Source organism: Micropterus salmoides, unplaced genomic scaffold (assembly GCF_014851395.1).
Source record: "Micropterus salmoides isolate LMB-PRFRI ecotype aquatic unplaced genomic scaffold, ASM1485139v1 Ms_hic_scaffold_1, whole genome shotgun sequence".
In the NCBI taxonomy this organism is placed as follows: Eukaryota; Metazoa; Chordata; class Actinopteri; order Centrarchiformes; family Centrarchidae; genus Micropterus; species Micropterus salmoides.
In genome coordinates, this window is record NW_024040040.1 from 64,452,735 (window position 1) to 64,554,908 (window position 102,174).

At 39.9% G+C, this 102,174-nt stretch overlaps 7 protein-coding genes and 1 long non-coding RNA gene across 21 annotated transcripts; 1 reads left to right on the forward strand and 7 right to left on the reverse strand.

Annotated features, from left to right (window-relative positions):
* Positions 1–19,768: 19,768 nt before the first annotated feature.
* On the reverse strand, positions 19,769–28,650 carry LOC119898643 (myelin-oligodendrocyte glycoprotein-like). Of its 6 annotated transcripts, XR_005443614.1 has the most exons (6): positions 25,670–26,319; positions 23,516–24,494; positions 21,852–22,199; positions 21,374–21,418; positions 20,879–20,983; positions 19,769–20,714 (listed from the first exon to the last, which is right to left on the reverse strand). XR_005443614.1 is itself a non-coding variant. In XM_038712830.1 (5 exons), coding segments are annotated over exons 1-5 (510 nt in total). In that variant the 5' UTR covers positions 28,559–28,650; the 3' UTR covers positions 19,769–20,712. The 6 variants fall into 6 exon arrangements, 3 of the variants coding, with proteins under 3 accessions (XP_038568758.1, XP_038568751.1, XP_038568743.1); XR_005443615.1 differs by lacking the exon at positions 23,516–24,494 and having other exon boundaries at positions 26,004–26,308; XR_005443613.1 differs by lacking the exon at positions 23,516–24,494 and having other exon boundaries at positions 25,670–26,307.
* A 5,265-nt stretch (positions 28,651–33,915) lies between these two features.
* Positions 33,916–40,607, reverse strand: LOC119898553 (butyrophilin subfamily 3 member A2-like). Its single transcript, XM_038712687.1, has 5 exons — positions 40,407–40,607; positions 36,225–36,563; positions 35,883–35,963; positions 34,413–34,511; positions 33,916–34,089 (listed from the first exon to the last, which is right to left on the reverse strand). Exons 1-5 carry the CDS (start codon positions 40,459–40,461, stop codon positions 33,947–33,949), a joined length of 717 nt encoding a protein of 238 aa, XP_038568615.1. The 5' UTR covers positions 40,462–40,607; the 3' UTR covers positions 33,916–33,946.
* Positions 40,608–45,673: 5,066 nt separating this feature from the next.
* Positions 45,674–52,672, reverse strand: LOC119898967. 5 transcript variants are annotated; one of them, XR_005443669.1, is made up of 10 exons: positions 52,548–52,672; positions 52,075–52,116; positions 51,929–51,970; positions 51,095–51,153; positions 49,993–50,108; positions 49,589–49,874; positions 49,376–49,442; positions 49,020–49,185; positions 48,300–48,366; positions 45,674–46,745 (listed from the first exon to the last, which is right to left on the reverse strand). It is a non-coding gene; the product is annotated as an uncharacterized LOC119898967 (long non-coding RNA). The 5 variants fall into 5 exon arrangements; XR_005443670.1 differs by lacking the exon at positions 52,075–52,116; XR_005443667.1 differs by having other exon boundaries at positions 51,929–52,116.
* A 27-nt stretch (positions 52,673–52,699) lies between these two features.
* LOC119898458 lies at positions 52,700–57,259 on the forward strand. The gene is made up of 5 exons (XM_038712633.1): positions 52,700–52,985; positions 54,066–54,404; positions 54,491–54,586; positions 55,279–55,389; positions 56,156–57,259. The coding sequence occupies exons 1-5, from the start codon at positions 52,931–52,933 to the stop codon at positions 56,332–56,334; spliced, it is 780 nt and encodes a 259-aa protein (XP_038568561.1). The 5' UTR covers positions 52,700–52,930; the 3' UTR covers positions 56,335–57,259.
* A 10,648-nt stretch (positions 57,260–67,907) lies between these two features.
* LOC119898564 (selection and upkeep of intraepithelial T-cells protein 7-like) lies at positions 67,908–73,506 on the reverse strand. Of its 2 annotated transcripts, none has more exons than XM_038712696.1 (5): positions 73,348–73,506; positions 70,709–71,047; positions 70,354–70,410; positions 69,576–69,674; positions 67,908–69,367 (listed from the first exon to the last, which is right to left on the reverse strand). In XM_038712696.1, exons 1-5 carry the CDS (start codon positions 73,430–73,432, stop codon positions 69,234–69,236), a joined length of 714 nt encoding a protein of 237 aa, XP_038568624.1. In that variant the 5' UTR covers positions 73,433–73,506; the 3' UTR covers positions 67,908–69,233. The 2 variants fall into 2 exon arrangements, with proteins under 2 accessions (XP_038568624.1, XP_038568629.1); XM_038712701.1 differs by lacking the exon at positions 73,348–73,506 and adding an exon at positions 72,642–72,825.
* A 4,172-nt stretch (positions 73,507–77,678) lies between these two features.
* On the reverse strand, positions 77,679–82,266 carry LOC119898721 (butyrophilin subfamily 2 member A2-like). Its single transcript, XM_038712923.1, has 5 exons — positions 82,120–82,266; positions 80,170–80,508; positions 79,816–79,872; positions 78,840–78,926; positions 77,679–78,024 (listed from the first exon to the last, which is right to left on the reverse strand). The coding sequence occupies exons 1-5, from the start codon at positions 82,184–82,186 to the stop codon at positions 77,999–78,001; spliced, it is 576 nt and encodes a 191-aa protein (XP_038568851.1). The 5' UTR covers positions 82,187–82,266; the 3' UTR covers positions 77,679–77,998.
* Positions 82,267–85,184: 2,918 nt separating this feature from the next.
* On the reverse strand, positions 85,185–92,061 carry LOC119898616 (butyrophilin subfamily 2 member A1-like). 3 transcript variants are annotated; one of them, XM_038712784.1, is made up of 5 exons: positions 91,899–92,061; positions 89,622–89,819; positions 87,998–88,072; positions 87,699–87,803; positions 85,185–85,485 (listed from the first exon to the last, which is right to left on the reverse strand). In XM_038712784.1, exons 1-5 carry the CDS (start codon positions 91,981–91,983, stop codon positions 85,403–85,405), a joined length of 546 nt encoding a protein of 181 aa, XP_038568712.1. In that variant the 5' UTR covers positions 91,984–92,061; the 3' UTR covers positions 85,185–85,402. The 3 variants fall into 3 exon arrangements, with proteins under 3 accessions (XP_038568712.1, XP_038568697.1, XP_038568703.1); XM_038712769.1 differs by having other exon boundaries at positions 89,481–89,819; positions 91,899–92,054; XM_038712775.1 differs by lacking the exon at positions 91,899–92,061 and adding an exon at positions 90,843–90,961 and having other exon boundaries at positions 89,481–89,819.
* A 1,209-nt stretch (positions 92,062–93,270) lies between these two features.
* Positions 93,271–101,680, reverse strand: LOC119898342 (myelin-oligodendrocyte glycoprotein-like). 2 transcript variants are annotated; one of them, XM_038712565.1, is made up of 6 exons: positions 101,626–101,680; positions 99,737–99,862; positions 99,123–99,482; positions 98,391–98,738; positions 97,169–97,255; positions 93,271–96,344 (listed from the first exon to the last, which is right to left on the reverse strand). In XM_038712565.1, exons 2-6 carry the CDS (start codon positions 99,783–99,785, stop codon positions 96,319–96,321), a joined length of 870 nt encoding a protein of 289 aa, XP_038568493.1. In that variant the 5' UTR covers positions 99,786–99,862; positions 101,626–101,680; the 3' UTR covers positions 93,271–96,318. The 2 variants fall into 2 exon arrangements, with proteins under 2 accessions (XP_038568493.1, XP_038568486.1); XM_038712558.1 differs by having other exon boundaries at positions 98,355–98,738.
* Positions 101,681–102,174: the final 494 nt, after the last annotated feature.

Here is a 102,174-nt window from a genome sequence, read left to right on the forward strand (position 1 = left end):
GAGACATGGTTTTAGTAAAAGTTACCTGATGGCTCTGATATCATGGACAGTGGGGTCACCGGGCTTTATCCCTGGGTGGATAGACTTGCAAAGCCTCAATTTGGTGAGGTCTTGGAAGACATATGGTCCACATATTTGACTTCATATGGGTTGGGCTTGGACCGCGCGCTCTTCATCAGGGCAACATATTGCACTGAGTCACATTCCATCTGGGTATGCCCCTTCTCCAGGAACTTCTGGTGACTACCTTCTTCATTTCTCTGGAAAACTTCAGAAGAGCATTGCTGAGCACCGAATTGCGGTTTTGGTACCCACAACCATCACTCCATAAAATGTACTCCTCGTGTTCCTTATGCTCAGAGAGAAATTGGTGACACAGGATGCAAACTCACTGGCAGACAGAGCTCCCTCACCTTCATGCCAGACACAGCAAATGGCGTTGTGTGATGACATGTCATATACTGTAAAGTTGTGGACGGCAAGTTTGGACTGAAAAACAGGCTCCAGGTACTGTTTTAATGTGGATGACCTACAGTAGTGGGAGGGCACTTTAGGGAGATCCTGCAGAAAGGTCCTCATGAAATCATGAGTCTCACCTCTGTGGCATGATGTGGGATTCTTCTGTGTCCTATCCGTGTCTTTCACCCAGTTAAGGAGAGACCACTCCCCTATTTCAACCATCGCAAAAACAAATTCCTGCACACCCTCCTCCTCTCCCCATCAACTTTTTAAAAAAAAACAAGAGTTGATGACCTTCTTGAATTTTCAGACCCCCTTCTCCTCTGTACTGGGGTGACATCTACCAAACCACGCACATACATTCTTTTCTCTTCCCAGTTCATGTTTCCCAAAAGCTTTTAAAAATCTTCTCCCTGTCTGCCTCTTCAACTTTACTGCAGTAATGCTTGGAGGATTTCTCACAAGCAGCTGACTGGCATCTTGGTCCCATCACCCTTGGCTCCTTGGTGACTTCTTAATTCTTGCTCCTCCCAATGTAGGTCTGTCCCATCATTCTCTTTTTCTGCACACGCTTCTTCCAATTACTTTCATTCTTGCACTTTCTTCCTCCAACTGTGTCACCCTCAGCCCCATCACGAGGATCTTAAAAAATAACACGAAAAAAACATCAGAGTGAGTGAGTGAGTGAGTGTGTGTGTGTGTGTGTGGTGTGTGTGTGTGTACTCTCCATCTGTGCTCTCACTGTCTGTGTCTATAACTGGCCTTAGTTTGTTTGCCTCCTCATATGACACGTCAACCATAGCACACATTTTCACTGTTCAATCAAACAGCGTACATATCAGCTTTGTTAGCTAATTAGACGACACATCTGTAACGTCTTAATCTGTAACACTGATATTAAATAACGTTACATCTGATGACAAATACTCATCGGCATTTCAATAATGGACAGTTTAAAATGAGTTTTCTAACAAGTATTGCTTTCGATTAAATAGGGATCTAGCTAGCGAGAGAAAGGCTATAAATAATCGGGTCTTCTCACGTAACGTTAACTTGGCTTGCTCGCAAACATTTCCGTCTATAACAACAGTGATAACATCAGAGCTAAATGTGATAAACAGGTACACTGGATGGTTTTGACTGCGTTAGCAAACTAACTATGGGTAATTGAAATCATTTGATTGAACATATTTACCTCAGACGGAATCAGACGGTCACTGTTTACACTCAGTTCTGCTGTGTGACTCAAGAGGGGGGCGGGGTGGAGACAGTTTGAGGATCCGGTGGAGTTATGAGTCACGAGTTGTTTTTATACTTTGTATTGGTAAAATATTTGTAAAAACCACAGACAGACGTAAAGGGTGACCAATAACACAGATTTATTTAAAAAAATAAAAAATTATAAAATGTGGAGATAGGAGGTTTCTGCCCGACAGCGACGATATCCTTAATATTATATGAAATACTCTAAACAATTCAAGTTTGGGTGGTGGCACGGTGGTGCAGTGGTTAGCACTGTCAAGAAGGTTGGGTTCAAACCATAGACTGTTTATAAAAATGGACGTAGCGTCCGTGACGTCACCCGTTGGTTTCCGAAGAGCCGTTTTGAAGCTCAAAATTGTCAGCAAACCTTGTGACGATGATGTTAAGACTAGTGTTAAGACTGTTCAATAAAATATGGAAGGATGGAATAATACCGGGAAGTTGGAAAAGTGCAGTGATACTACCGTTTAGCAAACCTGGTAAAGACCCAACCAATCCTGGTAATTATAGACCCATAGCTCTGACATCACACTTATGCAAATGGATGGAGAGGACAATAGTTCATAGGTAATCACATGTAATGGAACAGAGAGGACTACTGAGTGATATACAAAATGGATTTCGGAAAGGGCGCTCCACAACAGATGCTCTCGTTAGAGTAAGTAATGAGGTAGAAAAGGCACTGAAAATGAAAGAGCTGTTGATAATAGTGTATTTTGACATTGAGAAGGCATATGATACTATGTGGAGGGAAGGACTACTTATTAAACTAAATAGAATGGGGTTTGAAGGAAGGATTTATAACTGGATACTAGACTTTTTAACAGATAGGAAAATTAGAGTAAAGGTTGGATCAGACATTTCTACAGAGTTTAAGGTAAATAATTCCCAGGGGAGCGCAATTAGCCCTATATTATTCAACATTATGATTAATGATATATTTTCAGATTTAGATGGACACATCAAATCAGCGTTATATGCAGATGATGGGGCCATATGGATGAGAGGAAGAAATGAGATATGTGTTAGAGAACATTAGGAAAGCAATAGGGAAAGTAGAGAAGTGGTCATTCAAGTGGGGATTTAAAATATCAACAAGCAAATCCTGTAATATGGTGTTCACAAACAAGCGAAAGAGTCATGTAGAAAAGCTTTTTCTATATCAGCAGCCAATGGAAAAAGTAAATGAATTTAAGTATTTGGGATTGTGGTTTGATAGTAAGTACACATGGAAAACACACATAAAGCAATTGGAAACTAAATGCAAACAAGTTATTAATGTACTGAGAGCGGTGGTGGGATGCGACTGGGGTGCAGATAAACAGTCACTAATTGACATATATAGAGCATGCATGAGGTCATCAATAGATTATGGTTGCATAGTATATGATGCAGCAGCAAAAACAACATTGGAAAAAAATTATAAATTACAATACAGAGCCTTACGGATATGCATTGGAGCCATTAAGACAACTCCCATTAACACAATACTCATAGAAGCTGGAGAGACACCACTGGAGTTAAGAAGAGAGAAACTAGCGCTAGCATATTGGGTCAGATTGAAAGGAAGTGGGAAAGAAAACCCTGCAAAGGAGATAACAAAGGATTGTTGGGAATATTTCAAGTTTCGGGGGCATGGGTTTGGATGGACGGGGGAAAAGAGAGTCAGGGAATATGGAATGGAAGCATTAGATTTCACCACACCCAATCCAATCAGTAACATTCCACCTTGGCTCTATCCAGACGTAAAAACAGATTTTAGTATACTGGAAAAGAAAAGAGGATGGGGAATAGAGGAAGTGGGAGAAGCAGTTATCTGAGAAACAGTTTCCATAATTATCTAAAAATCTATACAGATGGATCTAAAAACAAACAGGAATGTGTAGGAATTGGAATACATATACCAGAATTCAAAATAAATATCTCAAAACGATTATCAGATAGGCTATCTGTATATACAGCAGAAATAGTGGCAGTCATCATAGCTTGACAGTGGGTTGAAGAGGTCAGACCTGATGGGGTGATATTATGCACAGACTCCTTAGCAGTTATTAAAAGCATTCAGTCAATGACATCTGTCAGAGAAGACCTATCATTGATAGAAATGTTTCACAGCTTATTAAGATTACATCGGGGAGGGATAGATGTTCAGTTTTGCTGGGTGCCAGCTCATGAGGGAGTAAATGGAAATGAGATTGCAGCGAAACTAGCAAAAGAGGCATTACAAAAGGAAATAACAGTTCAAATACTGCTAGGAAAAGGAAAAACAGCCATTAAGAAGAAAGGTACTGAAATATGGTAAAGGACCGGGCGGGAGGAAATTATTATGACAAGACTAAGAGTAGATCACACATGACTGAATGGCACCTTGTTTTTATTGGGGAAAAGGAAGAGTGAAAAGTGTGAAAACTGTGGGGTTAAAGAAAATGTTGAACATGTCATTTTGCACTGCATATTGTTTAAGTTGGAAAGACGGATATTTCAAGATAGGGTTCAGGAGGCAGGGCGGGAATGGAATCTGATGGGGTTATTGGGAACAGAAGGAGAAGAAAAGGGTATAAGAATCACCAGGAAGGCATTATTTAAATTTCTTAAAGACACTGGGTTGGTGAACAGAATATGAGAGCACCTTATTGAGGTTGATAGCTGAGTGATATGATGTTACACACTCCAGTACAGTAGGTGGCGGTATGCACTTAAAAGTTGTTTGCAATCTGCCATTAACTAATAATAATAAGAAGAAGAAGAAGAAGAAGAAGAAGCTCAAAATTAGCGGAGCTGGCCGGCGCCATCTTGGCAACGCATCACTGCACGTCACTCCCGGGTAACCAAAAATGGACAAAGAGGCGGGTCGTAGGTGGAGCTGAGGTGACGTGTTGCTGAAACCACTCCCGCCTATCTCAACATGACCGAGTTAGCTCATGCTAAGGAGCTAATGCTACATGCTACTCTGCGGTGCTGTATGGTGGAGGTTGGAACCTGCGGCCCCGTGTTGTTACCAGTTTACCGATATTACCAGCTACAGTTAGACAAGGTAAGACACCGGAAAATATTAAAATAACTTGCATATCTGTTATTGACATTATACTTCACAAGGTTTTAAATGCTTTTTAATAGATAAATGTGGTAACGTTAACGTTATTTTGCAACATCAAAGTTTTTGTTGAGACCAACGTTAACAGTTAACGATAACTATGAATCCGTTATTAATTATCTTAAGTTTACTTAACGTTACAGCTCAAATCAAGCAAATCAATTTACATTCCGTTGGTTAGGAGCGGTTACGAGTCGTTTAACGTGGACGTCACCTCAATGTGTTACTTGTAATAAACGTAACGTTAATAAGCTAGCGGAAGAGTCCTCAGTTACATGATGGAAGCTATATAAATTGTAAAACGTTAGCTATGGAGTTCGGTAAAGTTAGAAATATATTCACAGATTCAAACTTCCAGGATCAATAACTCGTAAGCAAAACGTGTTTAAAACACAAACCACGCCTCTTTACTATCGTAGTTAAGTAGACAACAAGCTACTACGGCGGGTGGATAGTGTCAGAGCGAGGATTACCAGGAGTATGGCGGGTGGATAGTGCCACGGATAACCTACCAAAGGAGACCGTCGTGTGACAGCTACGTGTGGACAGCCTACTCCGTCGCCAGTGCACAACGTCGTTGATAAGCCCGTCGCCGTCAGGCTTGTTTTTTTTAAATCAAACTTCTTCTTCTTTTTTCTGTTTTTTATTGGCGGTTGGCAAACTAGCCGAGAGGTGCATCAGCGCCACCAACTAGACTGGAGTGTGGAACCAGAGATTATTTTCAATACAAGGAGTACAGGTCTATATGCTCCAGCCGTTTTGTCATTAAAAGTGTTGCTGTAAAATTAAATTTTACACAGAAATTTAAAAGGAGGGTAATCTAATGGATATAATATTTATCCAAGATATTAATCAACTTAATTTAGTAAGTTCTGTCAGCTGAGAAGTTTACAACAGAAACTTGAAAAACTCAATTGTGGGGTTTACTTAATTAAATTAATTTAGTAGGGGTATATTTATACAGGAATTCGAACATACGCCGCCGTGACGTTGAGAGGACGTTGATTCCATGCACTCGCTGCCAAGTCGCCGCCGGTCTCCCATCTGCAGTCCCAATCACTCTCATTCAAAAATCCACATGGTCTGGCAGGGTAGACTGCTCCTTCTCCTTCTCCTGGTAATCCTTGCTTTGGCACTATCCACCCGCCATAGTAGCTTTCCTCGCTCTGACACTATCCACCCGCCATATAAATACATCTGAACTAGTTACGTCGCCTAACAACCGTGTGATACACACGTCGTCACTAGGTACGTCGCCACCAGTACACCATTGTCAGTGTAACTCCTATTTTAACTTTATTGAGTGAATTCAAGTCATGCTTTGTACAGCCTGTGTTAAATGCTTTTATTCTTGTGGTGACTGGGAACTCTGGAGTAGCCTACAGTTCATAGCCTGTGTTCTGCTTTATTGTTTGGATTCACTGTCCTATAAAATTCCACTGAAGAAGATACCCAGATAGCAAAAATCATGCGGCCCAGATCTGGCCCAGATCCTTCATAAGTTCAGGGCCAGATCTGTAAAACGGACCCGGGCCGGTGTCCTTTAGCACAACGGGCCAATGCCGGCGCGGATCCGGTTTTCACATCTGGACTGGCACTGGGCCAGCTCCATTTATTAGTTCTGGCCTCTTTCATAATACTTTCATCTATACCCACAAAACATATACAAAAATTTTTGTTATGGCAGGAGCTGGTCTATATAATGTATAACAAATAGTGACTTGTATATCACTAAGGTACACTAAGATTTCTTGTTTTACTTTCGTTTTCTTTTTCCTTGCATTTTAAACTCGATTACTTTTTTCTTTTGAATTTAAAAAGCATGGACAGTCAAAACTACTGTTACACTCTGTTACAAAGACTGTTTCTATTTGTCCTACACAGAATTTCAACAAAGAAAGTGATAGAACAGATGAGTGACACATTTTAAATTTTATTTAAAATACACATTTTAAATTTTATTTGAAATGTTTGAGATAAAAAGAGAGGACAGAAACTTAAAACAAAGTAGATAATTGCCAAACTAACAATCAATCTAATAAACACATTTTACAGCTCATTTCTGTCTTTAACAACTGTAGGAACAAGAAACTTCACTCCAGTTGACTTGCAGGTGACAATTAGTTTCTAGTAACTGTCCAGTAACCACACCCCTATGACACAAGTGTTATTTTTAAATGAATGCAGAAGTATTAAACTCTAATAATAGCAACAGTGTGGCTTAATTAAAAAGCTCAATACATTGACATTGCTATCAGTCTTGCATAGTGTAGTGTACCATTAATAATGATGATGGTAAGAAAGTAAGATTTCTTTCTCCCTGAGAAACATATAAAGCTAAAGCCAGGAGACACACGAGATTCTACGGCCTAAACACACAAGATAACGTTTTAATTAGCGACAAGCAATAAGTTTGTCTTGATAGATGATTACTGCCAGCCATTTAGATTTTAACCATTGACCCTGGTATAAATAACAAAGATTTTATAGCCAAAATACAATATCCAACTCCAACTAGTCATGTGAAACCCTGAAAAAAATGTAAAATGTTCATACACATTGTTTGGTGGCTTTACAGGAAACATTGATGAGGCAAGTGGAGAAGTGGGAATGCCATAACCCTCACATGACACCCAACAAATCATCAGTAGTGGAAGAGTGGGGGATGGCCGATGTGTTCATTTCTGCAAAGGATAAAGAATGGGTGATTACTCAACTGATAATGGCAATCACAAATTACATAAAATCCACAGAGATTAGTCATTTTAAAGGGGGCTGGACTAGACTAGGGCTGGAAGATTTGACCTAAAATCAAAATCCCGATTAAGTGAACATTTTACCGCGATTACAACTAATGAATGATTATTTCGGGGTTTTTTTGCCCTGCTAGTTCACTGACCAGGCTTGTACCGCAAACATGCTCAACTATTGTAGGTGGGATGGTTCTTTAGACTCAAAAATGTCAAAAAACGATTAAGTAAATGTTAACTGATAAGATAATTTTGAAGTGCACACAACAGACGTACTCCCCCTAAATTTGGCATATCGCCACTGCTCACTGAATGAGTGCCGCTACTGATATTTCACATGATCAATAAATAATATCAATGTGCATTAATCTCGTATAACAGTGTTGTGTGCATGTGACCAAATGTGAGAGAGTGAGCAGCTGAACGTGACGGTGAAAGTGAGCGAGGTTGTTGTAAGTGTGGCAGTAAATGATCAGTGTGGGTCAAAGTGTGTTCATAAATAAATGCTGCTGGAAAATTAAGGCAGTTAGCACTAGCTAACATCTCCCTGTGCTCCAGACTCTGGGAGCTGAGCAGGACAGGGCGGAGTCACTGACTACACACACACGGTTTTTTAAGGGGAAAGTACATAAACACACACACACTGGGGGACATTTTAACAGGAAATAAAACAACTAAATAACTGAAATGGTAGGGGGGGGGGACAAGCCTGATGGCGACGGGCTTATCAACGACGTGCACTGGCGACGGAGTAGGCTGTCCACACACGTAGCTGTCACACGACGGTCTCCTTTGGTAGGTTATCTGTGGCACTATCCACCCGCCATACCGTGGCACTATCCACCCGCCATAAGCTACAAGTACATTTTCACCTAAATGAGTCGTCCAACAAGCAGCACAAATAACATTGGTCTCTAGGTGAAGCCGGCTGTGAGACAAAAACACATAATGCAGAAATATTCAATAACTTCACACTTATACAATGTAGTGCCCCTAAAATCACCTTACACATTCATGATATACTACTGGTTATACTACAACACTTATGGGGAAAAAATACTTTTGCATACCTAGTATTAGGTAAGCCTATTTTTAACATTCAATAACTACACTGTTATGAGCTGTAGCGTCTCCAAAATCACGTAGTTCAACCACTAGGGGTCACCTTTGTTTTATAACACAACACTTATTGAGAGAAAAAAGCTTCTGCATAGTTTGGGGAAATTTTTGTCCTCAATAAAATTCAATAACTTTACTGTTATGAGCTGTAGCGTCTCCAAAATCACCTCACACATCACTGATATCCTGCTTGTGAAACTACAATACTTAGTTTGCAGAAATATAGTTTTGCATAATTATGGAGAATTTTTATATTCAATAAAATTCAATAACTTCACTGTTGGGGGGCGGCTGTGGCTCAGGAGGTAGAGCGGGTTGGCCGTTAATCGGAAGTTCGGCGATTCAATCCCTGGCTCCCCCTGGTTGCGTGTCGAAGTGTCCTTGGGCAAGACTGAACCCCGAATTGCCCCTGGCGGTTCCGCCAGTGTATGAGTGAGTGTGAATGTTAGTTTCCGTTTGAGCACTTAGGCTCAGTTTATGAATGTGTGTGACTGGTGAATGCAGATGTAGTGTAAAAGCACTTTGAGTGATTGAAAAGACTAGAAAGGCGCTATACAAGTACGGAGCATTTACATTTACATTTGATATAAGCTCTAGTGTCTCCAAAATCACCTCATCACCGATATCCTACTACAACACTTAGTTTGCAGAAATATAGATTTCCTTAATTTGGAAATATAGATTTCCTTAATTTGGGGGAATTTTAATATTCAATAAAATTCAATAACTTTACTGTTAGAAGCTGTAGCGTCTCAAAAATCACCACAGGCATCAATGATCTCATGGTGATGATACTACAACACTTAGTTTGCAGAAATATAGTTTTGCATAATTTTGGAGAATTTTAATATTCAATCAAATTCAATAACTTCACTGTTATAAGCTCTAGTGTCTCCAAAATCACCTCACACATCACTGATATCCTGCTTGTGATACTAGAACACTTAGTCCATAGAAATATAGTTTTGCATAATTTTGGGGAATTTTAATATTCAATAAAATTCAATAACTTTAATGTTATGAGCTGTAGTGTCTCCAAAATCACCTCACACATCACCAATATCCTGCTTGTGATACTACAATACTTAGTTCATAGAAATATAGTTTTGCATAATTTTGGAGAATTTTAATATTCAATAAAATTCAATAACTTTACTGTTAGAAGCTGTAGCGTCTCAAAAATCACCACAGGCATCAATGATCTCATGGTGATGATACTACAACACTTAGTTTGCAGAAATATAGTTTTGCATAATTTTGGGGAATTTTAATGTTCAATAAATTTCAATAACTTCACTGTTATAAGCTGTAGCTGTGAATATTAAAATTTCCCAATTCCACTTTTCCAATTTCCACTCGTCTCACAGCCGGCTGCACGTAGAGACCAATGTTATTTGTGCCGCTTGTTGGACGACTCATTTAGGTGAAAATGTACATGTAGCTTGTTGTCTACTTAACTACGATAGTAAAGAGGCGTTGTTTGTGTTTTAAACACGTTTTGCTTACGAGTTATTGATCACGGAAGTTCGAATCTGTGAATATATTTCTAACTTCACACGTTAATTAATTACCCACACCGCTATTTTGAGTGACGTTGCTGCTGTCGGCAGGGCTGTATGGGATTATTGTCTGGAATAGGACACTTGTGAGAGAAAGGTACTTTTTATACTGGACAGTCCTCTTTCAGATCTGGAAATGGTGGCACTGCGAGACAGCATGGATCCATTGCAGCAATCTGACTGTTTCGGGGCAGATATATACCTCAACACTGTCCAGTACATTGAGAACTTACTTGAGGCAAGATAAGAGCATGTGGCCCTCTTGCAACTTTCCAGTGGCTTCCTGTGACTTTGACCAACAATTTAACAGAAACTACTTTGGAACACTTCAAGTGATATTTTGATTGTGCCTTATGCTACGAGCCCTCGATCATCCATACTAATATTGACACTACAAATGAATACAGTAAGTTAGTATGAATATTATAAGTTTGTGTCTGGCCATTTTATTTTGAAAAGGGAAAGAAAATCCACCTAGTTACCTCTCTACAGTGGCTATTGGACTTAGCTAGGGTGATTAAATTGACTGAAAGCTAAGTCACATTTGGCACTGCATCCTGGGAAAGAACGTGGCCCACAAAGACTTTGTCCTCATAGACCATGTGGACCATCGCATAGGATTTCCAGGACTTAACAGCTGCAGCTCAGTCAGCAGATAACTCACTAGGAAAAGCCTATTCCGACAAATGATTATTGGAATTAGTTTAATAGATAGCTTTTAAGCAACATCATTAAAACCAACCTGCCATATTTTATTTCAAAAACAGCACTGACACAATTGGGGCTTGGATTCAGGACCTTTGGAGTTGTACAGTGTTTGGAACTGGAATTTTGGCACCAGATCCTTTGGGTCTTGTTGGTTGCTAGGTTATTTGACATTCAGGGAGTGTTGACTGAAGAGTAGTATGAAATGACCAGTGATGACATGTATAGCCGCATGTCGTCATTCCGCCGCTGGTTGTCGAGGTGGTGTCCAGCAAACGATGTGGGCTTTGTTGATCATTGGCAGACTTTCTGGGGAAGACCTGGTCTGATCCGGAGAGACGGCATCCATCCCACTTGGGAAGGAGCAGCTCTCATTTCTAGAAATCTGGCCAAGTTTATTAGTGGACCAAATCCATGACACCCAGAGTTGAGACCAGGAGGCAGAGTCGCAGTTTAACACACTTCTCTGCCTCTTAGACAAGAGGCCTCTTAAAGATGTTTTACCCTTAGTCAGCACCTCTATACTAGATATGATCAATCTATCTCTATCAACAGGCTATGTACCACAGTACTTTAAAGTAGCTGTAATTAAACCTCTTCTGAAAAAGCCCAAACTTGATCCGGATGTTTTAGCCAACTATAGACCTATATCTAACCTTCCATTTCTCTCTAAGGTTCTGGAGAAAGCAGTTGCTAAACAGCTGTGTGACTTTCTACAGAGCAATAGTTTATTTGAGGATTTTCAGTCAGGATTTAGAGCTCATCATAGCACAGAGACAGCACTGGTGAAAATTACTAACGACCTCCTTATTGCATCAGACAAAGGACTTGTCTCTGTAATGGGTTTATTAGATCTTAGTGCTGCATTTGATACCATTGACCATCAGATCCTATTGCAGAGACTGGAATATTTCATTGGCATGAAAGGAACCGCTCTAAGCTGGTTTAAGTCCTATTTATCAGATCGATTTTAGTTTGTACATGTTAACGATGAGTCCTCCATGCATGCCAAAGTTAGTCATGGAGTTCCTCAAGGATCTGTCCTCGGACCAATCCTCTTCACTTTATATATGCTTCCCTTAGGCAATATTATCAGGAAACATTCCATAAGCTTTCATTGTTATGCAGATGATACTCAGTTATATATATCGATCAAGCCAGATGAAACTCATCAGTTAGCTAAACTTCAATTGTGCCTTCAGGATGTTAAAACCTGGATGACCTGTAATTTTCTAATGTTAAACTCAGATAAAACTGAAGTTATTGCTCTGGGGCCTAAGCAGCTCCGTGACGCATTATCTAAAGATATAGTTTCCCTGGATGGCATCGCCTGGCCTCCAACACCACTGTGAGGAATCTTGGAGTTATCTTTGATCAGGACATGTTGTTTAAGTCTCACATTAAGCAAATTTCAAAGGCCGCCTTTTTTCACCTACGTCCTGTCTAAAAATGATGCATAAAAAGTAGTCCATGCATTTGTTACTTCTAGGCTGGATTACTGCAATTCCTTATTATCAGGCTGCTCGAAAAAGTCCGTTAAGACTCTTCAGCTGATCCAGAATGATGCAGCACGTGTTCTGACAGGAACCAGGAAAAGAGATCACATTTCTCCTGTTTTAGCTTCTTTGCATTGGCTTCCAGTAAAATCCAGAATAGAATTTAAAATCATTCTTCTTACCTACAAAGCTCTTAATGGTCAGGCACCATCTTATCTTAAAGAGCTCATAGTACCTTACTACCCCACCAGAGCACTGCGCTCCCAGAATGCAGGGTTACTTGTGGATCCTAGAGTCTGCCGGGGGATTTCCCATGATGCACTGAGCTCCTCTCTCCTCTACTTTCTCTCTCTCTGTATGCAACCTCATCCCATTATTGCATGTTACTAACACAACTTCTCCCCTTTCTGGTAGTCTTGTGCTTTCTCGTCTCTCTCCTCTCTCCTATCACTTCCTGTAGGTTTTCTGGCTCTGGAGCTGTGGAGTCTGGATCTGTGGCTGCGGGTCACCTGCTGCCCCCGTGTTCCTGCTCGACAACCTCTACTGCAACGACTATTGTTGCTAGTCCTATTGTTATTATAATCATTAACATTACGATTGTTATCATTAACACTACCATAAATATCTGTACCATTTTTCATTTAGTCTATAGCAACATCACCTTTACTGTCTGTACCTCTGTGTGTATATTGTGTAGGCTGCCTCCCTCCCCTCTCTCTCCTTACATCCCTCTCTTTTTCTCTCTGTTCCTCTACTGCTCTCTCTCTCTCTCTCTCTCTCTCTCTCTCTCTCTCTCTCTCTCTCTCCTTCACCCCAACCGGTCAAGGCAGTTGGCCGCCCACCCTGAGCCATGGTTCTACTCGAGGTTTCTGCCTCTTAAAAGAAAGTTTTTCCTTGCCTCTGTCACCTAGTGCTGCTCTTGGTGGGAACTGTTGGGCTTCTGTAAATAACATCATAGAGTACGGTCTAGACCTGCTCTTTTATGAAAAGCGCTGTGAGATAACTGTTGTGCTGATTTGGCGCTATATAAATAAAATTGAATTGAATTGAATTGTTTATTTACTTGAGCTTTGCATGCAATTTGGGGAGACATTTTAATAAAATTGATTTATTGCTTTGACGAAATTCCTGTATTTCTTTTTAAAACCATTTCCCTGTAACAGTGGTGAAAATGAAAATTTTTGGAATTGGTCCAATAGTGTGAGAACACCATTGCAATTGGCTACATAAAGAATAAGACCATAAAAATGCTTGTTTTTGCTACTTAAATGTAACACCTTTAATATTGTTTGAGGGAACATAATTCTGGGAAGTCTTGTATAAATTCATCAAATGTAGCAGTACAGTCGAAAATCACTAAAGAACAAGTGCACATAGGCCAAAGACAATCACCAAACCAACTTCAAAGTAAATGGTGGATAAATTAACAGGAATTGCTCTTTTAAGTGATTCCATTTCAAAAGTGGGACTGAGTGCAAGAAGTTGATGACATTTGCACCTACACAAGTCCAAAGCCAGAACGTATGGAACTGAGGGCCATCATCAAGTCCTGGTGAAAGATTTTGTAGGTCTGGTAGTGGCTGGGGAGCTTCAACTTGAAGAAGCAGGTGAGCGCCACTGGATAAGTTGAGGTAACATTGAGGTATCTTGTTGGCAGTTCCCACCCAAAACTTCAGATCACGTAGCACCATCTGTTGATGCTATGGAAGAGAAGGAAAATTGTACTTGTGACCCCTCAAACTTTACATAGGAGATCATTCAAAAAATATGAAGTAACGATTCTCTCATAAGATTATCTTTTCAACAAATTCAGTTATTGCACTCTTAGATACTCAAGTAAAGATAACCCATCAGCAATGCTTGCCGTTTAGACAGGGCTTCAAAACAGATGACAAATATAAGATGGTGCTACACTTCAAAATATCACAGTGCTTAAGTACAAACTTTACAAAAGTAAAATCCCTGTAGTCTCTTTTCCTCTCCTAGTTTAGAACATCCAAATGATTGCTTTAAATACTTTGGAATGTTAACAAAGTGAAGTTTCATTTACCAATTTTATGTGCATTTGTGTTTCATTTCATCTCAGAGGGAGCTGGGCTTTACCGTTTCTGTCAAACATTCACATTTATGTCTTCTCCTTTCCCTGTGCTGCAGTGAATAGAAAGGAGGGAGAGAAACATGACCATTTGACAATAAAACAGTAAACCAGCTCACTCCGACATGAAATGAAACACAAATGCACATAAATATGAAGAACCACTTTATTATTGTAGCAACTAGGATTGTTATGAGGAAACAATTATGTGTTATTTAGGATGAGAAGGAAACATAAGGAAACAAGGGATCAAATAAACATTTCATGTCAGGATTGAAACTTTTATTAAATGTTGCAAAGTGATCTTTTTATGAATGAATAATTTCTGTCACATAACACAACTTAAACATGAAACTACACACAATCTTTGCAAAAATATAATAATATATATATATATATATATATATATATATATATATATAAATAAGTAAACCATCCCCCACGTGGGGTGCGTTCTTGTGATTGGCTAAAAATAGGGAGATATCAGATTGGTTGCAGATCAATCCCTGTTTAAAAAAAGGCATATGTGTGTTGAGCCAAGTCAGGGGAGTCTCAAAATTCACACACAAATGCAGTGAAGTTCACAGACCGCAGGGAGTTTGTAAATCAAGATATATTTGTGTGTGCATCCGAAATACATTTCTGAATCTTGTCCTGTGCATTTCTGAATCTTGTGTGCATTTGTAAATTTTGTTTTCATTGTAAATTTTTGCATTTCTGAATTTTGTGTGTATTTGTGATTTTTGTATGCATTAGTGAATCTTCCGTGCTTTTTAATTTTGTGTGTGCATTTGTGTATCCTGTGTGTGTGTTTATGAATCCTGTGTGTGCATATGTGAATGTAGTGTGTACATTTATCTTTTTTGAGACTCTTTTAGCTCCATAGAGGGAGTCGTGTGGAAAAAACACCCGTTTCAAAACCACAGTCATTAACTCCATGGACTGTGTGGTTAAAAACATTCGTTATCCATTAGCCTACGACCACAAAATTGGCTGAGTCACTCTTTCTCTGTGCATGGAGTGTGACTGAGAGTTTGTGAGTGATTTCAAACTTTTTTTCCCACGCCTACGTTTTTACTGTATGATCGTTGGCCCTAAATTGCTGTGGATTTGGGTGCTTTTGGGGCCGGAACAGAGGAGGCTGCAGAGGAATGTCAGGAATGGGAGGATGACCTGGGGAGACCAGAGCTGCTGCAGAGTATGTTGCTGTACAGGATGTTGAGCTGCTCCAGGTCAGCCCTGATAGTGAGTCAGCTTATGAGGTAAAGTCTGCTCGTGGCTATGGTGATATGTCTGATAGCTTCTCTATAGCGACAGCTGCTCTCAGAGTGTCGGCCTGCATTCTCTGGAGCAGATTAATGGCTTCCTGGATGACTTTGGGAAAAAAGTTTATTTACTTCAGAGAGTTGTTGGACTCGATTTATTGGACAGCAAGAAGCGTCTCAAGAAACACATCACTGGTCTAAGGAAAACTCTTCAAACGACAAAGAATAAAATGTCAAAGACAATGAAACTTTCAGATTAAAGTACCACGATCATACAACACTGGGTGTTTCATCTCTGCTGGTTTTCCCTGTTGGTCTGTCTCTCTTCTCCTCACATGCAGCGTCTAAGGGTGCCTCATTAAACACAGCCTAAATAGGGGTAGAGAGTGGAGGGGGAGAGCCTTAATAACAGAAGCAATCACACAGAAAAGATTAGATGTAGTTTTCTTTACAGGAAAAACACAGTGATGGCACAAATGAAATAGATTGGGGCTTATGGTGGGGAGGGCAGCATGTCCTTAGCCATGGGACAAATTTAAGTGCAGGAGTCGCATTTTTGTTTTCCTCTATTAAATGTAAATGTTACATCGAGCACAGAGGTGGTGAAGGGCAGAGTCCTTATGGTGAGAGCTGAAGTAGAGGGGTTCAGCTTTATTTTATTAATGTGTATGCACCAAATCAAGGCTCTGAGCGTGAAGAGATTTTTAAACTCATGAAAGAAGAACTAAATAATATTGGAAGAGGAGAGTGGATTGTATTCGGTGGTGACTGGAATTGCAGCACTGACTTTACTTTCGATAGGACTGGAGAGGAGCCACATATTCAGGCCTCCTCTGTTCTGTGTCATGTATTAAGAAAAACAGATTTGGTTGAGTGCTGCACGTGGTGCAGTAGTTAGCACTGATGACTCACAACAGTGAGTTCAAACCCCAGCGTGCACTTCTTCTTTCCATGAAAACTCCAGCTCCTGTGGGAAGAAGCAGCTGTACTTCAGTTGTGTGCAGGTGCTGAACCTTCGCTCTCTGTGAAGTGTCAGACGCAGTTGGAGGGTCCTGTATAAACCCCCTGTTGAGAAAAGGATGGCGGACCTTCAGTGGAGGATGATACATGGAGCAATAGCTACGCACAGACACAGAGCTCACCAGGCACTAGGGAGGGCTGTCCATTCTGCACTCAGAGGGAAACATTACAACAGGCTAGTTGGTCTTTTTAGAGTGCTGAAGGAATGGGTGGAAGCTTTGGGAGAGGAATTCTCTGTCCCTCTGTTTGTTTTGGGGCCAAAATATGCAGGAAAAAACTGACTCTGGTTTTAATTAATTTTTTATTCTGGGCAGCGAGGCCAGCAGGTTGGAAGACCAGGAAGAGTCAGATGTTGGGTCAGGGCCAGACGGATGTGGTGCAGAGTCTGGTTGTGGCTCGTCTGAAAGTAGAGCACGCTTACACACTGATTAGTAATCTGGAATCATATAATCATTCATTCTCTGAAAATCAGCCAATAAATACATCTCAAACCCATACAAGATTATAAATCTGACATCAGCCACAAACATTAAACTTAAAGAATATGAAATCAGTAAGAAGAGAATAATAAACCTAACTGTTACTGCAGTAGATACCACATACTTATTGAAAGAGGGACGGAGAGCAACGTGTTTACTGAGCAGAGCAACAGTTGAGACTCTCCTGTGGAGATTTCGTGAGCACTGAGGCCCTCTACTGGATTCAGAAGCTGCTTTATTTTTGAGAGGCTGTGTTTTTAAATCTTTGTATGACCTGCGTTATAACCCATCTCTATCACTGTTTAGAACCTGGACTCTTTTTAAGTGGTGCAGACTGGAACACAGCCTCACTGTTTGGGCCCCTGGAGGAGCCTGGTTGGGAGGGGGGGGACCCTTTCCCTGAGATGGGTCTCAAAATGGGCTGAACTGGATCAACAGGACCCTTGCTGGTCTCTGATTCTGCTGCTAAAATGGACCTATATGTGTTAAACAGGGTGAACAGGCTCTGAGAGGAAAGATGCAGAAAAGTAACAACTTCTAAAGTTTGTAGTGGGACAAGATAAATGATTTGGTGAAACTCCCTGATGAAAACACTGAGGAATTTATTTCACAGAGGTGTTTCTCTACATTTGTTCAGTCGTTGAGAGGGAGCTGGAAACACTTCTTCTGAGTCTAACAAAACACTGATGACTCTAAACGTTCATAAACTGCAGATTTCAGATCATTTATCATCTCTGATGAACCAGACAAAGACGGTTATCGAGTTTTAAACAGCACTTCGCTGAAGACATCATCACAATATCTGGTAGTTTTCAATAATAACACAATTAGTGAGACTGACAAACAACCTAAACAATGTTTTACTGTCAGATTTTGTCTCAGCTTATATTTCATGTCAATCTGCAGATGTCTTTATATCAGATATCATAAGGTGAGGGACTAAATACTAAATACGACTCATATGACTGTCAGAGGATTAACAGTATTTTCACCCCTTTTTGAAGTTTTCATGTTTTATTGAATCCTAGATTTAATTTGACTTTTCAACGCTGTTACATGAAAACGACCGTCCAGGTTCAGGTGTGTTTATACTACAATCAGCTGAAACCACATGGCTGCACACAGGTGATCTCCACTTAATGACGTGACTTCTGAAACAGACTGTCTGCACCTGTGATCATTTAGGTCTGTCCTGTTAAAGGCTGTGAATACAACATGTATTTTATGTTCGTAAAACATTTTGATCATTTTGTTGTTCTGTTTTCACTGTGACTTTAAATCTGCTTTGATTCAATGTTGTAAAACAATAAAACATGTTCCACCATGGTTAATACTTCTTACAAGTGCTGAATATTTGAGATACTAGTACTTCACACAAGTAGTAATATTTTGTTAAACTATACTTTTCTCCATTTAGTATAGTTTATACTTGTTACTTTATACTTTTCTTCAGGGTGGCGCGGTGGTGCAGTGTTTAGCACAGTCACCTCGCAGCAAGAAGGTTGTGGGTTCAAACCCCGGTTGCCCCGGCCTTTCTGTGTGGAGTTTGCATGTTCTCTCCGGGTGCTCCGGCTTCCTCCCACCATCCACAGACATGCAGGCTACGTTTATTAGTAGCCTTGTGTGGATGTGAGCGTGAGTGGTTGTTTGTATATGTGTGGCCCTGCGATGGACTGGTGACCTGTCCAGGGTGTACCCTACCTTTCGCCCAATGACAGCTGGGATTGGCTCCAGCCCCCCGCAACCCTGTACGCAGGATAAGCGGTTGACGATGGATGGATACTTTTCTTCATTAGAAAGAGTAGTTTTGTATTTTTAGTCAACTGTACTTACTGTACAGTTAAAAAAATACTTTACTTTATTTATCAGACAGCTTCAGATGTCTGAAGTTTAAAGTATAAGAGTAGGCTACTTAGACCACTTACAGCTCCTCTTTGCTTTTGTGTAAGTTTCTGAAACAGGACTTTGAGTATTTCCATAGTTCTTATAGATAAAATTACTCTGGTATTTCACATTTGACTAAAGTAATTTTCGTCTGTAGGCGGCGCCAAAGTGTTAGCATAGGGTGGCTATTCAGTATCAAGTACAGATTAAAACCATCAACAACATATTAATTAAATTGACATTTGTTACAGATGCCAAGTATTCAGATGAGATTATTTCTACTACAAACAAACCTCTACTGCTGCCACCACCTATTTCTTCCACCTGTTTTATAAGACATGAGGTTTTCTTACAAACCTTTCAAGAAGATTTAATCTGCCCCCCCCCGAGAAATTTGAATACCAAACAGGGACAAAAGTTTTGGATTAAACCTGCTAGCTGATGGAATAAAAGACCTCATACAACAGTTTGTGTCACCTGTAGGGAGGTAAAACCGCCACCTTGAGAAAAGCAAATTATACTCGCTATATAAAAGCAGCTGGGAGTCTAATAATAATAATAATAATAATAATAATAATAATAATAATAATAATAATACTTTTATTCTTGATTTAAATCATGCTTTTTAAGAGCCAGTCACACAGTGCTTCACAGATATGATACACAAATGCAAATACAAATACAGTACATCAGCAACCATGTATACACATACATTATAGGCTACATAGAAAGATTAAAGCATACGACCAAAATAAAACTTGTACTGCTGGTCTACAGTCAGGCTCCCTTTAATGATTTTGTACAGATCCTACCCTGCCAAGATAAAAAACATGTTAAGAGTTAAGAAAAAATTTTAAAGAGTTAAATGTTAAAGTATGTATATGACAAAGTGATGCAATTACAAAACAAATGAACCATGTGGATAAGGTCCCTGATTCCATAATGCAAAGATTTTTGGTGAGCTTTAAAAAAATATATATTTATAAAAGATATCCTTAAAAAAAATACTTTATCTTGTGACTTAAAAAGGGTTCAGTCATCTGCGCTAATTTTCGACAGCCAATCACAGACAAACAAAGTCCGGACCAACACTGTACTATTTGCACGTTGTTTAAGTTGTTTGCATCAGGACCATCAGGGTCCAGGTCAGCATCACGGTCATCAGGGCCATCAGGGTCCAGGTCAGCATTCAGCATCACGGTCATCAGGGCCATCAGGGTCCAGGTCAGCATCACGGTCATCAGGACCATCAGGGTCCAGGTCAGCATCACGGTCATCAGGACCATCAGGGTCCAGGTCAGCATTCAGCATCACGGTCATCAGGACCATCAGGGTCCAGGTCGGCATCACGGTCATCAGGGCTATCAGGGTCCAGGTCGGCATCACGGTCATCAGGGCCATCAGGGTCCAGGTCGGCATCACGGTCATCAGGGCCATCGTTTGTTGATGAAGACCTCAGATGTTTCAGCTCACAGCCGTCGCCACCTTTTGCTCCGTCCTTCCTCTGAGTCTCATCATATATTTCTCTATGAGAACATGGACACAAGTTTAAAACACTTCTTAAAGGAAGTTGGTGTGAACACAATGAAATCTTGTAGCTTCACAATCAGCCACCGCAAACCTGCTCACAACAGCAGGGCTTTAAATGTTAATAAGAATATGTGGGACAGGAGTTTGTTTTGTAACTTACAGATCATTCCACGTCTCACCAGAACCCCGACGAGAACGCAGATAATGATGACAATCCCAACGACAGTGGAAGGGACAATGGCAATAAGCTGCCTGTTGTCCCCATCTGAAAGAAATCAGGAGATATAGGCTGCCTTTGAAACGGGTAAAAATGTTGTCTCAGGACGTGTCTAACAGGACAGCGAGGCATCGAATGCTGTTCGTAACCGATCAAATTATCTATTCCTGTCTCCTAAGATGCCTTCAAACTGCCCCTCACGGTCAGTTCTGAAGGCAGCGTCGACGGCGACTCGATGCTGCCTATTTCCTATAAATCTGTGCTTCTGCGGTTGCTTGCTGAAAATGGGAAGGACAGTGGACAAACGAGCCAAAATTCATCCGCAAATGGCTATAAGTTTATGAGAAATCTGTTCAAACTTAAACGGCACATTTACAAAAATACTAAAAGACAAATAACCAATGAAAAACAACAGAATTTCATCATAAAGTAATTTACCAGGATTGCTCGGTTCATCTGGCGGAGGTCTAGTTGTGCTGGTCACTGTTAAAAAAAGGTGGACAAAACTGTTGTCAGTACTAAGAAAACAGATTAAAATATCTTCTAGCAGTCAAAACAGAGGGACCTGCTGTGTGCTTTAGTAGCTCGTGAAGGATAAGGTGCTAAATTTAACAGGTTTTTTTAATCTGACATACACATTAACATATTAAGACAGGATGTGACATTGCATGTTTTAGTAGAGGTCCTCGTTTAAGAAACGTGACTAATGAAATACATCATGACCCGCTGAAATAACAGTGGGGGGACAAAGTGCATTATGGGATTTTTTTTGTGTGAGTTTGCCAGTTGTGACGGAGACAAATTCAAATGCGAAACGAAGCAGGGATTCAAATCAGGGTCTAAGCCACAAACTTAATTAGGATAATTATCTCCAATTCTGACAAACCTTATAGTATCTGAAACTGTATGAGCTCACCTTGCTCAACAACAGTGAGATCAGTAACACAACTGGTCTCCAGTTTTGGGACAAAACAGCTGTACGGTCCTGTGTCAGCCAGCTGCACTGAGGAGATCTGCAGAGTCATGTTTCCTCTGCTCAGGTCATCAAGGTTAACAGTAGTCCTGCCTCTGTAATGAGCCATCTGGTCATTGGGATTTTCCTGCTTGTGCCGGTACGCGTAGACCACCTTGTTGAGGTCAACTCTTTTCCAATCGAAAGTACGATCCACCACGCTGCGTGCAGGGACCAGATAACATGGTAGAGTGACCGTATCACCTTCCAGCGCCTGGATTCTCGAATTTGGGCAAATGGCATGAGGCTCTCCTGGGGAAACAAACAAACATTGACACAACTTGAACTTGATGGTTTTCAAACATTTAAATACACAGATTTTCTGTTTTTCTAGTTCAGTGGTGCAACAATTCCTTAAAAGTAAAAGTGCTGCTCCATCTCGTTCACTCAGCTGCTTCATCAGATCCGGAGACAGTCCTCCTAACCTGAATAATTTGATGTACTGGCAAAGTTTATATACCTGGCAGTAGTGGTGTGACAAGATCTCGTACCTAGTAACATCTGCAACTCTCCACACTGAACTGTAAATCTCAGCACAGTGCGTACAGATACATGCAGGAACACGTTATGAAGTTAAGGAGTAATAATGTGGAAACTGTAGATATTCTAATATTACAGAGTACAGTGTGACCTACTGAGAAATAATCTGGTGTTCGGGAGGAACTTAAAAACAGTTTACACTCCTATTTTAACTATAATGAGCCTAATCAGTGAGAGCCACACACAGGTCACTAACGAGTGTCCACCATATTAAAGGGAGTGCCACCTCAGCAGAGGACATTATACAGATGTTTTGTACTGGAGGCGCTAGTCTGTGCAGCACATCTACTCTACTAGGTGAGAGTGTTTTACGTTAGTTTAGCTGTTAAAAGACCGTATTTTAAATGGTGTGCATTGACTCAAAGTTTTTCAGTGACTGTCGTGTTTGTGTCCTTTACTGTACATAACAACTGTGACGGGACATAACATCAATCATCTTCTACAGCTGTTAGATAAACACTCCTGGTTTTCACTCCAGCTATTTACTGTAGAAATATCCTCATACTTCTACTTCTTGTACATCAGCAGTTATATTGAAATGTTTTGGATTATTGCTTGGAACAATTCAGCAGAGTCTGACAAGCCCTGAAGCTGAACCCAAGACTCCCTCTCTCATTTTTCAATTAAACGCAGTTTATTGGGATGAATGTTTAGGTTGAACAATGTTGCCAAAACAGAAAGTAACATATACACAATATCTCGCTCACTGTAATACTGAATAATGTTAAATCTGCTGCTTTGACAGAAGACCAACAATGCCATATTATTGCCAAAGGCTTTAATTCATGATCAGAATAATGGCTAAATGGGGCTTTTCAAAAAACATTCAGGGCAAGTGGAAGTTTTAGCAATGCTACCGCTAATATTAGCTGTATTTCCTAAACGTTTTCAACAACATACCAGTCTTACAAACCTAAAAACACGTTAACGTTAGTGCTGACAACTTTATAAGGTAATCTAATTATAAGGTATACCGTTAAGTTAACGTTAGCTTAGCATTCTTGCTAACAGTTACTCCTTTAACTTACTGTTTTCAGCTAACAGGGAAATGATGTTACTCTGTAAGGTTAGCGTTACAACGTGCGGAGTAAAACCAAAACTGTATAAATCAAGGTGTTGTAGTCCCAGTCGGGTTAGTTCGGGATGCACCAAACTACAGGAAGTACATTCTTCTTCTGGGTTTATGGCGGGTCGCAAACCGCCTTGTTTAGGTGCATACCGCCACCTACTGTACCAGATTTTTACTACGACTCATGATGAAATAGGCTACACAACATTTTCAGGAACATTAGGCTACAAACTCACATTTTTTAGATCAGCACATACAGATAAAAATCTCACTGCGTTTTTCATGGCAGTAAATTATTGTTACCCAAAAATTCAATTGCGGTCGGTTTTATTTTATTGTAAGCTGTTAAGAATAGACGTCTCCGCCCCGAGATTGAAACTGCTGATTTTCTACTAATATACCAATGTGTGTGTGTATAGTGTATTTATATATATATATATATATACACACACACACAAAATTCCTTAATAGGCTAATTATGGCCAATGTTATTAATAACGTATTACAATTAACGTTATAATGTAGTGAAATCCAAATAAACCACTCTTAATTTATTTGCTTGAAATTCTTCGTCAGACGTGTGATTTAGGGTAAATTAACACACGGACCCACGGGGGCCACATTTCACGACAAAACAGTGTTTTAGTACCACAGTTATATAGGCCTATTTAAAAACAGCTTACGTATTTTAAAAATTATGTTTTATAATCACAATAACAGGTGAATTCAGGTTGAGTGGGACACTTCAGCTTATGAGTACTATACAGGGTTAATTTTGTAAGCCAATCACAACAATTGTTATTGTGTTGTTGTTGAATGTCTATTGGATATGAAACAGAGGTTGTGATTGGTGGGACATCAAAGAAGTGGTCCCGTAGTTCTTTTTCAAATTGGTTGACTCCTGGGACCTCGTGGTAAACCACCCGGCAAGTGGAAATCTATATAAAATTACAAGGATGATAATTCAGTCATTTATGATTTAACAATAACATTTTTGCTTTTAAATGTCTTTATACTGTCTGTAGATTAGAGATTAATTACAATAAGGATGTAACTGGATCAAATATTTATGAAAATTAGATTTACAGCCTTTATTCAACCTGACAGTGTTAGATAAAGTGGGACAGGGCGTTTCAGGTTGAGTGGGACACTTTTAATGCTAATGCTAGTAAGCACAGTGCTGCAGTTTCATGAAAAAAAAGATAACATTTTAAAGTTGTTGGTAAGAATAATGTATCTGAGTATCAATGGTTGGTAATTTCTTAAATACACTAGGCTACACAAAAAATGGCCCCCATGCAAAGAAAAGATTAACAGAAAGAGAGAGGAATTAGTGAAAGGGGGACAGGACATGCGGAGAAGGTAAGGACAACAATGTAGGAAGGGAAGAAAACTGGAGGGAAGAGAAAATGGCAGCAGACGTTGAGGAATATAAAGGACAGGAACCTAAAGTAAGGTTTTTAGCCAAGGCATGGAACACCCTGATATTGACATTACAAAAGTGAGTGAAAGGGCTGAAGAGAGGCATCAGGTAAAAGCCCCAAATAGTTTCAAAAATGCATTTAATAACTTACTTACATAGCCTAGTATTAATAAACTAAAGACATTTTGCCTTTAGGCTACTTGCAAACATGATTTGTTTTTTTTTTCCCCCACACATTGTTGAATATTTTTTACTAAATTATATCTCTGTGTTACTGTACACTAACACATTATATATGCTGTTAAATGTTAATATAATATTAAAATGATTATTAATCTGTTATTATATGTTGTAAAAAGTATTTCTCATGTGTTTAATGTTTCATTTTAACTTAATATAGTGTCCCACTTTATCTAACAAAGTGTCCCACTCAACCTGATTGCTTCCAGTTTGCCGAAGAGGGTGACAGATGATGTTTAAAGATAAACAATTTGATAATAAATCAATAAATTGGCTTAATTTCACCATAGATGTCTTCACAACAACCTATTTTAAAAAAACTACATACAATTTTAATACATTCTAACTGATTTGGGATGTTTAAAAGGCAATTTACCAAACTTTACCTGACTTCACCCTAGGCCTAACTCATTATTTAAAGTTTTATAGTTTCGGGTTACTTTTACTTACCTCAAGTGCAAGTTAGGACGAAGACAAGTACAAACCAAAATGAATAGTCAACAAGAGAGAGCTTCACAGAGATTTCCATGTTTGCTTCACCTCACACCAGGCTGTGTCTCTGATCTCAATCTTGATCTTTCCGACTGTCTAGCTTGTCTGCACGCCTTCTCCGAGCTTAAATCCGACATTATTTACAATTTCTGTGACAATTCTGTGTCCAGGACACCGACCACAAGATCTGTCTCATTCTCATTCTTCCCGGCACCAAAGATCCCTCCACATTTTCACCCTGGGTCCCCTGGTGGATTCTTGCCCTCTCATGAATCACATTAAATTAATTTACCGCTTTCCTCCCAACTAACACAACACGGTCCACGCAAGCACTTCCTCGTCTTTGTCGAGCTCGGTCGCCGTTCTGTAGCTGGATCCTCCGCCTCCACTCAGGCCAGAACTCCCGATGACTGAAATCAAAGTTGTCCGGCGGTGGGAACGTCGCCATGGTCGACTTCTTACAATATACAATGTTTAAAGACCAGTCTGTGCGAGTATTCTCAAAATACTGACATTACAAACGTTGCGTAGACATGGATTGTATAAATAGCATATAGGACGGGTCACACACACTCTTTATAAAAGAACACGCCCCAAATCAGTCCGTGCTGACGTCAAAGTAGTCCAATCCCAGCTCTCCCTTCTTGCTTGTGTGGACCTAAAGTCCAGGCTAATTGCCTAATCCATTTTACATCTTCTTGAATGTGTTATTGTACTACTATACAAAATAGTCAAGTTAAACTAGAAAAGAAACTTACTGGCTAACAGCACTCATAGTTTCAGTTTTCTGTTTGAGCACACATGAAAACATAAAACAGTCATGTTGTCTCCATTCACCCCAATGAAAATAACGTACCTTAATATAATTAATATCCTAGATTTCAGTCTAATCAACACAACATTTGCTAATACAACAGCACATATGCGCCAAACTTACTAAACACTGTGAGGAAGTGGTGGAAAAGGTTGAGGGCAGGTTAATTGTTCCTGCCACAAATATCTTAAAGAGGAAGAGTTTTATCTAACAAACTGTACCTTCTGACAAAAGCTGCCATGTTTGGTTTCCAAACGGTTTGTGACAAAAAGTGCAGTCTATTCCCGTTTTTGGACCAACAGATCCCAGTACAGAGGAACCTTTTGAAACATTTTGAAAGACATTAACAAAGATTTTGCCTACTGTTTTTTTTTTTAATCTTCTTCCTAAACTTCTCGGCAGACATAATTTTCATTATTAACTTGAATAATATTTTAGCTAGATTTTAAATCCATAAAAATATAGGGCTTACAATATTACCCTCCTTTTAAATTTTTGCCCATTTGTGCCAATATGAGCGCCTTAAAGAATATTAAATCAGTGGCCTAATAAAAAGGACTCACACTTACCTGTAACAGTTTCTGCAAACAGTATAATACAGAGCAGCTTTACATGTGTCCCTTCCATGATCAACTCAATCAGTCTAAAAGCAGCTCCAAACATAAGGCTCTCAATGAGAATGTTTCATGCTGTTTTCTGACTTTCTTTTCTTCATATGGGAGTGGGGGCAGGACCGTGGAAAGAGGGGAGGGGACTGTGAGCACAGACAGAATCACCTTCCAGGCAGAAAAGGATGTTCCCAACATTTATTTGCACTTAGATAGTGAAACATTGCAGCTATGTTTCCTAGTTGTTTTATATCAATGTGTCGCTTTAAAGTCATCTTGTTGATCGTCATGTCCCGTGCCACCTGATGAATGGACGTCCCATTCTGTAGGCTACCTCTCCCACTACTCTGTCCAAATCCAAAAGAGGTGTTGAAGCCTGTCTGTCTTATATATGATTTCTGGTCTTAACTGCATATTGTCACATCATTTCAGTAATGCATAAGACCGCAATGTAAAATTACAGTAAAAAAAAAAGTAACTTTAATCATTTTTTAACCTTTTTGAGCCTCAAAAAGGTACATGCATGTACCTTGAGGTCCAATAATAAGCCCTATGGGGTACATTAGTCTAAATTGTACCTTGGGGGACAGAAATGGACTCCTACTGTACCCCTATTTCTGACAGTGTAGAGAATAATATTGACCTACTAGCACATAGGCCTACTACATACAGGGTAGTTCTCCAAGTGTCTGAGATAGCAATGCTCAGATAAACAGTCCAGTCACATGTAAACATAAAATAACTGGTCTCAGTAAGAGTCAAAGTAGTTCCCTATCTTACACAAACTCAGTAAACTGGAACTTTAAAACTTTCTCAGGTTTTACATTTCAGTCTGTTTCTGTGCAATATTTCAGAAGGATTCTCTGCAAATAAGATGATAAATACACTTTCTGAGTCATCTCTCTTCCTGAGACTTCCCTTGTACTTGGCCTTGGTTTCTCCTCCCCTTCTCCTCTTGTTTGTTCTCTCTCTCTCTCTCTCTCTCTGTCCCCTCCTCGGTCTTGTTTCCTCTCTCTCTCCGAGTTGGTTGCTCTCTCTCTCTCTCTCTCTCTCTCTCTGACTGTACCCAACCATCACAGCAGCATTTCAGATGACAACAAACAGATGCCTCTTAAAATGGGTAAGGGAAACAAACCAACAAACATAAATAAGTTAGCCTGCTGACAGAAGGTGATTGTGAGGCAAGGAAACGTTGCCCTGGTACAGACACTAATGGTTTTATGTTCATTCTGTTCAGTTCAAGAACTCGATCACTTTCATTGATAAACAAGAGAGACAGCAAATAAATCTGAGAGGGTCCTAAAGGACAGAGTATAAGATTTTGTCCCAGGGTCCATCTGACAGGATTTTAGCTTTTAGATTATTTCTTTATTACAGAAAGTGCACAAAAACTATGACCAATACAGCCACCATACCTTCTGTCATTGGTGATGGTTGAGTCCTAGTCGGGGTTTCTCCACAAAGGTATGACTCACAGAAAGACAAGAGACCTCTGACGCTTCATTATATACTGAGGAACGTTTCATTAGTCATCTCTGGCAGGACTAAGGAAAAGGAACTTTATTTTGCTGATGATACTTTTGTTCTTAAATACAAGACTATAGCACTTCCACCACATGTCATGTGAGAGATTAAAGTTACATCATAAGGTGAGGGACAATCAGACGCGCTGACAGCTACAGTTTGTAAATACGACTCATATTACTGTCAGAGGAAAACTATTATCTGAAATAATCTGACTTTGATTAACAGTATTTTCACCCCCTTTAGAAGTTTTCATGTTTTATTGAATCCTAGATTTAATTTGACTTTTCAACGCTGTTACATGAAAACGACCGTCCAGGTTCAGGTGTGTTTATACTACAATCAGCTGAAACCACATGGCTGCACACAGGTGATCTCCACTTAATGACGTGACTTCTGAAACAGACTGTCTGCACCTGTGATCATTTAGGTCTGTCCTGTTAAAGGCTGTGAATACAACATGTATTTTATGTTTGTTAAACATTTTGATCATTTTGTTGTTCTGTTTTCACTGTGACTTTAAATCTGCTTTGATTCAATGTTGTAAAACAATAAAACATGTTCCACCGTGGTTAATACTTCTTACAAGTGCTGAATATTTGAGATACTAGTACTTCACATAAGTAGTAATATTTTGTTAAACTATACTTTTCTCCATATAGTATAGTTTATATATATATTTTTTTGTTAAACTAAACTTTTCTTCAGGGCGGCGCGGTGGTGCAGTGTTTAGCACAGTCACCTCACAGCAAGAAGGTTGTGGGTTCAAACCCCGGTTGCCCCGGCCTTTCTGTGTGGAGTTTGCATGTTCTCTCCGGGTGCTCCGGCTTCCTCCCACCATCCAAAGACATGCAGGCTACGTTAATTGGTGACCGTTGTCCTTAGGTGTGCACGTGAGTGGTTGTCTCTCTATGTGTGGCCCTGCGATGGACTGGCGACCTGTCCAGGGTGTACCTTGCCTTTCGCCTGATGTCAGCTGGGACTGGCCCCAGCCCCCCCACGACCCTGTATGCGGGATAAGCGGTTGACGATGGATGGATGGTATTGTTGTGTTACTTTTGACCCACCTGTGTGTTACCTTTGTCCCAGCTGAGGGGGTCGAATGTAACAATGTGCCACTTATTTAAAGGGAAATTATACGGAAGTCGTTCTACATTTGTACAAAATACCATCTGATATTGATAGACCACACCTGTTAGTGACCACAGCAAAAATATATCTCTGTCTGAAACATTATCTTTTAAAATCAGGTTTTTCTGAAAAATGGTACTTTCGCCCCTGCTCTCCCCTTGTTGAAGTACAACGACTTCCCCAAGTTGTTTGATGGAAAAGGACTTAGAGGAGACTGATTTAAACCACACCTTTATTAATACAGATATATCTGGAGACCTTCCTGCGCGCTACCTAAGTAAGGGTCTGACTGCTCTTCCGCTAAGCTGTGTATGTGTTGATGAGACATCACCCAGCTGCACATCCCATGTTACCTTATATGGAAGTTGTCAATAGGTGTAGAATATTTCTAGTGTGCCTTAAGGGCTGTCATGTGAGTGTGTGTGTGACTGTATTCAGAAAAGTGTGAAGTGTGTCAGCGTGTATTATGGTCAGGGCCCGGTTTCCTGTTGTTCAGCACAAGGGGTTGTGTTGTATATCCACACCCTATGTGTTTCTGAAAGCATTTGACTCGCGAAAAAAATTGGCTGAGTCACTCTTTCTCTGTGCATAGGGTGTGGTGACTGAGAGTTTGTGAGTGATTTCCAACTTTTTTTCCCCACGCCTACGTTTTTACTGTATGATCGTAGGTCCTAAACTGACTTTGGTTTTAATTAATTTTTTATTCTGGGCAGCGAGGCTAGCAGGTTGGAAGACCAGGAAGAGTCAGATGTTGGGTCAGGGCCAGACGGATGTGGTGCAGAGTCTGGTTGCGGCTCGTAGAGCACGCTTTTTACACACTGACTAGTAATCTGGAATCATATAATCATTCATTCTCTGAAAATCAGCCGATAAATACATCTCAAACCCATACAAGATTATAAATCTGACATCAGCCACAAACATTAAACTTAAAGAATATGAAATCAGTAAGAAGAGAAAAATAAACCTAACTGTTACTGCAGTAAACAGATCAATACTCAGGAGCTTCAGTTCCCTTCCATCATGAAGTTATTGCAGTTATTAATCGTGCACTAGTTTTCTCCACCAAGCTGCACCATGCTGGTCCCCATATAGACCTGTTCCAGATGACTGCAGAAGTCTGCCTCATAGACTTTATTCTTTGTCTTCTCTACTGCTATCTGGCAGCAGCCAGCCCTGCGACCTGCGCTGATACCACATACTTATTGAAAGAGGGACGGAGAGCAACGTGTTGAGACTCTCCTGTGGAGATTTCGTGAGCACTGAGTCCCTCTACTGGGTTCAGAAGCTGCTTTATTTTTGAGAGGCTGTGTTTTTAAATCTTTGTATGACCTGCGTTATAACCCATCTCTATCAAGGACTGTTTAGAACCTGGATTCTTTTTAAGTGGTGCAGACTGGAACACACAGCCTCACTGTTTGGGCCCCTGGAGGAGCCTTTAATCTATGGTTGGGGGACCCTTTCCCTGAGATGGGTCTCAAAATGGGCTGAACTGGATCAACAGGACCCTTGCTGGTCTCTGATTCTGCTGCTAAAATGGACCTATTTGTGTTAAACAGGGTGAACAGGCTCTGAGAGGAAAGATGCAGAAAAGTAACAACTTCTAAAGTTTGTAGTGGGACAAGATAAATGATTTGGTGAAACTCAGAGTCCAGGTGGATTTCAGATTCTTTTCCCTGATGAAAACACTGTGGAATTTATTTCACAGAGGTGTTTCTCTACATTTGTTCAGTCGTTGAGAGGGAGCTGGAAACACTTCTTCTGAGTCTAACAAAACACTGATGATCAGATGGTTTTCTAACTGATTCCTTGTGCTCTTCAGCTAATCACAGGTCAAATATCATTTTACTTAAAAAGCCAATAGCTCATGGAATAAAATACCTCATGCTGTCACATTGTGGGTGTGTCTGCTCTGTTTTGGTTCTCAGTCATGTTATTCGTAGTCTTGTTAGTATGTTTTGGGTTCTGTCCTGTCTATTGCCCGGTGTCCAGTATCTGTTATATAGTTAGTCTGTGTTTTGAGTTTCAGTTATTTCTTGTGTCCAGTTACTCTGTGTGCTTGTGCTGGTTGGTCTGTTACGGTCTGTGTGTGGTTGTGGGGTTATGATCCGGTTAGTTTTGACCTTTCTGCTTTAGTTTCCGTGTAGCCTTGTTTATTATTTTATTCATCCATTTAAGTTTACCTAGTATGTGTCTTGTATTTTAGGATTAGCTCTCTGTCTTTGCGCCTCATTCTGTGTCTCGGTTCATGTCTGTGTTTAGTGTTCAGTAACCTTTGTTGTGTCTGTTACCCCGGTAATCCCTCTACATGTGAGTCTCTCTGTTTTCCCCCGCTCTCTCTCTCGACCTGCCTGTGTCTCATTAGTCTCATGTCCCTCACATGTGTACTCCCTCCCAGCTTGTTAACCCTGTGTATATATCCTTGCTTGTTTCCCCTTAGTCTTTGTCTGATCATTGTCGCATGTATGCTCAGTTGGTTGTCTGTTCTGCAAGTTGCTACTTTCCCGTTCTGTTTTTGGATGTACCAGTTCCCTGTACCCGTGAGTTTTTGTTCATGCCTGTCTGTCTAGCCCTGGATTAAATACTCTGGAACTAGACCTCTGCTCTCTCTGTCACGTCTTTAGGCTCTCACCTGCTCTGCGCACCCAGCAAACGTGACGCATGCACCTGTTTGTCTCACCTGTAAGGACGTAAAAATAAAGTATATCTTCTTAAAACCGCCGCCTCGAGGGAAGCAAATTAAACTCGCTATAAAAAAGCTGCTAGGAGTCCAATGATGAATTTATTCTTAATTCAAATAATGCTTTAAGAGTCAAAGTGCTTCACAAATAGGATACAAGACAAGTTTAAATACACATACAGTACATCAGCAACCACATATACACATACATTACACATGATACACAGAAAGATTAAGGCACAATAAACAAAACTTAAGGCAAACAGTGTTTTATAGAAGGCCAACCTGTAGAGTTTCAGCAGAGTGCAATGAAGGTAAAGAGAAGTTCCAGTCTAAACAAGAACAGATTAGGATGAGCACAAGAAGTTTCATGTGTTTGGCTTAAAATGTAGGTTTGGTTTACTGAACGAGTGTAGTGATGAGGGGTTCACATAAAGACTAGGTGAGCCTACTATCACCTGAATAATATTTCAAGGATTAAAGGACTTATGTCTCAGCAGGACCTGGAAAAACGTGTCTATACATTTATCTTCAAAACGACTCGACTGCTGTAACGGTGTCTTTACAGATCTCCCTAAAACCTGAATCAGACAGCTGCAGCTGATTCGAGTCCTCACTAAGACCAGAAAAGTGGATCAGTCCAGTTCTGAGGTCTTTACACTGGCTTCCTGTCTGTCAAAACTAAACCTGGAGAAGCAGTGTTCAATTTCTATTCTCCATATCTGGAACAAACTCCCAGAAAACTGCAGGTCTGCTGAAACTTTCAGTTCTTTTAAAATCAAGACTGAAGACTTTTCTTTTATCACTGCCACTAATTAAACCAAACAATGCTGTAGATTAATAACTTGAACTGTAACTTTAACTGTCCCGTTTTAAATTTCTAATTGTCTATTAACATTAGTTTGTTAACTTTATATTTCTCTATGTGGCTTTTAAGTTTTAGTTAAAACGCTTTGAATTACCTTGTTGTTGAAATGTGCTATACGAATAAACGTTATTGAGGTCATTCCCTGAGAAGCGAAGCTGTGCGTTATCGCCATAGCAATGTTCAGAGACACCAGTGGAGTCGACCCAGAGGTCGCATCTACAGAGAAAACAGAACAGGTCCAAAGATCGCCCCCTTGTGGGACACCAGAGTAATTGTTAATGTAAACAGTGAACTTTCTGTCAGATGAGTTTGAGATGAACCGTTTGAGTGCAGCTCCAGAGAAACCAACTCAGTTTAGTATCTGTCAGTAAGATGACCTGAGGTTCTGTGTGACTGAAAATTGGTAAAGATAACTTACACCAGTTTCAGGCTAACTTTGGTATCTTTCAATCTTTGTTCTTGTGTATAGCACCGTCCCTCATGTACATGAATTTATGGATAAGAGCAACAGACACGATTAATATTAAAAAGGATGAAAGGTTGCTGATTTTTGGAGGGCTGACAATTAAACAAATATTCTTTAAAGAAAATGACCTGATGGTTTGGGCCATCACTTTACTACTTGCACATTGTTCAAGTTGCCTGCATCGGGGTCACTGTTTGTTGATGAAGTCCTCAGATGTTTCAGCTCACAGCCGTTTGCCGCCTCCGACTTTTGCTCCCCCTGTCCTCTGAGCCTCGTCATACTTTTCTCTGAGAACATCAGAATCAGAAGGAGCTTTATTGCCAAATAGTGTTTTACACATACGAGGAATTTGCTGTGGTGATAAGGTGCAACACGTAGACAAGCATACAGTCGACATAAATAAATGTAGAAATATATAAATATGGAATGGAAGAACAACGTTGCAGATTTATACATGTGCATTATTCTGGGTCTGTGCCGTGCAGAAGTAACATATTTCCTATTCTTTAATCTCAGCTCCTGTAGTTTCTAACAGCAACAAACCCGCTCACACAGCAGGTCTTTAACTGATACTAAAAGTCAGTGGGGGAGAGTTTGTTCTGTAACTTACGGATCGTTCCACGTTTCACCAGAACCACAATCAGAACTCCAAAAAGAAGGACAACAGTGGAAATGATAACAGCGCGGGCAGTCTCTCTGTTTCTACCATCTGGAGGAGATATCAGAGGATACTGAATTGAGAACCAGCACAGACTCATTATGATATTTATTCCACTATTTATTTACTTATTTCACTAATTCATGTTTGGTGTACAGCTCATGCAGCATTTTCTCATTACTTGTAGTGGTGTTCAACCACACTGATGGTTTTATTTGTCCTGGTTTTGAGATTTCTGTCCCCAAGACATCTGCCTCACCACAATACAGTGGAGGACAAGTAGTAATCCTAATTATCCAGAGCAACCCATAATCCACAGATCTTAATGATGCTGTAGTGACGATCGAACGGGAAATAAGAACATTGACACGCATGGCTGTATTTTGAAAGCAGATATCTTCTAGCAGTCAGACAAAGGGACCCGGCTGTATGTTTGAGTGGCTCGTAGTGGATAAGGTGCTAAATTAAATTATTATTTCACTTCTTCCTAACTCCACAAAACCAGATTTCATCTTCGGACTTGTAGTTTTCACCCGCAACTGACACCAACTCTAGTGACATCATGTGAGGACATTTATCTTTATATTTATCCTTTATGAAAATGCCTGCGTTTTAAAATTAAACTGTAGTAGTGTGGATGTAGCCTGAGACATAAAAGTCTTCATACTACTTTTCACCTACGCAGTAGTACTTCCTAACACTGTAAACATGGATGTGTAAAAATCAGTGGAGTTCTGTAAAACTGTTCTGCCACATTACTGTTCCCAGTGTCAAGAGTGACCCTCCATGATCAGCCACAAACAGGTTCAATGTTATGTTATTACTGAGCTGATTATTATAATTAGAGATTCCCCAAACCTGGTTTTCCCCGCCAATACGTTTATTTATTTGTGGCAGCAAACCACAATATCAACGCTGACTGCCACATTTGATTTTAGTTTTAACCATATTTACACTACTGCACCATAAATTGGTGGAATCGTATTCGGTTATAGAGCTGGAAGCAGTGCATAGATTAGCTCAGCCCCTCCTCTTGCTCTCTCTCACAAAACACATGGACAAGGGACCCGTCTGAATAGCCCCTACTCTTCACGCACAAACTGAATGAAACACCGCTCCACAAATTTTTCTTAACACAACACTGTCAATCTCACAGAGCCACCTTTAAATAAGTTATTAGTCAGCATGTAAGGATCCGAGCTAATAAGGATCGCTATGTTAACGTTGGGTTGTCGAGGTTTGCACGCTGTACATAGCTGCTAGTCGATCGACTGCTCATGCAATAATGCCAAATCTACCCGTCCAAGTCAAGTCCCTGTGGGAAACACTAGCTGTTCAACTCTAAAAAATTCTTCTTGTTCTTAAAGACAATTAAATAACAAACTAAAAAAAACAACCTAATTTCACCATCAAGTAATTTACCAGTGTTGTGTGGCTCATCCAGTGGAGGTCTGGGCGCGCTGTAATCATCTCTCTGTGTCGTGTTCTGCTGGTCTTTGCTCACTGATTAAAAAAAGAAAACAGACTAAGATATTTTCAAATACTCAAACAAAAAGGGACCAGCTGTGTGCTCATGAAGGATAAAGGTGCTAAATTAACAGATTACAGCTGTTATTTCAATCTGACATACACATTAAATTTAAATCTTGTGGATCTCTTTGCACAAGAAAATCTATCAGATCAGACTCAGTGGAGTATTAAAGGACTCAAATCAGGGTCAAAAACTCCCCAATTCTTAAAACTGTATGAACTCGGCATGCTCACCAACAGTGACATTAACACCACAGCTGGTCCACAGTCTTGAGACAAAGCATTCGTATGGTCCACTGTCAGACGGCTGTAGTGAGGAGATCTGTAGTGCCATGTTTCCTCTTATCAGGTTGTCAAAGTTGAAAGTTGTCCTGCCTTTGTATTGAGCCATCTGGTCATTGCGATTTTCCTGCTTGTGTCGGTACGAGTAGACGACCTTTTTGAGGTCAGCTCTTTTCCAATCGGCAGCATAATCCACTACGCTGTGCGGGGGATCCAGATAACAGGGTAGAGTGACCGCATCACCTTCCACCGCCTCAATTGTCGGATTCGGGCAAATGGCACGAGGCTCTCCTGGAGAAACAAACATCACATTTACACAACTTGATCACCTCTGAGGGAAAGCCATCTTTTCAAACATTTAAAAACACAGTTTGTTTTATTTAGTGATGCAACAATTCCTGAAATGTGAAAGTGCTGCTCCACCTTGTTTAACTCTGCTCTATAATCACATTTCAGGAGGTTTGATATCCCTAACAAGCATCTGCAACTCTCCACATCTCCAAAATATCAAACATTAATCTTTTTGGATTGTATTTGTTCAGTGACAGAGTACCAGTAGTGTATATGGATACACACATGTAGGAAGGTTAAATTTTAAGAATTTATAGATTCTAATATATCTTATATTCAGTGCTGATATCGGGCTGTATTTTTTGTTGACCGTGGTATTCTTTATAGTTTTTGATCATTGTGATTATTTTGAATATACATTTTTCACATTATAGTAAGTTGCATATTTTCGTCAATAAAAAGCAATAGATTATATTTTGAGAGCCGCGAATTATTGGTGCAGCGAGTCAGACAAACAGCAGCACAAGGCCCTACCTCAGCCTCTCAGCGACTACTTTGTTTTTGCTTTAAGTATAGTCGCTACATTTACTGTACATCACATTAATCATCTTCTACAGCTGTTAGATAAACACTCCTGGTTTTCACTTCAGAAACATAAAAAGTTTCTAGCTGGCCTCTGATGCAGTATTTAGCCACATAAAACTGAACCACCGCAGGCTGCTGGAGTCCCCTGTAAGTAAGAAGTAGGCCTACTTTACAACACAGTAACATATATACATACAGTACGTCCCTGATAATATTATATTTCCTGGACCTGTTAGTAAGTAAAAGTGAAAGCATAAATATAATCTTTAACAGTTGGTTATTTAAGAACTATGTAGTTTGTCTGTCCTCCTTGTGTTCTCATCTGTTGCCCGCCACTGTAGGCAAGATATTATGTGATCATTGTGGAATAAAACCACAGCAAATGTATATACTGCTACCTAGAAGTCATTACCCCATCTTCTAATAAAGATCTGGCTGTGTTGCTCGGTAGAGATCACACCGTATCACAATCACCCGGTACCCCGCACACAGGTTGCACCAAAGAGAAGGTGTATTCCACCATTTTGTAGTTTTGTTTGCGTCATTAAAATAATCAAAACAAATCAAAACGCAAAATCAAACGATTAGCGTCGTGTCCTAAGTCTTTCTGATTGTTTGTCACTCAGAGAAATACAGTAGTTTTCGGGTTCAGTGATTTAATGACATCTAAGTGTCGTCTGTGCAGCAATGCACCGCTATGCTAGCTAACCTGCTAAAAGTTTTTAACAATCCTGTAAACTAGTCTGTGTTAGCTGACAACATACCAATGTTACTAACCTAAAAAGATGTCACTGACTGCTGTCACCAAAAAACACAAGGAACTGTAACTTGTGGTGTGTCTTTAAATGCTTTTGCTATCGTTGTAGTGATGAGAATTTGACCCTTGTGTGTCTGTTTTGATGCAGTTATCTTCCAGTAAAGTTCAGTGAGCGCTCAGGTGTAAAGGCTATTGTGAACACATATTTATCTTTCTAGGCCTGCTTTCAAATGACTTCCTTTGAAGTAATGCCTATTCAAAGAAAAGTTACCTGCCCCTCTCCCTGGATTTAATACATACTACATGTTTTGTTGAATGCAAGCGGTCGCCTTGTATACAGAAGCTATTTTGCACTTTTGGCCACAGAAACCTTCTCATATTAGAGTTAAACGGTAGGCCTACACTATAATGTTTCTGAAATCTGATATCTAGTACAGAAATGCTAACTAAGGGTAAAACGTCTTTAAGCAGCCTGGTCTGGATGGGGTCTTAGAGGCAGGTTGATGGTTTACACCTAAGTTGTGCAGTGTCTTATCCACTGCGCTATCGCCAACCCCATAGTTTCAGTTTTCTATGATGGATGACACATGAAAAATATGATAGTTCAACACTGTCTCTACTCAAGAATAAAAAATAACAAAAATCTAATCAACAAAACATATGCCCTATAGTTAGCCTACTGAAAACTGTGAGGGAGCGGTGGAAAAGGTGGAGGGGAGATTAACCAAGTGGAGAAGTTGCTGCCTTAAATATCTTAGAGTTTCAACCATCAATAACGACCTCTGCCTTCTGGGACAAGCTGTCATGTTTGGAAGCCCCCACCGGATTGTGACAAAAAGTGTCGTCTACTATGGTGATTTGTTTTTGAGACAGCCTGCACTGGTTACCACAGACCTACAGAAAGATGGAGGGAGGACTTAGTCTACAGAGCAGCAGAGTTTAGACTCATGAAGACTGTTTTATTATGATCTGAGCTTTGTGACATGGTGCATTATACTGGAAGCATAGGAACTGAGAAGTGGTCTGTGGTCACCACCTGCAGAACCACTCCTTTATTGGGGGTGTCTTGCTAATTGCCTATAATTTCCGCCTGTTGTCCGTTCCATTTGCACAACAGCGTGTGAAATTGATTGTCAGTGTTGCTTCCTAAGTGGACAGTTTGATTTCACAGGAGTGTGATTGACTTGGAGTTACATTGTGTTGTTTAAGTGTTCCCTTTATTTTTTTGAGCAGTGTACATGTCATAGGCCTACTCATACAAGATTTTAAATCTGACATCAACCTGAAACATGCCCAAAAGAGGCATAAAGGATTATTAAAGAAGAATATTCATCAGTAAGAAGACAATAAACTTAGGTTATCAAAATACAGAGGAGCGTTAGGCCTACAAGTGTCCCTTCATTATCAAGTCAATGCAGAGTAAACGCATCTAGTTTGTGATCACACTGGCTCACCATTAATCATCTAGAGCAGAAAAAACTTCGGTCTGAGAATGAGTGTAAGACCAAACTGACTCAGCTAAGTACTCTCAGACACACACACAATGCGTTCATATTTTACAAATGACACATAGCTATAAAACACTGAACCAGACAAAAACAGTGAGCTCACATTTCAAAATGCTTTCTAACTTGGTGGTTCATGCTCAATAAGCTGATAAAATACAGTGGGGAAAAGGCGACCACTCAAACACTCTACTAGGGCTAAATTACATATTAGACTGAAATAGAGAATAATATTGACCTAATAAAATAGCACAATAGAGGGTAGATCTCCAAGTGTCTGAGACTAATGCTCAGATATACGGTCCATTCACATGTAAACATAAAATAACTGGGATTAAAATGATCTTCCAGTCAGTCAGATCTGAAGAAGTCTCTTGGATGAGGGATGAAACGTCTTTTAGTATCTTCTAAAACAGAAGTGTAAATTGCACTTCTAGAAAATACCACAAAGCCCAAATGCTTCATAAGACTTAAACCTCCCATCACTAGATTTAACACGTACAAATATAAAATGGTCAATGTGTCTGAAAATAAAGTTATAGCCTATACATTATGCAATCTAATCAATACCATGAGCAAACACAGCAGCGCTTTTTGTGATAAAAAAATTGCACTTTTTTCAAAAAAGACAGTGATCCCAGTTCATGCTGAATGAGCTGTTCCCCTCAGTAAAACTACTACAGGGGGGAAAGTCTGTTGCACAAATGCCTGCATATTAGACTGAAACTGCATAGATAATAATATAATACTATGTAGTGCACCAAAAGTTTGAGATCATTGTTCAGATCTACAGTACAGTCACATGTTAACATATAATAACTGGACTGTCTTGGACAAACGTAAAACTTTATTTTCATTCACACAATATTTCAGAATGACTTCTTGGCAATTAAGCCAATAATAGATCTCAAACTCATACAAGATTATAAATCTGATATCAACCACAAAGTAGGCTTAAATAATATCAAATCAATAAGGAGAGAACAAAAAACTTACCTGTGACAGTTACTGTAAACAGTAAAATCCTCAGGAGCTTCTGTATCCCTTCCATTATGAAGTTATTGCAGAGTAAATAATTGTGCACCAGCTTTCTCCGCCAAGCTACGCCGTGCTGGCCCAGAAATCTTTCATGATTTCACCTGCAGCCGCATACCCAAAGTAATTTCTGCAAGGGTGTGGTTACCCTCATGACCACACCCTTGCAAGGGACTTGTCTTGCAAGGGTGTGGTCATGAGGGTGTTGTGTGGGTTTTTGTATCTTCCTCCAAATGATCCAGATAAAGTATTTTTGCTTGGAGTGATAATTTGGTTTACTGTAAGTGTTGTTTGTAAAGCAGTGCTGCCTTGAGGAAGTTGAGTGTGGCATGTTGCAAAATTTGTTAGTCTCATGCTGTTTCTCAATACCGAGTTTGCCAAGTTCGGACTTCTCTACTTTAAAGCTCGGACTTGGCAAGTTCGGCTCGGGAACGGGAGCACGCAGTCAGTCATTCAGCCAGACCCGTTAGCGGGCAGAACCTCACATCTCTGAAAACGTCATAACAAATTTTTCAAATCAGCTCTGTCTGTTTAAACAACTATATTCCCGCATAAAACCTCTTAAAACTACTATATGTGACACAAGAACAGCAGTATTATAAGTTACAGTTGTGAGTTTTCTCATCCAACATTTCCGCAAATGCATTCTGGGAAATCTGGCTATCCGAAGTCCCCACAAGTCATCACCGATGCAGGCTGGGTAAAGCGGGCGGGGAGAGAACACATCCGGGTATTTGACTGGACGTTTGAATTGGAACAACAGTACTTTGGCTACTACTGATGAAGTTTCACAAGTCCACAAGAACACAAGTACAGACAAGAACGCAGATTGAGAAACAGCTTATAGCTCTCTCTCTCTCACACACACATTAACACATGCACACTCAACTCAATTGGCATGACATTTAAGTCTGAATATGTTGCCAAACAGAAAGTGAAAATGTCACTCTCTTTCTCTCCAACTCCACTTGTGCTCTTAGCTTAATACATTTCCCTGAAGCTGCACCCTTCCACAAGTATTAATTATCAAGTCAATTGTAAAAGCAGCGTGTTGATGATCACAAATAGATGGAGGGGAGGTTAACTGGTTAACTCATTTAGTTAACCAGCCACAAATATCTGACAGTGGAAGAGTTTTAACCATCAATAACGACCTCTACCTTCTGGCACAAGCTGCCATGTTTGGAATCCCCCATTGTCACAAAAAGTGCCGTCTATTCTAGTGATTTGTTTCTGAGACAACCTGCTCTGGGTACCACAGACCTACCAAAAGAGGGAGGGAGGGCTTAATGCGAGACCTGCAGTGAATCTCTACTCTCTCTGTCATCAGATTGAGCTGAGCTGAGCATCTCTTGGTCTGTCTGTGTTTGGCTCCTTTTCAGACTTTTGTCCTAACAATGTTAGTGCAACACAACTTTTTTTTTTTTTTTGATAAAACACCATAAGGCAAATGTGTTCAGAAACTGCACCTTGGAGACATACGCTCACACACCCAAGCACGACATGAAACAAAACCGCAACATTACTGGCACCAGTCCAGGCACCAGATTCCAGTCTACCGTCTACAGTGATTACCTATTTCTTAGTCAAGGTTCATGCACAACTCTGGACTAATGCCAGATGGAATTGACATTGATTGAATATTAAAATGTTTAACATTGGAGCAATATGGATGCACATTTATCAGTAAATAATAAGCATCACATATTCAGCCCAGTTGTGCTATATACAGTGGGTACGGAAAGTATTCAGACCCCTTTAAATTTTTCACTCTTTGTTTCATTGCAGCCATTTTCCAAAAATCAAAAAAGTTCATTTTATTTCTCAGTAATGTACACTCAGCACCCCATCTTGACAGAAAAAAACAGAAATGTAGAAATTTTTGCAAATTTATTAAAAAAGAAAAACTGAAATATCACATGGTCATAAGTATTCAGACCCTTTGCCGTGACACTCATATTTAACTCAGGTGCTGTGTATTTCTTCTGATCATCCTTGAGATGGTTCTACACCTTCATTTGAGTCCAGCTGTGTTTGATTATACTGATTGGACTTGATTAGGAAAGCCACACACCTGTCTATATAAGACCTTACAGCTCACAGTGCATGTCAGAGCAAATGAGAATCATGAGGTCAAAGGAACTGCCTGAAGAGCTCAGAGACAGAATTGTGGCAAGACACAGATCTGGCCAAGGTTACAAAAAAATTTCTGCTGCACTTAAGGTTCCTAAGAGCACAGTGGCCTCCATAATCCTCAAATGGAAGACGTTTGGGACGACCAGAACCCTTCCTAGAGCTGGCCGTCCGGCCAAACTGAGCTATCGGGGGAGAAGAGCCTTGGTGAGAGAGGTAAAGAAGAACCCTAAGGTCACTGTGGCTGAGCTCCAGAGATGCAGTCGGGAGATGGGAGAAAGTTGTAGTAAGTCAACCATCACTGCAGCAATCCACCAGTCGGGGCTTTATGGCAGAGTGGCCCGACGGAAGCCTCTCCTCAGTGCAAGACACATGAAAGCCCGCATGGAGTTTGCTAAAAAACACCTGAAGGACTCCAAGATGGTGATAAATAAGATCCTCTGGTCTGATGAGACCAAGATAGAACTTTTTGGCCTGAATTCTAAGCGGTATGTGTGGAGAAAACCAGGCACTGCTCATCACCTGTCCAATACAGTCTCAACAGTGAAGCATGGTGGTGGCAGCATCATGCTGTGGGGGTGTTTTTCAGCTGCAGGGACAGGACGACCGGTTGCAATCGAGGGAAAGATGAATGCGGCCAAGTACAAGGATATCCTGGACGAAAACCTTTTCCAGAGTGCTCTGGACCTCAGACTGGGCCGAAGGTTTACCTTCCAACAAGACAATGACCCTAAGCACACCGCTAAAATAACGAAGGAGTGGCTTCACAACAACTCCGTGGCTGTTCTTGAATGGCCCAGCCAGAGCCCTGACTTAAACCCAATTGAGCATCTCTGGAGAGACCTGAAAATGGCTGTCCACCAACGTTTACCATCCAACCTGACAGAACTGGAGAGGATCTGCAAGGAGGAATGGCAGAGGATACCCAAATCCAGATGTGAAAAACTTGTTGCATCTTTCCCAAAACTACTCATGGCTGTATTTGATCAAAAGGGTGCTTCTACTAAATACTGAGCAAAGGGTCTGAATACTTATGACCATGTGATATTTCAGTTTTTCTTTTTCAATAAATTTGCAAAAATTTCCACATTTCTGTTTTTTTCTGTCAAGATGGGGTGCTGAGTGTACATTACTGAGAAATAAAATGAACTTTTTTGATTTTTGGAAAATGGCTGCAATGAAACAAAGAGTGAAAAATTTAAAGGGGTCTGAATACTTTCCGTACCCACTGTATAGTATTTTATATTTGAAACTGTATTAAAGGAATCCTGGGGGAGCCAGTCTGAATGTGCCTGATGCAGCTGATAACAATTATATCTAGTAACTATTGTTATCTATAATTTAGAGGGGTTTGCTGAAGTTTGTCAGTAGATGCTGGATCGTCAGCCAGTACATGCACAGGTCATCCACATGTCTTTACCAGGTCACACAGACCCAGGTAAAACGCAGGCAGCCTCAGCCAGTACGAGCACAGCCAGAGGTGAACAGCCAGCATCAGATCCAAGCAGCTCAGACCCTAATGGAACAGTTGCTGCTCCACCAAATGACCCAGCAGATTGGCACCCAGCCTTATCAGACTTCATGAGGACTGAGTTAGTGCGCAGAGGTCTGTTCAAACCAGCACTGAATTTTTCTGGAAGAGGTTTCTATTCAGGCTTATTGCAGAGGCAGGAGGAGGACTGTAGTGAGAGCATTGCAGTGTCAGGTGTGATTGTGCAGCAATGGCAAATTGTTTACATGGCTCACAAGTCAAGTAAAAGGGCCCCATAGCCCAACACTTTTGTTTTTGCCCCCATTCATCATGAGCTGAACTCAAAGATCTAAGACTTTCTTTATGTACTCAAAAGGCCTATTCTCTCAAATATTGTTCACAAATCTGTCAAAAACATTTTCGAGTGGCCTTTTATTGCAGCCACACTAAGCCACCTGTGCTATACCCATGCTATCTGATCAGCATCTTGACACGCCACACCTGTGAGGTGGATGGATTATCTCGGCAAAGGAGAAGTGCTCACTAACACAGACATCCACATCCGGCCAACGAGAGCAGGCAGCTACTTTTTCACCAAAACACTTTTTACTCACCTCCAGCTCTCTCTGGTGCTCAGACGATCCCTGCTACCTGCGTGTGCTGATCCATCCTTTCACACATATTCTTTGTCTTTATAATTGCTATCTTTATAAAAAACAAACAGCTGTTTCATGTGTAGGTTCGCGTCATTTCCCGTTTCACATTTCACGTGTGTTTTCTTGACAAAACGTGGTTTGGAGACCAACATCGGGTGACACATGTGTAGTGTGTGACCCCCTGTCACCGATCAGTCACGTAGTGTGAATGCCACAAAGACTTCAAGACTCCCGTCACAAGACGCAAATTGTATAGTGTGAACAGCACGGCCATGAAATTCGTGTAGTCTGCACAAGACTTCAGGGAAGCTAGTAAAGGACATACGTTGCAGACTTTCAAAAAAACCCCATGGGGGATGAGGGGGCCTGTGCCCCAGCGGAGCTTTATGTGTAGCAATACCCCTGAATGTTTGTATGACCTGCCACGTCTCTATCAAGGACCGCTTAGAACCTGGACTCTTTTTAAGTGGTGCAGACTGGAACCTACAGCCTCACTGTTTGGGCCCCTGGAAGAGCTTTTAATCCATGTGGGGCTCTGCTGGACCTTCAGGATGACAGCAAACCTGGTCTCTTCTGCAGGTTTTGCTCAGCTGGAACCTTTAAACTAAAGCACATAGTGGATGCTGCAGGACCGCGACTTCACTTTCCACCTTGAAGTCGAGCCGACAAACCAGAGACATTTTGAATTCACAGATTAAAAGACTCACTGCTGACGAACTGGACCTGCTGCAGGACGGTGCCATCAGAGGCTCCTGATAATGGAGACCCTTTCCCTGAGATGGGTCTCAAAATGGGCTGAACTGGATCAACAGGACCCTTGCTGGTCTCTGATTCTGCTGCTAAAATGGACCTATATGTGTTAAACAGGGTGAACAGGCTCTGAGAGGAAAGATGCAGAAAAGTAACAACTTCTAAAGTTTGTAGTGGGACAAGATAAATGATTTGGTGAAACTCAGAGTCCAGGTGGATTTCAGATTCTTTTCCCTGATGAAAACACTGAGGAATTTATTTCACAGAGGTGTTTCTCTACATTTGTTCAGTCATTGAGAGGGAGCTGGAAACACTTCTTCTGAGTCTAACAAAACACTGATGACTCTAAACGTTCATAAACTGCTTGTAATAACTGACTGATTGTAATAACAGTCACAATCTGGTAAAACACAGTTGTGATAATGTAAAATACGTCTTCTTGGGAGAAGTTATAGTTATTGGCGAATACAGCACCTTAATAAACATTTAAAACATTTTTATAACTGTAAACACTTATGTGTTATAAGCCATGAATTAAGTGTGCATGTGCTGCTTATAAATGTTAAATATTGGAACTTAAAGTTTTACCAACATGTTTGAAAAAATCCTCATAATAAAGAAGGAAATGCATTTTATTATTTTCTTTCAGTATCAGTCTAAAGCCACGCAGCTGTTTTAAGGCTCAGTGGTGCTTTGAGCTAAACGCTCAAGTCAGCATGGTGTTTCATGGAAATCCATCCAATAGCTGTTGAGGTATTTTACTTGAAACCTCAAAGTCAACCTGATGGTGGCGCCAGAGGAAAAGTAGGAGGATCATGAAAACAGATCATCCTCTGGGCACTTTCACATTTTGAACAGTCTGACTTCACTAACAATTTTTAGGCATGTGTGAAATATTCCTGCATATTTGGGCCCAGGAGTCTGGACTTTTCATTTTATCAATGCATAGAAACTGACTGATGTTCTCCTGTGTAAATATTTGACAGGATTTTGTTGAGGTCTAATTGTTGACTGGCTCGGAAGATCTATGGAAAGTTCCTTTTCCAGTAGTGAGTATCTGGACCCGATAGAGTCATTATTGCTGCCTGAGATGTGTAGAACCTTTACTGGTCCATGAGGAGGTTTAATGTTGTTTGCTCAGTCACAGCTTTGGTAAAAATGGTGCTTTCTGATCAATCAGATGATGAACGGCAGCCAAGTCGTTACCCTCCAGGTCCTCCAGACCTTCAGATCCGTTTGACGCCGTCTCTGGTTTTTGCTCCTTCCTTACTCCGATCCTCTTCACACACTCTGAGAGAAACACAAAGCAGTTTGTGACACTTGTTAAGGGAATATTGTGTTAACTGCAGAGAAAATAGGTAAACAACAAATACACCTCTCAGCAGGACTAAACCTGGTTTTAAACTGCATTTGTTTGGATCTGCTCTGGTTTTCTTAAAAGCAAAAAGCCAATGAAACCATGCACGGTGAGGCTTGGTGGTGTTTCATTTGCACTGAATTCAGCTTCACCAGGATCAGTCTGTTTCATAAAGCTGGTCTGGCGCTAATGTGAGCAGTGACTTTGAAATAGGTATGTCCAGATAAATTCATTATTGCTGTTGTCCGATCAAGACATTTGTAACTGATCGGTATCGGCCATATTGAGCCCAATCTAATCCATCAACATCATCATCACTTTAAAATGATGTTTCAGTCTGGTGCTTTTTAATTAGAGCGATTTAGTGACTGTTTCCAGTTAAACAAAAAGGTATTTCCACCATATTCTCAGACACTTTTAATAACAATCTAAACTTGTCAGCGGCAAAAACAAGCACTCTAGTGGACGTACTGTGACGGGGCCTATTGCCTGCAAGGATTACGTTGCAGCCCTGTTTCACTGATGCTGCACTGCAAAATTTTTCGTTGTGAATTTACAATAAATAATTGGATACATTTTGCATGATTTTCACAGTAAGGATTACAGCAATATACTGTGAAATATACTCACAGCAATTTACTGTAATTTTATATCTGTGATATTACAATGCATTGTTGTAAAAGCACAACTGTATACTGTAACTTCACAGCTTCAATGACAAAGGAATTACTGTGATATTACAGTACATTACTGGGGAATTACAATCTTTTGCTGTACATCATTACAACAAGGCCCTGTACTTTTACAGTGTGTACTGTGAAAGTAATGTACAAGTTGACAATAATTTACTGTGAATTTACAATGTATACTGTGGAAGTCATGCTAAAATTGTCCAGTAACGTACTGTAAAAGTAATGCAGATGAAGCATCCATTTACTGTGAATTTACAATCATTGTACAATTAACCCCCTCCCCAACAAACAACTCTGAGGTAAATTCAATGTTAGCCCAATGGCATATTTATTAACAAATAAATATTTTTCAATGTGCAGCAGATGCCAAGAACTTCAAGAGTTCAAGAAATTCAACTTTCTAGTCATAAAAGCCATCTTATAATGCAGAAAATGCAGAGAAATTGTGCAAACTTGCAATTCAACTACCTGTTTCACAATTCAACTATTCAACTAGCTGTGTCACAATAACAGTAATGGACAGGATGGGAATGAGGCCTTCATGGCAATATAAGAGAGCAAGGGAGAGAGCGATGAAGGAATGTCTTAAAGGGGTGAGGCGCCCCTCTCAGTCTCAAACATTATAATGAGTCCACATGCAACAGCATTGTGTAAAAATCTTGTAGTGCAAAGTTGTCTTGAAAAATTACAAAAAGAACAAGGCTACTCAAAACTGAGCCTGACAACTACCGCTGCAAAAAACAAAAACGATGATGCCCACTCAAAGTCAATAAGTTTCCTCAAAAGGGTGCTCACATGAGGGTTCATTGTTGTCCGCTTCTTGGTCTTTGAGCCTCTTTCAGGATTGTTGCCCAGGAAGCACCTGTTAATAAGCAAAGATAGTTTCAGTTTTAAATAGACTTACAGTATGTATTGCAGACAGCATTTATCAAGGTGCGCTTTTTGCTGTGCTTTTTCCCCACATCAAACCCTAATAGATTTAAAATCCAAACTTGTTAGATCGTACTCTCACCATAATTTAGCCAAGGTGCCTCAGGTTAGGTTTCCCTGAGGCAAAGTGGTTGATTTTCTACTATGAGAGGCCATATCAACGTGCGCCGCCACTGAAATGCATCTTCACGCAATTGGCCAGTTGGTAAATTAAAACCAAAACCTGTTGCAAGTATGACAAACACATCCTTTTCAATTAAGGGCCTGAGAGCATTTTGTTCTGCTTTTAAAGAAAATTTCATCTACTTCATTCAATACATTCGCATTTCGCAATAGACGTTTTGAAATCATCATCACATAGCCTGCCCCAAAACAAAATAAATAACTGTGATTGGACCAGCAGGTATTTGTCAGCATAACGTGTAGAAAACCAGACTGATCTGCAGAGCGAAATTGAATGAGTTTGCGAGATCAGGATGTTCTTACCAGGCTAGCCTCAGGTACCTCGTTTGTCAGCATTTTAGACCTCAAGAAGCCTGTACTATAATGTGAATTACAAGATTAAATGTGATCTTTATAAAATACCTTTGAATGAATTCCAGCGTTGACGATCCAGAGGCAGGATACTCAAGGTTGAAGACGTAATAGCTGCTGAAGAAAGCAGCTACTCCGTGTAAAAAGATAGGGTGTGGGCCCATCACGACATGTCCCTCGATGGATATAAGCCATCCAGAGGGCTTCATCATGTCACCTGATATGAACAGATACAACATTATGTGTTATGAGCACTTTGCGATCTGCTTAAGACACAAAGGGCTAAACAAATGTAATTCTTATTATAATCATAATTATTATATTTATTGTGGTCATGTAGATTTCTAGAATGAAAAGAAAATAATGAGTTGTCGATAAATGTCGATACTAGATCAAAGTAACATTACCTTGAATGATCAAGCAGGGGGTGCTGGGGAGTTCTGCAGTATTGATGTCCACAGCAGTGGCACATGGCTGTAGTATAGTTAACACACAATAGCATGGATTTAGGATAAAGGATAAATATTGTTCATTGGTCAGAGGTAATAAATCATGCAAGGTAAATGTTGATAATGTAATCACACATTTTGCATTTTAAATATTTGAATAAAAAATCTTACATCAACTTCAAGCATCAAACTCTCTTTCGGCTCTTGTCCAGTATTGCACAGTAATCCAGGATGGTCTGTCCTCGTCGACTAATTGCCTCCTGTAGCTTCTGAAGGACATCGACGTCCGTCAGGAGGCCAAAGTGTGAGAATAAGCATTTCTGAGAGAAGAGAAATGGCCATTCCTGTTTGATCTCAGACATCGCTGCAGCAGGCACTTTGGTAAGGTATTTCCGCAGGATGACGTATGTCTTTTCCATCATTGGTTCTGCTCTCCCTGCCCCATTCATTCCTTCCTCTGTGTATATAGACATACAAATGTATTGTTAGTACCCAAGTAACAATTTGGTCTTGTAGCCGCCCAACACACACTGTGTTCAGATCTTGACCAATTACTAAAGTCTAAACAAAATTACCCAAAAAGAGAGAAGATGGCATGCCTGAGTAGATGTTCAGCAGATCCCTCTTCATATTCTCCAACGTTGCCTCGGTCTCCCCCTCTGGCCAATCTGCTGGGCCCCACCTGACACACCTAGGAGTGGGCATCACAGGGTAACAATACTATTGGGGACGGTTATAGCTCAGAAGTTGGAGCAAGTCGTCTCATGACTGAAGGGTCAGCAGTTCGATTCCCTGTTGTGACTGTTTAAATAGACCCATCCCACAGAAGTTATGTTACAGTGTAAAAGTTTTGTAAACACAGGTGCATTTTATCAAACTAATTAAAGGGATATTCCACCATTTGGGGAATTAAGCAATACCACATATAGCTCCAGTCTAGCATAGATCATTGGATCGGATTAGACCATTAGCATCTCACCCTCAAAATGACTAAGATTTCCGGAATTTTTCCTATTTAAAAGTTGTCTCTTCTCAAGTTAGAACGTGCAATAAAACTAGCGGAAAATGAAACATGGCAATTTTCTAGGCTGATTTGACATGGAACTATACTCTCATTCTGGCGTAATAATCAAGGAACGTTGCAAACGTACCATGGGCGCAGTGATATTACGCAGCACCTGAAAATACTTTCAGGTGCTGCGTGTTCCTCGGCAGCCTCTGAATACTGCACATGATGCACATCTATGTTTTCTGGAAATATGTGAAGCAAAAGTCATCACGTGTGTGAACGTGCAATCACAACCTCTAAATGGACATCTAGTTACCATTCCTCCCCTTATGTGCGTCTTCAAATGTTTAATAAGAGAGGCCAAAGCGTCACACTTAAATGCACAAGCCTCAAGCAGACATTTCAAGGGTGTAAGAGCTGATGTGTCAGGCAGTATAGGCCCAGCAGCCTGCAAGTAGGACCTATGCTGCCTATACATATGAATTTGCAGTCCTGTGTGTTTTCTGTACCTCCGTGAGCAGTCAGGCACCCCACACTGGTAGTGATAATTGGGGGCATTGCTATGCAGTTTTGTGTGCTGAACATAGTTACACACATTCTCAGACACATGCTCACAGCCAACGAATTTACAGTTGAACATTGTGGATGCATGTTAACTAGTCACCTACCTAATCTAATTCTCCTCACTCTTAGCCTGACAGGATGGTTAGCCTCGCCCTTTGTTGACCTGGAAAGAAAAGAAAAGAAAAAGGAGAAATTATACAAAGGCAACCAACAATAAGAATTTCAGTTTGAATGCAGATTATGATAATTGATTTTCATTTAATTTTAGCCGTATGTCAAAAATGATAGTGGTATATCTATAGTGTTTTTTTACTGTAGCACTTTGAGATTGCTCACTCAATGTAAAGTGCATTTACAACTTTTACAATTATTATTCATTCATATCAGGACAAGTGGGAACTCTAGTGTTAAAACCCTCCAGTTGTCGAACACGACATGAGACTAACTTACTCCAGTTAGCTCAGTCATGTTGTAACTAGGATATCCGCTGGAAAAATATTTTTTCATGGAAGCATGGAACCGTGAATGAGAAAGTTCTGGAGAGTGATTTTGTGTTGTTTGAATCACTTTCTTTTTTTGACGGTGAATCACCATTTGAAGTTATTAAAGTTAAACAGCTAACAGTTAGCAATGCTAATCTATGATAACCTTGACTAATTACAGAAATGTGCACAAATAAATAGTAATGTTTGTCCCATCATTGGTTTTATAAACTTTACAAACACTAGATTTGTCTAAACGGGGATAGTGACATGAAAAACTGTACATTACTAACATTACTACTATTAGCAAATGCTGTGAGAGAACTTTCAACAATTCCGGGCACTTGCTAACAAAATGTGAACTGAGTCATGCGATAAACATTTATTTGAAAGTAAATATTATTATCATATTAAAATAACATGGGTGTAAGTGCTGCAAACATGCATGCTGCTCACCTTCTCCATTCAGCCCGGAATAGAAGAGGGACACGACGGAGCCTTCAGTTCAAAACAGTTCAGTTATGTCATGGCACACTGTAATAATACTGTTTAATGCTGTGAAATCCTTAATTTTTTCACTGTGTTGCTGTGATATTACAGACCTTGTTGTGATATAACAGCAGGTTTTAGATTGCAAGATTTTACTATAAAATAAGAGTTAAATGCTGTAAAATCCAAGGATACTGTAGTTTTTACAGGTATTCATCGGGATATTACAGGGAAACTCATTTACAACAAGTTACTGTAAAATAATACTTTTAATTATTGTGAAATGCTGGTAATTTCTAACAGTGTGACTGCAGCGCGCTCACTAAATACTGGACCAGTTTTAAAAATGTTGTGCCAATTAGTCACTACACACAAAAACATGGAAAAATAGTAGCGTAGTTATTTGACGCAAAAGGTACTTTTGAGCGTCAGGATGAGACACAGAAGACACGGAAGCGCTAGGCCGAGGTGCTAGCAGGTGGAGTTAACTTCCTTTGTGTTGCTTCGCACTAGCAAACTGTTGTTGTTTCACATGGACACTTTTTGCATCAAATACTTCGCTTCACAGGATAAAACCGAGACCTACGCCCTTTTCTCCGTGCTGGTTGGCCCTTCCTCTGGAGGGGGGATCTGCGCATATTTCTCCGAGACAGGATAAAACCGAGACCGACGCCCTTTTCTCCGTGCTATCTGGCCATGCCTCCCAGGCTTGTGAGTTTGACGCTATATTCTCCGTGCTGGTTTCATATGACAGATCCCACCTTCCAGAGAGAAATAACCGCAGATGGGTGGGCGATGGGTGGAGCCAAATCGTTGACTATAAAAGCGAGACAGGTCTCCAGCTAAACCAAAACCTTTATCGCTACCTGCTGTCAGCACTGAATAGCTGGACGGACACGTTTTTCTGCTGAAGACTCTGGACGCTCATCGGTGAAATCGCATCACATTTCACTCTGGATTGACTTGATTATGGAAGGGACACTAAATCTCCTGAGTGTTTTACTGTTTGCGGTAATTGTCAGAGGTCAGTTTATTGATAATTTAATATTATTTATGCCTCCTATAGGCCCCATGTTTTGGGCTGATGTCAGATTTCTAATCTTGTAATAGAGTATGAGATATTTTGGGGCCTTTGTGAAATATTGCATGGATGAAACAGTGTGAATATGACAGGGTGTCAGTGGTAAAACAACCAAACCTACAAGCTCCACATAGATTTTATTGAAGTATGTGGTAGCCTGTACAGTATGTGCTGCTTTATTTGCACATGTTATGTTGATTAGATTGAAATACTGTATATTAGCCTACTTTATTTTGTTTCTGCTGAGGGGAGACAATTTGACCATTTTATGTTTGCATGTGTGAAAACTAGTGATGGGAGGATGAAGTCTGTTCTAAGACAGTTCTGAAGTTAAAAAGTTAAAGGCAAGGTGTAAAACATGTTACTTCCAGTTGCCAGTAGGTGGCGTTATGACAATTAAAATATCACTTTGGTTGCAACCTAAGTTTGGTGTGAAGCAGTTGTTGGTAATGCAAAACTTATGGACACCAACAAACACTTTTGGGGATTAAAAAGTGTATTCGTCTTGACTCTCTTCTCAATCTGACACTGAGTTTCCATCCATAATATATCATGTACATATACTTTTATATTGTATGTACCTTAGACCACATTTAACTTGAAATGTACAGCTCATTTTTAGTGTCAAATCCAGCAAATTTATCACTTATATTGTTTATGATGAACAGAACAGGCAAATATATATTATAAGACACTAATGATGAAGAAAAGACCACAGCTGAGGGACAGGAGGTGTCTGAAATTCAAGCGAGTCAAATCAAGTCCACATGGTTGACACTCGTGCCTCGAAACATTACTTTAATGTTTTTATTTATTTTTATTATGTATTATTTTTACATTACAGAACATACAAACTCAAACTGAGTTGTCTGAGATGATATCACTCAATTTAAACACCTGGACTCTGCAACGCAGAACATTTTAAATGCTGCAAAGATGGCTGTTCTTCAGAGGCTTTCAAACTGTCTAAATATATTACTATTATAATTATATTACTAATACTATATATCTTTGTTTCCTCAGGAGAGCCTCCTGCCATGTGCCAGACTCAGCCGATAAAGGCAGCAGAAGGTGATGATGTGACTCTTCAGTGTCGTCTGGATCCTCCGGTCAACCTGTCTGCTTTCACTGTGGACTGGACGAGACTTGAGAACAAGGATATCGTCCACGTCTATCGACATCAACAGGACGATCCTGATCCACAGACGGATCAATACAGAGGCAGGACGACTCTCCTCCATGAAGACCTGATCAGAGGAGTCCTGACTCTGCACATCTCCTCAGTGAAGCTGTCTGACAGAGGACTTTACAAAGGCTTTGTCCCAAACCTGAAGACCAGCTGTGTTGTTGACCTCATTGTTGGTGAGCATGCTGAGTTTAATACTGTTCAGGTTCATTTAATTCAAAGTGTATATAACGTTGTTCCTAAATTAGACCTCTCTTATTAGAAACGGTGGGAAAAGACCAGCAGAACGAGACAAAGAGAGATGATTCCAGCACAACTGGACCTCCAGAGGAAGAAGAGACCGAGCCAGACGGTCGTGGTAAATGTCTTTGAATATTTCTTTCTTTGTTCAACTTTATCCTCTGAGTGCAAGATGATCTGCTGTGTGGAAATGTGCAGCAGGTCTGAACATTTAATGTGAGCATTTTTACATGCACTCACAGTGGTAGAAGAAGTGCTCAGAGCCTTTACTTAAGTAAAAGTGCAAATGTAAGACAATGAAAGTGACTCTGTTACAAGTAAAAGTCCTGCATTTAAGTAAAGGTACAAAAGTATCTTTAAGTATTCTTCTCAAAGGGAGGCTACTGCTTGTGCAGTAAAATGTCCAACACATTCTCATCTCAGTGCATCAATTACCGACGCTTTCAGAAAGCGTGAAAAAGTGAAGCGAAGTATTTGATGCAAAAAGTGTCCATGTGAAACAACAACAACAGTTTGCTAGTGCGAAGCAACACAAAGGAAGTAACTCCACCTGCTAGCACATCGGCCTAGCGCTTCCGTTTCTTCTGTGTCTCATCCTGACGCTCAAAGGTACCTTTTGCGTCAAATAACTACGCTTTGTCAGCCTTTCTGAAAGCATCAGTATCTGACACCCTGACATGAGAATGGGCTCAAATGTCCCCTGTGACCGATTATTTTGTTAGTTCTGATGCGTCAGTGTTAGAGCAGAGCAGGACCTTGGGTCTGTCCTTCCTCTAAACATCTAAAGCATCTTCTCTGAACTATTTTCAGGTGGTGGAAACAGGAACCGTGGCCGTGCTGGGATCATTTTCAGCGTTGTCTTATTCATTCTCTGCCTCGTCGTTTTTGGTGTTCTGCTTCTGAGGAAGAAAATAACAATGCGTAAGTTACTAAACAACATTTAACATCTAAGGCGCCTTTAAAGGGTAACTTCAGTTGTTTTTTTTTTTTCAACCAGGGCCTCATTTTTCCATGTTTTTGTGTGTAGTGACTAATTGGTACAACATTTTTAAAACTGGTCCAGTATTTAGTGAGCGCACTGCAGTCAGCATCAGTGAAACAGGTCTGCAACGTAATCCTTGCAGGCAATAGGCCCCGTCACAGTACGTCCACTAGAGTGCTTGTTTTTGCCGCTGACAAGTTTAGATTGTTATTAAAAGTGTCTGAGAATATGGTGGAAATACCTTTTTGTTTAACTGGAAACAGTCACTAAATCGCTCTAATTAAAAAGCACCAGACTGAAACATCATTTTAAAGTGATGATGATGTTGATGGATTAGATTGGGCTCAATATGGCCGATACCGATCAGTTACAAATGTCTTGATCGGACAACAGCAATAATGAATTTATCTGGACATACCTATTTCAAAGTCACTGCTCACATTAGCGCCAGACCAGCTTTATGAAACAGACTGATCCTGGTGAAGCTGAATTCAGTGCAAATGAAACACCACCAAGCCTCACCGTGCATGGTTTCATTGGCTTTTTGCTTTTAAGAAAACCAGAGCAGATCCAAACAAATGCAGTTTAAAACCAGGTTTAGTCCTGCTGAGATGTGAGAGGTGTATTTGTTGTTTACCTATTTTCTCTGCAGTTAACACAATATTCCCTTAACAAGTGTCACAAACTGCTTTGTGTTTCTCTCAGAGTGTGTGAAGAGGATCGGAGTAAGGAAGGAGCAAAAACCAGAGACGGCGTCAAACGGATCTGAAGGGAAAAAGCTGAACACTCAAGCAGCAGACGGGGACGAGGACCTGGAGGGTAACGACTTGGCTGCCGTTCATCATCTGATTGATCAGAAAGCACCATTTTTACCAAAGCTGTGACTGAGCAAACAACATTAAACCTCCTCATGGACCAGTAAAGGTTCTACACATCTCAGGCAGCAATAATGACTCTATCGGGTCCAGATACTCACTACTGGAAAAGGAACTTTCCATAGATCTTCCGAGCCAGTCAACAATTAGACCTCAACAAAATCCTGTCAAATATTTACACAGGAGAACATCAGTCAGTTTCTATGCATTGATAAAATGAAAAGTCCAGACTCCTGGGCCCAAATATGCAGGAATATTTCACACATGCCTAAAAATTGTTAGTGAAGTCAGACTGTTCAAAATGTGAAAGTGCCCAGAGGATGATCTGTTTTCATGATCCTCCTACTTTTCCTCTGGCGCCACCATCAGGTTGACTTTGAGGTTTCAAGTAAAATACCTCAACAGCTATTGGATGGATTTCCATGAAACACCATGCTGACTTGAGCGTTTAGCTCAAAGCACCACTGAGCCTTAAAACAGCTGCGTGGCTTTAGACTGATACTGAAAGAAAATAATAAAATGCATTTCCTTCTTTATTATGAGGATTTTTTCAAACATGTTGGTAAAACTTTAAGTTCCAATATTTAACATTTATAAGCAGCACATGCACACTTAATTCATGGCTTATAACACATAAGTGTTTACAGTTATAAAAATGTTTTTAAATGTTTATTAAGGTGCTGTATTCGCCAATAACTATAACTTCTCCCATGAAGACGTATTTATATTATATAACTGTGTTTCACCAGATTGTGACTGTTATTAAGTTTTTTGTTCTCTCCTTACTGATTTATATATTTAAGCCTACTTTGTGGTTGATATCAGATTTATAATCTTGTATGAGTTTGAGATCTATTATTGGCTTAATTGCCAAGAAGTCATTCTAAAATATTGTGTGAATGAAAATAAAGTTTTACGTTTGTCCAAGACAGTCCATGTGACTGATTATCTGTTTGTACACAGGCATCAATTTATGGACAGGAGGAGCTGGAGCTTAAGACAGATACATTAATAAACACTTACACTCCAGTTTATTAGGGACACCTAGCTAAAGCTAACTTCTGTGGACACAACTTATATCAATGAGGTTAGGCTGAATAGTGAACACTTGTATAATGCTATAAGATTCAACAGCACAACAAACTGCAGCCTCCAAAATTATCGTCAAGTCAACAAAAACTAAACATTATAAACTTCATGAAGGAGGACTGTTGTATTCGAGTGCATTAGTTGAAGCTGGGTGAGTGTAGAAACTCTTACTAACTTGTTCTTCTGTTCAAATATTGCCAATAACGTTGTGCTCTTGGTCACATCAGCAACATCAGCGAGAGCTTTCCATCACTTTAAATTCATGACAATTAAGAAGATTTAAATATCAGGTTGGTTCTGGGAAACTGATCTGACTGCTGTAAATCTCTCTGTTGATTACCCAAACAACAAACACCAAGAAGTCTCCTGCTCGTTTCTAACACTGTTGTTGTCCCTTTAATGTCTATGTTGAATCAATCACTGCAGATTAACTTCTGTATGAAGATGTATATTTTTATATTAGAATTGCACTGATTTGATGAAGATTATCAGTTTTTGTGATGATGTTTTTTGTGCCTTAATTTCCTTCCTTGTACCTGAATTAAAACGGATTGTTCTGAGGTCATGGGTTGAGGTACATTTATATTAATGGATCACAATACTTTTTCACATTCACTTTCTATTAGTTTTACATTTGTAACTCTGCCCTGGATTTAATAGCATCTTATGTAAAATAACATTCACAGTAAAATCATCCATACACAAATACATTGTAGAGGGAGAGAGAGAAAAGGCTTGTAGTGCTCTCTATGCAGCTAAATAGAAATTCTATAAGTATCCTAAATAAAATCTGGTGTCAAATATTTGACAGTGTTATTAAGGTGATTGCGCTCTATGAAAGTCAAGTTTGGATTCCACTCAGTCATCAGAACTACAACAGATGGGAGAAGCATCGCTGAATTCTGCAGAAACATCCTTCAAATTCAAAGAATGTCTCCTACAAATGTGTGAAGGGCTGTAGTAGCGCAGTTTCTAATGATTATAGATACCCGAAAAAGAACACTAAACATTCTGATGCACCTCAGATCAAGTCCCCAATACTCCCTCCAATTCAAGGGTCTTAAATCAGAATCAGAAATACTTTATTGATCCCCGAGGGGAAATTCTTTTGTCACAATTGCACACTTGTCAAAAGGTAGATAGATAAAGAGTATATAAATATAATAGTATAAAATATGGAACAATATAAAGGTGTGTGGGTATGTACAATATTTACATTATTAAGAATTATTATGGTGAACCAAAAGGACTACTGAATAAATAGCAGCAGAGAATATTGCACATTAATTATTAAACAGGTAATATTGGACAGAAAATAGATAATAAGGTCTAGTTTAATAACTGACTAAGTGTCAGACACTTAAAGGGAGGAGTTATAAAATGTGATGACCACAGGCAGGAATGACTTCCTGTGGCGCTCTGTGGTGCATTTTGGGGGAATGAGTCTTGCACTGAAAGTGCTCCTGTGTTTGAGCAGCAAAGTCACGGAGTGGGTGGTAGACACTGTCCAAGATGACATGTAATTTGGACAGCATCCTCCTCTCTGACACCACCGACCACAACGTCACTGGCCTTGTGGATCAGTTTGTTGAGTCCGTTAGCGTCTGCTCCCCTCAACCTGCTGCCCCAGCATGCAACAGCAAACAGGATAGCACTGGCTACCACAGACTCATAAAAGATCCTCAGCATCGTCCTGCAGATGTTGAAGGACCTCAGCCTCCTCAGAAAATAGAGACGGCTTTGGCTCTTCCTGTAGAGGGCTTGGGTGTTCTTGGCCCAGTCCAGTTTATTGTCCATGTGCACTCAGGTATTTGTAATCCTCCACAATGTCCACACTGACCCCCTGGATGGAAACAGGGGTCACTGGTGCCTTGGCTCTTTTTAGATCCACAACCAGCTCTTTGGTCTGTCACGTATACACACACACACACACACACACACACACACACACACACACACGAACACAGCAGGTGGTTCTTCTCACACCATGTGACAAAGTCCCCCACCACAGCTCTGTACTCAGCCTCATCACCCTTGCTGATACATCCAACCACAGCAGAGTTATCAGAAAACTTCTGAAGATGGCAGAACTCTGTGTGGTAGTTGAAGTCTGGAGTGTAGATGATGAAGAGGAAGGGAGAGAGGTTGTTGACACACAGTGTTGCAGGCGCACATACTGTGGTCTGCCAGTCAGGTAGTCAAGAATCCAGGACACAAGGGGGGCATCCACCTGCGTCTCACCCAGCAGGGCCAGCCGGATGGTGTTGAAAGCACTGTAGAAGTCAAAAAACAGGACCCTCACAGTGCTCGCCGGCTGGTCCAGGTGGGCGTAGATGTGGTTGAGCAGGAAGATGAATGCGTTCTCAACTCCCAGTTTGCGCTGGTAGGTGAACAGGACGGGGTCTAGAAGAGGTCTGACCATGGGCCGCAGCTGATCCAGAACCAGTCTCTCCGGGGTCTTCATGATGTGGGAGGTCAGTGCCACAGGTCTGTAGTCCTTGGAGTCACTGGGACGTGACGTCTTTGGCACAGGAACGAGGCAAGATGTCATCCACAGCACAGGGACCCTGTGGAGATTCAGGCTCAGGTTGAAGACGTGGTGAAGGAGTCCACATAGCTGGGGGGCACAGGCTTTGAGCACCCCGGGGCGGACACCATCAGGGCCTGCAGCCTTGTTGGAGTGGAGTCTCCTCAGCTGTCTTCTCACCTGGTCAGCAGTGAGGCACAAGAGGTTAAGGTGTGGGAGGGGGAGAGGAGGAGTCGTCAGGCTGGAGAGAGCTGTTAAACTGAGAGCCAGAGGAGGGGGGGTTGGTGTCTCACAGGAGGGTGGGGGACAGTGAGGAGGAGGAGGGGGAGTAGTTGGGTTGGAGGTGTTAGAGGTGAGACAGCAGCTGAGTTAGTCGGGGGACGGGCGGGAGCCATTGAGTCAAATCTGTCAAAGAACTAGGGCTGAAATAATTAATCGATTAAATCATAAAATCGATTCATAAAATGCTTCAACACAAATTCTTTGCGTTCTCTATCGCTCATTTCCCGTTTCACATTTCACATGTTTTCTTGATATAAGTGGTTTGGAAACCAGTGTCGGGTTCCATAGTTGCTGTCAGCTCCTGTAGTGTGTGTCCCTGTCACCGATCGGTCACGTAGTGTGAACGCCGTAACGACTTCAAGCCTGCCGTCATATTAGGGCAAGCTGTGTGAACTGCACAGCCATCGGCCGACGCTGACAGTCGTGTATTCTAACTTGTAGCAGCTGTCTGGTTGTTGGTCTGATGTTTGCTGTTTAACACACTATGAATTTCCGAAAGGACTAATAAATATCTATCACCTATAAATGTGCACAGCTCACATACTGGGTGAAGTTAGTAAGTGTGGTGGCCATGGTGACGTGGTTGAAGTCACCCGAGATCACTATGAGGGCACTCAGGTGTTGAGTCTGGACTTCAGCAATGGCGGTGTTGCTGCGCAACGGTGCCGTGGCTTACCAAAACTCGCTCAACTTGCATGATTAGAGAGAGTGTAGTTTAAATTAAGTATAGACCAAAATCACACACGTGAGATATAAAAAAAACAAAGTTGAAAGTTAGAAAAGAAGACGATTAACGACGGAGCTAGTGATGTGTCCGCTGTGTTTGATGACGTGTGTGACCGATTCAGCAGATGGTTTGCGGTTTGGCGTGCGATTCAAAAGGAGCAGCAAAATGCAATGGACCCTCAACATTTTGTGGACTTTTGAACTTGAAATTGAACACGGTTAGATTTTATCTACAGCATTTTAAATGGCTAAAAAAATTATCAACTTATGTCAGAATTGCTTTGATCAAATAACTTTAAAATATTTTGTGCTTTTGGTAAGAATTAAACTCTTACCCCATATTACCCTAATAATAATTTTCTAAAGCAGGTAAAATCATCTCCAAGAAACCGCCTGAAGCCCAGCACTGTGGAAGTGTTATTTTAAAATAGATTAATAAAATGTTGTCTCCATTATCTAAAGTCAAAAACCAAGTTATCATAACCCTCTCCCTTGTTTCCACTTTCCTTTTGACCCTGGCATTGTATCATAAAGACAGACACCTTATTAAAGTCATGTATTGGCATCACAAACATCATTCATTAATTTATTCAATTCAAAGCTTCACACACCAAAGCTACACTCACCTAAAGGATTATTAGGAACACCATACTAATACTGTGTTTGACCCCCTTTCGCCTTCAGAACTGCCTTAATTCTACGTGGCATTGATTCAACAAGGTGCTGAAGCATTCTTTAGAAATGTTGGCCCATATTGATGGATAGCATCTTGCAGTTGATGGAGATTTGTGGGATGCACATCCAGGGCACGAAGCTCCCGTTCCACCACATCCCAAAGATGCTCTATTGGGTTGAGATCTGGTGACTGTGGGGGCCATTTTAGTACAGTGAACTCATTGTCATGTTCAAGAAACCAATTTGAAATGATTGGAGCTTTGTGACATGGTGCATTATCCTGCTGGAAGTAGCCATCAGAGGATGGGTACATGGTGGCCATAAAGGGATGGACATGGTCAGAAACAATGCTCAGGTAGGCCGTGGCATTTAAACCATGCCCAATTGGCACTAAGGGGCCTAAAGTGTGCCAAGAAAACATCCCCACACCATTACACCACCACCAGCAGCCTGCACAGTGGTAACAAGGCATGATGGATCCATGTTCTCATTCTGTTTACGCCAAATTCTGACTCTACCATCTGAATGTCTCAACAGAAATCGAGACTCATCAGACCAGGCAACATTTTTCCAGTCTTCAACTGTCCAATTTTGGTGAGCTCTTGCAAATGTAGCCTCTTTTTCCTATTTGTAGTGGAGATGAGTGGTACCCGGTGGGGTCTTCTGCTGTTGTAGCCCATCCGCCTCAAGGTTGTGCGTGTTGTGGCTTCACAAATGCTTTGCTGCATACCTCGGTTGTAACAGTGGTTATTTCAGTCAAAGTTGCTCTTCTATCAGCTTGAATCAGTCGGCCCATTCTCCTCTGACCTCTAGCATCAACAAGGCATTTTCGCCCACAGGACTGCCGCATACTGGATGTTTTTCCCTTTTCACACCATTCTTTGTAAACCCTAGAAATGGTTGTGCGTGAAAATCCCAGTAACTGAGCAGATTGTGAAATACTCAGACCGGCCCGTCTGGCACCAACAACCATGCCACGCTCAAAATTGCTTAAATCACCTTTCTTTCCCATTCTGACATTCAGTTTGGAGTTCAGGAGATTGTCTTGACCAGGACCACACCCCTAAATGCATTGAAGCAACTGCCATGTGATTGGTTGATTAGATAATTGCATTAATGAGAAATTGAACAGGTGTTCCTAATAATCCTTTAGGTGAGTGTATGTTGCTGTTATAATCACTCTGCCTGTTTTACATTTATTGTCCACTTGATGGCACACTCAAATGAAGGCATCGTGAAGCTTCGGCCCATGAGTGAACCAATTGGATGGAAAGCTTCAATGCTTCATTCATCTCGCCATCACTACCCGGTAGTGGCTTTAAGTTTTTTCCAGAGAGAGGTAAAATGCAAGCACAAACGTGGCATTTATTGTCTTCCATACAGAGAAGATGAGACACCAACCAGCAACCAAACTTATACTGAAAGCAACTAGCTGCCTTATATACACTTCCTCCTGCAAGTAATTAAGTGGGTAACACGACTTAGGTGGGACCACCATCATTTAGAATAATAAATATTTACCTAAAACGCAACACCACAGAAAAATAGAGCACAAAGAATGAATATTTACATAAATACAAATTTCTATCAATAAATCAATCAATCACATGCACTCAAAATAATCCCATAAATCAGCATTGCTTTACTCCCCCCACCCTCAGCTTCATGGTTTGCTCCTGCAGCTCTTAAGCAGGTGTTTGAGCCTACCACACTCCTTTGCCTGTGCCCCCTGCTGAAGAGACAACCAGAAAGAGGTGAGTACTTACATTGTTTGCTTTATCTGTTTAAACTAATTTGATATCTAACTGGAATGGAGTAGAAGCAGTCAATGCTATGTTGTGAATCATGACTATCACTGATTGAGGTTTCTTTTCAAACAGGCAGGATGACCAGACCCTCCTGTGTTTCCTCAGCCTCCTCTGAAACTACTCACTGCAAAGAAAGTTAACAAATATTTCCATCCATCCAACGCTTATCCTGCGTACAGGGTTGCGGGGGGGCTGGAGCTGATCCCAGCTGACATCGGGCAAACAACCACTCACACCTAAGGACAATTTCAGAGACCCCAATCAACCTAGCCTGCATGTCTTTGGATGGTGGGAAGAAGCCGGAGCACCTGGAGAGAACCCATGCGGACACGGGGAGAACATGCAAACTCCACACAAAAAGACCTCCTTGCTGTGAAGCGACAGAGCTAACCACTGCACCACCGTGCCGCCCTATCAGATATTTAACAACTGAAATAGACAAAATAAGAATGTGTATGGCTCCTGCCAATAATCCCCACCTTAATATTCATCTCTGAACCAGACAAAGACTGTTATCTGTTATACACCTGTGATCATCAGTACCCAAGTATTTGGATTTTATTTACACTTATTCATTTAGCTGACGCTTTTATCCAAAGCGACTTACAATTGCTACATATGTGAGAGGTCGCACGCCTCTGGAGTAACTAGGGGTTAAGTGTCTTGCTCAGGGACACAGCGTGGATTGAACCTGGGTCTCTCACACCAAAGGTATAGTCTTATCCATTGCGCCACCACATTTTATGAAACTATACTTTTCTTAATTAGAGGCATTTTTGTATTGTCAACTTTACTGTATTTATCAGACAGTTGTGATCTTCAGACTCAGATTTCACACAGAAAATCAAAACTCTTGAAGTTTAAATTAGACAAAAGTACTTAGACCACTTACAGCTCCAACATACAGTAGTACTTCATGTTAAAGTGGGATACCATTATGCAGAGTCAGTACATGTTTGGTACATGTTACTACCTTTACCCTCTTATTCATTTTATACTTTGGTCTGAAGGTGGCACCAGAGGATTAGTTTATTATGAGCACCAGCATTTCAATTTAAAACTGACACTTGTTACAGATGCCAAGTATCACATGTGACTATTTCTACTATAAAAGAACCTTTACTACTTACCTGTTTCTTCCTGTCAGTTTCATAAGTCTTGATTTTCTTTAGTTACAAACCTGTAATGTGGATTAAATCTGCTGTCCCACAGAGTTAACAAAAAGCACAGAAGACAGTTTTGGATTAACCCAGACTTTATGCAAATTGCACAATTGGTATAAAACTTTAAGAAAATGTGGTCTTTGGTGTTGGCACAGCAAAAAGATACACAAATAACCATGTGACAAAAACAAATCATCACACAAAACATTCAGGGTAATGCAAAAAGAAAGTAATCTGGAGATCACCAACAATCCAATAATTTAAAGGAGGTCTTCTATCAGGTCTAATTCATTAAATAAGCAGCTGCATGTAGGGTGACATTTACTTTCAATCTTTACTTCAGGTCCCCCTATTCAGCGTTTATATGCAGTATACACACTTAATACATTCAGTACACACTAATGTAGTAGTATACAGTAAGTGTTGATGTCAACACATTCAATGATGATCAGTAAAACAAAGTTTGACATTTTAATGTGACAAATCCTGTATCCTAACACACTGTCTTATAACCCACTTACACTGCATAGAAATGCTGGGGAACTTAAAGTGCTACTCAGTGGTTTCACAAAAGAGAAATCTGGGCTGAAAAGCTTAACTACCAAGCAGGACGTGATGTTAGAGGAAACTTTCAGTCCTGCTGATTAGCTTACCTGCACCAGACCAGACATCAAGACGTCCTTAAAGCAACATTATGTATCTTAAAATAACAGCTTTAAAATAATGTTGGTATACATATATGCTATATTAGGACAGCAGTGAATGACACTGAATCTATAGAGGGACCAAATAATAATATAAGTTACATTAAATTACAAAACAAATAATAATTACATAATGCTGCTTTGAGAAAAACAATTTTTGTTTTTATAAATAAAATCAGTTATTGGCATCAAAGGAAAGTTCATTATTCTGGATTGTTCCCAAGTATTTGTGCTGCTGGTCACAGTCAGGCTCCCTTTAATTCATTTGTGCAGATCCCACCCCCCAAAATAAAAACAAAAACCTTCAGTTCCAAGCGAATCATACGGGCTTCGTATTTTCATCCCAATTTCACTAAAAAATGACCATTACCAGCTATGAATTTTATACAGAAAGCCTGGTTTGACTTGTAAATGTAAATTTTGAACAATAGTCTGCTGTCAAGCCAAGTCTTTGTAAGACAAAGTGATGCAAATACAAAACAAACTAGAAAATTGCATTTCCTGCTGAAAGTGCGTGTGAATGCTGAACTGAACTTGCAAAACACTGCAGGAAATGTAGAAGAGCTGAAATCAAATGCACTGAAAAGCTAAATTGTTCTACTGTCCGCAAAGTATAACAATAAGAAAACAATAACAAAGTATAACAAAGCTTAAAGCTGAGCTGACCTTGCATAACACTGCAGAAAATGCAAAAGTGCTGAAATGAAATGCATAATAAAGTACTGAAGCTCAATGACATTGCAAATCACTGCATAAGAACTTGGATGTTGTACAGAGCTAAAATTCATTGCTGAAAGATGTTATAATGTCATAGATGGAAGCTGAAATGAGTTTCTTTTGTGAAATGGATCCAGGAGAAATGAAAGAGACTGAAAGAGATACAGGCAAATAAGACAAACAGAGACTGACAGACAGTCAAGACAGAGACAAGCAGAAAGAGAGAGAGAATAAATGAAAGATAGAGAAAGTCTACATTAAACTCATAAAAGGAAAATTAACAAATGGCTGCCTGTTGGACAGTTTGGCTTCAGAGCGTGACTGAAAAGCCTTTGATACCAGAGGTGGCAGCAGTGCACTGTATCCCAATGACCTCCTTCGCCCACCTGCTCAAGACTGTACGCCTGCTGCGTCTCCTTGGTCTGCTTCAGTACAGCACCGTGTGTGTACAATGTCTGTTTGCCCTGCTGACACACTGGATGGCCTGCATCTGGTACGAGACCGGACACGTGGAGATAGAACGAGTGGACCTCGCACACTGGGTGGCTCAATGAGCTGAGCAGACGTATGGAGATGCCGCACATCAACAGCACGATGGGCGGCCCGACGGCGCACAGCCTACGTCACCACCCGTTTCTTTACCGTCAGCAGCCTGACCACTGTGGGCTTTGGCAATGTCTCAACAGATCTGTTTCTGCGAAAGAACGCCTTAACTATACTGCACAGTTTGATCAGGAATCATTAATTAATAGACTACTATATACTAATAAAGGTGAACAGGAGGAGAAATTACATTTAATTTGATGCTGTTTTCAGTGTGTCTGACGTGCTAACACGAGAGAGACTCAGGTCATCAAGACCAATGCTGATGTGAAGGTGTTGACATACTATCACATTCAGTATATCAGTGTGTGTGACCTGAAAGATGTGCTATTCTACCACAAGTATGCCAGTGTGTTTGCCTCAGATATCCACAACAATCTACAACCTGCGTGAGGACAGCCAGGACGAGGGCCTCAGCGGGTTTTCAAGGTCACCCAGGCTTACCCACGAACGCAGGCTCCCCTCTCTTGTGGATACACAGGGGGATGAGTCTGACAACTTGGTCCACCTCCTCCAGCAACACGCTCCCTTCGCAATCTGCTGCTGACCAGCTTCAGAAACCTTGTTGGCCTTCACGGGCAGAGCTCAACCCCTCAGCCACTGTCAAAAAAAGAGCACAGCACTCGTACAGCCACTCGAGTCTCAGCCCAGGGAGAGTCAGCGGCTGAGCAAAAGCCTTCAGAGCTGCTTAATCCAACTGTCCCCTGCTTAGGAGCCCAGATCTTAGTCCCAAAGTTGTAGAGGGAACTGAAGACCATGGACCCTTGGTCCATTTCAACACACCAGGCCTAGAGCCAGTACAGGAGGCAGCAGCCACGAGTCCACTCAGGCTAATGTAACTCTGCTGGAGATGGAGGAGGTCAGACAGATCATTAATCAACTCAACCAATAAGTTTCTGAGCTCACCAGAGGCCTGCACCACCTGATGCATCTCCTGCAGAAACTTCCTTTAACATAGCTTCAAACTACCACATCCACAAGCAAAGCCTGACCGCCATCAGCCAGTCTCAGCCCACTTTAAGCCTGCAGCCTCCCATTGATAGTGATGAATACTCCAGCCTTTCGTCCAGTACCCCTACAAGCAGGCCTACATCCACACACAGCCTGCTGGACTTGTTATCCAATTCTTTCACCTCCTTCCAAATCAAGGCGTGTTACCGGCTACATTTCCGAGATTGAAGCAGAACAACAAAAGGATGAATGCCCAAAAAGTTTTGGCAATGACACGAGTGAAGGAGAAACCTGACAGGGGAGACATAATGAATGGCGGTCACTGACTGCTAGAGCGCTTCGTTCCTTTATTTACATGTAGGCTATATAATAACAGCACGTTATTACCAAAAGGTTGTGTTTAACTTTTCTGGCGGCTAGGCCAGTAGTCTCAAGTGCAGGACTAAGAGAGGGAGGAGACCGGAAGACTAGATGCAGCAGAACCAGGTTGGTGGCTGCAGTGCAGAGCAGAAGGGAACCATAGCCGAGAGTCCAGAGAGGGTGAGAGGCCGAACTGAGCAGGTCCAGAACAGATCACGGGAATATATAAACCGGACGGGGGCCCAGGGAGAGCAGAAGGGATGAGCACCATTTGCGTTAGCGCAAAGTAACAATTAGGAGTGTGTGAGTTAAAATTTCATGTGGTCTCATTCGTGCGAGTGTAAGGTGATCTTTAGCAGCTCCACCATTTCACTCACAAAATGCCCCTTATGTGCAAGTAAAAACCGCAACCTACCGTACCCCCCGCTAACCGTTTACAACATTGTCTGACCGGCTGCCACCGGCACCAAGAGAAATCCTAATGGGGTAGAGATGCGTTGGCAGGTGAAGCGGTGAGACAGAAGGCAGCAAGGAGAAGATGAGGAAGGTTTATGTTTGGTTAGTTGGCTATTTAGCAGCATGAGGTGAATTTTCTTGAAACAACTTTCATGAAGTCAATGAGCTCGTCAATGTCACTTTTCGACAACCAACCAATCACAGCATGAATAAATTAGAGTCTAACTCAACCATCACGTAAGCTAAAGCATTTTTCTTGCACAATCATTTAAGGAATGAAAAAAAGAAACTGGAATTAATGTTAGATGCTACACGTGGTAAGATATAAAGTATACTAAAGTGACATTATAATTAAAAAATAGTCACATTATATAATTATTATAATAAATAACTTATAATAATAACAATGTATTATTATTATTATTATACTACTACTTTTACTTCATGTTATGAAATATGAAAAGTCATTTTTACTAGCTCCTCCTTCAGGTTGTGGCTAGAGCCTCTGCAGGGAACAGATGTAGATTTAGCCAGATTTGGTTGAGGTATGATCGGCTGCGTTTATATTGAAGGCAATCTGCCACATTGTTGTTACCGTGTCAACACAGTTTTAGCTTGCACAACAACTGTAAGAAACACAAAACTTGCAGGGGCCGATATATCACCTGAAACACAGAGCCCCTCCCCGCTTCTTATCAGCTGTTACCTACTGTAACAAAAAAAAAAAAAAGGGTGTGACCAAATCATGTGGTGTGACAAACTGAGAAAGTTGGTAGCACCAATGGAAAGGTTAGTCCGGAGCCCTGCAGTGCTCACTTTAGACAGACAGACTAAGTCCGGACCATCACTAAACTACTTGCATGTTGTTTTCTGCATCGGGGTTGTTGTTTGCTGATGAAGTCCTCAGAGGGTTCAGCCCACAGCAGTTTGTTAGCTCTGCATTTTGCTCCCTCCTTCCTCTGAACCTCGTCATCAGTTTCTCTATGAGAACATAAAAACAGGTTTGTTAAACTTTTTAAAGTCGGTGTTTTGAGCAGAAATACATATTGAAAAATATTACAGGAACAAAGTCAAATCCCTCATCTTTGATTTCACAATGAGCAACAACAAACCTGCTCACAACAGTGATCACACAGCAGGGCTTTAAATGTTAATGAAGAGCTGTGGGACAGTTTGTTTAGTAACTTACGGATCGTTCCCCGTCTCACAAGAACCCCAACGACAATGAAGACAAGGACGACGACAACAGTGGAGGTGATGATGGCAACAAGCTTCCCGTTTTCACCATCTGAAAGAAGATCAGAGGAGATTAAAACCAGCACAGGCTCAGTTTATTCTTTATTTCACCAATTCATGTTTAGTGTTCTGCTCATGTAGTATTTTCTCATTCACCCCTAGTAGTGTCCAACCACACAGATGGTTTTATTTGTCCTGGTTTTGAGATATTGTCTGTAAGACTTCTGCCTCCCCCTGAATACAGCAGAGAACAAGTATTTTAAGTAGTAGATAACCCGAAGACATCAGTGATGTCAAAAAGCCAAGTTGCTGTACTACTACGACTACTACAGGAAAGTACCAGAAGTACAACATAAGAGTGATTTCCCATCACTGGGTGCATTTTCTAGTTCAGTTTGTTTGATTCAGTCGACTCGAGGATTGTTTGTGGTCTGAAAACATCTAAGCAACTACAATATTATTTTTATTGCCGTTTCTGCTTTATTTGATAAAAAAGGGGCTGCTGCGCTAACCTTTTGAGACGATCAACACTGTTTTTGTGCCTTAAACTTGATGAAGACAAATGTTACAGGGGGAAAAGGGTCATTATCCTAAGAAGAAACCCTCCTGATTATCTCAAGGGATCAGAATTAGCCGTTATTATGGCTATGAATTTTATGAGAAGAAGTCTGTCTCAAAGACGAAGATATAACAACTGAAAAACAACTTCATTTCAGTTCAAAGCAATTTACCAGGTTTGTCCAGCTCATCTGGTGGAGGTCTAGTTGTGTTCTTTTTGCTCTGGTGGACTTTGGTCAGTGTTAAAGAAGAAAAAAAAGGAGACAAAAATGTTTGTCAGCACTCAGAAACAGATTAAAATATCTTCTAGCAGTCAGACAGAGGGACCTGCTGTGTGCTTTAAGTAGCTCATGAAGGATAAGATGCTAAAATTAACAGGTTACAGCTGTTTTTTAATTTGACACATTTATTCAGCACTGAATATCTTCTGCTTCTGTATATTTATACTGAGCATCTCTTTGCACAAGAAAATCTCAATTCTGACAAACCTTTTTAGTATCTGAAACTGTATGAACTCAGCATGCTCACCAACAGTGACATTAACAACACAGCTGGTCAACAGTCTTGAGATAAAACACTTGTACGGTCCGCTGTCAGCCAGCTGTACTGAGGAGATCTGCAGAGTCAGGATGCCTCTGCTCAGGTCTTCAAGGTGGAGAGTCGACCTGCCTTTGTATTGATCCATCCAGTCATTTGGATTTTCCTGCTTGCCTCGATAAGAGTACACCCCTTTGTTGAGGTCATCTCTTGTCCAATCAAGAGCGTAATCCACCACGTTGTGCGGGGGATTCAAATAACATTGTAGAGTGACTGTATCACCTTCCACTGCCTCAATTGTGGGATTCGGGCAAATGGCTCGAGGCTTTCCTGTGAAACAAACAAACATCACATTTACACAAATTCATCACAAGTCATCTTTTCAAACATTTAGACACACAGTTGATGTTTTTTTAGTCCAAGAGTGCAACAATTCCTAAACTGCAAAAGTGCTGCTCCATCTCGTTCACTCAGCCCTTTCATCACATCTCAGGAGACGACAGACCTGAGCGCTGAATAATTTGATCAGCTGGCAGGGTTTGATATACCTGGCAGAGATGTTGTGCCACATGATGATATTTCTCGTCAGGTTAGAAAAAAAAAAAAAAAACGGATACCGCTGACTCTCAAGTCAACTCCGGCCAGCTGATGCCACACCAGCAAACGCTGTGATGGTAATAAAGTGACCCCCCCCCTCCTCGCGCTGTGAGTTTTGCACTATAAACATTTTTTATAAACTGAGGCACAAACTGTGTGGGACTGTGAGCTTTATCAGAGGATCTGTGGTGAGATTTCTGCCTGATCCTTGTCAAAAAAAACTTGTAGTTGCACTTCATAACAATAATGCAGCAATCTGTTACAACAGTGTTAATCCACATAAATCTGAACCACCTCAGAGCAAGTTCTCTGTAAGTACAAAGTAGGCCTTCTTAACAACATACACAGTAACATAAAGGATTTAAATCTACGGTCATGTTCCTGTAACTGTATGTAAAAGTAAAAACATAAATTCTTGAATATCTTTTACAGTTTCCAATGTATAGAATGTACCTAGAAGTCATTACCCCATCTTCTAATAAACATCTGGCTGTGCTGCACAGTATTGATCACACCGTAGCCCGTATTTCTCATATTAGCTACCAGGTCAGACGCACAGAGGTAAGTTAGTACAGGTGTCCTGCCAAAAACTGTTTGCCGTCTGCTGGAGCTGTATTGCCCAGTCTCTTCAATCACTTTCTGGCAAGTGAAATAGCCTACTGCATTTTTTGGGCTGAGGTAAAAAGTACTAGGTGAGCTACAATCTGTCAAATATAACTCTTCTGAATAAAATCAACTAATTTCAGGGCAGAAATAATCTTTCAGTCAATAACAAAAGGCTTCAACTGCATTTTAAGAGTTGTATTGACCATTTAAAAAGGTATTATAAGAGTGGATTGGGTCATAAGGATAATTGCAAAATTGTCTTCATTTTATATCTAAGTTGGCAGTATGTCACGTTAATTAGGCTACAGAGATATCACACATAGGCCTACCAAACATCACTTTTCAGCACCACACCGCCATTTAACGCGCTTGCGTCATTCCGCAAACAACAATAAAAACAGATTAAAAAGATCACGTTTTGTCCAGAAATCTCTTACTGATCATATGTCAATGAAAGAAATACCGTCAGTCTCGGGTTAAGTCATTAAATGACCTACAAGTGTCCAAGAACAGTTTTAGTCAGCTAGCGAGTTTATAGCAATGCTAACCTGCTAAAGAGTTTAACAATCCCATAAACTAGTCCGCGTGAGCAAACAAACCAGTGTTACAAACCTAAAAAAGCTCCAGTGTTTACAACCTTAAGCTATAATGTTAAGTTATCTTTAAGCGTGTGGGATAAACTGAGTTAGCAGTCAGCTAAGTTAACAAGTCACGAACTCACCGGTTTCAGCCAACAGTCCGACAAAGTAACACAGAGAGCTGAACGTGACAAGTGCAGCCTTCATCATCACCGAGCTGAGTCAAACAAGCTGGGTGGTGTGATCGCAGTCAGTCCTGATGTTTTAAAATTATGCTTTAAGGTGATCGTTGTGAAAGTACGACGGCATGAAAGAGCAAAACTTAAAAACACCCGCTCCAGCAGCAGGAAGAGGAGGAGTCATTCATTACATAACTCGCTACTGTAACACAAGAGACTTCCCTCCTGACAGAGTTTCACTTCTGCTGGCAAAGTCTTAGATGTGTAAAAGCTTTTTTTTAATTCACAGGACTCTCTCTCGCTCTCTCGACCCAAATACCTTACTTGCAGCTTACTGGGCTGAGTTATTTGCCGATTTACTGCTCCCAAAATAAGGTCCATTAACTTAACAACTGACAAACACTCGCTGTAAAACGCACTCTGTACATTTGAGATATCTGTCTGACATGTCCCCAGCACTTTTTGAAAGCATAATTTGTTAAAAAGAAACAATCTGAAATACAGCTTGCAGTTAAATAAAATGAACATATAGTTCCACATGCACATATTAATATTTCCTATATAAAATAATCAGATGAAGCCTCCTTTGGAACAACCTGATATAAAACTGCTCCACATTTAATCTAATAAAATAATAAACAGACACTCAGAAATGAAGTTAGATATTTACCTGGTCTGAAACTCGGGGAGCTCTGCACATGCTGAAGGTTGACAGTTTCTTGCAGAGGATGTCTCTCGCGCTCCTCCCCCTTCATCTAAACCCCGCGCTGCTCGGGGCTCCGGAGGATCTCATTGGCTGAGAGGGGCCGCGGGAGTTTCAATCATCTGCTTTTTGGCGCGCTAACATTTCCTGCGACATGTTTTGTTTACATACCACAAACGTATATAAAAAGGTTTACACCCACAACTCTCTCCCCATGTTCTCTCCACATTCCCTGATGCCACTAGAGGCGTTTCAACTAGTCAGCAACAATCTAATTTTCACTGTAAAAGCAAAAAAAAAAAGGAAACTAAAACACAAATTATGGTAAATATAAGCAACAAATAAATAAATAAATTTAGTTGTATAAAGAAAAAAGCTGGTGGACCTTTCTACTTACTACTTCTACTACCTCTCCCCAGCATGACAGTTTATATTTAGAAAATTGGGGCTGAATTTCCGCTGTGACAGTGTTAGAAGTTTTCAACAGACAATATTTAAACCCAAGACAAACTGCTCATCAATAATCACTCCGGACTTCTTGTGCATTATTTTACACACGCATCTTTGTATAATTTATGTATTGCATCTACCAAGACATTTTAGAAAACTTAATGCTTCCATCTGCTCTCAAGCTTTTTAGAGATGTTGATTTCCTTTTCCAGCAGGACTTGCAACCTGCCTACAGAGCCACAACCACTAGGAACTGGTTTGCTGACCATGGGATTACAGTGCTTGACTGGCCAGCCAACTCACCTGACCTGAACTTTGAATTAAATTACGGAAATAAATGAACTTTTCCACGATATTCAAATTCTCTGAGAAGTTAAATGTTGACATTAAACAGGGTCTGTGAGGAACCATGCAGAAAAGTGACAACTTCTAAAATTTGTAGTGGGACAAGATAAATTATTTGGTGCGTATACACCACTGACACTTCTTACAGATGCCAAGTATTTAGATGGGATTATTTCTACTACAAAAGAACCACCACCCAAGACTTGAGGTTTTCTCACAAACCTGTCAAGTGGATTTAATCTGCTGTCCCAGAGAGATATGAAGACCAAGGAGGGACAAAATTAAGTTTTGGATTAAACCAGATTTAACATATGCTATATTTCATATTTAATTTAAAACTTCATAAAACGTGATTTATAGTGCGGACACAGGACAAAAGAAAATACAAACATTTAAAGAAATGGATTTGTTTTCCGGTGCGTCTGGTATGTTTGTGTTTTTTTTTTTGTAGTTGTTGTTGCGCCCATCACTATCACCTTCACAGCTGTAGTCACAGGCACAGTCTCATTTTGCTTTAAAAGCCAATAGCTGATGAAATAAAAGACCTCATGCAACAGTTTGGGTCACCTATAGGGAGTGAAAACAGCTGCTCTGAGGGAAGCAAATTAAACTCGCTATAAAAAGCTGCTGGGAATCCAATAATTTCTTTTAATGTTTCAAACACTTTTCTAAAACACAGTCACAAGTATACAACCAACAATATGTACACACACTGTACATTATGCATGATACATAAAACTTACATTAAGGCAAACAGTGTTTCATAAAAGGCTAACCTGTAGAGTTTCATTGTCAGTGTAATGAAGGTAAAGAGGAGTTACAGTCTAAACAAGAATGGATCAGGATAAGTTTCACGTGTTTGGCTCAAAATGTAGGTTTGATTTGAAGTTTTATTACACTTCTTGGCTCTTCCTGAGATGACAAAGAGACATGTAAATATATGTATATAGCAAAAAGGCCTTTTCCCACAGTCCCCATAGTTTCACCCATTTGTGTTCAAATTTCGAGTTTCTATTGTAAAAATATGATCCTTTGATCAATACTCAAATGGTAGTCTTGTGGCTCTTACCTTGAAGTGTTACAACATTGTGACCAAAACGTATTTCACAAAATTAAATACAGTCAGTAATTGATAGGTGCCTGACTGATAGTGTAAAAATGATCTTAATCTACTATTTAAAATGTATTTCTCGCAAACCCAACTTAGTAGTAAAGCACACGCACGTTCTCTGCTGCTTGCAACGACCACTATTCTGCTTGTTATGCGATGGTATCGGGTCGCGATGTGGCTGCATCGCGCTCCCAGGCCTCTCTCTCTCAGACTACAGCAGCAACACAGCAGCTAACAAAATGCAGTCCACTTACACCGCAAAACAACCGGCTCCCAGCAAAACAGACTCCAACACAAACTCCACTTAAAGGATAATAAACACTGGGTCAACATCGGAAAGACTGATGTTAAGCTCACCGACTAACGGCGACCAGTTGCTAACATTATTTGCTTCCTAATGTTTAATTTAGATTTATTTTTATTATGCTGTTACTCAGGTACACAGCTTCTCCACCTCTCAGTCGCTGTAACTTATGTGACCCAAATAATATACAATACTACAACATAACAGCACAGGAGCCATCCACTACAGTAAAGTTACTAACTGCAGTCTGACTGTTATAAAGTGTGACAAGAATCTCATAATATTCAGACTAGCTCACAAACTAATTCTTTGATTTTGCTGATATATCGTGTCATATTGAATCGTTGTAACGTTATAGTCCTAGTGAGCATGAGTTAGTTAAACCTCAAGCTAATAAAATATCACTTTAACGTTGCAATGGGAGTTTCCAGCATATTGTGTAAAGCAGCATCAGGTGAGTCTGTTTTCACACTGCTTAATTTTCCGTGAGGATTGTGCCAATATGCTTCCCTGTGTGAAAGGTAACGTTACAGAGCCGAAAAGGGGGTTCAATTTGATCTGGCTCTGAGCCGGTGCTGCAGTCAGCAGCAGAGAAACAGAGCTGTAATATGGGCCTAATCTTTGCAAACATTTGTGCCACATCAAAGTACATCCTGTATAGTGCTTGTTTTGCTCAAATTGTTATTATAGAGAGACATTTTACATCGAGAGTAAGGCCCCATCCTCACTACTCCGTTTCAGTTTAAAAACGAGTTCTAAAACGAATATGATCTCAGTCCACACCAGCGTTTTAGCTGCATTTTTAAAGTTGATATCCGTCTACTTAAACAACTGAAACACACATTTAGTGCCCGATCAGGTACACTGGGCATGCGAGTGCAGGTGTAAAGATGAAGCCGATGGTCTATTTTGTAGTTACAGAAGATTTGGTGAAAGAATAAAGTAATGCAGACGAAGAATCAGACCAGATCTTTTTTTTTTTTGCATGGATAACGAGCTGGGACTGTTACTGAATGTAACATGGGAGTTAAAACCAGCTTTGGCAGCAGAACTGGGAGTCATCGCAAAGTAAATGGCGACATGCAGAGTACAAGTGTAGGCAAATAAGCGTTATTTGGACGGTACAGAATATTTTAATAAAAATATTTGTGCTAGGCAAGGATTCATTTTTAAAATCGCGATTAATCGCATTGTTATGCGCAAAATTGAATAATGAATTCTAAAGTAGAGTGTTAAGCACTTTTAATTTAAATGTACTGCTATAGACACAAAAATGCAATAACGTGGTTTGCAAACACTTTTAAGAAATAAGGTGCTTTTTACCAGCAGTATTCCCTTTACACAGTAGCAATAAAATATTTCTTGTAAATCTCAACTTAATAATCAACAACAAATATTAAACCAAAGCTATTTGCCACAGCCAGGGCATTCATTTCTTTAACAAGCAGGCCTATATGGTAAAGTTACGTAGCCTCCAAGTAGTCTGCCGAAGCCTCCCTCCACTGCTGGTTTGGGTGACCCACGGTTTGACTCTGTGTATTCAGAGCCTGTGAGCAACGGACTTTCAAAATAATAAACAAATGCATTAATGTGCGATAAAATAATTGTCTGCGTTTTTTAATGAATGTGTTAACGCGATGCCCAGCCCTAAAAAATACCAAATCAAAAACTTATTCGTCAAAACCACAAGACTCAATTGATAAAAAAATAGTTATTGTACCTCTCTGGTCTACCGTGGCCTCGTTTGGTTAGTTTGTGTTATTGTGTGACTTTGGTGTTTAGTTTGTTTTAACTTCAACGCACAATGGCAATTTTACAGAATGTCTACAGTCAGGCTCCCTTTAATGATTTTGTATGGATCCCACCCCGCCAAAATAAAAAAAACTCTTTAGTTAGAAATCAGGCGTGCTCCATTTTTTCATCCAAATTCACAGCTATGAATTTTATACAGAAAGCCTGGTTTGACTTTTAGGCCTAAATGTTACATATGTTGAGTTAAATGTTTAAAAAAATTCTGAATGAAAGTCTGCTGTCAAGCCAAAAGTATCTGTATGACAAAGTGATGCAAATACAAAACAAGTTAAACGATTGGTTCTTTGCCTCCCTCATGTGCCTGAATTTATGGATAAGACTGTTAGACACGATTAATATTAACAGATACAAGGTCCCTGATTCCATAATGCCAAGATGTTTGGTGGACTGCAAAACATTATTTAAAATAAATTATTTAAAAAAATAAATTCTTAAAAAAGTACATTCTTTAAACAAAAAAAATCTAACAAAAAATACTTGTGATTTAAAAAACGGTTCAGTCATCTGTGCTAATTTTAGACAGCCAATCACAGACAAACAAAGACAGTTGTCTCCTCTTTTGTTGATGATGTTCTCAGGTGTTCCAGCTCACAGCTTCATCTGAGCCTCTTCTTTAATTTATCTATAAGAACATGATAACAAGTTTATAACACTATTAAAGTTGGTGTGTACTTCTTTGTATGCATTCAGACCAAACGCAAAGTGATTGTGGGAAGATGCCATATATATAAATTATTTTTTAAAACAGACAAAATTAAACATTGCTTGGAGATCCTAACTCCATTCACAAAAACATTTAAAAAGTTGTTGTCCTGGGCCGTATTACAGAAAGTTTGGAAGTACAGAAGCAAATCCTAAATACTTTCAAGAATCTTATTTTTTACTTCATCCTATCGTCCCTCAGGTTAGGTCATGTATCAACTTTTTTGTCTTTTACTTCTACACTAAGTGATGAGAAAGGAAGCTCTTGCGTCTAAACAGCAGAAGAAAACCGGCTGTCTTGCTGGCAGACCTGAGAAAATATATGTTAATTTATATGAATGTGCGTTCATCATCAATCAAGTTGTAGTTATTTTGGCATCATTTTGATCCCTTTATTGCAATTAAATAACAGCAAAATGTTTAGTTAGGTTTCATACAGCTGTTGTAATCGCAGGTTGTGTTAATTCGTATTATCACATTTTATGTGAACACTCGACAGTAGTCCAGCGATAAAACACACGCAAGGATTAAATTTGCGTTTGTTCTGAATGCACAGTTGATGGTTTGAGTAGAAACATACACATTAAAATATTTTAGAAACAGTCAAATCTCGAATCTTTGATTTCAGCTCTTATAATTTCACAAACAACAACAAACCTGCTCACAACAGTGATCACACAGCAGGATTTAAATGTTAATGAAAATCTGTGGAGAGGAGTTTGTTTAGTAACTTACATTTCACCAGAAGCACAATCAGAACTCCAAGAAGAACAACAAGAGAGGAAATGATGCCAGCATGAATAATGTGCCTTTTTCCACCATCTGGAAAAAGATGATATCAGAGAAGGTAATGAGTCGAGAACCATCACAGGTTCAATATGAGATAGTATTTAACTATTTATTTCACTAATTCATGTTGATTGTACTGCTCATGAACTATTTTCCATGAGCAAAGTTGCTGTTCAATCCTACTACTAGATACTACACACTGTTAGTGTGTGTTGTTGAGTGGCTGATGAGTTGAGACATTTGAAAGAAGATCAGAGGAGATTAAAAACCAGCACAGGCTCAGTTTATTCTTTATTTCACCAATTCATGTTTAGTGTTCTGCTCATGTAGTATTTTCTCATTCACCCCCTAGTAGTGTCCAACCACACAGATGGTTTTATTTGTCCTGGTTTTGAGATATTTGTCTGTAAGACTTCTGCCTCCCCCTGAATACAGCAGAGAACAAGTATTTTAAGTAGTAGATAACCCGAAGACATCAGTGATGTCAAAAAGCCAAGTTGCTGTACTACTACGACTACTACAGGAAAGTACCAGAAGTACAACATAAGAGTGATTTCCCATCACTGGGTGCATTTTCTAGTTCAGTTTGTTTGATTCAGTCGACTCGAGGATTGTTTGTGGTCTGAAAACATCTAAGCAACTACAATATTATTTTTATTGCCGTTTCTGCTTTATTTGATAAAAAAGGGGCTGCTGCGCTAACCTTTTGAGACGATCAACACTGTTTTTGTGCCTTAAACTTGATGAAGACAAATGTTACAGGGGGAAAAGGGTCATTATCCTAAGAAGAAACCCTCCTGATTATCTCAAGGGATCAGAATTAGCCGTTATTATGGCTATGAATTTTATGAGAAGAAGTCTGTCTCAAAGACGAAGATATAACAACTGAAAAACAACTTCATTTCAGTTCAAAGCAATTTACCAGGTTTGTCCAGCTCATCTGGTGGAGGTCTAGTTGTGTTCTTTTTGCTCTGGTGGACTTTGGTCAGTGTTAAAGAAGAAAAAAAGGAGACAAAAATGTTTGTCAGCACTCAGAAACAGATTAAAATATCTTCTAGCAGTCAGACAGAGGGACCTGCTGTGTGCTTTAAGTAGCTCATGAAGGATAAGATGCTAAAATTAACAGGTTACAGCTGTTTTTTAATTTGACACATTTATTCAGCACTGAATATCTTCTGCTTCTGTATATTTATACTGAGCATCTCTTTGCACAAGAAAATCTCAATTCTGACAAACCTTTTTAGTATCTGAAACTGTATGAACTCAGCATGCTCACCAACAGTGACATTAACAACACAGCTGGTCAACAGTCTTGAGATAAAACACTTGTACGGTCCGCTGTCAGCCAGCTGTACTGAGGAGATCTGCAGAGTCAGGATGCCTCTGCTCAGGTCTTCAAGGTGGAGAGTCGACCTGCCTTTGTATTGATCCATCCAGTCATTTGGATTTTCCTGCTTGCCTCGATAAGAGTACACCCCTTTGTTGAGGTCATCTCTTGTCCAATCAAGAGCGTAATCCACCACGTTGTGCGGGGGATTCAAATAACATTGTAGAGTGACTGTATCACCTTCCACTGCCTCAATTGTGGGATTCGGGCAAATGGCTCGAGGCTTTCCTGTGAAACAAACAAACATCACATTTACACAAATTCATCACAAGTCATCTTTTCAAACATTTAGACACACAGTTGATGTTTTTTTAGTCCAAGAGTGCAACAATTCCTAAACTGCAAAAGTGCTGCTCCATCTCGTTCACTCAGCCCTTTCATCACATCTCAGGAGACGACAGACCTGAGCGCTGAATAATTTGATCAGCTGGCAGGGTTTGATATACCTGGCAGAGATGTTGTGCCACATGATGATATTTCTCGTCAGGTTAGGAAAAAAACAAAACGGATACCGCTGACTCTCAAGTCAACTCCGGCCAGCTGATGCCACACCAGCAAACGCTGTGATGGTAATAAAGTGACCCCCCCCTCCTCGCGCTGTGAGTTTTGCACTATAAACATTTTTATAAACTGAGGCACAAACTGTGTGGGACTGTGAGCTTTATCAGAGGATCTGTGGTGAGATTTCTGCCTGATCCTCGTCAAAAAAAACTTGTAGTTGCACTTCATAACAATAATGCAGCAATCTGTTACAACAGTGTTAATCCACATAAATCTGAACCACCTCAGAGCAAGTTCTCTGTAAGTACAAAGTAGGCCTTCTTAACAACATACACAGTAACATAAAGGATTTAAATCTACGGTCATGTTCCTGTAACTGTATGTAAAAGTAAAAACATAAATTCTTGAATACTCTTTTACAGTTTCCAATGTATAGAATGTACCTAGAAGTCATTACCCCATCTTCTAATAAACATCTGGCTGTGCTGCACAGTATTGATCACACCGTAGCCCGTATTTCTCACATTAGCTACCAGGTCAGATGCACAGAGGTAAGTTAGTACAGGTGTCCTGCCAAAAACTGTTGCCGTCTGCTGGAGCTGTATTGCCCAGTCTCTTCAATCACTTTCTGGCAAGTGAAATAGCCTACTGCATTTTTTGGGCTGAGGTAAAAAGTACTAGGTGAGCTACAATCTGTCAAATATAACTCTTCTGAATAAAATCAACTAATTTCAGGGCAGAAATAATCTTTCAGTCAATAACAAAAGGCTTCAACTGCATTTTAAGAGTTGTATTGACCATTTAAAAAGGTATTATAAGAGTGGATTGGGTCATAAGGATAATTGCAAAATTGTCTTCATTTTATATCTAAGTTGGCAGTATGTCACGTTAATTAGGCTACAGCCCGTTTTCCAAATATAAACAAAGATATCACACATAGGCCTACCAAACATCACTTTTCAGCACCACACCGCCATTTAACGCGCTTGCGTCATTCCGCAAACAACAATAAAAACAGATTAAAAAGATCACGTTTTGTCCAGAAATCTCTTACTGACCATATGTCAATGAAAGAAATACCGTCAGTCTCGGGTTAAGTCATTAAATGACCTACAAGTGTCCAAGAACAGTTTTAGTCAGCTAGCGAGTTTATAGCAATGCTAACCTGCTAAAGAGTTTAACAATCCCATAAACTAGTCCGCGTGAGCAAACAAACCAGTGTTACAAACCTAAAAAAGCTCCAGTGTTTACAACCTTAAGCTATAATGTTAAGTTATCTTTAAGCGTGTGGGATAAACTGAGTTAGCAGTCAGCTAAGTTAACAAGTCACCTACTCACCGGTTTCAGCCAACAGTCCGACAAAGTAACACAGAGAGCTGAACGTGACAAGTGCAGCCTTCATCATCACCGAGCTGAGTCAAACAAGCTGGGTGGTGTGATCGCAGTCAGTCCTGATGTTTTAAAATTATGCTTTAAGGTGATCGTTGTGAAAGTACGACGGCATGAAGAGCAAAACTTAAAAACACCCGCTCCAGCAGCAGGAAGAGGAGGAGTCATTCATTACATAACTCGCTACTGTAACACAAGAGACTTCCCTCCTGACGAGTTTCACTTCTGCTGGCAAAGTCTTAGATGTGTAAAAGCTTTTTTTTAATTCACAGGACTCTCTCTCGCTCTCTCGACCCAAATACCTTACTTGCAGCTTACTGGGCTGAGTTATTTGCCGATTTACTGCTCCCAAAATAAGGTCCATTAACTTAACAACTGACAAACACTTGCTGTAAAACGCACTCTGTACATTTGAGATATCTGTCTGACATGACCCCACCACTTTTTGAAAGCATAATTTGTTAAAAAGAAACAATCTGAAATACAGCTTGCAGTTAAATAAAAAATGAAAATGCCTTTTGAAAGTTCCCTGTGAACAGAGCAGGGGAGACTGAATCCTGCCTACGTTTCCCTCAGCAGGGATGATATTACAGGAGAAAAGTTGATCTGCAGGAGAAGCAGATCTGAAAGCAGCACAGAATGCCTCAGAGCTGCACTCACTTATATTCTGTTATATTATATATTTTAGACAAATGCTATGTGCTACCTGAATTTGGGGTTTCCTTTTACATAAAACATTTTCACCATAAATTGGTGCAGAAACTTTCACCAGAATGCAGGAAATCAAATGATCAAAATTCGCCCCAGCTCATATTTATTGTGATGTCTTGCAAATGAGTTTCTTCACACCCCTATTCTGAGCCCCTATATCCCCACCACTTTTCAACACAAAGTGACTCTGTAAATGCAATTTTTAGACAAACGTTGTTGCACGTGTTTCAATCCACGTGAAACAAAAGTAAAACTTTGTCTTAAAAATAAAGATAAAGGTATAAATGTATTTTTACCTGAAAGACACGCAACATGTTGGCAGCTTACAGCGCAGACTACTGTTCCACTGTGTTACAGCACCGCATGGCACGTCGTTAGTCCCGCCCCTTTTGCTGTCGTCAGACAATATTCGCGCCATTAACGAACTCTTATTCATCTCATTGGCTGAGCGCAGCGGGAGAGCCGTGATGCGTGAGCTCCATGGCGGGATAGATTTTTAAAGTCACAGTGTCCCCACGTGATACTGACACTGGTGATCCTGAGAGCCTCTTTACCCCAAAATATGCAAACACTGATTTATTCTATTGAATTCAAATTTATTGGCATTAAAGTTTCAAGACCAAAGTATTAAAATACAATTTGTCAGTATTAGCAAACAATATTTGGACCGTACACAGTAATATATGAACATAATACAACATTAAGAAGAAGAAAGAGAGAGAGAGATTTTTCACTCTGTCTTTCAGCACACTGGATTTGAAATGAAAGAATAATCAGGAGTTTAATGTGCAGACTTTCTTTCTTAGATCTTAATTAAAGAAAATTAAATTATTTGGAGCCTAACAGTGACTTAGCAGACTTTCTCCCTTGGAAATTTATTATTTAACCATCAAATTCAAAGAATCTGCAAACAACAAGTAAATATGACCATTTTATTTAGTTTGATGATGATCTATAATGTTTTGTTCTTCTGAATGTGGCAGTCTGTCAAATGGCTATAATTTGTACACGGTTTACTTGATACATCTGGAGTACAGAACTAAAACTTGTCTCACGCTTGTGATCTCAACCTTAATGAAAATGTTTCAAATTGTGTATTTAATCTAATATACTCAATGTATTAACCTTTACACTGTTTCATATTTCTTTACCACTCCCAGGTCTCTGCCTGGTCTCTTCTGGGGCCTCCGACAGGGTCTGCTTCTGACTGCTGTCACCAAAAAAACTCAAGGAACTGTAACTTCTGACGTGGAGTTTGGATGCTTATATCGTTGTAGTGATAAGAATTTGACTCGTGTGTCTGTTTTGAGCAGTAATCATCCAGTAAAGTTCAGTGAGCACTCAGGTATAAAGACTAATAATGGAAACATATTCCTCTTTCTAGGCCTGCAAAAGACTTTGAAGAATTGCCTATTCATGGAAAAGCTTACCTGCCCTCCCTGGATATATAATACAGGTTTGTTGAATGCAAGTGGTCGCCTTGCACTATTTTGCACTTTTAGCCAAACTTCTTTCTTGGTTTAGACTGAGCAGCTTCTGGCATTTGTTGAAATTCTCCTGTTGTGCGTGTTTACGTGACTGTGTCTTTTCATAATATAACATTAGGATGTGGGTAACTATGACTTAGACACAAGAAAAATATAAATGCATACACAATGTAAATGTATTCGATGTTTGAGGGCAACAAACAAACACACAAACGTATTCATTCAAATTTATTTCACGAACAAAGAATCAACAATATTTGCACAGTACACAACATATATATATATGAACATAACACAACATTAAGGCTGAGAAAGAAAGAAAGAAATAAAGACAGATAAAACATCTTAGGCACGTGTTAGTGTGTGTTGCACTGCTTCATTGCACGATTGTCTTGCTGTCTATAAATAATGTTTTTCTTTATTTGTGCATCTGTACATGTTAGTTTGTGTCTGTTTTTTGTTGAGCTTGCTGTCCTGTTTATTTAAGCTTATTCTGTGTAGGTACATTGAGAGCAATTTAAGACCCGAGTCAAATTCCTGGTATGTGTCCACACACCTGGCCAATAAAAGTGATTCTGATGTTTAGGAAAGGATGAAGGCGGTACAGCAGCCGTACTGAAATGAATCCCCCGTTAACAGTAATGTTATGGAACATATGTAGGAACAGTCTTTCACTCAGTAACCATCTCTCCTGATACATTTCAACAGATGCACACTGTTAATGCCGTCGCTCCGTCACTCCCCAGAACAAAATGCTACTGTAAGTGTAGTCGTCGTAGTAATCGATACACATCATGTGTTAATATATATATACAGGGAATTGCTGCAAATATGGTCGCTGCTGTGAATGTATTTCCACGATTTTGGCGCAGTCCCTCTTCCCTCTAAACTTAATCATCATCAGTCCCCAGAAGTAAGGCTATTAGACATATAGAGAGAGAATATAAGCGTAGTCAGAGACGTTTGGTTTGAGATATTACGTTCCATAAACAACATTTAACTTGATGTTTGTTGAGCAAAACAAGTTATTGGTCTCAGTCTTCATCCCTCTCTATTGCTCCGGTCCTCAAGTTTTCCATTTTGAAGTTCGCTCTTCGGAGCGTCTTCTTGCAAATTTCTGAGAGAAAAATTTAAAAATCAAAGAAAGTTGCTAAGCAGGAAGGCAGAGCAGAGTAATTTAATGATGTTGCTCATATCACCACAACATTAATGATATTTTCTGATATAAACATTAATCACATTACGGAAAATTGATGTTAAAAGCATCGACCTCTACTCCACCTGTTGTGCATCACATGATACTAAACTCTTAAAATATCACACTAACTCAACTGAAGCCCTGAAGGTTGATTTGAACTCTTCCCCTCAAACCTTAAGTGTTTATCCTCCATCAGCTAAAAGAAATCTGATCAACAGTGATCACAGCTCACGGCTTCAAATGTTTCTATGTTGTGGTGGAAGAACTCACGTGATTTACTTGAGTAAAAGTACCATTACAACGATGTAAAAATACTTCAATACAAGTAAAAGAGCTGCGTTCAAAATCCTACTTAAGTAACAGTATTATCAGCAGAATGTACATAAGTATCAAAAGTAGCTCTGCAGTAAAATATCTCATTTATTATTGTGACTGAAATGATCAGATTATCAACACTGACGCAACAATGTTAGAGTTTTAAATAACATAGTGGCCCTAATATAAGATGATATTTTGTTCTGGAAAAGTTGTGGTTGTTTTATATTAGAGGACTAAACAGTTTCTCCGGCTCCTGAGTTTTGCATTAAGATTCTATCAAAACAGAAATCCTTGTCATTGGACCAACATATAAACAAATGCTGCCATCTACTGGTCGAGCCTGAAGTGTTTGACAGCAGTTTGAGCAACACATTACTAAGCTTGTCCATTTATGCTTTAATCACATCAGAAATCTATTTTAACTCTAGAGATGCTGATAAAGAACCTGCTTTTATCTTTTCTCGCCTTCAGAACTCAGCTGCTCGGCTTTTAAAACAGAACCAGGAGGTTCGATCACATCACACTTCTTTACGTTGGCTCCCTGTTTGATTTAGGATTGATTTTAAGATCTTATTTGAAGCTTGAGATCTTCAGTCAGGGGTCTCCTGTCTCTCCCTGAGTCCAGGCTGAAAACTAAAGGGGACAGAGCTTCTGCTGTCGGGGCCCCGAGGCTCTGAAGGGACCTGCCTGAGGAAGTCAGGCTGTCAGAGTCTCTTCTTACAACTCACTTTTATTGGACAGCATATCCTGATTTTATCTGAGTCGCCTGCTTCTTTTAAAGTTTTTATCTTGCACCTCGTGTATTTCATCATTCACTGAGGTGTTTTATTTCATGTCTCTGTAAAACACTTTGTACTTTGATTTGACAAGTGCTCCATAAATAATGTTTATTATTATTATAGTTGTTTGTAGCGTTAATGTTGCTAAACTAGTAAGAAGTCAGTTTATAGCGAGTCTTGTAGAGCTAGTCTGGGCTCCGTTAATCCAGTTTAACCTCAGTTTAATCTGGTATTCTGACGTCTTTACTGGCGAAATAAACCATCGAGAAAATCTGTCACACAGCCAAGAACGACTGCTGTCCCAAACAAAGACGAGCTCAAAAAGAGTCTGACAGGAGAGTGCGAGTAGACCACTGATAGACAAGCTACACAAATGTGGGATTTACTTTCTGCGTTAATGGAATTATTTCATGTTCCACTTTTAGACAAAAGGGTTCGAGGATGAAGACTCTCTTCTCTCCTTGCATTAAGATAAACTTTCCCAACAGGACGAGTGTGAAAGTGTGTTTTAGCTTCAAAAAGTAAAATGGCTGATGGAAAAGGGGGGTCATCATATATTCAGGAAAATACTTTAGTTTAGTCCAGTGGTTCCCAACCAGTCTTTTTTTGGATTGTTATTTTGGATTATTAAACCTTTTAAGTCTTCAAACAGTTATTTAAATGAAACCATGTTAAAGGTTTAGAGGGGAAAAGTCTCTTTGGGGGAAAAGCTAACAACTCATAGACCTCAACCTGACGAGGAGCCACATCAGTGCTTTAGCAGCCTTTATGTAAACAGGTCACAAGATACAAATGTTGTGATCCACTGGTTTAATAGTTAACAATGCATTTTGTTTTACAAGCTTTTCAAAGCTCTTAATCTGTAAAGTAACTAGCAGCTAAAGATGCTAAATAATTGTAGTGGAGTAAAAGTTATAAAAAGCATAAAATGGAAATACTCAAGTAAAGTACAAATACCTCAAAGTGTCCTTAAGTACAGCGCCTGAGTAAATGTAGTGATATTAAAATAGTGTAGAGCAGAAGTTTGTAACTTACTGATCTTTCCACGTTTCACCAGGATAAACAAAACGCTGCCGCCAGCAGCAGCAACAACAAGGATGGGAATGAGAGTTTTCCAGACTGCCTCCATCTCTGCAGCATCTGAGGGAAAATCAGACGGAGCTGAGGTGAGGAGGTGACGCAGTTTATAATCTGGTTGTTCATTCGTCTACAGTGAATTAGTCATGATTTAAAGAAAAACAAACGACACGCTGTCACACAACTCCTGCAGACAGATTATCTTGTAGAGAGAATGTAGAATAAAGTGTAACAGAGGAATCATTAAAGACATTTACTGTGATCGTCTGGAGGTCCAGTTGTGCTGGATTCATTTCTCTTTGTCTCGTTCTGTTGGTCTTTTCCCTTCGTTTCTGACGACAGATACAAAACCGTTGAGCTTCTTTTTCAGATGATGGATACAAACAAACTTTTTATTATCTGCAGTTTCATTATATATCTGATAATTCTGGCAAGATTGCAAGTTTCATCTGCTTCATCATTTCTCCTGTTTTACAGGTTTATTATCTGTCCACATGCCCTGTGCCTGGGGCCTGTAACATATACATTATTCATTAGTTATTATATTCCTAAATTGACCTGCAGAGAATTAAACCACTAACTTTTAACACCACCAACTACGACCACCATGCTTCTATCACAGAGCAAGTCCAACTTAAAGGGTAATTCTGGTGTTTGTAAACCTTGAGCCCACTTTTACACAAATTGGGTGTCGAAATTACAAGTAGGTACAAAAAGTTTTGGAACCTGTGCAGTAGATGGTTTCAGCCGACAGCAGTGGCTGCAACATATTCATTCAGGACAATCGTGCACGTAAAAAAATTCCGCTTCTTTTTGCCACCGACAGGCTCAGACTGTTACATCAACACTTTCCTTTCAGTGCTATGAGGTCGCCCCACCGAGTTTACACTGGACGTACAAAGAAAACATTTAACAAAAGGATTCATTTTAACAGGATCTGAACTGTTGTTGGGTTTAATACACTGGGTGCTATGTCTGATCATAAAAAGGATCCCTGTGAGTGACTTCCTTTTTTTTAACAAGAAACTGATGTCTCATTTAAGGACACTCACTCAAATCTCGTGAGTGGCGAGTTTTTGCAGGAAAATGAGTAAAGAGCGAGACTTCTGTTTCCTGTTAAAAACAAACTGTGTCAGCAGGAGTTCCTCGTAGGGATCCTTTCCATAATGTTGTCAGACACCTGGTGTAACAGTCTCAGCCTGTCTGTGGCTAACAGAAGCTCTTTTTGTGGACGGAATTTTGACGGGCTCAATTCGCCTGAACCGCACGTCTGCCGTCTGAAGTCATCTACTGTACAAATTCCAAACTTTTTGTACCTTCGGGTCATTTTCACACCAAAATATGTGAAAATAGGACCCAAGGTTTAAAACTACTGAAATGACCCTTTAGTTCTGGCTCTCTCTGGGTTACCTGGCTTCAACTGTGCTGTTGTTTATGGTGTCATTAAAATGTACATGGACACCTAATAATCACGTTAAAACACAAAACTATAAACTGAAGCTAAAAGCTCAAGAAAAGTTCAGCCAACGTCTCAATGAAAGATCTCGACGCTGCATCTCCTGCTGCTCTGTATATATTTATACTGATCATCTCTTTGCACAAGAAAATCTTTCAGGATGAATTAAATATCAGATCAGACTCAGTGGAGTATTAAATGACTCAAATCAGGGCCTTGATTATGATGTCTAATTCTGACAAACCTTTTTAGTATCTGAAACTGTATGAACTCAGCATGCTCACCAACAGTGACATTAACAACACAGCTGGTCAACAGTCTTGAGATAAAACACTTGTACGGTCCGCTGTCAGCCAGCTGTACTGAGGAGATCTGCAGAGTCAGGATGCCTCTGCTCAGGTCTTCAAGGTGGAGAGTCGACCTGCCTTTGTATTGATCCATCCAGTCATTTGGATTTTCCTGCTTGCCTCGATAAGAGTACACCCCTTTGTTGAGGTCATCTCTTGTCCAATCAAGAGCGTAATCCACCACGTTGTGCGGGGGATTCAGATGACATTGTAGAGTGACTGTATCACCTTCCACTGCCTGGATAGTTGGATTTGGGCAAATGGCTTGAGGCTTTCCTGTGAAACAAACAAACATTTTTAGAGCTTGATCACCTCTGATCAGTAGTGCAACAAGTGCTAAAACAAAATGAACCATCTGAACCAGGAGTGAAGTACTTAATACGATATAAGAAGACCCGATGATCCAGGAAATATTGTTATTTGGCTGCAACTAACGATTACTTTATGTCCTCAAATGGCTTTTTTGACAGGTGCCCAAAAAAAATGTTCACTTTACTTAAACAGAAAACAGAGAAAACCAGAAAGTTCAAATGTTGAGGCTGCAAATGTAATAATTTAAATTAACTACTTGACTAGAGAGAATTCTTTTTCACTCCTTGACTTGTGATGAACTGATGTGAATGTTTGATGCACTTAAAAGTTAAAAGCAGACTAAACTGAGACCATATCTGCCGCCAGAGCAGAGTGTAGATGAGGAGAAAACAAGTCCATGGTGCGGCCTATATGACCAAAGCAATGCATTTATACTTTAGAGGGAGCGGATTGATTTTGTGAGGGGATGTAGTTTTCTGTCCAGTAATCTTTACAAAGCTGTCTCAGGTTCTCCTGAGCTTATCCTCAACCTTTAGTATAAAAGAAGTGACACACAACAGGGTGGACACAATAACATGAACAGCTGTAATTACATACAACATGTGTTATTTCTGTTTTAACACTGGGGTTATTATGGATTTATTACAATGTATATGGACACTTAATAATGATGTTAGTACAGGACAGTAAGGCAAAATAACAGAAAACATTAGAAACTAAATCTCAACTACGTTGAACAAAAAATATTGATTAATTTCCATTTTTTAGAAGCAATGTTTGGGTCAAAATAACAACAAACAACAGCTAACAACAAGTTCAAAGTTTTACAAAGTAATTTAAAGTGTAAACAGAGCTAAACAAAGCCAGATTAGTCTCATGTCATCATATAATAAGTACTAATGTAGATGAAGCAGTGTCCAAACAGTAATGGCGTATTAACGTTGACCAGTTTTCCTTTTTTTGACCGGAGTCGATGTTTAAACTTACCGGAAGCAAACGTTGAAACTATCAGCGCCAGTAAACAATAAGTTTCCAGAGTCACGTCCATTATTAAACTAACGTGGAGAGTAAAAGCAGATAAAGTTCCTGCGGTCCTTAAACACGGACTGAAAGACCAATACTTACATTTCGGGAATGTGTCGATGTTATTTCACATCTGTAAGCCAATCAGAACAGAGGAACAGAGGGCGCTAAAAATATATTTAAAATTAGAAGAAGCTTAAAATTTCCCGCGACAGACTCTTTTCGTCAGGAACGTGCACATTTATTATCATGATGACGCATTTGTAAGCCAATCAGAATGGAGGAAAAGTCCGGGGGCTGGACCGGCTGTTAAAGGTCTGTTTGTCGCTGAAACTGGATCATAAAAGAAATTCATGCTCAATTTAATTACTATTCTTCACACAAATATTATCATATTATACTAATTATTTTATTATGGACGGCATTATATTATTCGATAGTGAATTCACTAAGCCAAAATGTACCGATATTGTAAATGCAACTCTCATTATTGCACTAATTTAACATGTTTTGTTCTACTTTTTCTACTACAAAGCCAGAGATACTAATATATTTTACTACATATAAAGTCAGCGTTAAGGTATGTGCTATGTGGATACTCTAGTTTATTACATCTAGATTGTAAGTTATCAATATCAACTCACTTGTGATGGCTTACAGTCAACATTAAATATTCAGAAGTCGTCTGTCAGTATTTTGTTGTTCCTCCAATTGAGCAGCTGCTTGCTGTAAAGTAGACTATCAATACAAGTTTTTTTTTCATCATTGAAACTGAAATGCAACGAAATGATAAAGTGAGCTGGGTTGTAAAAATATTGCTAGTATTCAAGTATTTTATCAGTACTGCACATAACAGCCCATCACATAATAATGAACATATAGTTCCACATGCACATATTAATATTTCCTATATAAAATAATCAGATGAAGCCTCCTTTGGAACAACCTGATATAAAACTGCTCCACATTTAATCTAATAAAATAATAAACTGACACTCAGAAATGAAGTTCGATATTTACCTGGTCTGAAACTCGGGGAGCTCTGCACATGCTGAAGGTTGACAGTTTCTTGCAGAGGATGTCTCTCGCGCTCCTCCCCCTTCATCTAAACCCCGCGCTGCTCGGGGCTCCGGAGGATCTCATTGGCTGAGAGGGGCCGCGGGAGTTTCAATCATCTGCTTTTTGGCGCGCTAACATTTCCTGCGACATGTTTTGTTTACATACCACAAACGTATATAAAAAGGTTTACACCCACAACTCTCTCCCCATGTTCTCTCCACATTCCCTGATGCCACTAGAGGCGTTTCAACTAGTCAGAAACAATCTGATTTTCACTGTAAAAGCAAAAAAAAAAAGGAAACTAAAACACAAATTATGGTAAATATAAATATAAAAGAAGAAAGAAAAAAGCTGGTGGACTTTTCTACTTACTACTTCTACTACCTCTCCCCAGCATGACAGTTTATATTTAGAAAATTGGGACTGAATTTCCGCTGTGACAGTGTTAGAAGTTTTCAACAGACAATATTTAAACCCAAGACAAACTGCTCATCAATAATCACTCCGGACTTCTTGTGCATTAATGCTTCCATCTGCTCTCAAGCTTTTTAGAGATGTTGATTTCCTTTTCCAGCAGGACTTGCAACCTGCCTACAGAGCCACAACCACTAGGAACTGGTTTGCTGACCATGGGATTACAGTGCTTGACTGGCCAGCCAACTCACCTGACCTGAACTTTGAATTAAATTACGGAAATAAATGAACTTTTCCACGATATTCAAATTCTCTGAGAAGTTAAATGTTGACATTAAACAGGGTCTGTGAGGAACCATGCAGAAAAGTGACAACTTCTAAAATTTGTAGTGGGACAAGATAAATTATTTGGTGCGTATACACCACTGACACTTCTTACAGATGCCAAGTATTTAGATGGGATTATTTCTACTACAAAAGAACCACCACCCAAGACTTGAGGTTTTCTCACAAACCTGTCAAGTGGATTTAATCTGCTGTCCCAGAGAGATATGAAGACCAAGGAGGGACAAAATTAAGTTTTGGATTAAACCAGATTTAACATATGCTATATTTCATATTTAATTTAAAACTTCATAAAACGTGATTTATAGTGCGGACACAGGACAAAAGAAAATACAAACATTTAAAGAAATGGATTTGTTTTCCGGTGCGTCTGGTATGTTTGTGTTTTTTTTTTTTGTAGTTGTTGTTGCGCCCATCACTATCACCTTCACAGCTGTAGTCACAGGCACAGTCTCATTTTGCTTTAAAAGCCAATAGCTGATGAAATAAAAGACCTCATGCAACAGTTTGGGTCACCTGTAGGGAGTGAAAACAGCTGCTTTGAGGGAAGCAAATTAAACTCGCTATAAAAAGCTGCTGGGAATCCAATAATTATTTTTTAATGTTTCAAACACTTTTCCAAAACACACAGTTACAAGTATACAACCAACAATATGTACACACACACACTGTACATGATGCATGATACATAAAACTTACATTAAGGCAAACAGTGTTTCATAAAAGGCTAACCTGTAGAGTTTCATTGTCAGTGTAATGAAGGTAAAGAGGAGTTACAGTCTAAACAAGAATGGATCAGGATAAGTTTCACGTGTTTGGCTCAAAATGTAGGTTTGATTTGAAGTTTTATTACACTTCTTGGCTCTTCCTGAGATGACAAAGAGACATGTAAATATATGTATATAGCAAAAAGGCCTTTTCCCACAGTCCCCATAGTTTCACCCATTTGTGTTCAAATTTCGAGTTTCTATTGTAAAAATATGATCCTTTGATCAATACTCAAATGGTAGTCTTGTGGCTCTTAGCTTGAAGTGTTACAACATTGTGACCAAAACTTATTTCACAAAATTATATACAGTCAGTAATTGATAGGTGCCTGACTGATAGTGTAAAAATGATCTTAATCTACTATTTAAAATGTATTTCTCGCAAACCCAACTTAGTAGTAAAGCACACGCACGTTCTCTGCTGCTTGCAACGACCACTATTCTGCTTGTTATGCGATGGTATCGGGTCGCGATGTGGCTGCATCGCGCTCCCAGGCCTCTCTCTCTCAGACTACAGCAGCAACACAGCAGCTAACAAAATGCAGTCCACTTACACCGCAAAACAACCGGCTCCCAGCAAAACAGACTCCAACACAAACTCCACTTAAAGGATAATAAACACTGGGTCAACATCGGAAAGACTGATGTTAAGCTCACCGACTAACGGCGACCAGTTGCTAACATTATTTGCTTCCTAATGTTTAATTTAGATTTATTTTTATTATGCTGATACTCAGGTACACAACTTCTCCACCTCTCAGTCGCTGTAACTTATGTGACCCAAATAATATACAACAATACTACAACATAACTGCACAGGAGCCATCCACTACAGTAAAGTTACTAACTGCAGTCTGACTGTTATAAAGTGTGACAAGAATCTCATAATATTCAGACTAGCTCCCGAACTAATTCTTTGATTTTGCTGATATATCGTGTCATATTGAATCGTTGTAACGTTATAGTCCTAGTGAGCATGAGTTAGTTAAACCTCAAGCTAATAAAAATATCACTTTAACGTTGCAATGGGAGTTTCCAGCATATTGTGTAAAGCAGCATCAGGTGAGTCTGTTTTCACACTGCTTAATTTTCCGTGAGGATTGTGCCAATATGCTTCCCTGTGTGAAAGGTAACGTTACAGAGCCGAAAAGGGGGTTCAATTTGATCTGGCTCTGAGCCGTGCTGTTTAAAAACAGAGTTCTAAAACGAATATGATCTCAGTCCACACCAGCGTTTTAGCTGCATTTTTAAAGTTGATATCCGTCTACTTAAACAACTGAAACACACATTTAGTGCCCGATCAGGTACACTGGGCATGCGAGTGCAGGTGTAAAGATGAAGCCGATGGTCTATTTTGTAGTTACAGAAGATTTGGTGAAAGAATAAAAAGTAATGCATACGAAGAATCAGACCAGATCTTTTTTTTTTGCATGGATAACGAGCTGGGACTGTTACTGAATGTAACATGGGAGTTAAAACCAGCTTTGGCAGCAGAACTGGGAGTCATCGCAAAGTAAATGGCGACATGCAGAGTACAAGTGTAGGCAAATAAGCGTTATTTGGACGGTACAGAATATTTTAATAAAAATATTTGTGCTAGGCAAGGATTCATTTTTAAAATCGCGATTAATCGCATTGTTATGCGCAAAATTGAATAATGAATTCTAAAGTAGAGTGTTAAGCACTTTTAATTTAAATGTACTGCTATAGACCCAAAAATGCAATAACATGGTTTGCAAACACTTTTAAGAAATAAGGTTCTTTTTACCAGCAGTATTCCCTTTACACAGTAGCAATAAAATATTTCTTGTAAATCTCAACTTAATAATCAACAACAAATATTAAACCAAAGCTATTTGCCACAGCCAGGGCATTCATTTCTTTAACAAGCAGGCCTATATGGTAAAGTTACGTAGCCTCCAAGTAGTCTGCCGAAGCCTCCCTCCACTGCTGGTTTGGGTGACCCACGGTTTGACTCTGTGTATTCAGAGCCTGTGAGCAACGGACTTTCAAAATAATAAACAAATGCATTAATGTGCGATAAAATAATTGTCTGCGTTTTTTAATGAATGTGTTAACGCGATGCCCAGCCCTAAAAAATACCACATCAAAAACTTATTCGGCAAAACCACAAGACTCAATTGATAAAAAAAATAGTTATTGTACCTCTCTGGTCTACCGTGGCCTCGTTTGGTTAGTTTATGTTATTGTGTGACTTTGGTGTTTAGTTTGTTTTAACTTCAACGCACAATGGCAATTTTACAGAATGTCTACAGTCAGGCTCCCTTTAATGATTTTGTATGGATCCCACCCCGCCAAAATAAAAAAAACTCTTTAGTTAGAAATCAGGCGTGCTCCATTTTTTCATCCAAATTCACAGCTATGAATTTTATACAGAAAGCCTGGTTTGACTTTTAGGCCTAAATGTTACATATGTTGAGTTAAATGTTTAAAAAAAATTCTGAATGAAAGTCTGCTGTCAAGCCAAAAGTATCTGTATGACAAAGTGATGCAAATACAAAACAAGTTAAACGATTGGTTCTTTGCCTCCCTCATGTGCCTGAATTTATGGATAAGACTGTTAGACACGATTAATATTAACAGATACAAGGTCCCTGATTCCATAATGCCAAGATGTTTGGTGGACTGCAAAACATTATTTAAAATAAATTATTTAAAAAAATAAATTCTTAAAAAAGTACATTCTTTAAACAAAAAAAATCTAATAAAAAATACTTGTGATTTAAAAAACGGTTCAGTCATCTGTGCTAATTTTAGACAGCCAATCACAGACAAACAAAGACAGTTGTCTCCTCTTTTGTTGATGATGTTCTCAGGTGTTCCAGCTCACAGCTTCATCTGAGCCTCTTCTTTAATTTATCTATAAGAACATGATAACAAGTTTATAACACTATTAAAGTTGGTGTGTACTTCTTTGTATGCATTCAGACCAAACGCAAAGTGATTGTGGGAAGATGCCATATATATAAAATTATTTTTTAAAACAGACAAAATTAAACATTGCTTGGAGATCCTAACTCCATTCACAAAAACATTTAAAAAGTTGTTGTCCTGGGCCGTATTACAGAAAGTTTGGAAGTACAGAAGCAAATCCTAAATACTTTCAAGAATCTTATCTTTTTTACTTCATCCTATCGTCCCTCAGGTTAGGTCATGTATCAACTTTTTTGTCTTTTACTTAGCAATCTACACTAAGTGACGAGAAAGGAAGCTCTTGCGTCTAAACAGCAGAAGAAAACCGGCTGTCTTGCTGGCAGACCTGAGAAAATATATGTTAATTTATATGAATGTGCGTTCATCATCAATCAAGTTGTAGTTATTTTGGCATCATTTTGATCCCTTTATTGCAATTAAATAACAGCAAAATGTTTAGTTAGGTTTCATACAGCTGTTGTAATCGCAGGTTGTGTTAATTCGTATTATCACATTTTATGTGAACACTCGACAGTAGTCCAGCGATAAAACACACGCAAGGATTAAATTTGCGTTTGTTCTGAATGCACAGTTGATGGTTTGAGTAGAAACATACACATTAAAATATTTTAGAAACAGTCAAATCTCGAATCTTTGATTTCAGCTCTTATAATTTCACAAACAACAACAAACCTGCTCACAACAGTGATCACACAGCAGGATTTAAATGTTAATGAAAATCTGTGGAGAGGAGTTTGTTTAGTAACTTACATTTCACCAGAAGCACAATCAGAACTCCAAGAAGAACAACAAGAGAGGAAATGATGCCAGCATGAATAATGTGCCTTTTTCCACCATCTGGAAAAAGATGATATCAGAGAAGATAATGAGTCGAGAACCATCACAGGTTCAATATGAGATAGTATTTAACTATTTATTTCACTAATTCATGTTGATTGTACTGCTCATGAACTATTTTCCATGAGCAAAGTTGCTGTTCAATCCTACTACTAGATACTACACACTGTTAGTGTGTGTTGTTGAGTGGCTGATGAGTTGAGACATTTGTCAGGCTCTGTGATCAATAATTTACTTCATCAGTTTGACACGTGTTTATAGTTTCAGTGTGAGATAGGGTGATGGAAAGTAGAGCTGCAGACTGATGCTTTTAAATAATACTTCAATCCTGTATTGACAGCCTCAAGAGTGAAGCAATTTTTAAATGGGACTGTCCTCACCAGAAAAGAGACTATATTGGTTTTTGTGTAGCACAAATTTACGACCCATATTTACATTTACTAACCACCTCTAGTGGCCGTACAACGCTAGCTAGAAGGATGGGTCGTTTACAAGCAGGAAGCTTCCGGTCAGCGATCTGCTGCGAACGCGGAAGTCCCTGAAACCTGCATTCTATTAAATGGCCAGCAGGGGGCGACTCTTCTGGTTGCAAAAAGAAGTCCGAGTCCAATTTTTCATTTCTCCATTAGAAACAATGGTAAGATGACCCTACTTCTCTGCTGAATAATTACCTCAGTAAACACTTTCCACATGAGTTTACGGTCTCAGACGCTAGTTTCAAGTCTTCTTTAATACAAAATGATGTTCATTTAGTAAATAATGGTCCCATTTATTTTAAAATAGACCATAAAGCAGAGTATGTTTCAGGGCGGGATTATCCGTGATTGACAAGTCGTTATTGCGGTGATCTGTCAATCAGGCCAGAGCAGACTTGTACCCTCGGCACTGTGTAAGTTTAACCAGCACTGTTGAAAAAGCTTATTAGGAGTTGGCTGTTCACTTTCTCTGGTGAGTACATTTAGATTTAAGAACACTGTCCGGCTGATCCAGTAGAGGTCTAGTTGTCTAGAATCAGATCAGACTCAACGATGTATTAAAAAGGACTCAAATCAGGGTCTGGGCCAAAAACTTGATAAGAATATCCCTTATTCTGACAAACCTTTTATAGCATCAGAATGAAACTGTATGAACTCTCCTTGCTCACTAACAATGACTTCAGTAACACAACTGATCCTCAGTTTTGAGACAAAACATCTGTACGGTCCGCTGTCAGCCAGCTGTACTGAGGAGATCTGCAGAGTCAGGTTTCCTCTGCTCAGGTCTTCAAGGTGGAGAGTCGTCCTGTCTCTGTATTGATCCATCTGGTCATTATGACTTTCCTGCTTGTGCCGGTACGAGTAGACCACCTTGTTGAGGTCAACTCTTGTCCAATCGACAGCATAATCCACCACGCTGTGTGGCGGATCCAGATAACATGGTAGCGTGACCGTATCACCTCCCACCGCCTGGATTGTTGGATTTGGGCAAATGACCTGAGGCTCTCCTGGAGAAACAAACATGTTTACAGTGACAGTTTAAAAGCCTCCGAAGAACAGCCTGGTTTCAGCAAAAGCCACAAATCCATTGGCGCTCTTAGTTTAAATCAAGTGTAGACGACGTACAGATTTATTGTTATAAATAGTACTTTTCAAAAATGATACAACAAAATATATTACATTTGATAAATAAGAATCAAATGTATAAAAAAAGTTATAAAGTCAAATTGTACGGAAACATTATCGCCATCATGTCAGATGTTGATTGGGATAAAACTGCAAGAAGGAAGTCTTAGGACTGTGGAAGTCCACAATGCTTTTCTTCTCTGGTTCTTATTTATTCAAAAGAAAAGCTGATGAATTGAAAAGAAAGGTTTACTGAATCAACTTACCAGAGACAGTGAGTCTGGATTTACGTAAGCTGCCACCATAACTTGTCTTCACTTCACACACGTACTCGCCCGAGTCTTCAGTTCTGAGTCTGGATACATGAAGTCTGATTCGTCCTTCTCTGAGGACATCTTTGTCACACTGGACTCGTCCTGCAAACTGTTCACCCTGAGACTCTGGGACCTCAACACCTTCATGTAGATGATACAGGACTGAGGACCCACGATCAGTAAACAGTTCACAGAAGATAGAAAGGGAGTTGAGGGAGTTGTCCGTTTTGGTTGTGAACGTCCATTCCAGTGTGGCGTTACCGTTCTCCTCTGCCTGATAGGAGGTCTGTGTCACATTCACTATAAATGTTCCTGTTGAGGAGACAGAGAGGGAAAGTGAGGAGCAGACATACAAAATACAACTGCATAAAAAGAAGAGACATAATACAAATAAATACAATTCAAGTAAGAATTGAAGATAGAGGGTCTACCAGATGTTGATAAGGACTGTTAACTTGCTGTAAAGAGATCTGCAGATGTTAGTTGTTACAGATTTAAAAATGGAAGTCTGACAGCTGAAAAAGTATTTATACTTTCTGGATAATAAGCTGAAGGTGTAAACTAACCACAGACACAGGAGGTCAGGCTGATGAGCAGCAGGATGCTGCAGATCATCTTCTCCCAGTGAGGAGACAGAGGTGAAGAATCATGTGATCAAAGTTCAGTCATTACAGGTGTGAGAGGGAAAACCCCTGTTGATAAAACAATATTAAAACCATTGATTAAACATTACACGTTTTATTTTTTTCATTGACATTTGTGAACCAGGTCCAGCTTCACTTCACGCTGACATACATGCCCCCACAGCCGGTGGAACACTTCCCCTCAGGGGTTAAGGACTTTGGCACAAGTACAACTCAAAACAACATGCCCACAGAGGAGGAGTTACTGGACACATAAATACTCAACAACAACGACTTCACTGAATATCACCGTATCAAATTCTTAAATGTGTAAAAGGTATTTTAAATTCACAAGGTTCTCCATCAACCCTAATAACCACCAACGATTATTTACTGATTAAAGGCCCACATCAGACAAAGCGTTTTGCAGGTTTGGAAGCACAAGGCGATTTTATATCTGACAATCCAGAATATTGGGGTCAGGAGAACAAGACGAGAAGATATTTTAATGCTATTTAAAGAAATATTCATTGATGAGAATATAAGGGGAATCTGGGGGGTTCTTCCCAAGATGATTTTGAGCATTAAACGCTTAATTTCCTGCATTCTGGAGACATTTCTCTGCACCAGCTTATGGTGGAAATGTCTTTATTTATATAAAGGGGAACACAAAATCCAGGTGGCAGGTGACAGTTCAGAATATAAAAATATAATTGAATATAATGCAGTAATCCCTTTTTTTAGCTTAAGTAATTTTTTGTACAATGCAGATCTGTTTTTTCTATATTTTTCATTGCATTGTTTTCTTATTGTGGCAAAAAAACTTTCATATAGCACTTCCATTTGTTTTTTAACATTTTATGCTGCAAGCTATTTTTCAGAACATTTTTAACAAATGCTTTCAAAAAGTGGTGGGGCCATCATCCCCAGTGGAAAGTTACGAGTTTAACAATCCCATAAACTTGTCGGCGTGAGCAAACAAACCAGTGTTACAAACCTAAAAAAGCTCCAGTGTTTACAACCTTAAGCTATAATGTTAAGTTATCTTTAAGCGTGTGGGATAAACTGAGTTAGCAGTCAGCTAAGTTAACAAGTCACGAACTCACCGGTTTCAGCCAACAGTCCGACAAAGTAACACAGAGAGCTGAGTTATTTGCCGATTTACTGCTCCCAAAATAAGGTCCATTAACTTAACAACTGACAAACACTCGCTGTAAAACGCACTCTGTACATTTGAGATATCTGTCTGACATGTCCCCGCCACTTTTTGAAAGCATAATTTGTTAAAAAGAAACAATCTGAAATACAGCTTGCAGTTAAATAAAAAATGAAAATGCCTTTTGAAAGTTCCCTGTGAACAGAGGAGGGGAGACTGAATCCTGCCTACGTTTCCCTCAGCAGGGATGATATTACAGGAGAAAAGTTGATCTGCAGGAGAAGCAGATCTGAAAGCAGCACAGAATGCCTCAGAGCTGCACTCACTTATATTCTGTTATATTTATATATTTTAGACAAATGCTATGTGCTACCTGAATTTGGGGTTTCCTTTTACATAAAACATTTTCACCATAAATTGGTGCAGAAACTTTCACCAGAATGCAGGAAATCAAATGATCAAAATTCGCCCCAGCTCATATATTTATTGTGATGTCTTGCAAATGAGTTTCTTCACACCCCTATTCTGAGCCCCTATATCCCCACCACTTTTCAACACAAAGTGACTCTGTAAATGCAATTTTTAGACAAACGTTGTTGCACGTGTTTCAATCCACGTGAAACAAAAGTAAAACTTTGTCTTAAAAATAAAGATAAAGGTATAAATGTATTTTTACCTGAAAGACACGCAACATGTTGGCAGCATGGCACGTCTTTAGTCCCGCCCCTTTTGCTGTCGTCAGACGAATTTCGCGCCATTAACGAACTCTGATTCATCTCATTGGCTGAGCGCAGCGGGAGAGCCGTGATGCGTGAGCTCCATGGCGGGATAGATTTTTAAAGTCACAGTGTCCCCACGTGATACTGACACTGGTGATCCTGAGAGCCTCTTTACCCCAAAATATGCAAACACTGATTTATTCTATTGAATTCAAATTTATTGGCATTAAAGTTTCAAGACCAAAGTATTAAAATACAATTTGTCAGTATTAGCAAACAATATTTGGACCGTACACAGTAATAATATGAACATAATACAACATTATGACTAAGGGATAGATAGATAGATACACTCCAGCACCATTTAGGTAGAAATATGGCTTGTAGACCTGTGAGAAAGACTAAGAAATGAGAGACAGATCTCAATGTACTCTGAAAGAAGCACATGTACACACAGAATTTACAGCTGATTGATTTTGTATTTATACAGACCGGTTTAATGTGCA

Coding starts and splice junctions, on each gene's coding strand:
- LOC119898643 (XM_038712815.1), bottom strand. CDS start 22,347: ATGAAGCAGCTGAGTGAACGAGATGGAGCAGCACTTTTACTTTTAAGG. Junction 21,419..21,851: donor TCTCACTGTTGTTGAGCAAG/GTGAGCTCATAC, acceptor TTTTTTTAACAG/TGACCAGCACAACTAGACCT. Junction 20,984..21,373: donor AGATGAACCGAGCAATCCTG/GTAAATTACTTT, acceptor GATTTCTTTCAG/ATGGGGACAACAGGCAGCTT.
- LOC119898553 (XM_038712687.1), bottom strand. CDS start 40,461: ATGGAAGGGATACAGAAGCTCCTGAGGATTTTACTGTTTACAGTAACT. Junction 34,512..35,882: donor GGATGAGCCACACAACACTG/GTAAATTACTTG, acceptor TATCTCCTCCAG/ATGGTAGAAACAGAGAGACT. Junction 34,090..34,412: donor GGTGAAACGTGGAACGATCC/GTAAGTTACAGA, acceptor TGATGTTCTCAG/AGAAAAGTATGACGAGGCTC.
- LOC119898458 (XM_038712633.1), top strand. CDS start 52,931: ATGGAAGGGACACTAAATCTCCTGAGTGTTTTACTGTTTGCGGTAATT. Junction 52,986..54,065: donor GTTTGCGGTAATTGTCAGAG/GTCAGTTTATTG, acceptor TTGTTTCCTCAG/GAGAGCCTCCTGCCATGTGC. Junction 55,390..56,155: donor GAGGAAGAAAATAACAATGC/GTAAGTTACTAA, acceptor TGTTTCTCTCAG/AGTGTGTGAAGAGGATCGGA.
- LOC119898564 (XM_038712696.1), bottom strand. CDS start 73,432: ATGAAGGGGGAGGAGCGCGAGAGACATCCTCTGCAAGAAACTGTCAAC. Junction 71,048..73,347: donor CTCCCCGAGTTTCAGACCAG/GTAAATATCTAA, acceptor TTTGTTTCACAG/GAAAGCCTCGAGCCATTTGC. Junction 69,368..69,575: donor TGTGAGACGGGGAACGATCC/GTAAGTTACTAA, acceptor ATGTTCTCATAG/AGAAACTGATGACGAGGTTC.
- LOC119898721 (XM_038712923.1), bottom strand. CDS start 82,186: ATGATGAAGGCTGCACTTGTCACGTTCAGCTCTCTGTGTTACTTTGTC. Junction 79,873..80,169: donor TGTTGTTAATGTCACTGTTG/GTGAGCATGCTG, acceptor CACTGACCAAAG/TCCACCAGAGCAAAAAGAAC. Junction 78,025..78,839: donor GATTGTGCTTCTGGTGAAAT/GTAAGTTACTAA, acceptor ATGTTCTTATAG/ATAAATTAAAGAAGAGGCTC.
- LOC119898616 (XM_038712769.1), bottom strand. CDS start 91,983: ATGAAGGGGGAGGAGCGCGAGAGACATCCTCTGCAAGAAACTGTCAAC. Junction 89,820..91,898: donor CTCCCCGAGTTTCAGACCAG/GTAAATATCGAA, acceptor TTTGTTTCACAG/GAAAGCCTCAAGCCATTTGC. Junction 85,486..87,698: donor GGTGAAACGTGGAAAGATCA/GTAAGTTACAAA, acceptor TTTTTCTCTCAG/AAATTTGCAAGAAGACGCTC.
- LOC119898342 (XM_038712558.1), bottom strand. CDS start 99,785: ATGATCTGCAGCATCCTGCTGCTCATCAGCCTGACCTCCTGTGTCTGT. Junction 99,483..99,736: donor CCTGACCTCCTGTGTCTGTG/GTTAGTTTACAC, acceptor TCTCCTCAACAG/GAACATTTATAGTGAATGTG. Junction 98,739..99,122: donor ATCCAGACTCACTGTCTCTG/GTAAGTTGATTC, acceptor TTGTTTCTCCAG/GAGAGCCTCAGGTCATTTGC.